At 43.7% G+C, this 144,179-nt stretch overlaps 1 protein-coding gene across 3 annotated transcripts; it reads left to right on the forward strand.

The window, feature by feature from the left end:
- Positions 1–6,953: 6,953 nt before the first annotated feature.
- Positions 6,954–117,516, forward strand: LOC126035495 (spindlin-Z-like). 3 transcript variants are annotated; one of them, XM_049794141.1, is made up of 6 exons: positions 6,954–7,538; positions 67,055–67,280; positions 92,142–92,190; positions 110,393–110,646; positions 111,636–111,869; positions 113,775–117,516. In XM_049794141.1, exons 2-6 carry the CDS (start codon positions 67,229–67,231, stop codon positions 113,972–113,974), a joined length of 789 nt encoding a protein of 262 aa, XP_049650098.1. In that variant the 5' UTR covers positions 6,954–7,538; positions 67,055–67,228; the 3' UTR covers positions 113,975–117,516. The 3 variants fall into 3 exon arrangements, with proteins under 3 accessions (XP_049650098.1, XP_049650099.1, XP_049650100.1); XM_049794142.1 differs by having other exon boundaries at positions 6,954–7,293; XM_049794143.1 differs by lacking the exon at positions 67,055–67,280.
- Positions 117,517–144,179: the final 26,663 nt, after the last annotated feature.

The following is a 144,179-nucleotide window of genomic DNA, read 5'->3' on the forward strand; positions in this document are numbered from 1 at the left end:
CCTGAACAAGTGCAGGATCCAGAAGAACTAGTAAAATATTTGGAAAAGGTATGCTGTCACCCTGGAAGCTCCAGAGAGATACAAATCACTGCAACGTGCTGGGGCCTGGCCCATGCCTATCGAGCCCTATTCGACACCACTCAGTACCCTCAAGGGGAAGAGAAAGTCTCTAGACCTAATGACAAAAGAATGAGAACCACGGCCACCCAAACCTCAGCAACGGTTGCTGCGGCCCCTCCAGGTCCAGCAAGGAGCATTGCAGGCACCCAGACCTTGGCGACAGGCACCATAACCCCTCCAGCCCCGGTGACGAGATCTCGGGCTACCCAAACCTCAACAACAGGCACTGCAGCCCCTCCAGCCCCAATGACGAGCACTGCTGCTACCCAAACCTCAGCGACAGACACTGCGGTTATCCAAAACCCGAAGAGCGATACTGCAACTGAACCAGCAGACCAACCTGCACCAGTATCAGTTGCCCCCGTACAGAAAAAGAAATATACAAAAAAATCAGTTCGCTTAGCGAAGGATGAAGGTGAACCAGGGTCATCACGTTAACAGGAGGAATAGGCGGAACCAGAGGTAATAACCCAGTCCCTATCCTTGAGTGAGCTGCGGGATATGTGAAAAGATTTTGGCTGCCGTATAGGTGAGCATATTATCACCTGGCTCCTCCGATGCTGGGACAATGGGGCTAATAGCTTGGAATTGGAAGGTAGGGAAGCCAAGCAGCTGGGATCACTTGCCAGGGAAGGTGGCATTGACAAGGCACTTGGAAGAGGGACACAAGCCTTCAGCCTCTGGAGGCGACTTCTGTCAAGTGTGAAGGAAAGGTACCCCTTTAAGGAAGATGTTATATGTCAATCAAGCAAGTGGACCACCATGGAAAAAGGTATCCAATATCTGAGGGAATTAGCTGTGCTAGAGATGATTCATCATGACCCAGACAACCAACAATTACCCAAAGATCCAAACGAAGTCCAATGCACACAACCCATGTGGCGGAAGTTTGTACGGAGTGCAACATCGTCCTATGACAACGCATTGCCAATAATGACCTGGAAGGATGAAGAGGCAGCAACAGTGGAGGAAGTGGCTCGCCAACTCCGTCAATACGAAGAAAATCTCTCCTCCTCCCTACAAGCCTGCATTTCAGCTGTGGAGAAGCTGTCCCAGGATGTCCAACAAATCAAAGAGGATATGTCCTACTCCACACTTTTAAGGACCAATGTCTCAGCTATTAGGAGTGAGCGTTCTTCTGCCCAAGAGAGAGAATATAGAAGGTACACACCGTGAGGTGCCCTGTGGTTTTACCTATGTGATCATGGAGAGGACATGAGGAAATGGGACAGAAAACCTACCTCGGTCTTAAATGCACGGGTACATGAACTGCGAGGAAAAACCACCACAAAAGGGGATTCTCCCAGGAAAAATGCCGCTCCAGATTCCAAACAGAGTAGAAGGGCTGATTTTATTTCCGATCCTCTTGAAGGGACTTCTGAGCCAATTTTATGAAAAGTGAATACTGAATACTCTAACCAGAATTAGAGGGGCCCTGCCTCCAGCCAGGTGGAGGAAAGGGATAACCGGGTCTATTGGACTGTGTGGATTCGATGGCCTGGCACGTCAGACCCACATGAGTATAAGGCTCTAGTAGACACCGGCGCACAGTGCACTCTAATGCTATCAAGTTATAAAGGGACAGAACCCATTTGTATTTCTGGTGTGACAGGGGGATCTCAAGAGTTAACTGTACTGGAAGCTGAAGTAAGCCTAACTGGGAATGAATGGCAGAAACACCCCATTGTGACTGGTCCAGAAGCTCCATGTATCCTTGGCATAGACTATCTCAGGAGGGGGTATTTTAAGGACCCGAAGGGGTATCGATGGGCTTTCGGTATAGCTGCCTTGGAGACGGAGGGCACTGAACAGTTGTCTACCCTGCCTGGTCTCTCTCAAGACCCTTCGATTGTGGGGTTGCTGAAGGTTGAAGAACAACAAGTGCCAATTGCTACCACGATGGTGCACCGGCGGCAATATCGCACCAACCGAGACTCTCTGATTCCCATCCACAAGTTGATTCGCCAACTGGAGAGCCAAGGAGTGATCAGCAAAACTCGCTCACCCTTTAATAGTCCCATATGGCCAGTGCGGAAGTCTAACGGGGAATGGAGATAAACAGTTGACTATCGCAGCCTGAATGAAGTTACCCCACCGCTGAGTGCTGCCGTTCCAGATATGTTAGAACTTCAATACGAACTAGAGTCAAAGGCAGCCAAGTGGTATGCCACAATTGACATTGCTAATGCATTTTTCTCAATCCCTCTGGCAGCAGAGTGTCGTCCACAATTTGCTTTACTTGGAGGGGTGTCCAGTACACTTGGAATCGATTGCCCCAGGGGTGGAAACACAGCCCTACTATTTGCCATGGACTGATCCAGACTGCACTGGAAAAAGGTGAAGCTCCGGAACACCTGCAATACATTGATGACATCATCGTATGGGGCAACATGGCAGAAGAAGTCTTTGAGAAAGGGAAGAAAATAATCCAAATCCTTCTGAAAGCTGGTTTCGCCATAAAAGAAAGTAAGGTCAAGGGACCTGCACAGGAGATCCAGTTCGTAGGAGTAAAATGGCAAGATGGACGTCGTCAGATCCCAATGGACGTGATTAATAAAATAGCAGCTATGTCTCCCCCAACTAATAAAAAGGACACACAGGCCTTCTTAGGTGTCATGGGGTTTTGTAGACTGCATATTCCAAATTACAGTTCGATTGTAAGCCCTCTCTATCAAGTGACCAGGAAGAAGAATGATTTTAAATGGGGCCCTGAACAACAACAAGCCTTTGAACAAATTAAACGGGAGATTGTTCATGCCGTAGCCCTTGGACCAGTCCGGACAGGACAAGATGTTAAAAATGTGCTCTACACTGCAGCTGGGGTGAATGGCCCTACCTGGAGCCTCTGGCAGAAAGCACCTGGGGAAACCCGAGGCCGACCCCTGGGGTTTTAGAGTCGAGGATATCGAGGATCCGAGGCTCGCTATACTCCAAGTGAAAAAGAGATACTGGCAGCGTATTAAGGAGTTCGAGCCGCCTCAGAAGTGGTTGGTACTGAGACACAGCTCCTCTTAGCACCCCGACTGCCAGTGCTGGGCTGGATGTTCAAAGGGAGGGTCTCCTCTACACAGCATACAACTGATGCCACATGGAGTAAGTGGATTGCACTGATCACCCAACGAGCTCACATAGGAAACCCCAGTCACCCAGGAATTGTGGAAGTGATTATGGACTGGCCAGAAGGCAAAGATTTTGGAATGTCACCAGAGGAGGAGGTGGCGCGTGCTGAAGAGGCCCTGCTGTATAATAAACTGCCAGAAAATGAGAGGCAATATGCCCTGTTCACTGATGGGTCCTGTCGCATTGTGGGAAAGCATCGAAGGTGGAAGGCTGCTGTATGGAGTCCTACACGACAAGTTGCAGAAACTGCTGAAGGAGAAGGTGAATGGAGTCAGTTTGCAGAGGTGAAAGACATCCAGCTAGCATTAGATATTGCTGAAAGAGAAAAGTGGCCAGCGCTCTATCTCTATACTGACTCATGGATGGTGGCAAGTACCCTGTGGGGGTGGCTACAGCAATGGAAGCAGAGCAACTGGCAGCGCAGAGGTAAACCCATTTGGGCTGCCACACTCTGGCAAGATATTGCATCCCGGCTAGAGAATCTAGTTGTAAAAGTACGTCATGTAGATGTTCACGTACCCAAGGGTCGGGCCACTGAAGAACATCGAAACAACGAACAGGTGGATCAGGATTTGACCTGATTTGCAGAGGTCCAGGTGATTAGAAAGTATAAGCTAAGATGTGCTTTAAAATTCTGTGCTACGCTACTTATAAAATTGCTACACTGATTCTGCTTATTAAAAATCCTGTGCTACTCTGATCATAAGATTCTATGCTAATCATAAAATTCTGTTAAAAAATAAAGCTTTAATTGAAACTACAACTTAGTGTCATCATCATTCTGCCAAGTATCCCTAAAAGAAACTATCTGTCCCCATACCATTAGGTGATGTATTGGGTTTGTGTGGCAAGGATTTGATAGCAGGGGGGTTACAGGGGTGGCTTCTGTGAGAAGCCGCTGGAAGCTTCCCCTATGTCCAATAGAGCTGATACCAGCCAGCTGTAAGACAGACTTCCTGCCGATCAAGGCCAAGCCAATCAGCGATAGTGGTAGCACCTCAACCATAAAGTTGCAGGGCACATAGAAACAGCAGACGGAGAAGGGAGTGAGAACATGTAAGAGAAACAACCCTGCAAGACACCAAGGTCAGTGAAGAAGGATGGGGAGGAAATGCTCCAGGCACCAGAGCAGAGATTCCCCTGCAGCCCATGGTGAAAACCATGGTGAGGCAGGCTGTCCCCCTGCAGCCCATGGAGGACCCTACGCTGGGGCAGGTGGATGCCCAAAGGAGGCTGTGACCCCATGGGAAGCCCGCGCTGGAGCAAGCTCCTGGCAGGACCTCCAGACCCATGGAGAGAGGAGCACACAGAGCAGGTTTGCTGGCAGGACTTGTGACCCCATGAGGGACCCACGCTGGAGAAATATGCTCCTGAAGGACTGCACGCCGTGGAAGGGACCCATGCTGGAACAGTTCATGAAGAACTGCAGCCCATGGGAAGGACCCACGTTGGAGAAGGTCGTGGAGGACTGTCTCCCATGGGAGGGACCCCACGCTGGAGCAGGGGATGAGTGTGATGAGTCCTGCCCCTGAGGAGGATGAAGCGGCAGAGACAACATGTGATGAACTGATCATAACCCCCATTCCCCATCCCCCCGTGCTGCTGGGGGGGGGGGGGTGTAGGTAGAGAATCCGGGAGTGAAGCTGTGCCTGGCAAGAAGAGAGGGGTGGAGGGAAAGCATTTTGAGATTTGGTTGTATTTCTCATTACCCTACTCTGGTTGATTGGCAATAAATTAATTTTCCCCAAGTTGAGTCTGTTTTGCCCATGATAGTAGTTGGTTGAGTGATCTCTCCCTGTCCTTATGTCAACTGTCGTGGTTTAACCCCAGCTAGCAACTAAGCACCACACAGCTGCTCACTCACTTCTCCCCCACCCAGTGGGATGGGGGAGAAAATCGGGAAATGAAGTAAAATTTGTGGGTTGAGATAAGAACGGTTTAATTGAACAGAAAAGAAGAAACTAATAATGATAACACTAATAAAATGACAACAGCAATAATAAAAGGATTGGAATGTACAAATGATGCGCAAGGCAATTGCTCACCACCCACCGATCGACACCCAGCTAGTCCCCGAGCAGCGATTCCCCCTGCCCCCACTCCCCCCAGTTCCTATACACTAGATGTGATGTCACATGGTATGGAATACCCTGTTGGCCACTTTGGGTCAGCTGCCCTGGCTGTGTTCTGTGCCAACTTCTTGTGCCCCTCCTGCTTTCTCACTGGCTGGGCTTGAGAAGCTGAAAAATCCTTGACTTTAGACTAAACATTACTTAGCAACAACTGAAAACATCTGTGTGTTATCAACATTCTTACATACTGAACTCAAAACATAGCACTGTACCAGCTATTAGGAAGACAATTAACTCTATCCCAGCTGAAACCAGAACACAACCCACAAGCCCTTTGTTGTATTTTCTCTCCCCTGTCCAGCTGAGGAGGGGGAGAGTGATAGAACGGCTTTGGTGGGCACCTGGCATCCAGTCAGGGTCAACCCACCACAGGTGACAACAGCACTTAAAACACACACACAAAAAAAGGAAAATAATTTTTAGGATATTATTAATTAGGTTAAGTTGCATTTTGGTTTCAGAATATGATGGCCTTCAGTCAAACTCTTCTTGACTCATATAAACAATTCTTCATGGCTGTCTTCATGCAGTGAAGTTTCTTTGTCTTATGATGTTGTAACAGAAAAATGTCATATCCTGTCATGCTATACCTGCCAAGATCTACTTTGAAAAAAATACCCAATAGATTTAAGGCAGACTGTGCCTCAACTGTTCACCTGTTTTGATTATTGAACCAATTACTTGATTTGACTAAGAAGAACATAATCTTACTTTTTCATGTTTTCCATTTTGTTCTTTGTCAATCTAAAGCTATTAACAGCTCTTGAAGTTATATCCTTGAATAATGTAAAAAATGTGATAGGCTATAATTTGGTGACAGCACATCTTATTTTTATTTTGTCTAAATCTTTATTTTCATTTCTAGTAGGTGTGATATAAATTATTGAGACCACTCAGTCATTAGGAGCTAAGAACGTTATTAGTGTATAATTGCTGTGTCATTATCTGGAGACCCAAGACCCCTACTAAGGACAAGCGATCAACTAAGATAATTTTTGTGAGAACAGAGGTTTCCTTAACTGAAGGATCCATATCTAAGAGAAACATGAATTGCTGATGCCCAATAACTTTGCAGAAGTTGATGATGGAAACATCTGGATTAACAGATAAACCACAAGGATGCTGACATAATGATGCTGCAAGACCTACAAAATATATTTTTTGTAATGTATATTGCTATGCTGTACCACGTTTATGATTGGATAATTAGAAATATGCATTAGTAGGTAATTGGATGATTCATACCCTTGTAGTGCAAGGTATAAAACCCCTAAAGAAAAATTCCTTAGGTGAGCCCAGTTTGGCTGAGACATCTTATGCACATGAATAAATATTTACCTTTGTAATTCTATACTTTGCGTCCTAGCCTCTCTCCTCAGTTGGCACTGGCCGAATTTGTAACACAGGATATCCATAGCAGATTTTTCTTTCTTATGATGGCCTACACATTTTCTTTCCTATGATGGTGAGGGGGCAGCGGAGAGCCGCTGACTCCCAATACCTGTTTAGGGAAGCGGTACCACTGCCATAAAGAACTGTGGCCACATCGCGAGGCAGCACTGGAGCCACCGCGGTGGGCGGGCGGATGGGAGGAGAAAGGCGGACGTTCACCGCCCCAGGGCCTAGTGGCCTGCGTTTGGAGAAGGGCCAACAGACAGCCATCTGCGAACAAGCCCACACCACCCTCCACTACTACCGCCGACGGAGCGCCGGGAGGCGGCAGTGGAGGAGGAGCGACAGCAGCTACGGGCACGCCTGCGCGTTAGTAAGTAGCGGTGGACTGGGTGGTGGATTGCTTCCTGCGCTCCTGTCGCAGTTCAGAATTTGCAGTGCGCCTGCGCGTTGGTGGAGGGAAGGAGGGCGGTGTCCGGCCTTGTGTTTTGAACGTCTCGATGAAGGCAGCTCACTATTTGGCAGGAAGGTAAGGAGGCCTCTATCCTGGCGGTGGAGCTCGCGTACGGAGAGAGGGATCTAAATGTGGCAGAGGCGAACAGGAGGCAGCAGTGGTGACGGCGGAGTGGGACAAACGAGACAAGGGGAGCAGCTGTCCCTATTGCTGTCACAGAGAGTCTGAGTGGCCTAGTGAGACAGAAGGACTGCTGTGGCTTCAGCGCTAACGCTCCTAGGCTGTCTTCCTGGCGTTCCTAGGCGCCCATCCCCCAGCAGGTAAGTGAGTAGCGAATGCGGGGGGGGGGGGGGGGCGGGAAAGCGCCGCCTGTCGCGCCGCCCTCGCTCGGCCTAGCCTAGTATCGGGAAGAGCCGGAGGGAGTCGCTGTGGGATGAGCTTGGAGCCGCTGCTCCTAGCTTTCCCTCCCCTCCCTGAGGTTGATATTATTTATATACTTGCGGTGTTCTGTCTCTGTTACCCTTTCTTTTTCACTGCCCGCCTCAGCGGCCCGCCCGGAAGCCGCGGGAGGCGGGCGAGAGTGGGGGCCCTCGGGTTCGTGTTGCCGTTTCTATCTTCCCTTCCTACGTAGCGCCCCGACTCCTTGGCAACCCCTACTCTTCCGGGCTCTGGAGGACTGCTGCCTGCTCTGGAGGACTGCTGCCTTCTTTGGCACGGCCCCTCTCGGTATCTACCACGCTCACTCACCACCACCACCCCCCCCCCCCCCCCCCCCCCCCCCCGTTCCTTGCTGGAGGGGAGGGGTCGCAGCTGCACATCCCCCCTTCCTCTTTGTGGAGCTATTGTGCTGTGGGCTGGGGCCCGCTGTGGGGCTCCCGGCAGATAAGCCTCTGTCGATAGTGCATGTTGGGGGAGGTGTGCCTCTGCTCTGTCATCCGTCCGCTTCCCCCCACGAGAAAATGGGGCGAAGGGGGTGTGAGGGTGGTGGCGGGGCTCGGCCGCGCCGCAGTAGCGAAAGGCTGGAGCTGGGAGAGTTGCTAACGCGCCGGGCTGGGAGCTGGTTTGCACACGCCACTGCCGCTGTCTGGGACACCCAGAGAGTGTGTGTGCATGCGCGCGCTCTGCTCGCGCTTTGCTGGGTTCCTTTGTCTGCTGCTGCCGCCGCCGCCGCCGCTGCTTTCCCCTCCTCCCTCGATTCCTTCTTTCTCCTCCCTCCTCTCCTTTCTTTCCCCTCTCTCCCAGACTCAAAACGCTGCTGCAGCTGCAGGTTTGTAAATACTGGACCCACACACACAACATGGCTGACGCTCGCCCTGCTCCTTCACCAGGCTCTCCTCTTTCTCCCTCTGTCTCCGCCGCTTAGCCTCTCCTCCATTTAGGCTTTTGTTTCTTCCCCTTCATCTCCCATTTAAAAAAAAAAAAAAAAAAAAGGAAAAACAATTCACCCTCCTTATTGCGCGCATGGCGAGATTTCAAGGGTAAGGATCCTCACTTTGGAGGCTTTCTCCTTTCGTTTTGCTGTTTACAACAAAATGAAACCTAAAATCAGAGGGGGGTTTGGGAACCTAGCAAGGCCTGGAGGGAGGGGGAGAATTGGCTGAGCCCTGCTGAGAGAGGCTTGATTGGAATGCGCATATCTCTTTGGGGGAGGGGGCTGGTGCACCAAAGTGCTGGCGGAGATGAAATACTGTATTATGCTTGCGAAATAATCTAGTGACGTTTCTTTCATTTTAGGATCTAGTTCAGTATAAGGTAGCAACTCGGCACAGTCTTATTAAAAAGACCTGAACTAGTTATGTTGGAATAGGCATTGTGTAGTGAAAAGCCATAGTATAGGTTTTGGGGGGTTTCTTGGCATTTTCTGTATCTCCTTGTCAGTATCTTAAATAGCTCACAGATCACAGGATATAAAACTGGAATTAAAACTTGCCTGGTCTCTTTGTGTTGCTAGTTTTCTGTCACAGATTAATTTGCCCTTGTGATAAAGTGGTTGTTTTGTTGTTGTTGTTAAAAGGAGCACTTTTTCTTAAAAAAGAAAAGGTATGGCATCGTGAACTGAAGTGCAATACTGAACTGCAAGACAGCATATTTCTGACCTCTCCTAACACAAGACAAATATTCAGTTCAGCACCTCCCAATCTCAGTTATTCAGAGTACCCCCTTCTGGCTTCGATGGAAATAGCTTATACTTTATTGCCTTTTTTTGTTTGTTTTTTTTTTTTTTTTTAATGACATAAAGCCAAAATAACATTTTAATTTCTTGGACATATCTAAAATGATCTGCTGGGGAACAGCATATCTAGGTTTTAATTTAAGGATGAATGCTCAAGGTGCAAAGGATGTGATGCTTTCTAAACATATGTGTTACTGTAACTCATAGTAAATGTTTCACTTTTCAAAGATTATATTTAAAACCACAGTCTTTATTCAAAGCATGTACACATTGATAGCCATGACTTCTATCAGCAGTGCCCTAAAGTAATGTCCTAACTCTTTTCTTTGGTTACTTTGCTTTGGAAGTTTCTAGTGGAGAAGCACTGGCATAGCATAATCAGTTTTTATTGAGGTAGAAGTAGTTACTGCATTTTAATGCTAGAATTAAGTATCATATATTAATAATTTCTTTAATCTATGTTTGTCTTTTTCTCCCACTTTTTCTATCCCTGTTAACAAGTGTTGATTAACTGGAGGAGAAAATAAATTATAGTATTGAGTTTACCACAATGTAAAACTTGAGTGGAGTCATCCAAGTTGCATTTTGGAATGTGTATTCATGTCATGGCTCCCAAGCCAACTGTAATACTTCTAGATGCAGAAGTGAGCAAAACTCGGTAACTTGATACATCGGTGGATTTGCACAGCACTCTGTTACTCTTAACTTTTGTTAACTAATTAACAACTTTGTTAACTAATTTGTATTTTATCTATGAACAGTGAAAAAATGGGCCTGGGATCACTAAAGTAATTTTCAAGTAATGCTGAAATTATTTAATTGAATAATATACAGTACTTATTACTGTTTTCACCATGTGATAGTGGTTGGATTTAACTTTGTCTTAATCTAAAATGTGAATTTGGTGATGGCATGCTGGAGGTGAATCGATTTGGCTATTGGAGAGACTGAGGAGAATGTTTCTACAATTGGAGATTGCCTTTTTATATTTGCGTAATGTAGGTTGTAAAACTGCTGTAAATCCATGTTATGTGAGGTCTTGTCTAACTTGCTTGGAAACTTTATAGTATGTATTTCAGCAGATTGTGGAACTGTTACAGATTGTTGTCATTAACTGGTGACTATATTAGATTTAAATGTTACCTTATTGCATTCTAGTATTTGCAGTTATTGCAAGGTGGTTGAGATGTGTTGTTAAATTATCTTTTATGATGGGATTTTCTTGGAGATCTATCTGTAAAATAAGAGTTACTGACAGTATACTGTAAACATTTACAGGTAGTTTTTTATAGCCTTTTTTGCTAAGATTAGCTTTTAGTGTGTCTTTTTTTTGTTGTTGTTGTTATTGTTGAATGCTCTTGCGTGCTATTCAAGGTCTGCACCTCCAAATAGTGGTGAGAGTAGATCTTAATTTTAAGAGTAGCTCTATGGATTTTAACAATGCTTAACGTGCAGATGAGCTGCTGAACTTTAGACCTTCAGTTGCAGGTGGTAGTTGGAACAGAGGAGAACTTTATCTCTTTGTTTATCAATAATACTCCAGTTTTTATATGGATGACTTAGAGTAGCCATTTATAGCAAGAACATTTTTATCATTGTGACCAATTGTTGAGTCCACTTGCCATCTTTGAAGTCATCTCTTTATTTTCACTGTCACTTTTTCTGGCATAGCTGTATGCAGGTCCTATTCTTTGACCACGTTGTAGCTGATAGTCCCATTGTACTAATAATAGTGCCAGCTACTTCAATTGAAGTGCCTTGGATTCAATCCCTGCAGTTTCATTTCCTGGGAGTGATCAGTGGTGTGTGGTAACCTGGCTAGTCTTAATGTTCCTTTTTTGAGGTTTTGGTTTGTTTGATTTAGTGTCAGAGTTCTGGGGAGCCTATCTGTCTGCTTAAGTTTAAGACTGCTTGTATCTGCAAGTTTAGAAATGCTTTAGGATGAAAGTGCTCCAATAAAATGTTGCTATGTTTAAGGTCACTAGTCGATCTCTCATCCTTTTGTTTTCAGAATCTTCCTAGTGGATCAGAGGTAGTCCTGAATCCCAAATTCCCTATGTAACTTTGGGTGTAGTCTATTAAGACGACAATTCTCTCTGACTGTGTACCTCAAAGGTATTGCTTGGTGGGTTTTTTGTTTTCCCCAGATTACTATTAGGTCAGAACAAGTAATGAATATAGGGAACATGGGTAGCTATTCTGTTTTAAGATTGCTATGCTGACTAGGTTGTAAAGTATAACGTTACCTAGCAAGCTGATGTCTACCACTGGTGCTGCTTCTTAAGATGATATTACTTTGCCCAGATGTTGTCAGTCACTTGTAAAATGAAGAAGTAAGCTTGACTTTGTCAGTAATGTTCATTGACTTGTTCTAAAGCATACTAAGGTGCCATTATGCTGATTTCTGTAAAAAGACTTCACCTATCTATACCTTAACTTGACCCCCCCTTTCAAAAATTATAAATAACTTTTTTTGAACCTGTATTAATCACATTTAAATGTAAAAATGAACTTTACTAGATCATGACCTCTTACCTAAGAAGCACAATTGAAAGACATGTTGGACATCAGACTTCTGGTCTGGTATGTGTTAAGATCAAATAACTATTTCTGTTGCAAAAATTATTTTCCTAGTTTAGTATGTATTTTCTTTATGAAAAATTCTTCCCTAGTGTGTTCAAAAAAGGTAGCTTAACTCCACTGTATAATTTCATGCTTCCTGTTGAGATTTGTAAATCTGGAAGTTCCCAGCAGCATAGAAGGAAGCATATTCTGGAATAGTTCCCTTGTGACATTTTGTATTTGGCATAATTGGCAAGGTTGAGGGGGGTGGGGCTGCAGGGGTGACCTCTGTGGGAGAAAGTTGTTGACTGCCCTGTACTGGTTACAGTTGGTTCCAGCCAGCTCAGCAACAACCCCATTGCAGGCCAAAGATGGGCCAATGGGCAAACTTTGTGGCGCCTCTGTGAAAACAAAACTAAGAAAGGGTGGTAAATAGTGGAAAAAAAGGAAGAAAAGAAATAACACCAGAGCAGAGGAAAGAGGAGACAGAAGATGATGCTGGAACAGGAGGAGAGCAAGAGCTTGACTGGTAGCCTGAGCAGGGGCTGAGAGGTCTGACTCTAAAGGGACTGCTACCAGTAGAGGAACCAGCACACACTGACCCCAATTTCATGCGCCGCCTGTTGCCCCATCTAAGAGACTGGTTTATGTGTGGTGATGGGATTGGAGAACAAACAGGGGGAAGGAGAGGTTTTGCAGGGGCAAGGGATGATGAAGTGGATTGAAAACTGGCTGAACGGCTGGGCCCAGAAGGTGGTGATCAGTGGCACAAAGTCTAGTTGGAGGCCAGTAACTAGTGGTGTACCCCAGGGGTCAATACTGGGTCCAGTCCTCTTCAACGTCTTCATTAATGACCTGGATGATGGGGCACAGCACATGTTATGGATGCATGCACAACCAAATCCAACAGGTGTTAAAACTCATATTTATTCTTCAGTAAAAAGTTAGTTAGAAGTCCATTAACATTTAATAAAACCACAGGCTCAATGATGTAAACAGAATTAATACTACACAGCTGACTTAAGAATCCTTAAGATTTAAAAAAATGATGGCTCCAAAATGAGCGTATTGCTCACCTAAAAGCTGAGGGCTCTCTCCCCCAAGGAGTTACCTCGGGTGGTGCCCCAACCCGAGGGGGAGTCCCCGACTGCAGACCCGCTGCTCTGAGGAGGACTGCCAACATGTCCTCCGGCGGGACCCCATTTATACCCCTGTCGAATCTGACCTGTGGTCATTTAATTCTATTGGCTAGGAGGGTCACCTCGGTGTACCTGGCACATCTCGATTGGCCAGTTCAAATTTCAACCTGTGGCCTCTAGGGTTTAGGGGGTTTTTTTCCCCTTCTCCCTTCCTGGAGAAGTTTTCTTTCCTGTTCGTGGGGGGTAGGGATGGGGGGGAGTGTACTGCCACACAATCCACCCTGTGACCACAGTCATGATTCGACTGGTTTCTTTGGAGTGGTGGTACAGTCACCTCTTGCCTCCAAAGTTAAAAGGGAGCGCAGTCTGATGAATTTGACGCTCATTGTGGGCCATCATTCCCTTCTGATCTAGAATTAAAGTGGAATATTGAACACAGGAATATCCAGCGCATGAACAGGTTTTCAGGGAGTAAACTTAACTATTTTGGGCCCACAGGAATGTGTATATAAGGCTCTTTATCAGCAGACCATTGGCAAGTATTCACCATGTGGATTGGGCGGCCTGAACCCCAAACCGCAGCTTCTAGTCTTTTAGCCCATCCAGTTCCTGTTGCAGTGTCGCGAAAGGATTCCATTTCTCTTCCCGAGGTGGTGGAGTTGCTGGCACTTCCCTTTGGTCTCTAGTTTTCCCCTCCAGCAATTCCACCAGCTTCCAGATGTCGACAGTGGACTCCCTGTGCAATATGGCTTGGGGTGCCCCCACTGCCAGTGCATTCTGCCAGAGATCATTCCTTCTGGGATCATAGTTCTGATCTGGCCACCCCAGATATCAAGACCCCTCAGGGTGGGGTTTACAACTGGCAGGACCTTCCTGCTGCCCTCCATGCCACCACTCGGCTCTGCCCATCCCATCTTGCGCCTGTGAACTACTATGCTGTGCAGTACTTCCCCCCCAAGTCATCACATGCCTGGGTGGCCTGAGAAGGGAGGAGTGCCCTTCCTCAGTAACTCCTCAGCAAGGGAGGAGTGGCTGATAAACCAGAGGGTCATGCTGCCACCCAGAGGGACCTGGACAGGCTGGAGAAATGGGCTGACAGGAACCTCATGCAGTTCAACAAGGGGAAGTGCCAAGTCCTGCCCCTGGGGAGGAATAACCCCATGCACCAGTACATGATGGGGACAAACCAGCTGGAAAGCAGCTTTGCAGAAAAGGACCTGGGGGTCCTGGTGGACACTAGATTGAACATGAGCCAGCAATGTGCCCTTGTGGCAAAGGCGGCTAATGGTATCCTGGGCTGCATTAAGCAAAGCATTGCTAGCAGGCCAAGGGAGGTGATCCTTCCCTTATATTCCGCGCTGGTGAGGCCACACCTGGAGTCCTGTGTCCAGTTCTGGGCTCCACAGTACAAGAGACATGGACATACTGGAGAGAGTCCAGTGAAGGGCCACAAAGATGATTAAGGGTCTAGAGCATCTCGCATCTGAGGAAAGGCTGAGAGAGCTGGGGATGTTTAGCGTAGAGAAGAGAAGGCTCAGGGAGGATCTTATTAATGTATATAAATACCTGAAGAGAGGCTGTAACGAAGACAGAGCCAGGCTCTTTGCAGTGGTGCCCAGTGACAGGACAAGAGGCAATGGGCACACAGTGAAACACAGGAGGTTCCGTCTGAACATTAGGAAACACATTTTTACTGTGAGGGTGACCGAGCACTGGAACAGGTTGCTCAGAGAGTTGGTGGAGTTTCCTTCCTTGGAGATACTCAAAATCCATCTGGACATAGTACTGGGCAACTGGCTCTAGGTGGTCTTGTTTGAGTAGGACCTCCAGAGGTCCCTTCCAACCTCAACCATTCTCTGATTTTGAGATTTCTGAGAGAGAGTGAGCGTGGTTTTTTGTTTGGTTCAGTAACAGAACTGGTAATTAGAAGTGTTTAATTGACAATAAATTAAATTGGTTGAAATTCCCCAAAAATAAGTAAACTTTTTTTCCCCACAACACATTTATGTTAAGTTTTCATGCTATCCTTTCTCAAATGCTGTGTCAAATGTAATGTCTACTAAAATTCAGTACAGTGCTTAGGTCTCTGGTATGCTTAGATAACTACCTATCATACTGATGAGCATATTGTCTGTTCTTCTGTATGTCCGTAACTTATCTTTGGTCTTCAGCTTGAGTAGTAAAATGTTCGCAGAGTAAACTGTCTTTTTTAATTTTCTAGGAATGATAGAAATAATGAAGATAAGGCTTGGAGGTTGTCTAACTCATCTTGTACTCAAAAGACAGTCAACTCCTGTTGTGGTTTAACCCTAGCCAGCAACTAAGCACCACGCAGCTGCTCACTCGCTCCACCCCACCCAGTTTATATACTAGACATGATGTCACATGGTATGGAATACCCCATTGGCCACTTTGGGTCAGCAGCCCTGGCTGTGTCCTGTGCCAACTTCTTGTGCCCCTCCAGCCTTCTTGCTGGCTGGGCATGAGAAGCTGAAAAATCCTTGACTTGAGACTAAACATTACTTGGCAACAACTGAAAACATCAGTGTGTTATCAACATTCTTCTCCTACTGAACCCAAAACACAGCACTATACCAGCTACTAGGAAGACAATTAACTCTATCCTAGATGAAACCAGGACGGTATCCACTCCTCCTTCTGTACCATTAATGCCATGCTCAGTTCCCATACTTTCCATTACATCCTGGTCAATCCTCATCACCTTTTCTGTCATTTGAGAGATAGATATACATATGTGTATGCACACACAGATATCATTCCCTTAGTTTATGGGTCATGTTTATTAAAATGTTTGTTGAGTTCATTTAGTCCCTGACTCTGGGCTCCATCTGTCATACCAGTCCTTCTGGGCAGGAGGGATGGTGCAAAGTCCTCTCAGTCAGCAGAGCAGGATTGGTCTTCAGTGCGGTGTAATGAGCAGGTGGCGTTGGATGCAGCAGGAGGATGGTGTGCACTGTTGGGTTATTGCATGCTGGAGTCAGTTCTGGTTCCATCACTACTGCGCTTTGCTCAGTTTTATCACCATTCATTCTTGCTTGATCTAAGTGATTCTTACTATAGTACTATGGATATAGCATATAACAATTATAGTAATGATAACATACAGTAGCAGGGTTATATGGCAACTAATATCATACAGTTTAATTCTGGCTATTTTCACCTAAAATCAAATCCCCTTGAGGCACACATCGGACTTCTCCATCTTTTCGCATCACCCACCAAGTGCACCCAGGCCCTTGAGCAAAAGCAATCCCACAAATGGGTTTACCTTTGCCTGAGGCAAGAGTAACCCAGACTGTCTTCCCTAACATGTTTTTCATGTGCAGTACAGGGACTTTATCCCCTTCTACAGTATGTAAAAGTTCTGACTGGGCAGGGCCACCCAAATTGGCAGATCCTCTGGTGTTGACTAACCAGGTGGCTTTTGCTAAATGTGTATCCCAATGTTTGAAGGTTCCACCCCCCATTGCTCTCAGTGTAGTCTTTAACAGTCCATTGTACTGTTCAATTTTCCCTGGAGGCTGGTAAATGATAGGGGATGTGATATATCCACTCAATGCCACACAATTTGGCCCAGGTGTCTATGAGGTTGTTTCAGAAATGAATCCTGTTGTCTGACTCTTTCTGGAGTGCTGTGTCACCACAAGACTTGCTTTTCAAGGCCCAGGACAGTGTTCTGGGCAGTGGCATGGGGCACACGATATGTTTCTAGCCATCCAGTGGTTGCTTCCACCATTGTAAACACATAGCGCTTGCCTTGGCGAGTTTGTGGGAGTGTGATATAGTCAATCTGCCAGGCCTCCCCATATTTATATTTCAGCCATTGCCCTCCATACCACAGGGGCTTTAACCGCTTGGCTTGCTTAATTGCAGCACGTTTCACATTCATGGATAACCTGCGCGATAGTGTCCATGATCAAGTCTACCCATTGATCATGAGCCCACCTATATGTTGCATCTCTTCCCTGATGGCCTGAGGTATCATGGGCCCACCGAGCCATAAATAGCTCACCCTTATGTTGCCAGTCCAGGTCCGCTTGGGCCACTTAAATCTTGGCAGCCTGATCCACCTGTTGGTTGTTTTGATGTTCTTCAGTGGCCCGACCCTTGGGCACATGAGCAGCTACGTGATGCACTTTCACAACCTGATTCTCTAGCCAGGACGCAATATCTTGCCACAGTGTGGCAGCTCAAATGGGTTTACCTCTGCGCTGCCAGTTGCTCTGCTTCCATTGCTGTAACCACCCCCACAGGGCATTTGCCACCATTCATGAAGAGCGCTGGCCACCTTTCTCTTTCAGCAATGTCTAACGCTAGCTGGATGGCTTTCACCTCTGCAAACTGACTCGATTCACTTTCTTCAGCAGTTTCTGCAACTTGTCGTGTAGGACTCCATACAGCAGCTTTCCACCTTCGATGCTTTCCCACAATGCGACAGGACCCATCAGTGAACAGGGCATATTGCCTCTCATTTTCTGGCAGTTTATTATACAGCAGGGCCTCTTCAGCCCGTGTCACCTCCTCCTCTGGTGACATTCTAAAATCTTTGCCTTCTGGCCAGTCCGTGATCACTTCTAAAATTCCTTGGCGACTGGGGTTTCCTATGCGAACCCGTTGTGTAATCAGTGCAATCCGCTTACTCCACGTGGCGTCAGTCGCGTGATGTGTAGAGGAGACCCTCCCTTTGAACATCCAGCCCAGCACTGGCAGTCGGGGTGCTAAGAGGAGCTGTGTCTCAGTACCAACCACTTCTGAGGCGGCTCGAACTCCTTCATGTGCTGCCAGTATCTCTTTTTCACTTGGAGTATAGCGAGCCTCGGATCCTCGATATCCTCGACTCTAAAACCCCAGGGGTCGGCCTCGGGTTTCCCCAGGTGCTTTCTGCCAGAGGCTCCAGGTAGGGCCATTCTCCCCAGCTGCAGTGTAGAGCGCATTTTTAACATCTTGTTCTGTCCGGACTGGTCCAAGGGCTACGGCATGAACAATCTTCCGTTTAATTTGTTCAAAGTCTTGTTGTTGTTCAGGGCCCCATTTAAAATCATTCTTCTTCCTGGTCACTTGATAGAGAGGGCTTACAATCAGACTGTAATTTGGAATATGCATTCTCCAGAAGCTCACAACACCTAAGAAGGCCTGTGTTTCCTTTTTATTAGTCGGTGGAGACATAGCTGCTATTTTGTTAATCACATCTTTTGGGATCTGACGACGTCCATCTTGCCATTTTACTCCTACGAACTGGATCTCCTGTGCAGGTCCCTTGACCTTACTTTCTTTTATGGCAAAACCAGCCTTCAAAAGGATTTGGATTATTTTCTTCTGTTTTGTAAAGACTTCTTCTGCCATGTTGCCCCATATGATGATGTCATCAACATACTGCTGGTGTATCGGAGCTTCACCTTTTTCCAGTGCAGTCTGGATTAGTCCATGGCAAATGGTAGGGCTGTGTTTCCACCCCTGGGGCAGTTGATTCCAGGTGTACAGGATGTCCCTCCAAGTGAAAGCAAATTGTGGATGCAACTCTGCTGCCAGAGGGATTGAGAAAAATGCATTAGCAGTGTCAATTGTGGCATACCACTTGGCTGCCTTTGACTCTAGTTTGTATTGAAATTCTAGCATATCTGGAACGGCAGCACTCAGCGGTGGTGTAACTTCATTCAGGCCGCGATAGTCAACTGTTAGTCTCCACTCCCCGTTAAACTTTTGCACTGGCTATATGGGACTATTAAAGGGTGAGCGAGTTTTGCTGGTGACTCCTTGGCTCTCCAGTTGTCGAATCAGCTTGTGGATGGGAATCAGAGTCTCGGTTGGTGCGATATTGCCGCTGGTGCACCATCATGGTAGCAATTGGCACTTGTTCTTCAACCTTCAGCAACCCCACAATCAAAGGGTCTTGAGAGAGACCAGGCAGGGTAGACAGCTGTTCAGTGCTCTCCATCTCCAAGGCAGCTATACCACAAGCCCATTGATACCCCTTCGGGTCCTTAAAATGCCCTCTCCTGAGGTAGTCTATGCCAAGTATGCATGGAGCCTCTGGACCAGTCACAATGGGGTGTTTCTGCCATTATTTCCCAGTCAGGCTTACTTCAGCCTCCAATACAGTTAACTCTTGGGATCCCCCTGTCACACCAGAAGTACAGATGGGTTCTGCCCCTTTAGAACTTGATGGCATTAGAGTGCACTGTGCACTGGTGTCTACTAGAGCCTTGTGCTCCTCTGGGTCTGACGTGCCAGGCCATCGAATCCACACAGTCCAATAGACCCGGTTATCCCTTTCCTCCACCTGGCTGGAGGCAGGGCCCTTCTAATCCTGGTCAGAGTTTCCATTACCCACTGCTTGTAAAATTGACTCAGAAGTCCCTCAAGGGGATCAGAAGTAAGATCAGCACTTCTAGTCTGTTTGGAAACTGGAGCAGCATTTTTCCTGGGAGAGTCCCCTTTTGTGGTGGTTTTTCCGTGCAGCTCACGTACCTGTGCATCTATGACTGAGGTAGGTTTTCCGTCCCATTTTCTCATGTCCTATCCATGGTCACATAGGTAAAACACCTCGTGGTGTTGACTTGGGCCCCATCCATCAAGATGAGTGATCAGGACAGGAGAAGCAGTACGTTCAGTCGTTGGGCACCAACACCGGCTTGGTTTGGGTCACCGATGCACTTGTCTGGTTCCTTGCGAAGTTCACTCCTCTGCAGTTCAGGTCATTCCTGCTACATTACTTCCTGCAACATACAACTCATATCACAGATTATTTTTCCCCCAAGGTTAAATGTCCTCGAGGCACACACTGGGTCTCCCCATCCTTTCGCATTACCCACCAAGTACACCCAGGTCCCTGAGCAAAGACAATCCCACGAATGGGTTTGCCTTTTCCCATGGGAGGAGAAATCCACACCGCCTTCCCCAGCCACTTCCCCATGTGCACCATGGGGACCTTATCTCCTCCCACAGTATGTAGGGGTTTTGTTTGGGCAGGACCAGGATGGTTAGCAGATCCTCTGGTGTTAACTAGCCAAGTGGCTTCTGCTAAATTTGTTTCCCAATGCTTCCATGCCCCATTGCCTAGCACTCTCAACATAGTCTTCAACAGTCCATTATATCTCTCAATTTTTCCAGATGCCTGCGGGTTATAGGGTATGTGGTACACCCACTCAATGCCATGTTTCTTTGCCCAGGAGCTTATGAGGTTATTTCGGAAATGAGTCCCATTGTCTGATTCAATTCTTTCTGGGGTACCGTGTCGCCATAGAATTTGCCTTTCGAGGCCTAAGATGGTGTTTCAGGCAGTGGCATGGTTTACAGGATATGTTTCTAGCCAACCAGTAGCTGCTTCCACCATGGTGAGTATGTAGCACTTGCCTTGGCGTGTTCGTGGCAGTGGTCCAATGTAGTCAATTTGCCAGGCCTCGCCATATTGAAAGCCCAGCCACAGCCCTCTGTTTCAGGGAGACTTTTACTCTGGCAGCTCGTTTGATTGCAGCACATGTTTCACATTCATGAGTGACCTGTGTGATGGCCTCCATGGTCAGGTCCACCCCTCGATCACGAGCCCACCTACATGTTGCATCTCTCCCTAGATGTCCCGATGTCTCATGGGCCCATCGAGCTACAAATAGCTCACCCTTATGGTCCCAGTCCAGGTCCACCTGAGCTATTTCTATTTTGGCAGCCTTGTCTACCTGTTCATTATTTTGATGTTCTTCAGTGGCACGGCTTTTGGGCATGTGAGCATCTACATGACATACCTTTAGAGTTATGTGTTCTACACGGGCAGCAATGTCCTGCCACAATGCTGCTGCCCAGATGGGTTTACCCCTGCGTTGCCAATTGGTCTTCTTCCACTGCTGTAGCCACGCCTATAGGGCATTAGCCACCATCCAGGAGTCAGTATAGAGGTAGAGTACCGGCCACTTTTCTCGTTCAGCAATGTCTAGGGCTAGTTGGATGGCTTTCACTTCTGCAAACTGACTTGACTCGCATTCTCCTTTAGTGGCCTCAACGACTTGTCGTGTGGGACTCCACACAGCAGCTTTCCACTTCCTCATGTCCTCCCCTTGGTCACACAGGAAGAAACAGAGTGTACCACGCGGCATATGCCTTGGTCTCCCTTTCCATCTGACTGGGGCAGGAGAGGACTGATTTCTTGGAGCATCCCTAACAGCCAAGGCACTGTCCTGTAGGGATGAGGAAACAGAGATTTTCCTCAAAGTTTTGGAGCCAAGATGACACTTTCTCCACAGTTGGTGTTTCCATATCTGGGCAATACATTGCTGCCAAGCTCTTAGAATACGACGCTGGGGCACCTTCAATAACCTTTCGCCACATGGCCCGTGTGCACAGGACATCCTCTGGATCTTTGGAGACTTCCTCATCATCTAGATCACTGTAGATGACTTCCACCACTGCTAACTCTCTCAGGTACTGGATGCCTTCATCTGTGGTAGTCCACTTTTCTGATGAATTGACAAGATCTTCCTTGAATGGATATCTTGCCCTCACACTTGAGAGGAGCTGGCTCCAGAGACTGCAAACTGCTACCTCTTTTCCAATTCCTCTTTCAATTCTCTGGTTTCTAGCGAGGGATCCCAGCTGTTGGGCTTCCTTGCCTTCCAGTTGCTGACTGTCAGCCCCGTTATCCCAGCATCGGAGCAGCCAGGCAGCAATCCGCTCGCCTGGCTGGCGGCTGTAGTCTTTCTGCAAGTCCCGAAGTTCTGAGGACGTCAGGGACTGGGTAGTTTCCCCTTCCTCTTTAACATCCCTCACTCCTTCCTCCAATTTCTTTATCGAAGGACCAGCTTCTAGATTAAGCCTTTCCTCTTCTTCTTCTTCCCTCACTAATCGATGGTATGGACTTGTTGATCTCCTTGTCCACTGTTTCCGTTTCACTATTGGGGCAATTACTGTAGTTGTTGTTGTTGTTTGGATCCCTATCTCGAGCATGGTGTCCTCAGATGCAGTCTGGGTCCCTGCCTCAACCGTGGTTCTCTGAGAGTGTTGAACTATGGCTCGGTAGGCATAGGCCAGGCCCCAGTACAGTGCGAGAAGCTGCTGGTTTTCATTGGGATAGGGAAGGCACCTTCTATCAGGTGGCGTGTCAGTTTGCCAGGGTTACTTGCCTGTTCGGATGTAAAATCCCAGATTATGGGAGGTGATAACCATCCTAGGAATCTGCCCAAATCCTTCCATATACCCTGCCACCCAGGGACCGGTCGCTTGAGGGCACATTTCAGTATTGCCTCACCTAAATCTTGCCTTCTCTTATACCAGGACGAGACCAGGTTCCACAGTACCCATAATATGCCACCAGTATTAATTACTAGTATTGAACAGCTCACATAAGGGTGAACAAGGACCTCGGGAGCCTGCATAATAAAACCATTCACATCAATGCCTGGTAGGGAGAGGGAGATGTGTTCCCTCATCTCCTCCACAAGATAGCTCCCACAACACAACAAAGCCATCAGTGCCAGGACAAAGCACACAGCCATTATTTGCATTACCATGTTCCCAAAGTCAGCAAGCTAGAGATAAGCAAGCAGCTAACAAGCTCTGTGACCTGCACAGGAGCTTGCCACTTAATAACTAGCTGTAGAACACTTAATGCAAAACTGCCGTTGTCTTGCCCCACGTTGGGTGCCAAAAAGGACTGTGGTGGGTTGACCGTGGTTGGATGCCAGGTGCCCACCAAAGCCGCTCTATCACTCCCCCTCCTCAGCTGGACGGGGGAGAGAAAATATAACAAAAGGCTCGTGGGTCAAGATAAGGGCAGTTTAATAAAATGATAGCAATGGTCGCGCGCGAAAGCAAGGAAAAAACAATTGATGTTATTCTCTACTTCCCATCAGCAGGCGATGTCTAGCCGCTTCTCGGGAAGCAGGGTTTCAGTACGTATAGTGGTTGCTCCGGAAGAAAAAATGCCCCCACCTTCCATCTCCCTTCTCTTAGCTTTTATATCTGAGCTGACATCATATGGTATGGAATATCTGTTTGGTTAGTTTAGGTCAGCTGTCCTGGTTATGTCCCCTCCCAAGATCTTGCCCTGCCCCAGCCTGCCATTGGCGGGGGGGGGGGGGGGGGGCGGGGGGCGCGCTCAAAAATGTTGGAGAGACAGCCTTGATGCTGTGCCAGCACTGCTAAGCAGTAGCCAAAACACTGGTGTGTTATCAACACCTTTCTAGCTACTGATGCAGAGCACAGTGCTATGAGGGCTGCTATGGGGAGTATTAACTCCATCTCAGCCAGACCCAATACAGGTGTGTACTTTCTGTATTCTCTCTCCTGGGCAGAAGTATGCTCACTCCTAATAGCTGAGACATTGGTCCTTACAGGTGGGGAGTAGGGCATATCGTTTTTGAATTGCTAGACATCCTAGGACAGCTTCTCCACAGCCTAAATGCAGGCTTGTAGGGAGGAGAGATTTTCTTCGTATTGACAGAGTTGGCGAGCCACTTTCTCCACTGTTGGTGCCTCTTCATCCTTCCAGGTCATTATTGCCAATGTGTTGGCACAAGATGATGGTGCACTCCATACAAACTTCCGCCACATGGGTCGTGTGCATTGGACTTCATCTGGATCTTTGGGTAATTGTGGGTTGTCCAGGTCATGATGAATCGTCTCTAGCACAGCTAATTCCCTCAGATATTGGATATCTTTTTCCATGGTGGTTCACTTGCTTGATTGACATATAACATCTTCCTTAAAGGGGTACCTTTCCTTCACACTTGACAGGAGTCGCCTCCAGAGGCTGATGGCTTGTGTCCATCTTCCAATTGCCTTGTCAATGCCACCTTCCCTGGCAAGCGATCCCAGCTGCTTGGCTTCCCTACCTTCCAGTTGCAGGCTACTAGCTCTATTGTCCCAGCATTGGAGCAGCCAGGTGATAATGTGCTCACCTATACAGCGGCTGAAGTCTTTTTGCATATCCCACAGCTCACTCAAGGATAGGGACCGGGTGATTACCTCTGGTTCTGCTTCTTCCTCCTGTTCCTGTGATGACCCTGGTTCACCTTCATCCTTCGCTAAGTGAACTAATTTTTCTTTATATTTCTTCTGTATGGGGGCAACTGATACTGGTGTAGGTTGATTCACTGGTTCGGTTGCAGTGCCTATCACTGGGTTTGGAGTGTCCGCAGTGCCTGTCACCTTGTTGTTAGATCCAGAGTCCTTCTCTTCCCCTTGAGGGTATTGAGTAGTGTTGAACAGGGCTCAATAGGCATGGGACAGGCCCCAGCATATTGCAGTGATTTGTGTCTCCCTGGAATTGTTGTGGTGACAGCATACTTTCTCCATATGTTCTACTGGTTTTTCAAGATTCTGCACTTGTTCAGGGGTAGAGTTTCAAAACATTGGAGGTGCCCACCACCCTAGGCATTTGTCCATACTACCCCACACACCCTGCCACTCATAATTATCTATCCTTGGGGCAGAACTCTGGGTGATCTTCTTCAATATTTGTTTAACCCTAAACAAGACTTGAACCACATTGAGGAACATGCTAGTTCCTAGCAATAGGACCATGTTGTTTTGAACATCCCAAGGATATTCACATTTTTCAAAATTCTCAAATGCCTTTTAACTAGAGTGGAGGAGAAGGGAAAGGGGAAGAAAGGTACCCCACCCATAGATTGGCTCTCCAAGGAGGAAAGGTCAAGGGTGTAATTATTAAGTTTCCCACAGATGGCTCCCAAAGTATAGAGGTGATGACAGTGCTGAGTGTAAATTCCGGATTAGTCCCACAACCGATAATTTTATCATACCATAAGCCAGTATTACACAATACATCAAAGCGAAAACCTTAATCCACCTCCTACCGATGATAAGCAGCAGCCCAGGGACTACATACAGCAAGTGAGGTGATACAGAACAGATTTCTAAAATGAGCGCCACAACTCTAAGAGCTCATAAATCAACATAGTGACCAGTGACTCTTAGACCAATATAATGAATGCTTGTAACAAATTTGTTTTAACAACCTCTAGTCAGGTCTGTCATTATCTCAACCCTTTGTGCTCCATGTTCGGTGCCAGAAAGGACTGTTGTGGTTTAACCCCAGCCAGCAAATAAGCACCATGCAGCCGCTTGCTCACTTCCATCCCCCCACCCCCCCATTTTACATACTAGACATGATGTCAAATAGTATGGAATAGCCACTTTGGGGCAGCTGCCCTGGCTGTGTCCCCTCCCAACTTCTAGTGTCCCTCTAGCTTTCTTGCTGGCTGGGCATGAGAAGCGAAAAATCCTTGACTTGAGACTAAATGTTACTTGGCAACAACTGAAAACATCTGTGTGTTATCAGCATTCTTGGCATACTGAACCCAAAACATAGCACTATATCAGCTACTAGGAAGACAATTAACTTTATCCCAGCTGAAACCAGGACAGCTACATATGTATGATTCTGGATGGTTGTTTACCCATCATGTTCCTTAATCATGTATTTTGGGCAGTGAGAAGATCTTTGTTGTAATGTTAAAAGAAGACACAAGGTTTCATTAATGGTTGGTCTACCATCAGTGGAACTGCAGTTATAAGAGTTCTGATCTGTCAAAATATACGCTGAGAGTAGTATCTTCAAAAAACAGCTTAAGAGAAAATTCTTTATCTTGTGTGGTACAAATACTTTTTGAAAATCTGACTCTTCAATGCTTTTAGAGTTAGGGAGTACACAGGTCTTTGACATATTTGGAAACTGGAGACCATTGGGTACTTATGCTTGACATCTTGTGAGTAGGAGGAGCATTCATAAAGGCTGCCCTCCGATCCCAGAGGGTCCTCGTTCTACTGAGGAATAGCTTTTTCTAGAAGTGAATCAAGATAGAAATCTCTCTTGCTCCATTGACTGCTGAGGGTACCTCAGGTGACTACTGTCTTTTGTTTGTTTGTTTGTTTGTTATTAGCATTTGTGAATTACATCTCTTTTGATCTTCTGCCTCCCCCCCCCCATTTTATCAGTATAAACATACTTTACTGTTAGGTGTCAGCCATAAGACAGAGGGCAAGTAACCTCTTTTCTGCCTTATGTGCTGTCCTAACAGTTCACTTGTTTAAAGTTGGGGGGTGGGATTTGCTCCTGCCCTCAGTTACTGCAGTGTTGGCTTGTATAGAGGATGATGAGGCAAACATATCTTATTTCATATGACTATAGATATAGCTGTACCAATATTGGATGAAAAATACATTTTTAAATGGTAATGATTTGGGACAGGATTCTTTGCTGTGAATAAACATCCTAGTTGTCAGTCATGCTGAGGCCTCTAACCACAGTTCTGGGAGACTGTATGTTTGGGTGGGGGTGGAGCAAGTTTAAACATGAAGCAGGGATGTGGTGGGTTGGCCCTGGCTGGCAGCCAAACTCTCACCCAGCTGCTCTTTCATCCCCTCCCCCAGCAGGATGGAGGGAGAAAATAGGAAGAACAGGAGCAAGAAAGCTTGTGGGTCAAGACAGGGAGATCACTTACCATTTAGCTGTTGTGGGAAAAACAGACTTAACTTGGGGAATTTAACTTAATTATTGCCGATTTATATATATATATAAAATACTGATTCAAGTATTGGGAAACAGAAACAAAACAAACATTAAAAGACTTATGGAGAACACACTTAGGGAAAACACTTTTTCTTCCCCTTCTCCCAGACTCTGCTTTGCTCCAAACTCTTCCTCTTGCCCCTTGTTATGTCTGCAAGTTACACTCAGTCCCTTCAGCGATGCAGTGTGTGTGGGGAGGTTGTTATGGTCAGCGTATAGCAGTTTCTCTCTGCTGCTCATTCCTTCTCACTTTTTCTCTGTTCCAGCATGGGTTCTCTACAGGCTGTAGTCCTTTCAGGAATATTTGCTCTGCCATGGAGCTCTTTGTTCTGACCTTGGTGTTCTCTCTGTTGTTTTTCACTTTTTTGTTCCCTTCTCCCCTCTCCCTTTGGTGTCTTCTCCCATTTTTAAAATATGTTTTCACAGAGGTGCTACCAGCTTTGCTGATTGGCTCAGCTTTGGCCTGTGGTGGATCTGTTGCTGAGCAGGCTGGAACTGGCTGTGACAGGTACAGGGCAGTCCCTGACCTCTTGCTACATACACCCAATACACCATGAAAGGCAGAGGTATCTGTTCTTGTGTGTGCTCTGTTTATCTATAGGATAGACTTCCAGAAAGCCTCACCTTGCTTTCTGACATCCTGACTTATTCCCTTTCTGATTTTCTGTTTTCTCCCTTTCTCTGGACTTGATTTCAGTAGACTCAATTTTATTTGAAGTACTAGAAGATAACTTAATCTGTCTGCAAATAAGTATGTGTATTTAAAAAAGTTTATTATCAAAGTAAGAAATGAATGCACATTTTCTGTAGGACAAGCAAGGTATGGTAGGGAAAAAAAAAGATTCAAAGATGGTCTTCATTCTTAGTCTTGAATTTCTTCTTGCCATAATTTTTCACTTCTGCTAATACAGGACAAGAGGAATTAAATGTTTGAGGTATGTATTTTGCTTGTCTGTAGAGGCAATTCCTCAAAGCCTATTCACGGGCAGTCCTTCTAGTTATATAATCTTTTGAAGTACAATAACATAATAAAATTACCTTCTTTCTCTGCTGAATTATCAAATACTGCTCCAGTTCTCAAGGGGGGTATTTTCCCAAGATGCTAGGTATCTTGCATTCTGAAAAAAACACTCTAGCAAGAGGGGGAGGGGAGCATTGAATACAGTGTGAATTCTTGAGCTACAGGTTGGTTTTGACAGCTCAGTTAAAAGAAATTCCTTGGTTTAAACCAGTTTTGCTAATTCCTGAGCAAAAGCTGTTCATATACTCAAACTCATGCAGGTGTTCTCTGAAAGTACATTTTTCCATAGTCCAATAAATATCTTTTCACCAAATAACTTGAAACAGTTATTCATCCTCTTAAATAATTCTTTAAGATCTTCTGCTTCTCATTTATTTTCATGGATATGCAAATATGCATTAGTTTCAGAGCCAGTTCTTTGTGCATTTCTCCTCCACTTCTTAAAAAGCACCAGCAGTATCATGTTCTCTGCTTTTTCCTCTCCTTCTGGGAAGGGCCATCAGTTTTACAACTATATTATCCCCTCCCCCCCCTTTTTTTAACTTATGCAGCATGTTACTTGTTTTCCACCAAAAATCTGAAAGACCTGTACATAAACAGAAAATAACATATGGTGTTATGATGCTGAAGGGTTTAATCTTTTGTAGGAAAAAACCCCAAACAAACCCACAACAGTATAGTAAGCAGTTTAAGTTCTTCTCATTTGCTCTTGCTGATGATTTCAGTGTTGACTACAATATTTAAATTATCAGCATTACAGGGCTCTGATTTCTTTTCTACAGCTCTACTGGTCTTCTACAAGCAACACTTCACTTTAAAGAACTATTTTTCACTGACCCTTCAAAATTATAAATATATATAGAGAGAGTAGTTAGCTGTAGTTAGAGCTCCTAATATAATGCTGAATTTTCTCAGTACCTTGCCATTTTAGAACTGTGACAGCTAATGTAGCTATTCACTATTTAAAGTTGATAGTACAAATCTCAGCCTACAAAGATTAACATCATAGGCAGTGAGTGAATATTCTGCTATTGGTCTGGAAATTAAAAAAAAAAAAATAAAATCACATTATTGGGTAGTACCTATGTGTCCTGGTTTCAGCTGGGATAGAGTTAACTGTCTTCCTAGTAGCTGGTACAGTGCTATGTTTTGAGTTCAGTATGCCAAGAATGTTGATAACACTGATATTTTCAGTTGTTGCTAAGTAATGTTTAGACTATAGTCAAGGATTTTTCAGCTTCTCATGCCCAGCCAGTGAGAAAGCTGGAGGAGCACAAGAAGTTGGCACAGGACACAGCCAGGGCACCTGACCCAAACTGGCCAACAGGGTATTCCATACCATGTGACGTCCCATTTAGTATAGGAACTGGGAAGTGTGGGGGCAGGTAATCGCCACTCGGGCTAGCTGGGTGTTGGTCGGCGGGTGGTGAGCAATTGCCCTGTGCATCATTTGTACATTCCAATCCTTTTATTACTACTGTTGTCATTTTATTAGTGTTATCATTATTAGTTTCTTCTTTTCTGTTCTATTAAACTGTTCTTATCTCAACCCACGAGTTTTACTACTTTTCCCAATTTTCTCTCCCATCCCACTGGGTGGGGGGGAGTGAGTGAGCGGCTGTGTGGTGCTTAGTTGCTGGCTGGGGTTAAACCACGACACCATGGCAAAACTTGCATTTAACAGCAAATGCTTTCACTTAAGTGATTTACTTTCCCAATGTAAACAGCTAGTTGAATGTGTTTACATGAGAACTGCTTTAATCTAAGCTAAAATGACTGATTTCTTAATTGTGCAAAGACAATGAAACTTGCCACTAATTTTAATTTCCTAATCTCCCAGGGAGAACTGATAAGTTCTCTGTGCTTTGGGTAGGGGCTTATGATCTTTCTATTGGTGCTGTCTTGCATCACTATGCAAAATGCTAATGTTTACTCTTTCACTGCTGTCATCACATGGTATGGAATACCCTGTTGGCCACTTTGGGTCAGCTGCCCTGGCTGTGTCCTGTGCCAACTTCTTGCGCCCCTCCAGCTTTCTCGCTGGCTGGGCACGAGAAGTTGAAAAATCCTTGACTATAGTCTAAACGCTACTTAGCAACAACTGAAAACATCTGTGTGTTATCAACATTCTTGGCATACTGAACTCAAAACATAGCACTGTACCAGCTACTAGGAAGACAATTAACTCTATCCCAGCTGAAACCAGGACAACTGCTAGTAATTTCTAATTAATTTATTTATCCATCTGTGACTATATCTTGTGACTAGAGGAGGTTTCTTCAGTCCTAATTTACCCAACAACTTTATACTAATTCCTCCCCCCCACCCCCAGTTAGCTGATTTAAGAAAGAGAATTAAGTTTTGTGCAGTCATCATTTGGGTAGGATAGAGACCCAAGTTAATGCCTGTAATAAGCTCAATACTGTCTGCCATGATTGTGGTTACTGTGGTGTTGATTATGGGAGAAGTTTAGGCATGGTGTCTCAAATCAATGAATAAATGGATTTATAGAACAGCTTGTCATCTTTTTATTTGGGTACAGAGCTAATGTTGTGTAATTCCTTTTTCTAAGCTGGTCCCTCCATTAAATGTTTTGTGGCTTTTTATTTTTTTAATTGTCAAATAGCTTCTTATTTTTCATTATCCTTATTGGCTATTTAGATTAATTGTCCTGGTTTCAGCTGGGATAGAGTTAATTTTCTTTCTAGTAGCTGGTATAGTGTTATGTTTTGGGTTTAGTATGAGAAGAATGTTGATAACACTGATGTTTTCAGTTGTTGCTAAGTAATGTTTAGACTAAAAGTTAAGGATTTTTCAGCTTCTCATGCCCAGCCAGCAAGAAGGCTGGAGGGGCACAAGAAGTTGGGAGGGGACACAGCCAGAACAGCTGACCCAAAGTGGCCAACAGTGTATTCCATACCATGTGATGTCGTCATGCCTAGTATATAAACTGGGGGGAGTTGGCCTGGGGGGGGATTGCTGCTCAGGAACTAACTGGGCATCGGTTGGCGAGTGGTGAGCAATTGCATTGTGCATCACTTGTTTTGTATATTCCAATTCTTTTATTGTTATTATTGTCATTTTATTATTATCATTATCTTCCTTTCTGTCCTATTAAACTGTTCTTATCTCAACCCATGAGTTTTACTTCTTTTCCTGATTCCCTCCCCCATCCCACTGGGTGGGGGGGAAGTGAGTAAGCGGCTGTGTGGTGCTTAGTTGCTGGCTGGGGTTAAACCACGACACCAATCAAATGCTATGAATAATAGCTTGTCATTATAAGAATTTTGAATGCTCATGGATTTTATCTACTTTTAAAATTGGTTGCTGTAGCACAAATCTTAATTATTAATGTATAATACACCATTTTTTTGTATCTTCTGACAGACTTCTGGCTTTCTCCAACTTGGTGCACTACAGACAAGACTAAACAGTGATTAGTATGATATATATGTGGTTTTTTTTCTATACCCTAGCTGCAAGTCACTTGAGCGTGTTTACAATTCTCTCCGCCAATCTTCCGTTTTTCTCCCACATTCCACTCCTCTCGCTCAAGGGACCACTTCCGCTGGGGCTGGCAAAGCTGGAGCTGTCCGTTTAGGCTTGTGGGGTGTAGGGCAGGGTAATTTACGGGGGCACATAATAAACACATATAGAAAAAATGAAAAAAACATATCCCTACAATCATGCTTTGAATCAGGTGTCCCATTCATCCTGTCAGGGAATTAAAGTACTCAGCCAGCCAGGCACCACCAGTAGATTGTTTCATTTGATGCATTAAGTCCTGGAGATGTTGAATGTCATCCTCTACACTGGCTGATTCATCAGTTATGTTGAAGCAACGCATGCCTTCGAAATTGGAGCAGCGTTTATGGTGTCGAAGGAGGAAATAGTGCACCACCAATTGATTTTGTAACGTTCCTTGGCATAGTCACCTATTCAGAAAAAATAGCTATGAGAAACACTAATATCAAAATCACTTAGTATAGTATAATTCTGTAATACAGTTACTGGGGTTGGCATGCCAACGAAACACATTGTCAAAAGTTCTGTAGCTGTTAATCTTCCCTTAATACAAAAGGCAGATGAGTTAATTACAGTAGAGGCCAACCAAATCCAAGTATTTACATGTTGATCTTGTGGAAATGCATCTAGGGCATGTACTCGTAGTACAAGACTACAAAGCACGACGAGCCAACCTGTGATGGGGAGGAAAACAGGAGTGTTATCTCCTTCCAGTAATACATATGCTATTGCTCCAGCTCCTTCAGCTAAGATTACTCCGAATTTGATAACCTGATGTGGGGTAATTGCCCACACAGATTAGAGAACTATGCCTTACACTTTTTCAGATTGAACTTCAATTCCTTGTTGGGTTTGTGACATGAATAACACCATTCCAATACGATCTTCTCTAGATAAGGCACAGGTATTCGTCAAAGATACCTGAAATACAGGAACTCAAGAATCTCATGTCAATAGAGGATGTAGAATAAGAGGAGGAGTTGGGATGCAGAACCATACGGCATTCTCAGGGGTTATTATATGAATCTTCATGTCTAGGCTAATAGGTTGTGGTCCCACCATGCAATCCATCGGTGTAAACAATTCCATTTCCCCTGTAGATAATATTTTGGGAGAGATACCACCTGGAAGAATTTCAATCCTCACCATGTTTTGTACTGGAGGTGTTGTAATACAATCATAGGGTGTTTGATTATGAATATTCCAGCTGTTTAAAAAAAACACAACTACTTTAGTAAGATGTGAACTCCAGTGTTGTAAAGTTTTGGTACTGGTTAGCTTTTTTTAATTGTTCCTTCAGCATCCTGTTCATTCTTTCAATCAAGCTGTTAGCTTGGGGATGGTAGGCAATGTGGAATATCCAATCTATCCCTAGTCCTTGAGCTCATTCTTAGACATTATATCCACTAAAGTGCGTTTCCCTGCTCGCTTTGTATTTGGTGAGGAGGTCCGTATTGATAAATGAATTGTTCTAATGCTTCTATTGTGTTATGTTGATGTGGTGGGTTGACTCTGGCTGGACACCAGGTGCCCGCCAAAGCTGCTCTATCACTCCTCCCTCAGCTGGACAGGGGAGAGAAAATATAACAAAAGGCTTGTGGGTCAAGACAAGGACAGGGAGAGATCACTCACTAATTACCATCACAGGCAAAACAGACTTGACTTGGGGAAAATTAACTCAATTTATTACCAATCGACCAGAGTAGGTTGATGAGAAATAAAACCAAACCTTAAAGCATCTTCCCCCCACCCCTCCCTTCTTCCCAGGCACAGCTTCACTCCTGAATTCTCTACCTCCCCCCCAGCGGTGCAGGGGGACGGGGAATGGGGGTTATGATCAGTTCATCATACATTTTCTTTGCCGCTCCTTCCTCTGCAGGGGCAGGACTCCTCACACTCTTCCCCTGCTCCAGCATGGGGTCCCTCCCACAGGACACAGTCTTCCACAAACTTCTCCAACGTGGGTCCTTCCCACGGGCTGCAGTTCTTCACGAACTGCTCCAGCGTTGGTCCCTTCCACGGCATGCAGTCCTTCAGGAGCACACTGTTCCAGCATGGGTCCCCCAAGGGATTACAAGTCCTGCCAGAAAACCTACTCCAGTGCTGGCTCCTGTCTCCATGGGTCTGCAGGTCCTGTCGGGAGCCTGCTCCAGTGAGAGCTTCCCACGGGGTCACAGCCTCCTTTGGGCATCCACCTGCTCCAGTGTGGGGTCCTCCATGGGCTGCAGGGGGACAGCCTGACTCACCACGGTCTTCACCACGGGCTGCAGGGGAATCTCTGCTCTGGCGCCTGGAGCACCTCCTCCCCTTCCTTCTTCGCTGACCTTGGTGTCTGCAGAGTTCTTTCTCTTACATGTTCTCACTCCGTTCTCCGTCTGCTGTTTCTCTGTGCCCTGCAACTTTTTTTCCCTTCTTAAATATGTTATCACAGAGGCACTACCACTGTTGCTGATTGGCTCAGCCTTGGCCAGAGGCAGATCTGTCTTGGAGCTGGCTGGCATTGACTCCATTGGACATAGGGGAAGCTTCTAGCAGTTTCTCACAGAAGCCACCCCCTGTACCCCCCCCCCCCCCCCCCCCGCTACTAAAACCTCGCTACACAAACCCAGTACAGTTGATTAGCATATTTGGTGGGTTCAGCAAAAACCAGTCCTGACACTGTGGATATAGCAGTGAATACATATTGTCACCCCCTCAACAGGGGCAGGGGGCCCATGTAATCAACCTGCCAGGTATTCAAGGACCACTGACCCCATTTTATCTTTCCCTATAGCCTATATAATGCCCTTAAATGTAGCTGCGTACAAGTAGTACAATTATGTGCACGTTTTATAAATATGTAATGGCAAAGGGGTTTGTGAACAATGTCCCATCCGTGTGCAGTATAAGCTGATCGATGTCCCCAATCTATATGCGCATTTATAGCTTCAGCATGTACTTCGGTGGAGGTTATATTATCTACTTCCCTATTATTTCATGACTCAAGTGAATCATCTTTTTGATGAGCTGAGACATGCCTTACTTTAAAAAGATACCTTTGTAAATATTGCTAGATTTGTTGCCGTATATCTCCCCCCCATATAGGGTATCTTTGTACATGCCAATCTTCTTGGGCCCAGTGGGGTAACCACATTGTGAGACTTTTGTATACAACCCAACTGTCAGTGTATAAGTAATGTGCCTTCCCTTCCAGGACAGCAAGAGATGCTGCAATCAATTCAGCCCACTGACTAGATGCCTGTACACCTGTTTGCCATCATATAATTCCTGGTAGCGGAGCATGTGCAACTGCTCTCTGTCATCTTTGTCCAGTTGCTGTTTATGTTGCACTTTTATTGGTAAAACAGGCATTTTTTTTACGCTCTTCTATTAACTCGTCGTAAGGGGGAGCCTCCTCCGCAGGAGATGTAGGGATCTCTCTAAGTGGAAGAGTCTCCCCTAGCGTGGGCATATGATTAAATGATACAGTTCCTATAAGAGTGGTGTGCAGAGTGGTGACGTGGTTTTCCTGGTAGAAATCGTTGCTGTAAATAATGTTTCCGTTTCCAATGTGTGGTTGCCTGAGCTACCCCTGCATGGGCCCTTACTGAATCATCAGTAACTCACCCGTGAATAGGTATGGGTGTGTGTACAGTCACACTATCTTGACCTGTGATTCTTTTGGTTTCTTCTAGTGCTCAAACTACAGCTAAAACTTGTTTTTCTATCAGGGTATAATCTGTAGCGGAGCCTTGTAATGCCTTGGACCAAAATCCTACAGGTTCTTTCTGATTTTTCAGCCCAGTCATCTGCCACAATCCCCATAAGATTATGGCATCTAGAATTGTTACTTCTAATTCAAAAGGATATTCTGGCCTAGGAGTGTATAATTGCGCATGCTTGATCAAAGCATTCTTGCAGGCATCAAAGGCTTCTTGTTGCTTGGTCCACTGCCAAGCAACCTTCTTCCTAGTTAATTTCTGCAGAGAGTGCATTAATACCACTAGATATGGGATAAAAGTTCTCCAATACCCTAAAAGTCCCCAAAAGTTTGTAACTGTTTTACTGTGGTTGGTACAAGAAATCGCATGGACTGTTTGCTATATCTTATTTGGTATTTCTCTAATCTGTCCATACTAAACTATTCCCAAAAATTGTACAATAGTACTAGGGCCCTGTATTTTCTTTGGATTATTTGACCAGCCTTGGTTCTGTAACTGTGCTTTCAGCCATTTGGCAGCTGCTTCAATTTCTTGTGATTCTGCCATAATCAATAGATCATCAATATAATGGTAAACAGTAGTGGTACCTGACCATAGTGCTACATCAGCTGCTATCATTTGGTGGCAAATGGAGGGACTGTGCTTGTATCCCTGAAGCAATACTTGGAAAGTATATTGCTTTTGTTGCCAGGTAAAGGCAAACTGGTCTTAACTTTCTGAAGCAATGGCTATCAAAAAGAAAGTATTAACAAGATCTATCATCGCTTTCCAGGGTTGTGATTTTTTGCTATTTTTTTTCTATAAGAGTAACCATGTCTGGTACCGTAACTGCAAGTGGGGGGGGTGACCTTATTCAATTCTCTATAATCTACAGTCATTCTCCAAGTGCTGTCTGGTTTTTGAACCAGCCAAATAGGATTATTAAAAGCAGTCATAGTTTCCTTAACAATTCCAACTTGTTGAAATGCCTGAATGGTTTGAGTAATTTCCTCCTCCCCCCCTGGAATACGATATTGTTTTACAGTTACCACCTTGGTAGGCACAGGAAGCACAACAGGATCCCACTTTGGGAATCCACGCAAGATGGTTATAGATCAAATGGCAAATCCCACTTGCGAAGTTCTGAAGCAGAAGTGACCGTTTACAGTTTCAACTGTTTGTCCTGCCAATGCATCAATACCCAAGATATAGTCTTTAATAGGTGCAATTAACACTGTCATGGTAAATGGAATGGTATTTCCTGTTGTTAAGGTGACATTAGATTGGAGGGCAGGGAACCCCCAAAATTGCGATTTCCCCCCAATCCACAGATCTGTGATGTGGCTTCTTTATTACCAATATTACTATGTAATACAGTAACCTTAGCTCCAGTGTCCACCAGAGCTAATACATGTAAAATCCCCCCAGACTGCCACTCCATATATTGTTAAAGAAACATAGGGGCATCGGCCCCCCTCATGGTAAGAGGCTACAGTGGCAGCAATTTTGGGGGACCTGCCAAACCTTAATTTCTGCTGTTTTGGTATTTGCCAGGTAGTGTCTTGCATTGAGGTGGCAGGTAGGGCAGAAGGTGGGCACGGAGTTGGTGGTGGGGCCAGGGGTGGTTGGCTTTTTTGCGTAGGTGCTAACTTTTGCCATCAGTGAAACATTTCTGATGTTGTGATCCTATCTATTTCTGATCGTGGGATACTGGCTTGTACAAGATCATTCCACATTTATTTCCTCGTCACCCGTTATGTAACTCCTTTCTGTTTTGCCAACTTTCCTTTATTCTCCACCCAAACAGATGGTCCTGAAATTACAGCCCCAATTTCCCTCAAGGTATCTGCTAGGGCACCTACTTTACCCATAGCATTTGTCACTGCTGGCATAATCAAGGGTTTTAGTGGGGCAGGCGCTCCTCTCAAAAACTGCATTTTGATACTTCTCATTACTGCTACCCTGTCCAGGTTGGACCCCTTAACACGAGCCACCCCCATCTGCCACACCAAATTAATACCTTCTTCCATTGTATACCAGTTCCTGAGGGGCAACACTAATTTGACAAGTTCTGTATGTGCTGTTAAAACTGCTTGCACACAACCATTGATACAACATAGGTGCAATAATATCTCACTCATCAGGACCTCTGATATTTTGTAACTGAGCATATCCTCGTTGTATCTGATCATCCTTGGCTGTAGGGCTTAATAAGTCTTTTTCACCTGCTAATAAATGAACAGATGCAGCTCCACTATCCCAAGCTCGCAAAATCCATGCCAGTATGCCTTCCCCGCTCTTGTTAGCTGGTGGAGACATAGTTGCTTTCTTGTTGACCACATCCATAGGGACGTGACGGCGTCCATCCTGCCACTTTATTCCCAAGAAATGAATCTCCTGTGCGGGTCCCTTGACCTTGCTTTTCTTTATGGTGAAACCAGCTTTCAGAAGAATCTGAATTACTCTTTTTCCCTTCTCAAACGCTTCTGCCTCGTTGCCCCCCACGATGATGTCATCTACGTATTGTAAATGTTCAGGGGCATCACCTTGTTCCAGTGCAGTTTGGATTAGTTCGTGACAAATGGTAGGGCTGTGCTTCCACTCCTGGGGCAGTCAATTCCAGGTGTATTGGGCACCTCTCCATGTGAAAGCAAACTGTGGCCTGCACTCTGCTGCCAAAGGAATGGAGAAAAAAATGCATTGGCAATATCAGTTGTAGCATACCACTTGACTGCCTTTGATGCCAGTTCATATTGGAGCTCTAACATGTCTGGTACAGCAGCACTCAGTGGTGGCTTGACTTCATTCAGGCCATGATATTCTACCTGCCATGCGGCATGTGCTTGGGGCTCTCTTTCCCTCTAAACAGAGTGCGAGGAGACTGGCTTCGTGGTGCGCCCCTGACAGCCAGGGCATTGGCCTCTGGGAAGAAGGAGGGAGAGAGATTTTCTTCAAAGTTTTGGAGCCAGGAAGCTGCTCTCTCTACAGTTGGTGTATCCAAATCTGGGCAATACATTGTTGCCAAGCTGTTAGAGTGACACTGCTTCATTTTCGACTACCTTCCTCCACAGGGCCCACATACGCAGGATGTCATCCAGATCTTTGGAGACATCTTTGTCATCTGTGTCATCATAGATGACTTCCAGCACTGCTAAGTCTCTCAGGTACTGGATGCCTTCATCTGCAGTAGTCCACTTTCCTGGGGAGTTCACAAGATTTTCCTTGAATGGATATCTTGCCCTCACACTTGAGAGGAGCTGGCTCCAGAGACTGCAAATTGCTGCCTCTTTTCCAATTTTTCTGCCAATTCCCCGGTCTCTAGCAAAGGATCCCAGCTTTTGGGCTTGCTCATCATCTCATTGCTGACTGTTGACCCTGCTATCCCAGCATCAGAACAGTCAGGCAGCAGTCCACTCACCTGGCTGGCGGCTGTAATCTTTCCACATGTCTTGAAGTTCTGATGAGAACAGGGACTGGATAGTTTCCCCCTCTTGTGTGATTTCTCACTTCTTCCTCCTGTTTCTTTGCTGAAGGACCAGCTTCCTAGATCAAACCCTTTTTCCTCCCTCACTAATCGATGGTATGGACCTGTTGATCTCCTTGTCCACTGCTTCTTTTTCACTACTGGGGCAATTACTGTAGTTGTTGTTGTTGTTGTTTGGGTCCCTATCTTGAGGATGGTGTCCTCGGGTGCGGTTTGGGTCCCTGTCTCAACTATTGTGTTCTTGGATGTATGGTATGGAATTCCCATAAGTTTGGGTCAGCTGTTTTAGCTATGTCCCCTCCCAACCTCTTGCCCACCCCCAGCCTACTGGCCTTTGGGGGGGTAGGAGCTTGGAGTGACAGCCTTGATGGAGCACTACTCAGCAGTAGCCAAAACACTGGTGTGTTATCAGCACCTTTCTAGCTACAAATGCAAAGCACAGCACTATGAGGGCTGCTACGGGGAAAGTTAACTCCATCCCAGCCAGACCCAATACATTACCACAGAATGGTAGCAAACACATACGTTGTATGGTAATAAGCTGCTGCTATCATATCCTATGTAGTGGTTATCTTTGTGCACATGTTGGGTTCAGCGGAAGAGGAGGATAGTTACCTGTTATTAATGAGAAGCTAAGCTACTTCATATTTGCTGTGATGCAAAAACGTGCAAATTAAGGCAATTATGCTAACCTGTGACAGCTTGTTACCCTGGCATCTGTGCATGTTCTTTCCCTACTGTTAAATGCAAGTTAACTTGAAGTAGAGTGAACAATTAGGGGTGAGTTAAGAGTACCTTTCTATTTTAGAGTTAAGATTTATATTTGGGTGAAGGCATATGGGTAAAGATTTCTTGGGTTTGAATAAATAATAGATCTTTTCTTTAAGTTGTTGATGAAATCATTATTTTGTAAGATTTTTTTTAAATACGGAGAGCTGTGCATTTATTAAATGAACAGTCAGTAAGTTGTAACATTTACAAGGTTTGCTCAGCAAGCAAATTTTTATTATCTGTATGTGGATGCTTTAAAAACTCATTGTGCTTTATAGAGTCCTGTCATATTGTGTCAGGAGGAATTGTAGTAATGGGATGAATAGAAATGAATTCACATGTTAATATTTCCAAATAAGTGATAAACTTTGCCACTTCTTTTAAAGCTAGTTGGTTAAACTGTCATTGCTGTTTACAGTGGTTCCATAGAGGGTAGAATACTGAAATTTAACTGTTGAATTCCTGCCTTCCTAATCCTTGTTCTATTGGCATAGACAAGTCATTTCAGAATAAAGATGCATCCATGCTGCATGAGGGAGTAGAGCTCTGAAAGAATTCTTTAAAAATGCTCTGTGCATGTCTTTAGTGTCCTAGTACCCAAGGTGTAAATAATTCTGCAATGAATGATTGTTAAAGGTTTGTGTATAGACAAATGTTTCACTAGTTCTTCCCAACTGTTGGAAGGGAAATGACTAAAAATTGGAGGTTTTATTTACATTATATGTTGATAAAAGTACATTTTACTTTTTTAATTAAGCTGTTGCAAGCTCAGTTGGTACTAGTCAATTCTCCTGTTCTTCCTGTAGCCTGATTCCTTTTTAGTGGAACTGACAACGTGTGTGTTTTTAATACCAAACTTCAGATTCAACTTTTTTGATTCTTGTTTTCGATTTTAGTATGTGGGTTTTGGACTAATAAGGGAAACAAGAAATTCTTCATAGGGCAAGTATATAGCAAAATGTCATTCAGTCCATTAGCCAAATATTATTGAATCTGGTTGTAATGTTGCTAATGCGGGAGGCAGATCAAATAAGAAACTATTACATTTAAATTATTTTAATTTTAGACTAATGTTTAATAGCTGGCTTTACTGTTGATGAACCCTCCAAACCAGACCAAAGCTGCAAGGTTTTTTGAATACATTATCTTGGATAACCTAACTTTCTTCTGGTTTTTGAGTTATTTATTTTTTAAAAATACAAGCATGTAGCTTTTTTCCCCAAAACAACCTGTAGGGAATTTCAGAAAGCTAATTTTATTTAGCATGAGACTAAATTTGAAACCTATAATTAAAATTAGCTTTTTTTTTCTCCCCCTCATCACTTTCTGAGTATGGTATGCATGTGTAATTTACCCCGTATTGGATTTGCGTGGCAAGGTTTTGGTAGCGGGGGGGCCAACAGGGGTGGCTTCTGTGAGAAGCTGCTAGAAGCTTCCCTTATGTCTGACAATGCCAGCCAGCTCCAAGACGGACCCATCGCTGGCCAAGGCCAAGCCGGTGAGCGACAGTGGTAGTGCCTCTGTGATAACATATTTAAGAAGGGAAAAAAGTTGCTGTGGAACAGAAACTGCAGCCGGAGAGAGGAGTGAGAACATGTAAGAGAAACAACCCTACAGACACCAAGGTCAGCAAAGAAGGAAGGGGAGGAGGTGCTCCAGGCACTGGAGCAGTGTGCTCCTGAAGGACTGCACACTGTGGAAGGGACCCATGCTGGAGCAGTTTGTGAAGAACTGTAACCCGCGGGAAGGACTCACATTGGAGAAGTCCATGGAGAACTGTCTCCCATGGGAGGGACCCCATACTGGAGTAGAGGAAGAGTGTGAGGAGTCCTCCCCCTGAGGAGGAAGGAGCGACAGAGACAACGTGTGATGAACTGACCGCAACCCCCATTCCCCAGCTCCCTCTGCTGCTGGGGGGGGGGTAGGTAGAGAATTTGGGAGTGAAGCTGTGCCCAGGAAGAAGGGAGGGGTGGAGGGAAGGTGCTTTAAGGTTTGGTTTTATTTCTCATTAACCTACTCTGGTCAATTGGTAATAAATTAAGTTAATTTTCCCCAAGTTGAGTCTGTTTTGCCTGTGATGGTAATTAGTGAGTGATCTCTCCCTGTCCTTATCTGGATCCATGAGCCCTTTGTTATACTTTCTCTCCCCTGTCCAGCTGAGGAGGGGGAGTGACAGAGCAGCTTTTGTGGGCACCTGGTGTCCAGCCAGGGTCAACCCACCACACTCCCTCCCATCCCTATTACCTCAAAATTTTCATTTTTCTGTACTGTTTTCATCACTTCAGTTTGGTATCAGTGCTTTTAATTTTTGCCTCTGTTGATATCCAGCTTTTTTTTCCTTTAAGCAGAATCCTATGCCTGTAGCTATTTGTAACCATCAGTTGACATGTTGATTGTCTGGTTTAGTGAACATGTAGTGTTATCACTGTTAATTATCTTATAATTAGCCTGCATGTTTAGTGTTTAAAATCCTTAACAACTGGTATGGTTCCTTCAGTATGGTTCCTTCAGTAGTGGGTTATAGGAATTCCTTGGTCTTTTTCTTTCTCTGAAGAATTGCAGGGACATACAGAGCAGCATACAATTAAATAGAATGCAGAAGACTGATCAGATGTTCCAAAAGTATCTCCAGTTTGTTCAAAGCCCAGCACAATGGGAGAAGCCATAATTTGTGAACTATTAAACTGAACCAGCCAAGATAATTATCCTTTTTGCAGGCACCTTTATCTATTCATCAAGGGAAGATCAAGAACTTTGAAAAGCTCTGGACAGAGAGGGTCTAATTCCTACACAACAGTACTAGTCTGAATGTTATATCCATCAGTGGTTACATTTCTAATAAAATCTTCCTGCATTTTATATGAAAAGCAAAGCATGAAAAATAGATAAAACATTATAAAAGCACACCTTTCTTGTGATGAAAGCGAAGTTAGTCATCCCCTTTCTGTCCTTTGTCTTATATTTTTTTTGCAATTCCACAAATAGAAAAATTAGCTAGCCTCTGATTAGCTTGTTTGCTTGGGGAGGGGAAGGTATTAGTTTGGGGTTTTTTTTACATCTACATTTCCAGTGCTATTGTGAAGGTCCCTCAGCTTTAGCGTATATGGGTATATCTGGGTGGGGCTGTGCAAGTTCCTAAAGTTCAGAGAAGTGTTTTAATTTGGTTGTATCTAATACAAAAGTATAAAAGTGATTTTGTGTTGTCTTAACTTTAGTGACTTATGTCTCTAATATATAAATAAGGCTGAAAATGGAAAGGTTATTGCAGAGCTCTTCTAGAATATTTTTTGGAAGTTTAAATGTTCACAAATTTTAGAGAAGCATAATATTTCTGAAGGTTTCCACAGTTCTCTGATGTGCAGAAGGATTGATTCTTTTTCTTGATGGTTTGGGAATCTTCTCTGAACAGTTTAAATAGTGAGATCAGTCACTAGTGGGTTGGAATGATGCAAATTTGTCTAAAATTATTTATAGGGAGTTCTTGCTTTCTGTTGAGTTTACATTAGCTTCAAGTAATTATTAGCCAATCTTTTACTATTCTTTAGGAAACAGATTTTGAAAATTGATAGTGAATTGTCCCACATCTTGGATTATTTTGCTCCTTAGAATTAATGAACCGTAATTCACTGCTGCCTGTTTGAGGGTGAGAGGTGTCCCTCCAGTCAACTGCTGCTACTGAAAGCTTGTGAGGGCAAAAGACATGAGTTCTTGCTATTGAAATTCATTGTGTTAAATATATTTTTTGGCTGTGTTGAGGTATACTTACAAATACTTTAATATGTAGTGATTTTTCAGGTGTTGTGTACCAAAATGTCCTTCTGGAAGTTTATCATTACCCTGTCATTCTTATTAAGTTTTACTGTATTTTTGTTTCATACGGATTGGTCACAATGGTAACAAAAGCTTTTCTGGATTTTGGGAAGGAAAATGTGTTACCTATTAGAACAAAAGTGGTTTTCTTAAATACGGTAAGATATATCAGGGGGAATTTTATCAGAACAGGTGGTTGGCAATCGCATATGGCTAGTCATCTACAGTTCCCTGCAAAATCTGCCTATATATGTTTCTGTTGCTGTTTTATATAAAATCCAAACATTTAGAAACTCTCACTTTAAAAATGCATGTGTTTATCTCAGTTGCTGAGGTGAGCAGCTCCAGTGTGGGCATGATCCACAGCAGAGCGCTCTAGCACAGCATATGGGGGGGTCATGAACCAGGGGAACCTCAGGGGAGTGGAGAGATCCGCCAGAAGCCCACAGCTCACGCAACAGCAGCTGATGAGACCTGGGCAAGGCCAAGAGCAATGGCGGCCAAGCCACCAGACATATAAAAGAAACCCCTACGGAGCACTAGCGACCAGGAGTGCTACAAAAAGGGCAGGCAAACAGGGCGTGGTGCATCAGCAAGGAGGTAGTGCAGCAGTTGGTGCAGAAGGCGCTCCAGGAGGAGTGAGTAGATTGAGGAGTATTAGGGAGTTGGAGAGAGAGACAGACTATTGGAATCACACCCTACCTTCTCTGCAACAGACCTGTCAGGCAGATAGGACACATGATTCCAAGGATTCCCTATCCTCTCTCCACCCAGCAGAACACGGTGACTTAACGAATGGGGGGCAATGGTGACAAGTTCCTGCCTGGCGCAGCAGGCACATCTCCTCTGTGACTACCCCACCTTCCCAGGTGCCCTTGCATAATAGGTATGAGGCTCTGCAGGTGGAACTGAACAGTGATGAGGATGATGGTTCATCTAGCTTGGAGGTGTTGCCAAGGTTAAGTCGGCCTACGCCCTGTGTCAAAACTGCTTCCATAAAGAAAAAAAGACAAGTTATTGTTATAGGAGACCCTCTCCTGAGGGATACAGAAGGCCCAATATGCAGATGGGACCCACTTCTTGGGGAAGTCTGCTGCCTCCCTGGGGCCCGGGTTAAAGATGTGGTGAGAAAACTTCCTACCCTGGTATGGCCCTCAGATCATGATCCATTATTGATTTATCAGGTAGGCAGCGATGAAGTTTCAACAAGAAGTCCGAGGGCAATCAAGAGACTTCAGGGCCTTGAGATGACTGGTTAAGGGATCAGGAGCACAAGTAGCGTTTTCCTCTGTCCTTACAGTTGCAGGGAATGATGAGGAAAGAAACAGGAAGAGCCAGCAGATCAATACCTGGTTCCAAGCCTGGTGTCACTGGCAGAATTTTGGGGGTTTTGATCATGGGTCAGTCCACATGACACCAAGCCTGCTGGTGACAGATGGGGTACGCCTGTCTCAAAGGGGGAAAAGGATCTTTGTTGAAGAGTTAGTAGGGCTCATCATTGAAAGAGCTTTAAACTAGACTTGAAGGGAAAAGGGATAAAACCAGACTTGCTACAGATAAGCCTGGGGGCAGTACAGCAGTGTTTGAGGGACAGTGTGCTAGCGATGTCCTTCAGTCTGCCATCTCAGTGGAGGTAGGGGATGGAGATCCACGTGGCAGCAAAGACACAAGGGTTATTGATGTGTTAGAAACCATGGAAGCACCTGAGAACAGCCACATAGGAATTAGGGCTTCTCCGCCAAAGAAGGTGGCAGGATCCATAGACCAACTGAAGTGCATCTACACCAATGCATGCAGCATGGGCAGGAAACAGGAGGAGCTGGAAAACTATGACATAGTTGCAATCATGGAAACATGGTGGGATGACTCACACAACTGGAGTGCTGCAATGGATGGCTATAAAATCTTCAGAAGGGATAGGCAAGGAAGGAAAGGCAGTGGGGGTAGCCCTGTATGTTAGGGATTGTTTTCACTGTCTAGAGCTTGACAATGGTGATGAAAGGGTCGAGTGTTTATAGGTAAGAATCAGGGGAAAGGCCAACAAGGCAGATATCATGGTGGGAGTCTGTTATAGACCACCCAACCAGGATGAAGAGGCAGATGAAATATTCTATAAGCAGCTGGGAAAACTCTCACAATCGCTAGCCCTTGTTCTCATGGGGGGCTTCAACTTACCAGATGACTGCTGGAAATACAATACAGCAGAGATGAAACAGTCTAGGAGGTTCCTGGAGTGTGTGGAAGAGAACTTCTTGACACAGCTGGTGAGTGAGCCAACTAGGAGAGGTGCCCCGCTGGACGTGTTGTTTGCAAACACAGAAGGACTTGTGGGTGATGTGATGGTTGGAGGCTGTCTTAGGCACAGCGATCATGAAATGATAGAGTTTTTGATTCTTGGAGAAGTAAGGAGGGGGGTTAGCAGAACTGCTACCTTGGGCTTCTGGAGGGCAGACTTTGGCCCGTTTAGGAGCCTGGTTGACAGAGTCCCTTGGGAGGCAGTCCTGAAGGGCAAAGGTGTCCAGGAAGGCTGGAGATCCTTCAATAAGGAAATCTTAATGGCACAGGAGCAGGCTGTCCCCATGTGCCAAAAGATGAGCCGGTGGGGAAGAAGACCAGCCTGGGTGAACAGAGAGCTTTGGCTGGAACTTAGGAAAAAAAATGAGAATTTATGACCTTTGGAAAAAGGTGCAGGCAACTCAGGAGGACTACAGGGATGTTGTGAGGTTATGTAAGGAGAAATTAGAAGGGCCAAAGCCCAACTAGAACTTAATCTGGCTACTGCTGTAAAAGACAATTAAAAATGTTTCTATAAATACATTAACAACAGTGGGAGGGCTAAGGAGAATCTCCATCCTTTATTGGATTCAGGGGGAAACATAGTGACAGAGGATGAGGAAAAGGCTGAGGTACTTAATTCCTTCTTTGCTCAGCCTTTAATAGTAAGACCAGTTGTTCTCAGGGTCCCCAGCCCCCTGAGCTGGAACACAGGGAAGGGGAACAGAGTGAAGCCCCCTATGATAATCCAAGGGGAAATGGTTAGCAACCTCCTACACCACTTAGACACACACAAGTCTATGGGGCTGGATGGAATCCACCCAAGGGTACCAAGGGAGCTGGCAGAAGTGCTCACCAAGCCACTTTCCATCATTTATCAGCAGTACTGGATAACCAGGGAGGTCCCAGAGGACTGGAGGTTATCAAATGTGACACCCATCTACAAGAAGGGCCAGAAGGAGGATCCAGGGAACTGCAAGCCTGTCAGTCTGACCTCAGTGCCAGGGAAAGTTATGGAGCAGATCATCTTGAGCGCCATCACGCGGCACGTACAGGACAGCCAGGTGATCAGGCCCAGTCAGCATGGGTTTATGAAAGGCAGGTCCTGCTTGACTAACCTGATCTCCTCCTATGACAAGGTGACCTGCTTAGTGGATGAGGGAAAGGCTATGGATGTTGTCTACCTATACTTTAGTAAAGCCTCTGACACGATTTCCCACAGCATTGTCCTAGAGAAACTGGCTGCTCATGGCTTGGATGGGTGTACTGTTCACTGGGTTAAAAAACTGGCTGGATGGCCAGGCCCAAAGAGTTGTGGTGAATGGAGTTAAACCCAGGTGGTGGATGGTCACAAGTGGTGTTCCCCAGGGCTCAGTATTGGGGCCAGTTCTGTTTAATATCTTTATCAATGATCTGGATGTGGGGATCGAGTGCACCCCCAATAAGATTGCAGGCGACACCAAGTTGGTCGGGAATGTTGATCTGCTTGAGGGTAGGAAGTCTCTACAGAGGGATCTGGCCAGGGTAGATCAATGGGCTAAAGCCAGCTGTATGAAGTTCAACAAGGCTAAGTGCCGGGTCCTGCACTTGGGTCTCAACAACCCCATGCGATGCTACAGGCTTGGGGAAGAGTGGCTGGAAAGCTGCCTGGCAGAAAAGGACGTGGGGGTGTTGGTCCACAGTCTGCTGAATATGAGCCAGCAGTGTGCCCAGGTGGCCATGAAGGCCAACAGCATCCTGGCTTGTATCAGAAATAGTGTGGCCAGCAGGACTAGGGGAGTGATCGTCCCTTTGTACTCAGCACTGGTGAGATTGCACCTTGAGTATTGTGTTCACTTTTGGGCCCCTCGCTACAAGAAAGACACTAAGTTGCTGGAGCATGTCCAGAGAAGAGCAATGAAGCTGGTGAAGGGTCTAGAGAACAAGTCTTATGAGGAGCGGCTGAGGGAACTGGGGTTGTTTAGCCTGGGGAAAAGGAGACTGAGGGGAGACCGTATCACCCTCTGCAACTGCTTGAAAGGAGGTTGTAGAGAGATGGGTGTCGGTCTCTTTTCCCAGGTAATAAGTAATAGGATGAGAGGAAATGGCCTCAAGTTGTGCTAGGGGAGGTTTAGATAGGATATTAGGAAAATTTTTTTCACTTAAAGCGTTATCAAGCGCTGGAACAGGCTGCCCAGGGAAGTGGTTGAGTCACACACCATTCCTGGAGGTATTAAAAAGATGTGTAGAGGTGGCGCTTAGGGACATGGTTTGGTGGTGAACTTGGTAGTGTTAGGTTAACAGTTGGACTGGATGATCTTAATGGTCTTTTATAACCTAAATGATTTTGTGATTACAAGAGTAAAGCTTTTACTTTTAACTAAGCAGCTGTATAGGGTCTGGCTGAGATGGAGTTAATTCTCCCCATAGCAGCCCTTGTAGTGCTGTGCTCTGCATCAGTAGCTAGAAAGGTGTTGATAACACACCAGTGTTTTGGCTACTGCTTAGCAGTGCCAGCACAGCATCAAGGCTGTCTCTCCAACATTTTTGCCCCCCTCAACGGCAGGCTGCGGCTGGGCAAGATCTTGGGAGGGGACATAACCAGGAAAGCTGACCTAAACTAACCAAACAGATATTCCATACCATCTGATGTCAGCTCAGCTATAAAAGCTAAGTAAAGGGAGACGGAAGGGGGACATTTTTGTCTTCTGGAGCAACCACTACGTGTACTGAAGCCCTGCTTCCCAGGAAGTGGCTTAGACATCACCTGCTGATGGGAAGTAGAGAATAACATCATTTGTTTTTCTTTGCTTTCACTTTATTAAACTGTCCTTATCTTGACCCACGAGCCTTTTGTTATATTTTCTCTCCCCCGTCCAGCTGAGGAGGGGGAGTGATAGAGCGGCTTTGGTGGGCACCTGGCATCCAACCACGGTCAACCCACCACAGTCCTTTTTGGCACCCAACGTGGGGCAAGACAACGGCAGTTTTGCATTAAGTGTTCTACAGCTAGTTATTAAGTGGCAAGCTCCTGTGCAGGTCACAGAGCTTGTTAGCTGCTTGCTTATCTCTAGCTTGCTGACTTTGGGAACATGGTAATGCAAATAATGGCTGTGTGCTTTGTCCTGGCACTGATGGCTTTGCTGTGTTGTGGGAGCTATCTTGTGGAGGAGATGAGGGAACACATCTCTCTCTCCCTACCAGGCATTGATGTGAATGGTTTTATTGTGTAGGCTCCCGAGGTCCTTGTTCACCCTTATGTGAGCTGTTCAATACTAGTAATTAATACTGGTGGCATATTATGGGTACTGTGGTGTTGGAGCGGCGGAGGAATGCACATAAGTCGACTCAATATGAGTGATAGAAGTGATTCAACTTTATTTGCATGGATAGCTCATATTTATACAGTTTGCGATAATTATGCCTACTAGTCCTAATATGATTGGTACATTGCTAATGTTTATTCATTACTAAAACACACCCACTTGTGATTTGCAGCTATGCGTGTTCCGTTACTTTCTCATGGGAACTTCTTCAAAAGTTACTTATGAAGTTATGCCAAGGTCACACCGTCCCTGTCTTTCTCCTGATAACAGCGAGACCAGCTGTTGTTTTTCTCCCAATATCAGTAAAGCCAGCTATTTTCAGCCAAGGCCTAGTCTTGCTGCTCAAACTGACATTCTTTCACACAGAACTCTGCTCGCACAACTTTTCCATAGACCCATGTCCTTTTTCATCAAGCCAATTCCCAACACTGTGGAATCTGGTCTCGTCCTGGTATAAGATAAGACAATTTTCGGGTGAGGCAATACTGAAATGTGCCCTCAAGCGACCGGTCCCTGGGTGGCAGGGTATATGGAAGGATTTGGGCAGATTCCTAGGATGGTTATCACCTCCCATAATCTGGGATTTTACACCCGAACAGGCAAGCAACCCTGGCAAACTGACACGCCACCTGATAGAAGGTGCCTTCCCTATCCCAATGAAAACCAGCAGCTTCTTGCACTGTACTGGGGCCTGGCCTATGCCTACCGAGCCACAGTTCAACACTCTCAGAGGACCATGGTTGAGGCAAGGACCCAGACTGCATCTGAGGACACCATGCTCGAGATAGGGATCCAAACAACAACAACAACTACAGTAATTGCCCCAATAGTGAAACGGAAACAGTGGACAAGGAGATCAACAAGTCCATACCATCGATTAGTGAGGGAAGAAGAAGAAGAGGAAAGGCTTAATCTAGAAGCTGGTCCTTCGATAAAGAAATTGGAGGAAGGAGTGAGGGATGTTAAAGAGGAAGCGGAAACTACCCGGTCCCTGACGTCCTCAGAACTTCGGGACTTGCGGAAAGACTACAGCCGCCAGCCAGGGGAGCGTATTGCTGCCTGCCTGCTCCGATGCTGGGATAACGGGGCTGACAGTCAGCAACTGGAAGGCAAGGAAGCCCAACAGCTGGGATCCCTCGCTAGAAACCGGGGAATTGAAAGAGGAATTGGGAAAGAGGCAGCAGTTTGCAGTCTCTGGAGCCGGCTCCTCTCAAGTGTGAGGGCAAGATATCCATTCAAGGAAGATCTTGTCAATTCCTCAGAAAAGTGGACTACCACAGATGAAGGCATCCAGTACCTGAGAGAGTTAGCAGTGGTGGAAGTCATCTACAGTGATCTAGATGATGAGGAAGTCTCCAAAGATCCAGAGGATGTCCTGTGCACACGGGCCATGTGGCGAAAGGTGATTCAAGGTGCCCCAGCGTCGTATTCTAACAGCTTGACAGCAATGTATTGCTCAGATATTGTAACACCAACTGTGGAGAAAGTGTCGTCTTGGCTCTAAAACTTTGAGGAAAATCTCTGTGTTTCCTCATCCCTACAGGACAGTGCCTTGGCTGTTAGGGATGCTCCAAGAAATCAGTCCTCTCCTGCCCCAGTCAGATGGAAAGGGAGACCAAGGCATATGCCACGTGGTACACTCTGTTTCTTCCTGTGTGACCAAGGGAAGGACATGAGGAAGTGCGATGGTGAACCCACCTTTAAGCTGGAAGCCCGCGTATGTGAACTGAGAGGGAAGACAGCAGTTAAGAAGGGGTCACCCAAGATGGCGGCTGTCAGCGCCATTGCTGTAGAGGCCCAAGAAAGCAATCAGCGATCCTCCAGGCATAGAAGAACTGAAACCACCTCCCTTGATTCTGGTGAGGGGACTTCTGGTCTGGCACTGCAAGGGTCAGACAGTGAATACTCTGATGAGGAACAGCAAGAGAGGGTCCCTGCCTTCGGCCAGGAGGAGGAAAGGGATGACCAGATATACTGGACTGTGTGGATTCAATGGCCTGGCACATCAGACCCACAAAAGTATAAGGCTTTGGTAGACACTGATGCACAGTGTACACTGGTGCCATCAGGGTACCGGGGCACAGAACCCATCTGGATCTCTGGAGTGACAGGGGGATGCCAAGAATTGACTATACTGGAGGCTGAAGTGAGCTTGACAGGGGACAAGTGGGAAAAGCACCCCATTCTGACCGGCCCAGAAGCCCCTTGTATCCTTGGCATAGACTACCTCAAGAGAGGGTACTTCAAGGACCCAAAGGGGTACTAATGGGCTTTTGGTGTAGCCACTGTAAATGCAGAGAAGATCAAACAGCTATCTACCCTGCCTGGCCTCTCGGAAACTTCCTTCATTGTGGGATTGCTGCAAGTTGAAAAACAGCAGGTGCCAATCGCTACCAGGACAGTGCACCGTTGGCAATATCGCACAAACTGAAACTCCCTGGCTCCCATCCATGAGCTGATTCATCAACTGGAGAGCCAAGGAGTCATCAGCAAGACTCATTCACCTTTTAATAATCCTATATAGCCAGTGCAAAAGTCTGATGGAGGGTGGAGGTTAACAGTACATTATCACAGCCTGAATGAAGTGACACCGCCACTGAGTGCTGTTGTACCAGACATGTTAGAGCTCCAATATGAACTGGCATCAAAGGCAGCCACGTGGTATGCTACAATTGATATTGCCAATGCATTTTTCTCCATTCCTTTGGCAGCAGAGTGCATGCCACAGTTTTCTTTCACATGGAGAGGTGTCCAATACAGCTGGAATCGACTGCCCCAGGGGTGGAAGCTCAGCCCTACCATTTGTCACGAACTAATCCAAACTGCACTGGAACAGGGGCGATGCCCCTGAACATTTACAATACATAGATGACATCATCGTGTGGGGCAAGGAGGCAGAAGAAGTGTTTGAGAAGGGAAAAAGAGTAATTCGGATTCTTCTGAAAGCTGGTTTCACCATAAAGAAAAGCAAGGTCAAGGGACCCGCACAGGAGATTCATTTCTTGGGATTAAAATGGCAGGATGGACGCCGTCACGTCCCTATGAATGTGGTCAACAAGATAGCAACTATGTCTCCACCAGCTAACAAGAAAGAAACACAAGCTTTCCTAGTCCTTGTGGGGTTCTGGAGAATGCATATTCCAGGTTATAGTCAGCTTGTGAGCCCTCTCTATCGAGTAACGCGGATAAAGAGCTATTTTGAATGGGGCCCTGAACAACAATAAGCCTTTGAGCATATCAAACAGGAAATGGCTTGTGTGGTAGCTCTTGGGCCTGTCCGGACAGGACCAGATGTACAAAATGTACTCTGTAATGCAACTGGGGAGCATGGTCTCACCTGGAGCCTCTGGCAGAAAACACCAGGAGAAACCTGTGGTCGACCATTAGGTTTTTTTTGGAGCCGGGGGTACCGAGGATCAGAAGCCCACTACACCCCGACTGAAAAAGAGATACTAGCAGCATGTGAGGGGGTTCGAGCCGCTTCAGAATTTGTTGGTACAGAAGCATATCTTCTCTTGGCACCACGATTGCCCGTGCTACACTGGATGTTCAAAGGAAACATCCCCTCTACACATCATGCAACCAGCGCTACACGGAGTAAGTGGATAGCACTGATCACACAACGAGCTCGACTGGGGAAACCTAACCACCCAGGAATCCTGGAAGAGGTCATGGACTGGCCAGAAGGCAGAGATTTTGGAGCATCGCCTGAGGAGGTGGCTCGTGCCCAAGAGGCACCACCATATAATGAGTTATCAGAAGACGAAAGGTGTTATGCTTTGTTTACTGATGGATCCTGTTGTGTTGTAGGAAACTATTGGAAGTGGAAAGCTGCTGCGTAGAGTCCCACATGATAAGTTGCTAAAGCTACTGAAGGAGAAGGTGAGTCAAGTCAGTTTGCAGAAGTGAAAGCCATCCAACTAGCCCTAGACTTTGCTGAACGAGAAAAGTGGCCGGTACTGTACCTCTATACTGACTCCTGGATGGTGGTTAATGCCCTATAGGCGTGGCTACAGCAGTGGAAGAAGACCAATTAGCAACGCAGGGGTAAACCCATCTGGGCAGCAGCATTGTGGCAGGACATTGCTGCCCGTGTAGAACACATAACTCTAAAGGTACGTCATGTAGATGCTCACATGCCCAAAAGCCGTGCCACTGAAGAACATCAAAATAATGAACAGGTAGACAAGGCTGCCAAAATAGAAATAGCTCAGGTGGACCTGGACTGGGACCATAAGGGTGAGCTATTTGTAGCTCGATGGGCCCATGAGACATCGGGACATCTAGGGAGAGATGCAACATATAGATGGGCTCGTGATCGAGGGGTGGACCTGACCATGGAGGCCATCACACAGGTCACTCATGAATGTGAAACATGTGCTGCAATCAAGCGAGCCACCAGAGTAAAGTCTCCCTGGAACAGAGAGCAGTGGCTGGGTTTTTGATATGGCGAGGCCTGACAAATTGACTACATTGGACCACTGCCACGAACACGCCAAGGCAAGCGCTACATACTCACCATGGTGGAAGCAACTACTGGTTGGCTAGAAACATATCCTGTAAACCATGCCACTGCCTGAAACACCATCTTAGGCCTCGAAAGGCAAATTCTATGGCGACACGGTACCCCAGAAAGAATTGAATCAGACAATGGGACTCATTTCCGAAATAACCTCATAAGCTCCTGGGCAAAGAAACACGGCTCTGAGTGGGAGTACTGCATACCCTATCACCCGCAAGCATCTGGAAAAATTGAGAGATATAATGGACTGTTGAAGACTATGTTGAGAGTGCTAGGCAATGGGACATGGAAGCATTGGGATACAAATTTAGCAGAAGCCACTTGGCTAGTTAACACCAGAGGATCTGCTAACCCTCCTGGTCCTGCCCAAACAAAACCCCTACATACTGTGGGAGAAGATAAGGTCCCCATGGTGCACATGGGGAAGTGGCTGGGCAAGGCGGTGTAGATTTCTCCTCCCATGGGAAAAGGCAAACCCATTCGTGGGATTGTCTTTGCTCAGGGACCTGGGTGTACTTGGTTGGTAATGCGGAAGGATGGGGAGACCCAGTGTGTGCCTCAAGGACATTTAACCTTGGGGGAAAAATAATCTGTGATGTGAGTTGTATGTTGTAGGAAGTAATGTAGCAGGAATGACCTGAAAAGCAGAGTGAATTTCACAAGGAACCAGACAAGTGCAACAGTAAAGCTTTTACTTTTAACCAAGTAGCACATTTGGGAAATGCCAGTAAAACATTTGCCAGCATTGACTGTTTTTGGTGGATGGTAGGTTCTGAATAAATATGAAGATGCTGTGAGTCAATTTCTCACATTATTAGCAGGAAGGAAAACTTATTTGGTTATCTTGTGCCTTATATGAATTAAATAGCAATGCATTTCTTGGGTTGGTTTAAAAAGGAATAAAGTTGCTTTGTTTCTTTGGTCAGCTACCGTTCTTCAAATCAGAAACAATGCTTATTTTAACTCATTTATGGAAGCTGTAGTATAAGAAACAAGTTATAGGTGCACACTGAGAGGTAGTTTTCACTAGGAATGTTAGTTTCTTCTACCTACAAGAATAATCTACAGTTGAACTTCTTGCATGGTCTCCTAGGGAGTTCTGATAAACCATACTTGGCATGTCCTTGGTGTAGTTTTCATTCAAATCCATTAGTGATTTGAAAGATAAAATATAGGTATGCTTACAAAATTTGAAAGAAGCATTTTGAGCTGCATACTTGTTCAAAAATAATTGGAAAGTACAGAAAGATAGTAAACAGAAAACAGTGATACCGAAATTCATGCCCTTTAAAGAAATACTCTCTAAGACTCGTTGTGGAGTTTTAGAAAGCAGGCATTCTTTATTGCAGAGCTGGATGCACGGGGGATAGTTCCACCTAGCGCGCATACCACAGCTTTAGCACTAACAGGTTATATAGAATAACTAATTGCATATTAATCAGATTAGTATACATATACATAAAAATGATTGTAACTGATTATCACAGTACTGCCTACATCCAATCATGCGCAATGAAGGATCCATTTGAGTCGAAGGGCTGCTTTTGCGACCACCGGCCCATTTGAAGTTCTTGTTGGCTGTCCTTCAAGTCTTTGTTCTTGTCCTTGTTCTTTGATCTTGAAACTTAACGCAGTTTCAGTCACATGTGGTCAGTTTCAACATTGTTCTCATCTAGCGTACAGGAACACCTAGTCATAAGAGCAAAGAACTGCAAAACTTAGGAGTAACTACCTCTACTAGTTAATTGCTTGGCTATACTTTTGTTTGTTGTTTCAATCATAGTGTTAGTATAAGATTTCTAATAATTATTTACCAAATCTCACTTTTACAGTCACCTAGCAGCAAACCAGTTTCCACGGCTGGTACAAAATATTAAAACCATTATAATATTTAGACATACCATACAGAATGTATGGAAATATGCTATCATCATAACCCTGAAGATAAATACCAGTTCTCTTATGGTGTGTTCAGACATACTTAAAAGGTTAAATTGTGTTTGAATAGGATGAAAATACAGTGTTTATACACACAGAAGGTTCTGTAAAGGAAGAAAGGCCTGTATTCTTTCTAAGGGTATACCTGAACAGCAGATGAAGACAGTGGTATTATGCAAAAGTGCCTCCCTACACATTTAGGTAGATAAAAGATGATATGAAGATTGGTGGCAAGGAACTGAGAGAGGAAGAGGGAAAGAAATAATAATCAAGTCCACACAGTCTGTACTACAGTACATGCTGTCTAGTTTTGACAGCTATAAAAAGGCTAACTATCTGTACTATCTTTAATCTAGATTTTAAAAATAAAATATAAGCCAGAATGTATCTGAGGTACATCTGTGCTATCACTGTACAGATGTTCAGATAGCTATTGGGCTCTACCAGACTAACAGCTGACCTGCCAGTTGAGTCATCTCAGGTCAATTTATCTTGGACAGTTTTGGTGGGTTGACCTTGGCTGGCTTCTGGGTGCCCAACAAATCACTTTATCACTCCCCCTTCTCAACAGGCAGGGGGAGAAAAATATGACGAAAAGCTTATGGGTCGAGATAAGGACAGGGAGATCACTTAGCAATTACTGTCTGTAATGGGTTTACGTGGCAAAGTTTTGGTAGCGGGGGGGCTGCAGGGGGGGCTTCTGTGAGAAGATGCCAGAAGCTTTCCCTATGTCAGACAGAGCCAGGTTCAGCTGACTGGAGGACGGACCCATCGCTGGCCAAAGCTGAGCCAATCAGCAACATTGGTAGCGCCTCTGTGACAACATATTTAAGGGGTAAAACCTGCTGCGCAACAGCAGCTGGAAGAGAGGCGTGAGAATATGTGAGAGAAACAACTCTGCAGATACCAAGGTCAGTGAAGAAGGAGGGGGAGGAGGTGCTCTAGGCACTGGAGCAGATTCCCCTGCAGCCTGTGGAGAAGACCATGGTGAGGCAGGTTGTCCCCCTGCAGCCCATGGAGGACCCCACGCCAGAGCAAGTGGATATGCCCTGAAGAAAGCTGTGACCCTGTGGGGAGCCCTTGCTGGAGCAGTCTCCTGGCAGGACCTGCAGCCTGTGGAGAGAAGCCCATGCAGGAGGAGCCCTACTTGGCTTTTTTGTTCAAGTCTATTGACAGATGGGTGCTGTAATGCAGACAAGAACACACTTAACTTCTGTGCCTTGTATCTCCCACAGTAACCATCTGTGTAAGCATAAGGGTGCTACAGACTAGGCTAAAAACTATTCTATAATCTTTCTGAGGAAATAATATGGTTTTTGCACTTTAACTACAATAAAATTTTTGAAACAAATAGGTGCTTTGTGACTTGGGGTGTGGGGTGAGAATCCTATGCTTTTGTGCTCTCTCTACTGGTGTTTTCATTACAATTTTCAAATGTAGTATGTGAGTTCTGAAAATTAGTCTTGTGAGATGATACTCTTCAGAAGTTAGGAGTGTGGTCATTGAGCCCCTGAAACTTAAAATACTAAGCAAGTTCATTAAAATACTATTTTATAATACTGACTCTAATGAAGTTCTTACTGCTACCTCAGTTAAGTATACACTCCATCTGTGATTATTTTAAAATATATCTATTGCAAAAATAAGACCCCTTAGATGTGAAATTGAATGAAGTGAGAGAGACTGAGTGCTTTAACAATGTATGTCATGAGGAAAATCCAGTGGAAACAGAGAACAAACTATATTGTTTGTCTCAGTAACAACTATATCTTGCTAATTCAAGGGGAAGAAGTATGGCAGGAAACATCGGAAATGGTACTTTCAGGATTTCTGTCTCTTGTCCTTTTTTTTTTAATGAACTTTAAATGCAGTCTTTGAGGGTTACCGTTTACATGTGTTCTCATAACACTACACTAATGCTTCAAGATCATGAACCTCATGTTTCACTTCAGCGGAGCTAAGCTACAGACATGTGCTGAAAGGTGGTTTAGACAAAACTTGTTCAAACTATTGACTCAGATAGAAGGCTTCAGAAAGGTTAATATCCTTTGTAAAGCTACCTAGCTAGTTCTGAAACACTTGGAGTATTACCTAAGTGGGGGGGAATGTTGGGATAATTGCTCAAAAATTACTGTGTCGTGGTTTAACCCCAGCCAGCAACTAAGCACCACGCAGCCACTCGCTCACTTCCCCCCCACCCAGTGGGATGGGGGAGAAAATCAGGAAAAGAAGTAAAACTCGTGGGTTGTTTAGGGATTAATCCATGTGGGGCCCGGACGACGGAACACCAATATGATGATTAAAGTCGCCAGTTTATTGAGCTTAGCTAATCATTTTTATACAATTCTCTAAGTTGTTGAGAGACTTTGATTGGCTACTACATGCAAGCACTTGGTGTCCACACGCACAAGCGTAAGCGGTGATTGGTTACATCGGTACTGTCCACGCGCACAAGCATAAGCGGTGATTGGTTACATTGGTACTGTCCACATGCACAAACACAAGACATAATTGGTTGTGTTAATTAAAGCATACAAGACTTGTCTCAGTCCAATTGGTCAAGATAAGCCCCTGAATTGAGGTTGTTTGTGCCAAGTTCCCTTTATCGTGGAACGTGCACCTGTGTTTTCCTAATTGGGATCTATCTTCTTCTATCTTCTTATTTATTCTGTTCAAGGCCTTCTAAAGGCGCCTGGAACAGTCTTGTGACCATGAGCTATTTTCAGGCCCAATAACTAAGTTCCATATAACTGAACCCTACATCTCCCCCTCTCTCACTTTTTTTTTTTTTTTTTTTTGAAAACATATTGCTGTCTTGTTCCACAAACTTAGCCCAGCAATCAGTAGGTGTCAGTTTTATGTGGGTGTCCCTATGGAGGCAAGTATGGTTTTGCTGCACACGAGCCTGATGCTCTTCGGAAAATCCTGGTATTTATACATTTGCAGAGGAATGGGTTTTAGCACACGTGGCCAGCGGGTGCCAAAATCCGCCTCAACTGAAAACCTATGACGCATGCACTCGCTGGCCAGGCGCACTGCACGAGTCATAGTTATCTTATCTATTGGTTCATGGGCTTTGTGATGCGGTTGTAATGCACTGAGAATTTTAACTTGTTATGTTAGCTAAGATGACCTACGCATTAATTTTTGGCTGAGGTGGTATTCCTATTGCAGCACCATCTATGATGCTTTGGATGATGATGGTCGTATAAATCAAACGGAAGTCCATCATGGGCTTGCACCTGTGAAAACACAAGCATAATCTCGCCCCGAGGTTATTAATGAAAAATGGACCGTCCCATCGCCCTATTTCTAGATTGTTAACTGAGTCTATGACCTTACTTCTAATTTTAGTTTTAACTAACTGTTAACAAAAAAAAAAAAATTATTTCTTTTTTGAATAATGAATAAATGACTACATATCAGGTATCTTAAAACTACTTCCACACTCAGCTCTTATGAGTAATGTTTCGCTGAGTGCTGATTAACATTAAATCATATATATATTTGCTTATTCTCTAAAGCACTTATTCTAAACTGCTTATTCTCTATACAGTTAGTTATAGGTTAGTAGGTTAGTTGATTAGTTGAATGTCTGTTACAATGGTTAAAAAAATTTTTTTTCTTTTTTTTTTTGATGATTAACTCTTTTTTCTACCCACTCGCACTAAAATACATATCCAAAACCGATATCATACTCCATGTTTTTTACACGCATTCTTAATCTCCGCATTGACTGTCAGTCTCCGTCATGATTTGTCTAGTCGGTCTATCTAGGGCTTCGGGACCTGCTGACGTCTCCGCTGCCTCTTGCTCTTGCTCTTCTGAGTTGTTTGTGGCATCTGGTCGCTCAATCCACGGCTTGACCCATTTCGCCGGTATCCAATGGGGTTGTTTGTTACCTGTGGAAACACAAGCATACCCTCTTCCCCACGTAAATAATTTGCAAGGTCCTTGCCACTGCTGTAAAACTGGATCGAATACTGAAACTTGCGGCTGATTTTTATCAACATTTTTGCTCCCACACATATGCCTATTAATTGGGATCTGATCCTCAGTACCACGTGGCTGTAGCCAATTCAAAACATACAGTGCTTTGCTTATTAACTCTTGGGGGGTACAATGCTGCATGTCTTCCCCCGTTTTTAAAATGTTTAAATGATCCTTTAAGGTCCGATGTGCACCTTCAACAATAGCTTGACCAGTGGAATTATGGGGTACGCCAAAATTATGAGCTACCCCCCACATCTGTAAAAATGTTTCTAATGACTGTGCGCGATATCCCGGGCCATTGTCTGTTTTAATTTCTGTTGGCACTCCCATGGCGGCAAATGCTGCCAGAAGGTGCTTAATTACGGCTTTAGCATTGGTTGATATATGAACAGTAGCCCACATAGGGTTTGAATATGTGTCAATAGATACATGAATAAATTTATATCTCCCAAAACTGGGATATTCCGTAACATCTGTTTGCCAAATTTGCAATGGTGATAATCCCCGGGGGTTCACCCCTTGTGGTTGTAAGCTTGGAATATTCGCACAGTCTGTGCAAGCAGCAAGAATAGCTCTGGTTTGCTGCAATGGAAGATTAAATTGTTTACTCAACGCTTTTGCCGACTGATGATAAAATTTATGGGATAGCAGTGCTTGTCCAAACAAATCAGGTTTGGGTGTATTAAAATAGATGTTTGCATTGGCTACTACCAGTTGATCTGTGCGCGCATTACCTTCCACAATGAATCCCGGCAGCGTTGTATGGCTACGAACATGATCGATAAAAAATAAGTCTGTCCGTTTTTCTAGTAACATCCATAATTTTAAAAGTGTCATAAACAGCTGCTTATTGTTTACAGTTTTTAGTAGGGACCTATGTATACGTTTGTCTATCCCCATGACATATTGAGAATCTGAAATAATGTTGACAGGTGTTTTATCCCACTTTTTAAAAACAGAGCATACGGCTAATAACTCGAGCACTTGTACTGACCCCTCTGACAGAATGACTTTGGATTTCCAGGATCCATCCTGAAGATATACAAATCCTGCTTTACCTGTCTTGCTGCTAGCATCAGTAAAAACGGCCTCCAGCGGCTTATCGCTGCAAATAGAGTGTGGTTCCATTGTTAACATTGTATTAAATAATGGGTGAGGGGGGTAGTGATTATCCACTTCCCCCTTGAAGTCCAGCAGAGCTACTGCATTCAAGACAGTCATTTTTCGTCATGGCATTACTCACAATATCAAGTGACATAGGTAAAATGATTTTGTCCATTTGCCTCCCTGAAATTTGTATCGCCCTTACCCCTGCTTTTTGAATGCACATCCCCAGAGCTTCAATTCTAGTGACTACCATTTTTGACATGCTAGCAGGCAAGAATATCCATTCTAGTATTACCAATGGGTTTTGTTTTTGTTGCTCATCCCACTGACCAAAAATTCCCGCAACTTCCTTGTCTGAGTTATATACATACAAATTTATGGGCAAATCAGGGATATATCTGCTAGACATAGATGATGTGATTTTCTGCTCAATTGCTGTCAAGGCTCGCCGCCCGGGTGCACTTAGTTGTAGTACAGAAGTTAGGCTATTGCTGCCCCACAATAAGTCCAGCAGTGGTTCTAAGTCTGTATTTGTGATACCACAATAAGGCCGGATCCACTGTAGGTCTCCGACAAGTTTTTGTACATCATGTATATTTCAAATGTCTTTGTGTAGGGACAGCTTTTGTGGACAAACAGAGGCTTCCGCAACTTGCAAACCCGGATATAGTGTTAACGGTGTTCCGTCTTTTTTAAACCTTGATCGACAGTCGTTGGCTTTGTGTCCGAACTTGTCGCACTTGTTACAGACCCCAGGAAAGTTTGACTGACTGCTGTTAGTTAGTGCTGGCATAGATCGAGGCTGCGTTGCTATGCGTTGAGGGCATGCACGTCTCAAATGGCCCGGTTGACCACACCGATAACACGCTAAGGGGTCTTTCTGTGGGCCGCGGTCTCCTTTTCCCTGTCGCACTATCGGTTGTAATGCTACCGCGAGCACTGCAGCATGAGCTTCAGCATGTATTTTAGCTTTCTCTTGTTCCTGTATTAGAGGTAAGTGATTACAAGCCTCGATGATATCCACTAATGTAGCTGTACGTGGAAGCGACGCAATGATTTGTCTGCATTTTGTATTCGCATTTTGAATAGCTAAGTCGTTTCCGACTGCAGCTTTCGCTTCAGGGGTTAAAGTGGGTGATGCATCGACAGCAGCTTTCAAACAGTCAAGGAATTTCATGTACGGTTCCTCTTCCCCTTGTATGATTTGAGAATAGGGTGGAACCGGCTTACCCACTTGCGGCACCTCTGAAATAGCTTCCAGAGCTAGTTGTTGTGCCAATTGTAAAACCTCTGGTCTTAATGCAGCCTGAACGGGACCAGTAGCAAACTGTCCCGTGCCGAGTAACATATCAACACTGACAAATGCAAGTGGATTTTGTGCCCCAGCATCTAAATTTCTCACCTGGGCTTCCTCTGCTTTCTGTCTCCACCGATCGTGAAACAGCAACCTCTGAGTTGGTTCGAAGAACATTTCCACCAAAACCTTTATATCTGCTGGCACTAAGGTTTGTGCCTTGAAAAATTGTTGTATCATTTGTTGTACGTACTTATTGTCTATTCCATATTGCATGATGGCTTTTTGCAGTTCTCGAACCATTTTCCAGTCCAGAGGCACCCATTGTCGTTTTTCTCCTGGTTCAGTGAATACGGGAAATGAGCTGATAGTGGGTGGCAGTATGACTCCTTCTATAGTGGCTTGCTCGATAATCCCGCACCAGCGTTGTCCCGGCGAAAAAGACGGATCGCTGGGTGGTGGTGGGGGGGTCCTGCCTGGGCTGGTTCCGTGTTTCGTGAGGGCGGGTCTGTTAGCCATCACATTCCTTTGTATCTATCCTCGTATCTCCCTTCAGACCCTTTCCCCTCATCGGGCATTAATTCCCCCTTTTGTACACACAGGTCAATCAGTTCTTGCATTTTGTCCCTGGGGGATTTTTCTTCCCCATTGCCCACCACTTTAGCAAAAGAATCCATACTCTCTATGATCGCAGTTGCTGCTTTCTCATATGACTTTCTCGTCAACGGCTGCCCACCTTTACCCCCGTCTCTTTTCCGCATTTCCTTTAACAATTCTAACATTGTCTCTTTTTGTTCTATTATTAGAGTAGCCAAGTCCTTGTTTGCATTATTTGAATCAGGGTATATGCTAGGTATAATTTGTTCATGTTGAACAGCGGTATCTGGGGGCTGTTTTCTCGTAGGCGGATTTTTACTCACTCCCTGATTCTGTAGGGTTTCCTTTAATCGTACGGCTAGGGAGGCTTGGGAACTGTCAGATGGCTGATTAATATCGGCAGTCCCAGGGAGTGGAGCAGAAGTCAAGGGCACAGGAGCAGGCGGACAAGCTCCAAAGTCTCTCTTGCTGCATTGTTTTTCTCCCCGCTTTTCCCTTTCGCTTGCGGTTGGAGAGAGAGAGCAGCAAAAGCAGACGCTTTACAATCTGCTTTCATTTCTTGCAGAGTTGTCTTAATCAATTTCCATAAAGTTGCAAGACCTTTAACTTCTTTAGACCCATCGCTAATTTCATCCCATAGGGAGGTTCCGATAGCTTTCCAGGTACTAAGCTCAAAAGCTGTACCCACACTAATTGAAAGGTTTCTGTCCTTTTTAATATTTATCTCTGTTTTTTCAACCAGCCTCATAAATATCTTTCCGGCTGCCTTTTCCCTCACAGATGCTGCGATACCCATGCCGCCCTTTTTATCAACGTAAGCTTACGATTTTACCTGCTTTTCCCAAGCAGTGTCCTGCCTCTCTCGAGCAGTGCCAGTGCTGTCTTTCAAGCCACTGTGGTCCGCGGCAATTCCCCTGCCTTTTCAGTAGCGTTGCCTCTTGTTCCTCTTCGGATCACGTCGGAGGTCACCAAATGTAGGGTTTAGGGATTAATCCGTGTGGGGCCCGGACGACGGAACACCAATGTGATGATTAAAGTCGCCAGTTTATTGAGCTTAGCTAATCATTTTTATACAATTCTCTAAGTTGTTGAGAGACTTTGATTGGCTACTACATGCAAGCACTTGGTGTCCACACGCACAAGCGTAAGCGGTGATTGGTTACATCGGTACTGTCCACGCACACAAGCATAAGCGGTGATTGGTTACATTGGTACTGTCCACATGCACAAACACAAGACATAATTGGTTGTGTTAATTAAAGCATACAAGACTTGTCTCAGTCCAATTGGTCAAGATAAGCCCCTGAATTGAGGTTGTTTGTGCCAAGTTCCCTTTATCGTGGAACGTGCACCTGTGTTTTCCTAATTGGGATCTATCTTCTTCTATCTTCTTATTTATTCTGTTCAAGGCCTTCTAAAGGCGCCTGGAACAGTCTTGTGACCATGAGCTATTTTCAGGCCCAATAACTAAGTTCCATATAACTGAACCCTACAGGGTTGAGATAAGAACAGTTTAATAGAACAGAAAAGAAGGAACTAATAATGATAACACTAATAAAATGACAACAGTAATAATAAAAGGATTGGAATGTACAAATGATGCGCAGGGCAATTGCTCACCACCCGCCGATCGATGCCCAGTTAGTCCCTGAGCGGCAATCCCCCACCCCCACTCCCCCCAGTTTCTATACTAGATGTGATGTCACATGGTATGGAATACCCTGTTGGCCAGTTTGGGTCAGCTGCCCTGGCTATGTCCCCTCCCAACTTCTTGTGCCCCTCCAGCCTTCTTGCTGGCTGGGCATGAGAAGCTGAAAAATCCTTGACTCTAGACTAAACATTACTTAGCAACAAGTGAAAACATCAGTGTGTTATCAACATTCTTCTCATACCTAACTCAAAAACATAGCACTGTACCAGCTCCTAGGAAGACATTTAACTCTATCCCAGCCAAAACCAGGACAGGTGGTAAGAAGTGTCTGTAACTTAAATCTTGGAAAAGACTTTAAAGCACTCTCTTCCCATATCTACCTAATCTAGAGGAATGTGATTACTAAATGTTTCAGGAAGCTGAATTTAGGTGTAGCAAATCACCAATGACTTTTGCAGATCTTTTATAAACTAATGATTTAACAAATTGGTAGTTTGAGTGTTGCAATAGAATCTGTAGGGTTTTTACCTTTTAAATGTTAAGATTTTTTCTACAGTTTTTTTAATGTATCTGTAGAGAAGAAATTCTGATATGTGCACGTGAAGCATTTTTGTTTGTTTTCTAACAAATTGAAGTAGTTGGTTTGTGCTCTACCTCTGATGAAAGTAGTGCAGTTTCTTCTGCTTTCAGGCATGATTTTTGAAGTAGTAGTATGGTAGGTTGACCCTGGCTGGGCGCCAGGTGCCCACCAAAGCTGCTCTATCACTCCCTCTTCTCAGCTGGACAGGGGAGAGAAAAATATAACAAAAGGCTCGTGTGTCAAGATAAAGACAGTTTAATAAAGTGAAAGCAAAGGAAAAGAAATTTATGTTATTCTCTACTTCCCATCAGCAGGCAATGTCTGGCCACATCCTGGGAAATAGGGCTTCAGTACGCGTAGTGGTTGCTCCAGAAGACAACAATGCCCCCCCCCCCCCCCCCACCTTCCATCTCCCTTTACTTAGCTTTTATATCTGAGCTGATGTCATATGGTATTTCCCCCCTAAAAAAAAAGAAATAGGGGGGAAGAGTGTGATTCCACCCCTTGCCTCTGTGCATCACATATTTAAGAATTATCATTAAAATCTACATTCATCACACAAAACCTTCACAGTTTTCACAAACATCACTCACATCAACAGAAAAAAGAATTCTCCACACCAAAATCAAAATAATATCATCACAACACCAAAAAAAGTGGACAATTTATGCACAATCCACCCCTTGTCCCTTCACCACAATTACAACAACAAAAATTCCCCACTTGTCATGCAGCTCTTAACTCTCTATCTGTGTTCACACCATGTTTTGCCCCTTACCTCTCTCAGTTACTATCCTTATCTCGAATTCGTCACATTCCCAGGTTTCCACACCAAAAAGACTGTGGTGGGTTAACCCTGGCTGGACGCCAGGTGTCCACCAAAGCCGCTCTATCACTCCCCCCCTTCTCAGCTGGACAGGGGAGAGAAAATATAACAAAGGGCTCATGGGTTGAGATAAGGACAGGCAGAGATCACTCACCAGTTATCATCACAGGCAAAACAGACTCAACTTGGAGAAAATTAAGTCAATTTATTACCAATCAACCAGAGTAGGGTAATAAGAAACAAAATGAAATCTCAAAACACCTTCCCTCCACCCCTCCCTTCTTCCTGGGCACAGCTTCACTCCCGAATTCTCTATCTACCCCCCCCACCCCCCCAGTGGCACGGGGAATGGGAGTTATGGTCAGTTCATCACACATTATCTCTGCCACTTCATCCTCTTCAGGGGCAGGACTCCTCACACTCTTCCCCTGCTCCAGCGCAGGGTCCCTCCCACGGGAGACAGTCCTCCACAACCTTCTCCAGTGTGGGTCCTTCCCACAGTCTGCAGTTCTTCATGAACTGCTCCAGCATGGGTCCCTTCCATGGTATGCCATCCTTCAGGAGCACATTTCTCCAGCGTGGGTCCCCCGCGGGGTCACAAGTCCTACCAGCAAACCTGCTCTGTGGGCTCCTCTCTCCACATATCTGCAGGTCCGGCCAGGAGCCTACTCAAGCACAGGCTTCCCATGGGGTCACAGCCTCCTTCGGGCATCCACCTGCTGTGGCATGGGGTCCTCCATGGGCTGCAGGTGGATATCTGCTCCACCGTGGACCTCCCTGGACTGCGGGGGGACAGCCTGCTTCATCATGGTCTTCACCATGGACTGCAGGGGAATCTCTGATCCAGCACCTGGAGCACCTCCTCCCCCTCCTTCTTCACTGACCTTGGTGGCTGCAGGGTTGTTTCTCTTTGTCATGGTTTAACCCCAGCCAGCAACTAAGCACCACGCATCTACTCACTCACTCCCCCCCCCCAGTGGGATGGGGGAGAAAATCGGGAAAAGAAGTAAAACTCGTGTGTTGAGATAAGAACAGTTTAATAGAACAGAAAAGAAGAAACTAATAATGATAACACTAATAAAATGACAACAGTAATAAGAAAAGGATTGGAATGTACAAATGACGCGCAGAGCAATTGCTCACCACCCGCCGATCGACACGGCACCCAGCTAGTCCCCGAGCGGCGATTCCCCGCCCCCCACTTCCCAGTTCCTGTACTAGATGGGACGTCACATGGTATGGAATACCCCGTTGGCCACTTTGGGTCAGCTGCCCTGGCTGTGTTCTGTGCCAGCTTCTTGTGTCCCTCCAGCTTTCTCCCTGGCTGGGCATGAGAAGCTGAAAAATCCTTGACTTTAGACTAAACACTACTTAGCAACAACTGAAAACATCTGTGTGTTATCAACATTCTTCACATACTGACCTCAAAACATAGCACCATACCAGCTACTAGGAAGACAATTAACTCTATCCCAGCTGAAACCAGGACACTCTTACATGTTCTCACTCCTCTCTCTGGCTGCCATATCTGTGCCCACTGCAACGTTTTTCCCTTCTTACATATGTTATCACAGAGGCGCTACCACTATCGATTGGCTCGGCCTTGGCCGGCGGTGGGTCCATCTTAGAGCCAGCTGGCATTAGCTCGATCGGACATAGGGGAAGCTTCTAGCAGCTTCTCACAGAAGCCACCCCTGTAACCCCCCCCACTACCAAAACCTTGCCACACAAACCCAGTACAAGTAGTCATTCTTCCCTATACTAAGCAAAGTTGGTTTTTTTTTAAATGAGGTTTTTCTATGTGTATCTGTCTGTGGATGAGTTTGATCTGATACAGAACTTGCATTGAGAATATGAGGAAAAGTATGAGCCTTAATATTTGACTCTCTTCTTGCCTACCCACCCTCTTGTTTACTGAATGTGTCCAGAATAACAGAATATGAAGAGACTTCTCATTGACCATGAAATAAAAAAATATTTTGTTTCACTTCAGTGTTTATTTTTACCAGGTCTCAAATCAGACTATACTTTTTTTGTTTTTCAGAGTCATATAATTGAAAGTGCTTCTCCTTTATTCGAGGAAGAACAAATTGGTGATTGGATGGTGGATTAATAAATAGCTGTTGTATTAAAAGAGTAAGAAGGTATTTTGGGAGTTGGGAAGAACCGGATTTTCACCCTAGTCTAGCAGCTTTGCTGCTCACTTAAACACAGATGAATGAAGACCCCATTTGGAAAATCACCAGGTCAGCGGTCCAGAGCTGATGCAGGTGAGCTATTACTGAATTTGGGGGTTGTGTTTGTTGTTTTTTAGTGGGAAAAAAGGGGCCTTATTTTATAGATTTTCTAATATACTCATGGTTTTATGAAACTGTTACTGTTTGGTTGTGGGGTTTTTTTGTGTTTTTTTTTAAGGTAAGAATTATTGCTTTGATTATAGAAACTGTGAAATTGAAAGGATATACATAAATTTAAGTTGTACAAGCTTAGATATAAGAAGTTGTACTGGTTTTGGCTGGGAGAGAGTTAAATTTATTCATAGTAGCTTGCATGGTGCTAGGTTTTGGATATGTGCTGAAAACAGTGTTGATAACACACTGATGTTTTAGTTATTGCTGAACAGTGCTTACACAGTGTCAAGGCCTTTTCTGCTTCTCATGCTGCCCCCCCCCCCCCCCCCCGCAGCAAGTAGGCTGGGAGTGCACAAGAAGTTGAGAGTGGACGCAGCCAGGACACCTCACCCCAACTGACCAAAGGGATATTCCATACCATAGACTAACACTTTAAGGGGAAAAATTATCTTTTGCTCATCTAGGAAATGCTGGAAAATAAACAGTAATGTATTCACCATATATTTATAACTTCCTGTAAATTTTTTAATAATTTTATAGAAATTGATCAGATAATAATTGCGAAAGAGCATCTCAAAAGCACTTCAGAAGGGTTTTTCTAAATGTACACAGAGGTTATTGCTACATTGTGTGTTTTGTAAATTGAAATAATTAGTCAAAGTATTGTAAAGAATTCTTTATTTGCAGAAACTCAACATGTGAGTAACCACTTAGCCTTTTATGACTGGTTAGGCTAATTCAAAGTTTTGCAGCTCAGTAGAATAATGAATCTCAGTAAATCTTGTGGACTCTGTAGTAAGGATTATCAGCAATGATACAACAAAAAATCAAGTTACCAGTCAAGAATTGTTCTGTATGCTGGTATTTGGTCTTGTATAACCTAGGCCAGACTTTTAGCTGTGCATTCTGTTTTGACTAGTGTGCAGGACAGGGACTAGAAATTATCAATTGCAAGTTTAGAATTCTACAGTCCAGCATTTTGCAGATGAAAATGTTGAAAGCGAATAGTTTGTTAATTCCTCTGTTTAATTATTTGCTTTTTAGTTTAACTTATCTGAGTAATGTAACTTTCTTTGTAGTTGTTTTCTCTCTTTTGGAATTACTTCATGTTCTTTGGTAGGGAGAAATGATGCTCTTCCTATTTTGTACTGCAAAACTCAGTAGTGAGCTGCACAGTGAAAAACTTTGTAGACACTTGGTGCAGCACATCATCTAACCCTGACCATTGTTTGTTGGTGCTTTCCAAAAAATCTCATGAAACTAACTCAGTTTCATATAAAATTGGGAAAGCTCAATTTTTAAAATACCCAAATGATAGTCCATTATGGTGCTTTTAAATACTTACCCAATTCATTCAGAAGTGAAGCAACTGATATTGGAAGATTTTTTTTAAAACCTTTTGGTTGCAAAACCAGACTTTCAAAAACATTTTTACTTGTGACTAGCTTGCATTAATGTTTGCTGTCACTCATTTGAAACACCTAGAGATTTCAAAGATACTTCCTGAAAGTATTTTTAATAGATAATTTTAAAGAAACCCAGTGCAGAGTTTTAGACATTTGCTTCAATAACTTTTTATTCAGCCAACTGATATGAACTATCCTCCTTCTTTATACCACCAGAGTATTTGTGGAAGGATAATTTTATTTGTAATAGAAAAGAAAGTAGGCTTTGACTTGGTACTTAACATCAGTATGGTTGACTTCTAAGCATTAGCTGGGTACTGTGAGAGTCCAAAAAATTTAGACATTAGGTTTGTAAAGGTAACTTTTGGAAGAATTTTGTTTCACAATGTAAGTGTGACATACAATGAACAATAACATTACAGCAGTTTTGAGGTATCACAGTGTGAACGTTATGTAGAGGGTGATATTTGTGAATGAAAATAGGTAATTTTACTTTGTGTTGAGTAGAAAATTTCACTATTTGTCCTCTTAAAAACAAATTAGATGGTCACACTTTCCATTGTTATTTTATTACATTTTATACTCTAATTGGCACCTTCATTTTGTACCATGCAAAATCATTATAATTGACACTCAGATTTCTTTCGATGCTATTTTTGCTTTTTAATATCCCTACACAACAGTTAATACTTAGGCCTTTACTTTTTCCTGTATGACATTTGTTTAATCTTAACTGAGGAGTCCTTAATTTATCCTGTTGTGGTTTAACCCCAGCCAGCAACTAAGCACCACACAGCTGCTCACTCACTTCACCCCCACTCAGTGGGATAGGGGAGAAAATAGGGAAAAGAAGTAAAACTCGTGGGTTGAGATAAGAATGGTTTAATAGAACAGAAAAGAAGAAACTAAAAATGACAATGATAACACTAATAAAATGACAACAATAATGATAAAAGGATTGGAATGTACAAATGATGCGCAGTGCAATTGCTCACCACCCGCCTACCAACGCCCAGTTAGTCCCCGAGCGGTGATTCTCCCCCGCCGCCCCCCTCCCCCCAGCTTATATACTAGATGTGGCGTCACATGGTATGGAATACCCTGTTGGCCACTTTGGGTCAGCTGCCCTGGCTGTGTTCTGTGCCAATTTCTTGTGCCCCTCCTGCTTTCTCCCTGAATGAGCGTGAGAAGCTGAAAAATCCTTGACCGATTTCTTTGTGTGTTTCTTTTTCTGTACAGGGGCAACTGATACTGGCACAGGTTGGTTCTCTGGTTTAGCTGCAGTATCTGTCACCAGGGTAGGGGTAGCCACGGTGCCTGTTGTCAGGGTTTGAGTAGCCATGGTGCCTGTTGCCCTCTTTTCCATCTTTTCCCCCTTTTCCCCCTGAGGGTGCTGCCTAATATCAAGCAGTGTTTGGTAGATACTGGCCAGGGCCCAGCACAGTGCAGTGAGTTGTATGTCTTTGGAATAGCCACAGCATTTTCCTTTCAAATATTCTACCACTTCATGAGGGTTCTGTAGTTGTTCAGGAGTGAACTTCCAAGGCACTGGAGGTGAGAAGTTCTCTAGATACCTGCCCACATCCTCCCACATGCCGTGCCACCCATGAATATCCAGCTTTGGGGCAGATCTCTGGGTGGTACTCTTAAAGAGCCTTTTCGTAGCTCTAAACAAGACCTGAAACATAGTCAGGAGGCATAGCACTAAAAGCACACTGGCTTGCGCATCCCAAGGATATTCAAAATTCTCAAAAGCTGTTGTAATTAGTCAGAAGCAGAGAAGGGAGGCGAACGGACAGGGGGAAGTATCCCCCCCCCCAACTTCCCCATGGATTGGGTGTAATTACCAATAAAATCTGATAGAAGGTGCCCGAAGTATGGAAATGATATCACTGCCTCATACAGATACCAGCTTAACCTCATGACCAGTGATGTAATCATTTCATAAGTCGATATTGCCCAGTACAGCAAAATGATAATCCCAATCACTCTCCCAGAGATGAGATACGCAACTACAGGCAATACATAGAGCATATAAGAACTTGCAAAATGCCACCATGTAAACAAATGAAACAACATTGTGACTAACATCTATCTAATAAAAGAAATGCATTTGACAAATTTGTTTCAACACGCTCTGGCCAGATCTGTCGTTATCTCAACCCTTCATGCCCCACGTTGGGCGCCAAAAAAAGGACTGTTGTGGTTTCAGCCCAGCCTGTAACAAAGGACCACACAGCCGCTCGCTCTCTCCTCCCACAGGAAAAAATAAAAACAAACCAAAAACGGAATCTCGAGGGTTGAGATAAGGGCCGTTTACTGGGACCAAAAAAAAAAAAAAAAAAAAAAAAAAAAGAGAGAAGTTACAACAACGGTACTAATGAAAGGATATACAAAACAAGTGATGCACAGTGCAGCTGCTCACCACCCGGAACCCGATGCTCCGCCACTTCCCCCACTGAAAGTCGAGAGAGCTCCCCCCGGCCCGCTCCCCCTTTATATACTGAGCATGATGTCACATGGTATGGAATAGCTCCTTGGCTAATTCAGGTCAGCTGCCCCGGCTATGCCCCCCACCTCTCAGGTTCCTGTAAAAATTAACTCTATCCCAGCTGAACCCAGGATACCAACTGTATAATGTTTTTGGTTTTTGTGTACTGGAGGGTTTTTAAACATACAACTACTGAGCAGGAAAGACAGAACACTTGTTTATCATTGTAGTTTCACAGATAGTGGTCATATTATTTGAAAAGAACAACAAAAGCAGTAATTGATTCAATTTATTGGAAAATAAAGGATAACACTGAAGATAGAGAAATGAAGGAAAGCCAGACCTGTTTCTTACTTTTTCACAACAGTAGAGTGTGTATCTGCAGCCTCAATGATTTTGTTAAAATATAGAGCAGCTTTCCAGGACATAGTTTCAGTAGATCAGCCAGCTGCTTTGTGCTTGGCATTGTGCCTGTGCTTATAATTAGTGCATGGTTCTCCCCAGTATAGGTGAATCCCTCTTTTTTCATTAACATAATCTAACATAATTGTCTGTAAGATAAGTTGTGATTACCATTGTTGTGTTTACATTTATATTTAGTCTTTTTGAGTCTAGTGATCACTTGTTTTATGCTATAGAAGTGTAAGACATGGTCCTTTATAGTTCTTCCTAGCTGTTACCAGTACTGTCCTTGTGAATTAAGAAGACATCCCACTCCCAGATTCGACTTGCTTAAAAATGCAATGAAATCTTTTGTCAGAGTCGGGAATTCATTTTACCACTCTTCTCCTCGTCCGGTTTCCCAAACTCTTACAGTTGACATTGGGCAATATTAGGTGTGAATAAACATGTCTGTGGAATTTTTAGGTCCCTCAAAGTAATTCTGAAAGAGCCATCAGATCAAGGATAATTCTCATGTGATTATATGGTGTTTCCACAGCAGATTCTGAAATATAATTTTTAAATGTCCAGCTTTTGCTGCCTGTCATAAAGACAGGGGATATTCTGAGAAATAAGAAACTGTGGTGTGTTTTGAAGAGTCCATCTAATTTTGATGGACTGAATGGTGAGTACCGTCTGATATGACAACAATTAAAAACATTGCTAGTAGCTTTCTCCCATCCTTCTTCCTATTCTCTCCTCCTACCTCCCCCAGTTGAAATGTGTGTACTCCCCCTTAGAGTCCACACCCTCAAAGAATGTTTATTTTATTTGTTTTGTCTTACCCTTTTTCTTTCTCTGTGAGAATAAGGTAGAAGCATTCAGAAACATGGCTCCTAGTTTTGCTATTGAATTTAACAGTATTTTAAGGATACATTAGGCAGAATTAATTCAGGCTCAAAAAACACAGCCCAGCTGACCTAAATGTGAGCTGAATTAAATGCTTAATTCTTTTGTTCTTGACTGGGAGTTGGGAGTTTGTGTTGACTTTTTATTATGGAAAATATTTAATTTCATATTCATAAGAAATTGAGCCATAAATATTTTCTCCTTCCTCAGATCTATCAAAGTTTGACTCTTTGCTGCTTATTACAAAGAAGCATAAAACAAATCCAATCACTTTGTGTGGGTTTTTTTGTTGTTGCTGTTGTTCAGTATTAATTTCTGGTTTTATATTCATGGCAACTTAGTTGTACAGAGTTTATTTTGAATTATGTCTAAAACATGGAATTTCATGGAATGTGCTAGTTAGAACAGTAGTACTTGTCATTCCATAGTCAGAAGGAGGTAAAGGGTATGAACTTAAATCCATTCAATGGCATTCATGCTATATAGAATCTGATAACTCTACATTATTGTTCTCTGATTACTGTTAATATCTTTGAAGTCACATTATTGCTTGAGACCAAACCGTGCTTGACCCCAAAACTCTTAATACACTAATTTTTCACTTGAAAGATTTGTGTGAATGTATTGCCCTTGAAATTGTTGGGAAATTTTTAAATGTCTTTCTTTGAATTGGGCACTTGACAGGGAATGACTAATGTTAATTATGCTTCTATCGCAAGCCATTTAGGTGGTACTAGAGGTTTCAGGATAATTTGTGTAAGCAAAATTGCTGCTTTGCTTGTTATGTTTGGCATTCTCTGCTAAAGGAGATGATCAACATATATGTTAAAAAGCAATATATTAAAATATTTTTATTTGCTCTCAAATGTCTTAAGTCATTAAGACATAGTAATACTTACAACATCATACATTTACAAATAAACATATTTGTAAAGAAACTGTACAAGCCGTTTGGAATTCTAAATTGAGAAAGAAAAGTCCTCTGCACACCTGATTTGTTGCCTTAGTAGGATAAGGTTTATGTCTATCTTATGTTGTGAGAGTTTATTTCTTCCTTTAATCTTGGGGGGGAAATTAAATACCCAGGACAAAAGATATCCTAAAGCATCAGAACTTTAGTATTCCAATTCATCTTTAAATTCCTGTAGGGAAAAGAAAAACAGAACAGCATTTCTGTTGTGAATTTGTTCTAATGAGCTTTACCACTTGAAGGAATAGTGCTTGCAGCCACTCAGAGACTGCTTCACATGCAAACATTTTATCTTCACATGGGTCAGACAATATTTCACAAGTAAGAGGAGAAAGTAATGGCGGTCCTTTTTTGGTTAGTAACTATTCCTTTGTGTTGGCAGTGGTGGTTTGCCATATTTTTACCACCAATATATGGTGATTGCATGGTGCGCATCTAATTACTTGTCTAATTACTAATGTTGGAACATAGATTGGAGCATTGGGCTATGATTAATGGGATGAAATTTAACAAGTCAAAATGCCGGATTCTGCACCTGGGATGGAGTAATGCTGGACACAAGTATAGATTGGGAGAGGAGTGGCTGGAGAGCAGCTCTGCAGAAAGGGATCTGGGGGTGCTGGTTGACAGCAGGCTCAATAGGTGTCAGCAGTGTGCCCTGGCAGCCAAGAGGGCAAACCGCATCCTGGGGTGCATCAAACACAGTATAACCAGCCAGTCAAAAGAGGTCATTCATTATCCTGCTGTATTTAGCGTTGGTGGGGCCTCACCTTGAGTACTGTGTGCAGTTCTGGGCCCCACAATTCCTTGAATGTGCCCAGAGGAGGGCAACAAATCTGGCGAAAGGGCTGTAAGGCATGTCCTATAAGGAGCGGCTAAGGACTTTGGGCTTGTCTAGTTTGGAGAGAAGGAGGCTGAGGGGTGACCTCATTGCTCTCTACAGCTTCCTGAGGAGGGGAAGTGGAGAAGGAGGTGCTGATTTCTTCTTCCTGGTATCCAGTGACAGGATGTGTTGGAATTGTTCAAAGCTGTGCCAGGGGAGGTTTAGACTGGACATTAGGAAGCATTTCATTACTGAGAGGGTGGTCAAACACTGGAACAGGCTTCCTAGAGAGGAGGTCGATGCCCCATGCCTGTCAGTGTTTAAGAGGCATTTGGACAATGCCCTTAATAACATGTTTTAACTTGGTCAGCCCTGAAGTGGTCAGGCAGTTGTGTTGTCCCAAAACGGGGTTCTTCACCCAGTGTGCGAAGAGCGGATAACACACAGAGTCAAGATATTTGTTTCATGTCTGCACAGAGATGGGTGCTAGGTGGTAACTCCACAAAGCTAGCACACACTTGAAACACAAACAGGGTCTTATATACACATCAGGATCAAGGAAAAAGTGGTAACAAAATACATGATTGGTTACAATTCATATAACAAAAGTACTTCTACACATGTCTAAATAATTACCCAACTCATTATATTAAGGTGGTCTTACATTTACATACTCATTATGCACAAGTGGGTGTCATTTTTAATATTAAAATCAAGCTAAGTTATCTAAGGACACGCTTTTTTTCTTGACACTATGCCAGAACTGGGTACTTGTGGTATAAATCAGAGGTAAGGCAATAGCGTTGACAGAACCTCATTGTTTCACCTCCTTGCTTCAATGGATTCAATGCAGGGACCTTCCATTCTTGTTCCTATGGTTTCAATAACAGATTGTTTTTCCGACATCAGTTGAACTAGATGGTCGTTGTAGGTCCCTTCCAACTGAAAAAAATACTCTATTCTATATTGCCTTTTTGTGCTATATCTGGACTTTAGTGTAAGCACCTATTGGGGAAATAGTCTTTCACATGCTTCTGTTATACAGATAAGAATATGTACAACTTATTGATGCAATTTCGAGGGTAAGAACACTGTTTAGAGTATAGTCTTCAAGTGTAGAACCAGTTTCCTGAGGTATAAAAACTGCATTTGCTTGATACTTTTTAATATCTGTAATTATCTTGGCTAGTATTTAAAAGCATTATTTTAGATGCTTTTCATAATGAATGGGAGGAAAAGCAGTTTGAGACAGTTCTGGTATGCTAATGCAGTTTTACCCAGTCATCATCTTAGTGTGGTGGAAAATTATTAATATATGTTTTGGGAGGTCTGGCTAAGGAGTTTATCCTAACAAAAGGAAAATTCTTTTTGTCTAAAAGCTAGCAGTCTGTGATTGTTTCCAACCCCCACTTCTGAGCTAAGATAATACTGGATGTGCCACTCCTAGAGGCTCCACCAAGAGCCATCTCTCCATAGTGTCAATTGTGGCAGTTAACAAGCTACTTAAGGAGTCCATCCCTCCCAGGCATGGGTACTTGGCCTTATTAACATAAAAATGGTTGTCTGGAGTCCATTCTTCCCACGAATGCACGCCTGGCTTTGTTAACATTAGAATGATTTTCCTCACCTCTTTACTTTGAAACAGTATACAACTGAGGTCTCTGCAACCCCTTGTAAGCGAACACAGGAGCAAAGGGGGAAATGCTGCCCGAATATTCTCTCACTATGATCACAGTTAATAAAACTTCTGTCTGACCTGTCTTAAATTGTACTTGAGTTATTATGCACTTGGAGCCCTGATATTCTCTGACATTAGCTTTCCTGTGACTGAAAGGGGATCAGGCAGGGAGATTTGGTGTATTGTATGTTTAACTATTCCACTAACACAAGTGCTAAATCAAGCTTTATTACCTGTGCTTGAACTGTGTAAGCACTTTGTTTCTGATGCTTTATCATTGGACTTGTCTTGATTTCAAAATCCTCACTAATGATTGCAAGGCTTATTGGTGTTGATGTTGCTGAAAAACTTGGAATAAAGAACTTATCAACACCAATTTAGTGTAGATAAGCAGACACTTCTTTATTGACGGCCGGGTGCACTGGTGAGTCTTCTCAAAAAACCACGCACACCTGAACACCAAAATCATACACCTTATATTGAACTTATTCATTCATATTCATTAGATTTCCAAGAAATGTTATGCATATTCATTAGATTTCTGGGAAGTTATTAGCACATGTTAATGCCCTTTACGCATGCGCATTGAAGGTCTCTGGTGGTCTTCTAGAGTCCTCTGGTGGTCTTTCATAGTCTTCCTCACTTGTCCGCTTCTTGACCTCCTTTAGGTGATTCTGCACAGTTTGGCCCTTGGCAGGTAACTAACTTTCTTGGCAGATAACTACAAGTTGCTTCATAAAGAACTTATCAGTTTCCATTAATTTGAAATTCTGACATCTTATACATTCTTCTAGGTTATAATATACTCCTACTATATCCAAATTATCTTAAATCTTAAGCTTGTTATCTAAGTTCTAAATGTTCCTACTAGATGATTTTGGCCAATTCCTCCGGCCTTGGTACAGGGTTATACAGAGGATTTCACAGCAGCTGTTGGTAGTTGGTTGCATGTATAAAATGCAATAGAGTTATATAATTCTATATTCCTATTAAAATTGAATATGATTAATTCTAACTAATAACAAATCAATAACAAATCAGTAACATTGATACCGAAAAGCTGGTCAAAGAAACTCTCTAAGACTCGTTTTGGAGTTTTAAAAAGCAGGCATTCTTTATTGCAGTGCTGGATGCACAGGGGATAATTCCACCTAGTGTGCATACCACATCTTTAGCACAAACAGGTTATATATGTTGCAAAATTATGGTAAAGAAATCAAAATTTAATCACATAGAAGAGTTTGGTTTGATTAAGAAGTAAAATTGTGAAGCATAATGTATAGGATTGTTAAGTTTAACATGTAGCCATAGAAACTTTAGGAACTGTGTTATGTGTGTTATAAATCGACAGAGCCAATTCTATATAAAATTCATAAATTTATTGAGAATAGCAAGCAAGCAGCGCTGGGCGACCGGGGAGTCCGCGCTCCACCAACGGCTCCCAACTTTCTGTTATAGTTACATTCCTTTTATACAGTTCATACACCCCTTTCTTTCATGCACCCCTTTCTTGTAAATCTCCACCTTGTCTTGCTTCTTCTTTCTTCACTCCTGCAGGTTTGTTAATGGGTAGCTTCCGCCAGTCTTCTCCAGGGAGAGTGTCTTTTGATATGGAGAAATGCAGTCCTGGTAGAGTTAATCCCCTTATCTGGTAAATTATAGCCATTGTCTTTTCCCTCCTTATCTAGTAAGTTGTAGTTGTTGTCTTTTCTCGTGACCTTTATGCAACATTTAGGCAAGCCTTGCTTATTTACATAAAGCATTTGTTCAATCACAATGTGTCCCTTCCCCCTTCCCAATTGGTATGTAAGCCTTATTGTCTTCTTTTAATTCAACACGAATTACACAATGTCAGGGAACAATTTGGTTCCCTGTCGATCACAGTCCCCCGTTTTCCTTTTTGGTACCAGCATTAATTTGTGTTTCCAATTTAATAAGAGTCCTTTTAATTGGAGTAATTTCCGATTCTGATTCAATTTCTTTTACTTCATCTAAGTTATTACATTGTTGTCTTAATACCATTAACCGGATTGATTCTATCCTACTTTGAACAAGGGTTATAACTTTATCTAAAATACATGGACCAAAGGTTAAGGTTAGCAGTAAGACTATTAGGGGTAATTCTGGAATCTTCTCATCTTGACAGAGTCCATTTGTATGGTTGATGGAGATTTTTCCCTTGTATTGAGTTCATTTATACCAAAACTAAGAATTTTACATTTCTATGGCTTAAAATTACATAAAGCAAAGACATTACAGTTTGATCCTAACGGCTAGGGAACAGTGGTGGTATCCAGGGACCATTGTGGGTATTATTTTCCCAACTTAATATATCATCGTAAGGTGTCTCTTTTATACCTCAAGATTCTTGCCTTTTTATGTCTTTAATTTTTAAATCCTTTAGGTCATTGTGGAGCGAGGTTGGGTAAGTGGGAAATGTTAGGGTGTTTTCAACTTGGTAGCGTTTATTATATGGGTCTGTAGCTTCATATTTAAGGCAGGTTGTCATCAACAGTCCCCACAGCAGTACATTTCTGCCTCCTCCGTCTACTCGGTTGCTTCGAGCAACGGAGTGTACCATCTTCTTGGCAGCAAATGTATTCTTCAGGGGAGCACTTGTTAGGCTGCTTGGCCTGTCATATTTTGTAAGCGCTTCAGTTTTTATCTTCTCACTTCTCACAAGTAGCAACTCACTCTCACGACCGTTTTTCTACAATTTATGTCAGTTATTATTGTTACGTTAGGGCAAGATTCGTTGAATGATAACAATATCGTTCGGGATGTATTCCTTTTACAAATATTTTTCACCACTCAGTGGAATCCTTTTCAATTTTTCTTATTAAAACCCCTAGGCGTAAGGCCTTGTCAGTTAATTGTTTTTCCCGATCGTGACACTCTTGACAAACCCCTCTGGAGGAATACCCATGACGGTAATGGTTCCACCACTTTCCCTGACACACTATATACTTATAACATACAAATGGATAGCAATTATAATTTAGATTTACACAGTTGATGATCACAGGTTTACTCATCGATTCTTTCTCTTCAAAGTAACCTTCAAGTCCTCCGAGTTGTTAGCCACTTCCCAATGAAAAGTGTGGATCAGTCCCTTAACCTGAGTAGCATGGGTTCATTCCTTTTCCACCGTCCGGATGGCTGTATCTGTAGTCAAAAGAACAAGAAAGGGACCTTCCCAGCGGGGGTTTAGAGATATTTCTTTCCACGTTTTTATCAGCACATGGTCTCTAGGCTCAATTTTATGAATAGGAAATCCCAAGGGGACTGTGTTTTATTATTCCTTTCTGGTCGTTGTTTCTCATGACCTTTGCTAAGGTAGTTATGTAGGTATGGATAGATGTATCTTTAACCTTGGGGTGTTGGATTGGTAACAAATTTGTTTTAACAAGTTCTGGTCAGGTTTGTTGTTATCTCAACCCTTCCAGCCCCACGTTGTGTGTCAAAATGGACTGTCGTGTTTTAACCCCAGCCAGCAACTAAGCACCACGCAGCCGCTCACTCACTGCCCCCCATCCAGTGGGATGGGGGAGGGAATCGGGGGGAAAAAAAAAGTAAAACTCATGGGTTGAGATAAGAACAGTTTAATAGAACAGAAAAGAAGAAACTAATAATGATAATGATAACACTAATAAAAATGACAGCAGTAGTAATAAAAGGATTGGAATGTACAAATGATGCGCAGGGTAATTGTTCACCACCCGCCAACCGACACCCAGCCAGTCCTCAAGCGGCGATTTCCCCCCCAATTCCCAGTTCTTATACTAGATGGGACGTTACATGGCACGGAACACCCCGTCGGCCAGTCCAGGCCACCTGCCCCGGCTGCGTCCTGCGCCAACCCCCCCGCGCCCCTCCAGCCCTCTTGCCAGCCGGGTATGAGAAGCTGAAAACGGGTATGAGAAGCTGAAAAATCCCTGACTACAGTCTAAACACCACTGAGCAACAACTGAAAACATCAGTGTTATCAACATTCTTCGCATACTGAACTCAAAACACAGCATTGTATCAGCTACTAGGAGGACAGTTAACTCTATCCCAGCTGAAACCAGGACACTTCAGTAATTCAGTGAAATTAACTTGTATTTTCTCAAAAGGTCTATAAGCCATTTTCCTCTTTCCTGTGGCTGCTTGTCGATTGTTTTTTTAAAATGTTATGAATGTTTACTAGGGTTCAGTATATCTCTGCATATTAGCATTCTATATGTCATATTCCATAAGTAACTCTTTAATAGACACTGTCTCACATTCATTATTGACAAGTTAAGCAGCTTTGTGTATATATAAATTTTCATTTGTCTTTAAGTTAATAAATTTAATGAAATATTTTCAAAATATGTACTACAACAACTACCAAAGTATTTGAAAAAGGTGCTGTTATAAATACCTGTGAGACAACCTATAACAGCCATATGAATTGGTTTTCACCCTAATCGCTTACAGTCCTTTTCCAAATTAAGTGAGAAGCAAGTAACTAGTTTGAAATAGTTATACATTTTTAACAACTTGAAATGAGTATTACTTTTTAGATAGCTAGTAAAGTCTTTTAATTTTGCCTATAAACACAATTAGGTATTAACACAGGACTGTATAGTGTTTATATTCTTATTAACCTGCCAACAAGAATAGTTTCTTGGCAACCTTAAATATTCAGAGGCAAAACACAATTCCTTGGCACAGAGGCTTTATAGCAGAGTAATGACATGCGGAAAACAGACTCCACAATCAGTGAGATTGTAAAGTAGGTATGTTCATTCAGCGCTGGGCAGCACGGGGGGTAGTCCCACCAAAGTCGTGCGCGCCTGATTTGGCAGTTCACTTTAAATTTATACAGTCAAGTGTTACATATACATAGAGTTTCGCAATACGCCTATACATAGGCATTACCTATCCCCGCTTCATATTAAAATTAGCTCTAGGAAGTAATTTCCATAGCCTTCTCTCAACTGCGCTTGCGCAGTGCCTCCTTATGGTGGTCGTCTGGTGGTCGTGAAGATGAAGGCTGTATGTCTTCTTCACGGTGAACTCTTAACTTTCTGTCCCTGCGCAGACTCAGTTGTCCCTTGGCTTTTGTCCAAATCACAAGGCCGGTCTTAGCTGGTTCTTGGAGCTACTGCTGCTTCTTATCAGGGACTATCTCCTGTCCCAGTCAGCCTCAACAATGCAAGCGTTAAACATCACTTCTCATCCCCTTGGGCCATGTCTACCTCTTACTGAAACTTCTTTAACTTCATTATAAGCTAAATAATTGTTAAACAATTCCTATCTACATTTATATATCTACTATATCTACTAAGGTTTCTTTGGTTTCCCGTCTCAGTAACATATTTTACCCTTAGAACCATTATATAGGAACACAAAGAAAATTACTATGTTACTTTTGGTGATCTGAGTCCTCAGGGCTGTTTCCTGGGCCTCTCTATTTGACAAGTTATTCCCTCTGATTCGGTAATCTAATATTTTTTTGATGTCCACTCATATGTATCACTGTTATCTCCTTTGGTTTTCTTAATGCTCTTAAAATTTTTGTTATTAATTCCTGATGTATAAGATTCCTCCCTTGAATATTAATTAAACCTTTTTCTTTCCAAATTTTTCCAAAAGTGTGAACTACTCCATATGTATTTTTGTAATCTGTAAATATAGTCCCTTTTTTTTTTTTCTCTTTAATTAATTCTAGGGCCTTATATAGGGTATACTGTTCAAAAGCCTGAACTGACCATGATGGGTTTAGAGGTTCTGATTTACAGGTTTTAGGTCCTTATTGATTATTGTCTCACTTTAGTCTGGGTCTCAATTACCTTTAAGCAGTTATGTTGTAATTTTTTTTGATGGTTTTCTAAACAAAATGTGCTGGACTCTGAGCAGAGGTTACCCTCAGTTTTAAATTAGGGGAGTCAAATCAATATTGTTTCATATTTTAGGATCTGGCTATCTGTTAGCCATTTTTCCACTTTCTGTTGTAAACATTTCTGACATTATGTGGAGTATACACTTTTAAAGGGGTATTAAAGGTAATCTTTCTAACTTTCTCCATTAATAACGCCATAGTGACCAAAGCTTGGAGACAAGTAGGCCATTCTCTACTTACTGGATCAAGTAACTTAGAACAATACCTCATGGGTTTTGTTTTGTTTTGTGGTTTGTTTTTTTTTAATTCCTGCCCAGTCTTGACCAAGGGTTATTCACAAAAAAAAGGTGGGTTTTTTGTTTGTTTGTTTGTTTGTTTTTGTTAGATCTGTGAGGCTTAATACAGGTGCCTGTATTAATGCCCTTCTTATTTCTTCTAATTTCAGCTCATCTTCTGTAGACCGTTTAAGTTGGTTATTAGTTAATTTCACCTTTTCACTGTAGTTTTTAAGCCATGGTCTACAACATCTTCGTAATCCCAATATTTGTCGAATTTCCTTTTTAGTTTGTGGGGGTTTAACAATTTAATAGTGGTTTCTCGGGTTCCTTCTTTAGTTTCTCCTGCTATTAATAGATCGTCCACATATTGTAATACCTTTACTTCTATGGGTAGAAATGAAATCTTGTAAAATTTTCTCTAAAGTTTGTCCAGATAGATTTGGTGACTCTGTGAACCCTTGTGGTAGCACAGTCCATCTTAATTGTTTTCATCGATAGCGGTACAGCAGTCGCAGAGAAAGCCCCACTCTCTTTGGCTGTTTACAGGGTTGACTTCAATTGTGGCCCTGCGGCGCGAGGAGAGGCGGCGGCCGCTGCCGGGAGGGGCTGCCCCCGCCGCTGCCGCCGCTGCTGCTGCTGCTGCTGCTGCTGCAACAAAGGACGTTGTCCGCTGCCGCTGCAGCGCCGGCTCCGCCGCGACCGCACGGAGCCGGACTCCTCTCCCTGACCCCGAACGCTCAAGTTCAATTTCAAAATCAAATCCCCTCTTAACAAACCGTATTCCGCCCCAGGGAGCAAGAGCAAATCACCAAGGACCTCAAAAGGTTTCCCTTTTGCACCTACAATATTCACGGTGTTCCCAGCAAGGGTGTAGCCGGAGGGCAGCCCCTGAACGGTGGATCCTTCGGCCCCTGCATCCACCAAAAACTCCACTCCCTCCCTTTGGGGACTCAACCTCAATTCCACTCGGGGCTCCGTAGATGTTCCAGTCCCCAATAAGCAGATCCCCTGACCCCCCCATTCACCTCCAAACATTTGTTCATCCTACTGTTTCCTTCCACAACTCCGCTTTAAGTGCCCTCTCTTCTCACAACAATAGCATTCAACTCCTGCTTCTCTACTTTCCGGTCCAATCGGCTTTCCTTATCTCCATGTACATACACCCCCTGAGTCTCTCTCAACAACTCGTCCAACCCTCTAACTTCTCTAATTTCTCTCTTATGTCCACTTACGATCTAGCCACAAACCATGTCCTCAGCAGGGCTTGACCCACGGCTGCACCAGGGCCAACTCCAGAACACAACTGCAAACCTCTCTCCAATCTTCCCGCACTCCCCAAATCACCATGTCTCTCAAATCACTCACACTCTGTCTATCTCCTGCAACCTGACGGTTCCAACTTGGTCTCTGTAGGGGCCATTTCACATCTCCCTGGGGCCTATGTTGATGTCTTTGGTCCCAGTGTTTCATCCCTGATCTCCTAATCATATCCCTTTTTTCAGATGTGAAGAGTATTCTTAAGATAGCCTGAATTTCATCCCAGGCGTAAACACTAGGGTTTAAAAATTGATCTAGTCTTTCGGTGACCCTTAGAGGGTCCTCGAGTAAACTTCCCATTTCCTTCTTAAATTCTCGGACGTCCCCAGAATTTATGGGTACCGATACAAATCCCACTCCACCCTGATTTCCCCCCATGGCAACTTCTCTTAGGGGCAATAAATGTGTCGCTTCCTGGTCTCTCCGAGTCTTACTTCGAGTTTTCATCCCCTCTGTTTCTATCGGGGCAGAAGGGGTTGGGTGAGTGGGTAATTGAGGATATATTCAGGGTGGAGATGGAGGGGGTGATGGATTTGGGAATGGCGGGGGATTTGGAGCCAGGACATATGGGGGTGGGGAGGGTTGGTTAGTTGGGTCTTATTGGTCGCGTGGGGGTCCCTTCGTCTTTTTCTTTTCGGTTAAGGCAAAAATATAACTTCTAGTCGAGGATATTATCCAGAGGCTGGCTTATTTACTTTTTTCTAAACTAAAAGGTTCTTATTGGTTCACATATACATTCAGAGCTTGACATACCCAATCCTCGAGTGACCCAAAAACTGGCCAAAATAATTTATCAGCCCTAATCTGTTTCCCCCCCCCCATATTTCCATACAATAATGTATCATCTTTTCTTTATTTTTCCCTTTACGAGATGGCCAATCATCCCAATATTTAATCATTAATTCCAAGGGACTATCTACCGGTATATCAGGTAAATGGCTCTCCTCCTTTTTGAGGGTACTTCTCCGTGAGTCCCCTCCCAGGCCAGAAACTTTATTCTTTTTCTGTCCCACCTTTTTGAGGGTACTTCTCTGTGAGTCCCCTCCCGGGCCAGAAACTTTACTCTTTTTCTGTCCCATCGTCCTGAGGTGCCTTCTTTCTCTCAATACCTTTCGTTTCCCTCCTTCGGTGGCCAAGTCCTTCGCGGGAGATTGGAACCGCACCTAGAAGAGGTCCGCACTTGCTTCGCAGAGTTTTCTGCGTCTCACACACTCGCACACTCAAGGAATCCCGTCCCCAAGCAGCGGTTTATACTTACGTATCTCTGCCGCCTGGATCTTCGTGCACGGTTTTATAGGGTGTTAGAAGAGCTCGTCTTTCTTTCCTTGCTTGCTACGCTCAGGTAATTTGGGTCCGTGAAGGTCAGAGCGAGTCTGGAGCGGGACCTGCCAATCCAGGACCATCCAAAGATGGGGGCGCCCTCCCGAGTTGGGGTTGCGCACCAGCCTGACTCTGATCACATCGGGGTCACCAAAATTGTTATAAATCGACAGAGCCAATTCTATATAAAATTCATAAATTTATTGAGAATAGCAAGCAAGCAGCGCTGGGCGGCCGGGGAGTCTGCGCTCCACCAACGGCTTGCAACTTTCTGTTATAGTTACATTCCTTTTATACAGTTCATGCACCCCTTTCTTGTAAATCTCCACCTTGTCTTGCTTCTTCTTTCTTCACTCCTGCAGGTTTGTTAATGGGTAGCTTCCGCCAGTCTTCTCCAGGGAGAGTGTCTTTTGATATGGAGAAATGCAGTCCTGGTAGAGTTAATCCCCTTATCTGGTAAATTATAGCCATTGTCTTTTCCCTCCTTATCTAGTAAGTTGTAGTTGTTGTCTTTTCTCGTGACCTTTATGCAACATTTAGGCAAGCCTTGCTTATTTACATAAAGCATTTGTTCAATCACAATGTGTCCCTTCCCCCTTCCCAATTGGTATGTAAGCCTTATTGTCTTCTTTTAATTCAACACGAATTACACAATGTCAGGGAACAATTTGGTTCCCTGTCGATCACATGTGTGACTATAGGAACCTTAATATTGTTAAAGTTTGAAATAGCTAACCATAGAAACCTCACCAGGAAGTTACTGGTCTTTCTATGTTTTGTTTCAAGAAACTAAGGAAACTGTCATGGACACCAGTTATGCTGCTTGGAAACCCCCTTATCCCTCCCATCTTGATTTGAGTATCGAAGATTCCAATCAGTAGAGCTAAGTGTAACTGACCAATGATTGTTTTTAAATAAGAGTATTGATAAGTTTATATAATCAAAGGACCAATCATTATAAAGGTTAAATTTAAGAGCAAGCATAGTATGCATTTTTATGTAAAGAGCTTATGTAACAATGACCTGACAGAAAAAGTCTATAAAAACTGATGGATTTTGATACGAAGTTGGACACGCCTTTGGAGGAGCAATCCCCCATGTCCCTAGCGCTGCTATAAATGAAGTGGCTGCTTCTTAACTTCTCATTGGTGTTAAGGAGTTTTATTCCAGATTTCGGTAACATATAGAATAACTAATTGCATATTAATCAGATTAGTATACATATACATAAAAATTATTGTAACTGATTATCACAGTACTGCCTACATCCAATCATGCGCAATGAAGGATCCATTTGAGTCGAAGGGCTGCTTTTGCGATCACTGACCCATTTGAAGTTCTTGTTGGCTGTCCTTCAAGTCTTTCTTCTTGTCCTTGTTCTTTGATCTTGAAGCTTAATGCAGTTTCAGTCACATGTGGTCAGTTTCAACATTGTTCTCATCTAGCATACAGGAACATCTAGTCATAATAGCAAAGAACTGCAAAACTTATGAATAATTACTAGTTAGTCACTTGACTACAATTTTGTAATTATGTCCCCAGCTACCCTTTGTCTACTGTTTCAACCATAATGTTAATATATGATCATTTATCAAATCTCACTTATATAGTCATCTAGCAGCAAACTGGTTTTCGTAGAAGGTACAAAATATTAAAACCATAAAAGTTTGAACAAACCACACGAAATGTATGGACACATGCTATCAGTGTACTGCTTTAGTAGTAATGGAAATGCTTTCCAGAGTGAGAAATAAAGTAGTACTGTTGACATCTTAAAACACACACACACACCCCACCTTTGAAGTTTAGATACAATTCCAAACATCTGGATGGTACTGAACTTGGATCATACAAGTAGTTTGTAGAGTTCTTGTGTTTTTTTCATTTACATTGGAAAAGCTATATTGCTGAGGTACTTTGCATGAATAAAGATAGATTCAGGCAGGCAGATTCATTGGGTAATTTTGGTTTTGGCCTTACTCTGCAAGGATAAAACTAAAAGATGTTAAATATAAGGATTCCATGTTGTTCCATCTCCCTATTTACAGCTCCTATAGGGGAAATATTCACTGTTCAGTGAACTCCTGTGTTGAGGATTTCTTGGCTGAGCGAGGGCACGTGAGCAATCCAGCCTTTAGCTGGGAACGAAGCATAAGTTTACAAAGTGCTGAAGCGGACAAGGACGCTGTGTCCTTGTACGCTGGGAAAAAAAGATAAGAAGAGTATGACAAACAACTCCTGGATGCCGAAGAATGAGATAAGTAACTGCTGGACACCTCGTGAAGAAGCTTGCACAGCCAATAGAGGATAAGAGTGTCGCGTGAAACGGGGTATTGTACCAATTACAGTATTGTATAAGGCGCGTGCACAAGCGCATAAGGTATATAACTGTGCTAAAAGTTGTAGTAAATGGGATTCACTTGATCACATTGGTCTGTGTGTGATGTCCCCTGTGGATCCTCCGCAACACTCCTGTTACAATTTCGGAGGATGTGAAGTGCTACAGAGTTTAAGCTGAGATGTGTTTGTATTGGGTTTGCATGGCAAGGTTTTCTAGCTGGAGGGCTACAGGGGTGGCTTCTGTGAGAAGCTGCTAGAAGCTTCCCCTATGTCCAATCGAGCCAATGCCAGCCGGCTCCAAGATGGTTCCACTGCTGGCCAAGGCCAAGCCAATCAGCGACAGTGGTAGCACCTCTGTGATAACATATTTAAGAAGGGGAAAAGTTGCTGCACAACAGAAACTGCAGCCAGAGTGTTGTCCCAAAAGTGGGGTTGTTTACCCGGTGTGCGAGACGCCAGTATACACACGGAGCAGAGGTATTTTATTCCAATTCTTGTTTGCGCAAAGATGGGGGCTAGGTGGTAATCCACAAAGCTAGCACCCCTTATACCTAAATGGGCAAGCAATTTATACAGTTTAGTTTTACATATTTACTTTCCAAAGTTCTTCCCCAAAACTGTTATTGGTAGTCACTTATCTATCACAGTTTCTATTGGGCTAAAGTTTTCCCCGCTTCGAATTAAAGGTACAGTGTTCTTTTATTCTACAGTGCATGCTCAAGGAGAGTGGGGGGGTAAATCTTTCTGGTCTTGAACTGAGTCGGTGGTTGTGATCTCCCCCTCCTGCCTTTACCTTTCCCCCAATTACAGAAGATCATTGCTGACTTCATGCCTATTAGCAATTATTCAACTTTCAGTGCCTCCTGGGGTAGGATGTTCCCTTCTTATTAGTCTTTTAGTTCTTCTTCAGGGGCACAGTTGTTAGGAAGGCATGCATTGTGTATACAAATGTTATGGGTTTGTGTGGCTCAGGTTTTTTGGTAGTGGGGGAGGGGCTCCTGTGAGAAGGTGCTAGAAGCTCCCCCAGCTCCAAGTCGGACCTGCCTCTGGCCAAGCCTGACCCAATCAGTGATGGTGGTAGCACCTCTGGGATAACATATTTAAGAAGGGGAACCTGCAGTGAGTGGTGGGATTGGAATGTGAGAGGAACACCTATGCAGACACCAAGGTCAGTGAAGAAGGAGGGGGAGGAAGGGCGCCTGAGGAGGTTGATGCCCCTGCAGCCCGTGGTGAGACAGCAGGCTGTCCCCCTGCAGCCCATGGAGGTGAGTGGTGGAGCAGATGCCCACTTGCAGGCCGTGGAAGAGCCCACGCCGAAGCAGTCGGATGCCCCCGGAGATGGCCGTGACTCCATGGGAAAGCCCGTGCTGGAGCAGTTTGTGACTGAATATCGGCCCACGGAAAGGACCCATGCCAGGGAAGTTTGTGAAGAACTGCAGCCCGCGGAAAGGGTTCACATTGGAGAAGTTCGTGGAGGACTGTCTCCTGTGGGAGGGACCCCATGGTGGAGCAGGGGACGAGTGAGGAGTCCTCCCCCTGAGGAGGAAGGAGCGGCAGAGACAACGTGTGGTGAGCTGACCCCAACCCCCATCCCCTGTTCCCCTGCGCCGCCGGGGGGAGGAGGTAGAGAGAACCGGGAGTGGAGTTGAGCTGGGAATGAGGGAGGAGTGGGGGGGAAGGTGTTCTAAGGTTTGGTTTTACTTTCTAATATCCTTGTTTTGATTTGATTTGTAGTAAATTAAATTGATGATTTTGTTTTTTCTTCCCCAAGTTGAGCCTGTCTTTTGCCCGTGACCATAAGTGGTGAGTGATCCCTCCCAGTCTTTGTCTCGACCCATGAGCCTTTCTTTATATTTTCTCCTCATCCCACCATTGCCGAGGGGGGAGGAGTGAGCGAGTGGCTGTGTGGTGCTTTGTTACCGGCTGGGCTGAAACCACGACACTCCCTAATTCTCTACCTACCTCCCCCAGCAGCACAGGGGGATGGGGAATGGGGGTTACGATCAGTTCATCACATGTTATCTCTGCCGTTATCTCTGCCGCTTCATCCTCTTCAGGGGCAGGACTCCTCACACTCTTCCCCTGCTCCAGCGTGGGGTCCCTCCCACAGGAGACAGTCCTCCACAAACTTCTCCAACATGGGTCCTTCCCATGGGCTGCAGTTCTTCACAAACTGCTCCGGTGTGGGTCCCTTCCACGGCATGCAGTCCTTCAGGAGCACACTGCTCCAGCATGGCTCCCCCGCAGGATCACAAGTCCTGCCAGGAGCACACTGCTCCAGCATGGGCTCCTCTCTCCATGGGTCCGCAGGTCCTGCCAGGAGCCTGCTCCAGTGCAGGCTTCCCATGGGGTCACAGCCTCCTTCGGGCATCCACCTGCTCCGGCGTGGGGTCTCCATGGGCTGCAGGTGGATATCTGCTTCACCGTGGACCTCCATGGGCTGCAGGGGGACAGCCTGCCTCATCATGGTCTTCACCATGGACTGCAAGGGAATCTCTGCTCTGGTGCCTGGAGCACCTCCTCCCCCTCCTTCTTCACTGACCTTGGTGGCTGCAGGGTTGTTTCTCTTACATGTTCTCACTCCACTCTCCGGCTGCCGTTTCTGTGCCACATCACCTTTTTTTTCCCTTCTTAAATATGTTATCACAGAGGCGCTACCACTGTCGCTGATTGGCTCAGCCTTGGCCAGCAGCAGGTCTGTCTTGGAGCCGGCTGGTATTGGCTCTATTGGACATAGGGGAAGCTTCTAGCAGTTTCTCACAGAAGCCACCCCCTGTAACCCCCCCCGCTACCAAAACCTTGCAACACAAACCCAATACAGTGCCATAACTTTGCATTAAACTGTGCACTACCTTAAGCTACCAACACAAGAAACTGAGCATTACTCAGTTTGCTTAGTTGGCTTTTGTTTAGAGCTAGGTACATGAGCAAGTAAGTTCTTGAAATCAGTCAGGTACTGTCAAGCTCATTTTCACCTGATAGCAAAAAAGGGTATTCTCTCAAACTCTTAGTTCAGTGTTGTTGTAAATATTTGTTAGTTTGGTACACATCATTTCATGCATGGAGATTGTGTATGGATAGCCTAGAAATTTTGGATGGAAGTGAATTTGAGAGAAAAGACACCTGGCTGTAGAGCTTGAGTCCTATAAAAAATAAGAGGTGCCGAAGGTGAGCAGTTACTGAACAGGGCAAATGCTCATTCTAAGTAGCGTGCATAGCTTCTCCTTTGTGGTTTTTGCAGCTTTCTGTAATAGATCTTCCTTCTGTGTACCTGTAGAGTTCCTTTTGTTTTGGAAGGCTAAATGCGTTGCACTGTATAATAAGATTCAGAGTCTCTAAGCAGAGGACAGAAAACAAATTTTGTGCTGAACCACCCTGCTGAATATGTGGGTGTTTTTTCTATAGCGTTTTAACTACTTGAGCTGATTTAGTTAAATCTTACTTTGTCTCATCAACCAGTAATGGAAAAAATGAAATCTGTGTGTTCATGTTCTTTTAGTTTGTGAGAACAGATTTCTTTCTTTTAAGTATGTTTTTAAACTTTTTTCCTCATATAACTAAGGGGTGGCTAATGATATGATGAGAATGCTTGTTTAGTGGTTGCAGTCAAGTCTCAAAGTCTTTTGGGTTTCTATTCAGACTTTTTTGTGATATCTTTTATTTTAATTTCTAGCTGATAGTTCTTATAAACATGTTCAAAGGTAAGTTCTCTTTACTTGGTCTTTTAATAGTCAAAATTTGCAAACAGGATCTTTACTGTAGCTATTCGCATGGAGGGCCTCATTTTATAAAACTTAAAATTCCAGCTGTTGTTAAAACTGGAGATGCGTCTTTCCATGGATTCAGTACAAGCTTGAGTGTTGGAAACAAGATGTATGTAGTCTGATTTTAATTCTGCCATTTCTGTCACTTGATATATGTCTTTATTTCTCCATCTGAAAATCCAAAGGTTAAAATATTTATGAAAACTTTTAAGGTTAATTGCACTTTCAGGGTGTAACTTTTGTGTGACACTACTGCTATTATGAAAATTAATTTTCAAAATACATATGCCAAAGCTATGCTTGGAACATGCACATAATGTTAAAGTTAAAGAATTTGTTTGGGTCTGTAGAGAAACCTCAATTAAATATTTCTCTGTAGGTATGAATTTAAACATCCATAGATGAAATTCTGAACATGTTTCTACAGATACATGAGGGGGGGTTTTATTGATAACATACATGTGTCCAACACACTCTGACTGGGTTCTTTTAGATATTCCATATGTAGAGGGTTTAATGTTTAATACCAACTTTAGTTTTTTGCAGTTATTTGACATTACATGGGACTTTGATTTAGCAGAATGATACAGCAATTTACTTAAAGCACAGTACAATTACAAGTTATATTTAGCAGAGTATAGCAGTTGCAATATACAGTCAAATCACAATACAAATGTGATTCTCATTACTGATCTCCATTATGATGCTGGGCATCCACAGTCGTTGGGAAGGAATATGTGGGCTGAAACCAGCTCAAGCCTGTTGCTCTCTTCAAAGTTCTTTCTGTTAGTTGTACAGTTTTTATACAGTATATGCTATACTTTATACTTGGGTTTGGCTCTATACTGAGTTTTTATACTCAGTTTGGCTGAGCCACATATCCACCCACCCATTCTGGCCTCGCTGACTCAGGAAGATATGCATTTGCTACTTATTATTATTATCAGCTCAAGCCCTCAACTGTTGTAGCCATTTATCTAGAACAAAGACTACTTCCCGTCTCCTTTGTGTTAAGTTCAGCTTTTTGTGACAGTTGTCATCAATCACTCCCTACTTCTTCACTTAGCTTAGTGAGTATGTAGTCCCTGTCTGTCTTCTCAGAGCCTACTTCCATTGTAGGAGCTCATTGATCAATCACAACATGAAGTGTTTAAATTTTTTTACTTGAAAAAGAGAACTTTTCTGTAAAATACCTTTTTGGCATTGTTCAATAATTCCATCATTTATATTGTAGGTCATGCAGGAGTCTCTGCAAGCATGATGAAGAAAAGAACTTCCCACAAGTAAGTTGCTAATATCTTTCCTAAAGTATAGTTCTCAGTAACTGGAAGTACTTGTTCTAGAAATGTATCTATATTGTTCCAGTCATTTTGCTCTTGAAAATCATGTGGAGTAGTATTCAGACAGTGTATATGTGTAGAGTCAGACTTTAATTCTTTGGGGAGGACAGTGGGAAAGAATGCACCATTAGTAGAGTTCTAAACATCATTTTGAATGTTACTCTGAGAGAAATTATCCTGTCAATACAGTTCTGTAATTTACTCTATAACTGAGAGACAAGAGGTTGCAAGCCGGAAATTGGGCACGTGTATTCTAGGATTCATTACAGCTTCAGTTTTTGAAAAGGATTTTTCACCTTTTTTAAAAAAATAAAGAACATACTGAAGTACTTTTATAAGGCAGCTGCTATTTGTGTGAAGGATACTTGCTTATCCTATACATTCATGGCATGTATTATTCTTTCTACTACATTTTAAAATAATAGCAGCTAAATGCTGCTATGACTAAATGTGAGATGATAGCGGTAATAGCTTAGACAAGATCGACCTTAGTGTCTAACAGCTAGATGTTGCATCTGGCTGCATCTCTGGTAGGTGAACTCTAAAATAAGCTGGGGAAAGGTGAAATTTATTAAAATGCTACTAGTTATATTTTGAGTATGAAGTCCTATAGTGGTGATATACAACATGCATCAATCCAAAGCAATTTGTCTGGCAGAAATATCTTTGGTGATTAACATTTGAATTAGTATTAACTGTTTCCCAGACACAACAACTGATGTAAAACTACTCTAATTCCTTCCACCAACTCTTCACTATTCAGTCTTGTCTATCTCCTTACAAGGCAAAGATAAACATTTATTTGTCTAGAGACAGGTAGAGTTAAAATTTAATTTCTCTTGTTCTTTTTCAACCGCTCAGAGAAAGGAGTGTATGATGGGAAGACTATCAGAGGTGGGTTGCCTTTTGTACTTGAGGGTGGTTAGATTTGTCTTTATTGTTGTGTTGATATACACTTATTGAAATACCTAAATAGGTTGTATATTTTTTAGCATAAAGGTTTTTATGGGGCATATTAAGTCATGATCCTAAGTCACATGATTTTGAGGCATTTAACTTAAGCACCCAACTGAGTTTTATGTTAATTTAGCCTAGTTTAATTGTTTAAGAATTGTTTGGTAAAGGTTTTATTTTGTACCAAACCAAGATGACTTTCTGTGTTGCTCACTGACTTCTCTGAGGATGACAGAGACTAGTATAGAGTTGGTTTTTTATTTGATATTCCTTGCTTATGTTTTTGAAATGAACAGTTAAGTAGTTCTGTAGACATGTTTACTATAAACAATTGGGATATGAATCACTATTTTAAAATGTATGCTGATAATACTATGAGCTGTTACAGCAGACCATGAATTAGTAATGCATACCTTGTCATTGATTTAGTTACGATGACTTTTTCATTCCTCATTTAAAGAAAAAGAGGAACAAGTCTACTGGCACTTGAGGGCCATAGGGGAGATTATAAACTAGGTTCAGAAGTTCATGGGGGAGGGAAGAGCCAACAGGATGGAACAGGTCATGGTCCAGTAACTGAGGAAGTGATAAAATGAGCTGTGTGAATTAGTCTTCTGAACTCTTCTTAACTAAAATGGTAGTTAACCATTGACCCTTTTGGAAGGGGGTCCCATGGTTATAGGTCAGCTGCAAAAGGGCAGTTCTTCTGAGTGCTCTGTCAGTGTCAATGGGTAGTGATGATCTCTGTGAATATGAAGCTGACCGTATTTGTGTCAGATCAGTCAGTAGTCTCTTGGCTCTCATCCTTTCCACCATTGGTGCATAAGGAAAGAGAGCACAAAACAGTGTAAGTATAAAATCTTCCTTATGCTCTCCAGGTTTCTCATAGTTGGCAGTTCAAGGACTTTGAGGTGGAGGTTGTATCTGCAGTATAACTACCACTGTACTTATCCCTTGTGAATTTCTGATCACTCTTTAAACTAACTTGTTGTGGTGGGTTATACTTGGCTATGGGCCAAACTCCCACCCACCCACTCACTCCCCCTCCTCAGTGGGGCAGGGGGAGAAAATAGGATGAGAAAGCTCATGGGTCAAGACAAAGACAGGGAGATTGCTTACCAGTTACTGTCACAGGCAAAACAGGCTTGACTTGGGGAGAATTAATGTATTGCCAAATAAAATAGAATCAGGTGGTAAGAAACAGGAAGACAAACATTAAAACAACACCTTTCACTCCCCCCTTTCCCATGCTCAACTTCACTCCTTCACTCCAGACTCCTCTACCACAGAGGGGGGAAATTGGGTAAGGAAGTTTACAGTCTGTACATAACGGTTGCTCTCTGCTGCTCCTTCCCTCTTGTACTTACTTTCCTCCCGCTCTGGCATGGGTTCTCTACAGGCCACAGTTCCTGTCAGGAAAATCTGCTCCAGCATGGGCTCTTCTAGGGGAGACAGTCCTGTCAGGAAAACCCTGCTCTGGCATGGGTTCTCCATGGGTTCTCCATGGACCACAGTTAATTCAGGAAATAGCTAACTGCTCCAGCATGAGTCCTACACAGGCTGCAGTGTGGATATCAGCTCTAGCACCATGGAATACCTCCTTTTCTGAACTTGGTGTTCCCTCTGCTGTTTCTCACACTTTTTTTTTTTCTACTTCCCCCCCCCCCCCCCCCCCCTCCTCTGCCTGTCCAGTGGTTTTTTGCCCTTTCTTAAATATGTTTTCACAATGGCACCACCAACTTCACTGATTGGCTCAACTTTGGCCTGCAGTGGGGCCATTGCCAAGCCAGCTGAAACCAGCTGTGTCTGGCACAGGGCAGCCCCTGACTTAGTCTCATAGAGGCCACCCCTGCAGGTGTTGTCGTGTGTGTGTATGTCTCTGCTAACAAGACCCTGCAATGTATACTCAATACACTTGTAATCCTAAGAAAATTAGTTTCACAACTGAATGATGGCTTTTGAAGGAGTACAGAAAGTACTTTAAAACTTCTGTCTTAAGTCTGAATATTGAGGAAAAATAGCTTATAACAATTCGCTGATCATATGATCCCCTGTTAGTGACAGTCTGTAGTAAGATCAAAATTCTAATTTGGGCCCTATTTTTAATAACTTTTCTACATGGCACCACGAAATATAAAAATTGTACTGACCATTCCTACTCTGCTTCATTTGTACTATTTTCTAAATTTCTTTGAACTTTGCATGATCTGGTTCTGCTAATAAAACTTTTTCATGTAACAAGATTTTAATTATCAGCTTAATGCCTTCAAGATAAATACTCAGTCGCCAAGGTAAGCAGCTCCGGTGTCGGCACCATCCGCAGCTGAGCGCTCTAGCACAGTGTACGGGGGGGTTCCTGAACCGGGGGAGCCACCAGGAGCACGCAGCTCCTGCGACAGCTGCTGACAAGACCTGGGCGGGGCCAGGAGCAATGGCGGCCAAGCTCCCCCCCACGTATACAAAAAGCCCCTAGGGAGCGCTAGTGACTAGGGCGAGTCAACAGTATGGTGCGTCAGTAAGGGCGTGGTAGTTTGCACGGAACGGCGTGCAGGAAGGGCGCTGTAGCTCTGCCAGCTCGACAAGGGAGAAACGGTATCCAGCAACAGAAGGCTATGTCTTCTCTAAACTCTGTACCTACCGCGACTGATGCAGCTTCCCAGACAGAGCTCCGAGGGGAACACACTGCTACCCAGGTGTCAGGCTGCAGGGCATGGCCTACTCTTATGCCAGTATCAGATGGCAGTAGTGAGTGCACCTGTGGAGGTGCACCCAGGTAGAGGAACTCCTCAGATTAGTGACAGAGCTCTGGGAGGACTGAGTAGATTGAGGAGTATCAGGGAGTTGGAGAGAGACATAGACTACTGGAATCACACCCTACCTTCCCTGCGACAGACCTGTCAGGCAGATAGGATGCATGATAGGGAGGACTCCCTACGCTCTCTCCACCTGACTGAATGCCGTGACTTAAGGGATAGAGGGTGTATTGGGTCTGGCTGAGATGGAGTTAATTCTCCCTGTAGCAGCCCTCGTAGTGCTGTGCTCTGTATTCGTAGCTAGAAAGGTGTTGATGACACACCAGCATTTTGGCTACTGCTGAGCAGTGCTGGCACAGCATCAAGGCTGTCTCTCCAACATTTCCCCCACACACACTTCACTGGCAGGCTGGGGCTGGGCAAGATCTTGGGAGGGGACATAGCCAGGACAGCTGACCCAAAGTGACCAAAGGGATATTCCATAGCATATGACATCAGCTCAGCTATAAAAGCTAAGTAAAGGGAGGAGGAAGTGGGGGGCATTCATTATTTATGTTTGTCTTCCGGAGCAACCGTTAAGTGCACTGAGGCCCTGCTTCCCAAGAAGTGACCAGACATCACCTGCTGATGGGAAGTAGAGAATAAAATCTTTTGTTTTCCTTTGCTTTCACATGTGACCTTTGCTCTTGCTTTATTAAACTGTCCTTATGTCAACCCATGAGCCTTTCATTATATTTTTTGTCCCCTGTCTGGTTGAGGAGGGGGAGTGATAGAGTGGCTTTGGTGGGCACCTGGCATCCAGCCAGGGTCAAACCACCACAGTCCTTTTTGGTGTCCAACGTGGGGCATGAGGAATTTGAGATAAGGATAGTAATTGGGACCATTAACGAGCAAAACATGGACTGAACACAGCTAGAAAGTGAAGAGAGGAATGATTGTGGGGAATTTATGTTGTAATTGTGGTGAAGGGACGAGGGGTGGATCGTGTGTAAATTGTCCACTTCTTGTTGGTGTTGTGATGATGATGATGAAGTTTTGATTTTGGGAGGGGAATTATTTTTTGTTGATGTGAGTGAAGATGGTGTGATGAATGTGAATTTTAATGATAATTCCTAAATATGTGATGCACAGAGGCGAGGGGTGGAATGTATTGGGTTTGCATGGTATCCTGGTTTCAGCTGGCATAGAGTTAATTGTCTTCCTAGTAGCTGGTATAGTACTATGTTTTTGAGTTAGGTATGAGAAGAATGTTGATAATGCTGATGTTTTCAGTTGTTGCTAAGTAATGTTTAGTCTAGAGTCAAGGATTTTTCAGCTTCTGCCCAGCCAGCAAGAAAGCTGGAGGGGCACAAGAAGTTGGGAGGGGACACAGCCAGGGCAGCTGACCCAAAGTGGCCAATGGGGTATTCCATACCATGTGACGTCACATCTAGTATATAAACTGGGGGGAGGGGGGGGGGAATCGCCACGTGGGGACTAACTGGGCGTCGGTTGGCGAGTGGTGAGCAATTGCATTGTGCATCATTTGTTTTGTATATTCCAATCCTTTTATTATTATTAGTGTTATCATTATTAGTTTCTTCTTTTCTGTTCTACTAAACTGTTCTTATCTCAACGCACGAGTTTGACTTCTTTTCCCGATTTTCTCCCCCATCCCACTGGGTGTGGGGGGGAGTGAGTGAGTGGCTGCATGTTGCTTAGTTGGTGGCTGGGGTTAAACCACGACAGTCCATTTTGGTGCCTAACGTGGGGCACAAAGGGTTGAGATAATGACAAACCTAACCAGAGCTTGTTAAAACGAATTTGTTACAGGCATTCATTACATTGGTCTAAGAGTCACTGGTCACTATGTTGATTTATGAGTTCTTAGAGTTGTGGTGCTTGTTTTTAGAGTTCTGTTCTGTATCACCTCACTTGCTGTATGTAGTCCCTGTGCTGCTGCTTATCATCGGTAGGAGGTGGATTAAGGTTTTTGCTTTGATGTATTGTGTAGTACTGGCTTATGGTATGATAAAATTATTGGTGGTAGGATTAATCCAGTGTTTGCACTCAGCATTGTCACCTCTATCCTTTGGGAGCCCTCTGTGGGAAACTATTAATAATTACACCATTTACCTTTCCTTCTTTGAGTGCCAATCTATGGATGAGACACCTTTCTTCCCCAGTCTAGTTACAATGGTATTTGAGAATTTTGAAAAATTTGAATACCCTTGGGATGTTGAGACCAGCATGGTCGTACTGCTAGGAACTAGCACATTCCTGAATGTGGTTCAGGTCTTGTTTAAGGTTAAACAACTATTGAAGAAGATCACCCAGAGGTCTGCCCCAAGGCTGGATAATTATGAGTGGCAGGGTGTGTGGGGTAGTATGGGCAAATGCCTAGGGCGCTGTTGCAAAACACCTCCAGTGTTTTGGAACTTCACCCTTGAACAAGTGCAGAATCCTGAAAAGCTAGCAGAACATATGGAAAAAGTATGCTGTCACCCTGACAGTTCCAGGGAGAGGCAACTCACTGCAATGTGCTGGGGCCTGGCTCATGCCTATCGAACCCTGTTCAATACCACTCAGTACCCTCAAGGGGAAGAGAAGGTCTCTGGATCTAACAACAAGGTGACAGGCACTGCAGCCACTCCAACCCCCGCATCAGTATCAGTTGCCCCCATACAGAAGAAGAAATATACCCCAAAAAAATCAGTTCGCTTAGCGAAGGATGAAGATGAACCAGGGTCATCATGGGAACAGGAGGAAGAGGCAGAACCAGAGGTAATCACCTAATCCCTATCCTTGAGTGAGCTGTGGGACGTGCTGTCGCAGTAGAGACGGACACAAGTAATAGATCATGCAAAATGGCTACTTTATTGTTCTAACACACTTTTTTATCCCCTTCGTCAGAGTATGTGTTAGTATATGATTGGCTTAGTTAGTAACTAACAATTCATGATTGGTGAGTTTGTCAGGATGGTTCTTCTTATCACTATCTTGTTTTCGTACTGGTCTTCTCGGATCTTTCCAGACTTCTCAAGGATATACTACAAGCTGCTCAAGGTCGCGCTGTTCTCGAACAGTCAGGAATTCCGTAGACTTGTTGCATCCCCCGACAATTCCCCCTTTTTGTATTTGTGCTAAAAATATCATCCCGGCTGCCCTCTGCAGGGCCCTTTGCAGAAGATTGAAAAGACAGGGCAACATTAGAAGCATAGTTATCACAATCAAGATCACTACCCCCACAGTCTTGAGCAGAGATATCAACCATCCAGACAATCCCCAACCCTCAAATATCTTTGTCCTTGTGCTAAAAGCAAGAAATCAATTGCAGCTCTATTTTATAGCGTAGCATGTCTGACACTATCAATGTCTAGCAGTAAATCTGATAATACTACACCAGTCTGTATTCAGGGACCCCAGAATTTGTGATTCCTGGGGTGGCAATGAGGGTTAATGCCCGATCCGTGAAAACCAGGCATTCCCATCCATTGAGTCCATGACCTGCTGCACAGGGGTCTCCATCAATAAGTTCTTAAACTTTGTCGATGTCAGTGTAACCCCCTATTAAACCTGTGAAAAAGGGATTGCTTGGTGTCGCTGTACTAGGGTATAAGAAATCTTGTCCGGTCACGTCAGCCAGGGTCATCCAGATGTTTTCTTTGGTTTGCGGTGGTATCCATGCCTACGTCCATCCGAGGACTGTGAGGTAGATGAACCATCTGTACATTCTTGTGCCGTCTTCCTCCGCAAACTCAGCCCAGCAATCGGTGGGTGCCAGCTTTATGTGGGCGTCCCCACGGAGGCAACGATGGCCTTGCCGTACACCAGTCCGATGCTCTTCGGAAAATCACGGTATTTATACATTTGTAGAGGAATGGATTTCAGCACATGTGGCCAGCGGGTGCCAAAAATCCACCTAATTTGCAACCTATGACGCATGTGCTTGCTGGCCAGGCGCGCTGCATGAGTCATAGTCATCCTCTCTATTGGTTCATGGACTTTGTGATGCGGTTGCAATGCACAGAGAATCTTGACCTGTTATATTGGTCAAGGTGACCTACACTTAGTTTTTGGTTGAGGTGGTATTAATATTGCCGCACCCTCTGGGATGTTCCAGATGATGATGGTCGTACAAATCAAGCGGGAGTCCATTGTGGGCCTGTATCTGTAGAAACACAAGCATAACCTCGCCCCCAGGTTAATAGCTCACATGGTCCACTCCACTGACCAGTAACTAAATCTTTAACATTTATGTTGATGCCTCTTTGTAAATTCTGTGTTGAAAAAAAAGAAGTGTTGAAAAAAGGAGGTAGAGAAGAATTATCCCCATAATGGAGAAAGCTAAGAACATAAACCACGTTATCTAAACATGCCTGTGGTGGCTCCCCAATCATTCCCCCTTTTTGTTTTTGAAGCAGCCGCTTCAATGTGCACGCAGCTCTACTATTTGTGGAGAACCATTTTGATACACTACTTTGCTGTTCCAGTTGTTGTTTTCATACCAGACTACTGCTGCTTTACCTTTTTTTCCAGAACCATCTGTGAAGACAGTAGGGCCTTTCACAGGTTCCAGCTGGCTTAAGCTTTTCTGACCAAATGGTATTTCTCGAGCAAATTTCAGGAGCGGGTGTGACGGTAGATGATACGAGATCTGTCCTTGAAAACCCGCCATAGCCACTTGCAGCTTGTAATTGTTTGCCAGACACCATTCAAAGTACCAATTTTGAACAGGTAAAACAATAGTAGCTGGATCACGTCATGTTAGTTCTACACATCGCTTTCTGGCTTTTATGATTACATCAGCAATAAGTTCAAACAAGCCAGGAGCAGTTTTTCGTGGCCAGAAATGACAAAAACATCCATTCTAATATATGTAATGGGTCATCCCACTCAGAATTCCATTGCACAAAAGCACCAAATGGCACAGTTTTGTCAATTAGTACAAAGAATTGTGCCAATTGAGACAGATCAATTTGAGAAACAAATTTCTGGTGTATACATTGTTCCACCCTGTGAATTACATTTAACACTTCCTTATTTAATATTCTGGGTTCTGTTGGATCATTGGAATGTTTTAATAAGTCCAATAGAGGTTGTAACTGTGAATTGGTCAGTCCAAGATAGGGCCTGATCCAGTTCAAGGATCCCATTAATTTCTGTACATCACTGAGTGTCTTAACTGCAGGGTTAAGTTTCACAGGTTGGGGCACAACCTGCTTATTTGTAATTGTCATTCCCAAATATTTCCAGGGTGCTATTTTTTGCTCTTTTTCAGGGGCAATAACTAACTCATATTGTTGTAGCAAATTCGTGGCCAAATTTTTCATGCCATTCAACTGCTCCTTGTTGTCTGATGCTAACAGAATGTCATCCATATAATGATAACTATAACTAGTAGGGAATTTTTCCCGTACAGGTGACAGAGCTTGTGCAACAAACGATTGACAAGTGGTTGGTGAATTTTTCATGCCCTGCGGCAGAACTCTCCATTGATATCTTTCTGCCGGTTCTGCATGATTGATAGAAGGCACAGAGAATGCAAAAATTTTTTTTTTTGTCTTGGGAAGCTAATAGAATTGTAAAAAAAAACAATCCTTAAGGTCCATGACAATGATTTCCTAATCTTGAGGGATCATGGCAGGTGAAGGCATGCCTGGTTGCAGAGCCCCCATCGTGGCCATGACAGCATTGACTTGCCACAGGTCATGCAAAAATCGCCATTTTCCTGATTTCTTTTTTTTCACAAACACTGGAGTATCCCACGGACTGTGAGATGGTTCAATGTGTCTGGCAGCTAGTTGTTCTGCTACCAATTCTTGCAGGGCCTTTAATTTTTTCAAGTGGTAGGGGCCACTGATCCACCCACACAGGGTTATTTGTTAACCAAGTTAAAACAAGCATGGGTTGTCTAACACCCTGCAGCACAGTGGCCCCCGTTAAAAATCTGTGATAATTCTCACCCCCCACTGCGACAAGCAATCCCTTCCCCATAAATTGAGGGGAGCTGCCATCACATATGGTTTAATAACTGCTTGTTGGCCCTCAGGATTGGCAACTGGAACTGGAGTGGCTGCTATATTTGCACATGTGGATCCTCCCAGCCCCACTACTCCCATACCAGCCTCCTCTGTTGGCCAGGTAGACGGCCACAGATAATCGGCAATAATAGTCACATCAGCTCCGGTGTCCAGGAGCCCTGCAAGCCTTACTGTAGTCGGAGATCTTCCGTGATTCGACAGTGTGCACGTCATATGTGGTCGGGATGATGAGACAGTCTGAGACCAGCAGACCTGAGGGGGTCCCGTGGAGCCGAAGCCTCCTTCGCATCGCAGTCGCTGTTCTGCTTTTGAAATAGAACTCGAAAAAGGAACAAGTTGAGCAATGCGAGTACCTTTAGGGATTGTTACTGGTGGGTAGGGGGTCGAAATCATCGCACAAATTTGACCTGTTAAAGCAGCATCAATAACTCCCACATGCACGATTATTCCATTCAACGTGCTACTTGATCTTCCCGGTAGCAATGCACTCAGTCCCCATCCTGTAGGACCCCTTGCATTAAGAGGGACCTTAACGATGTCTTTTGTGACTAGAGTTACTGTGTCGGCAGTGGATACATCCAACCCTGCTGAGCCAGCTGTTGCAGCTGACAATTGTTCGCAGAGAGGAATTGGCCAGCTGTCGGGAGGGGGTTTGTTCTCCTCGTGCGCCCTCTCGCACTCGTTTTGTGGTTTTGCTGTAGCGGCCGTCCATTAGCATGAAATTTGGAATGACATTGTTTTGCAAAATGTCCTAATTTTCTGCATTTCTTGCAAGTAATCTCCGGTGAGTGGTGCACCGGTTGTTTACCTGGTGATGTTTTGTGTGGAGAAGCTACCATGATGTGCCCTTCACTGCCACACCCAAAGCACTTTCCAGAATTTCTCATAGCACTGGCTAGGGTGGCCACCGTGTGTTCCAGTGTCCCAACTTTAGAACATGCAGCTACCATGTCGGGAACAGAAGGATCTCCTGGTAAAGCCTGTATGATCTTTTGACAGTCCTCATTAGCATTATCTTTTGCCAACTGTTTGCATAGCATTTGTCTTAAGACCTCATCTTCTACCTGTTTTTCTAGGGCGGCAGATATTTTTTCTACAAACTGTAAAAAGGGTTCTGTGGGGCCTTGGCGGATAGTGATGTATTTTTGCTTTGGAGCTGCCATATCCATGGTTCGCTTTATTGCCATAAGGCCTATATTTTGGGCTTGTTTGAGAGCCATCGGAGGCCATGTAGCCTGCAGCTGAGGGTTACTATACTGCCCTTCACCAAGCAAAGCATCCTCTCCAAGGCCTAATCTCGGGTCACCCTGTGGCAGTCGTGAATTATGCAGCGCCGCTGTGCGTGCCATCTGCCTCCAGGTGGATTGAAATACTTGCAATTGTATGGGCTGAAACAGCACTTGTGCTAGATGCATAATATCATATGGACACAGCAGATCTGTGCTGATTATACGAATAAGCTGCATTACCTCAGGAGAATTGATTCCAAATTTTTGTACTTTATTCTGCAAATCCTGCACTACTCTCCAGCCTATGGGATTGTGCTCATCGTGCCGGTTTGTGCCTGCAGCAGCTTTGAAAACAGGAAATGTAACAGGAGCCTCTGCTGCGTTATCTAGAGGCTTTAGAAATGCTGGTGTTAGAGAGCACGGGCTCAGGCGTTCTACTAGATCCCAGTTGCCAGAGTCGGCAGCACATCTTCTAACTCCCTCCCAAAATTGATCAGGGGATCTTGGGACTACAGTTATTGTGGATGGAGGGAGAGTCCATGGCAGGGGTTCTTTCGGTATGGTTTTATCTGCGAGCTGCAGGGATCGCATAGCGTCAATTAGAGCTTTTTCTGCCTCAGTTTCATTTTGGCTCTCACTTTCCATTCGGCCCTCATATTCAGTTTGACTCTCACCATCCTTTCGGCCCTCAATTTCATTACGGCCTGCACTTACCAGCTCGGTGTTAGTCACCGCATTTTTCTCCTCGGGGGGGGGCTGATGGAGTCACCCCTTCCGCTGCCGCACCAGTAGGTGAGGAGGGCCCCTCATCGCCCGGTAAAGTAATTAATGGCGTAGGAGGAGGAGGTGAATAAGGGTATGATCTGATTTTGCTCGTGAGGGGTTTTCTTCCCACAACTGCTGATATTGCAGCATCGGCCGCAGCTGTTACTTGAGCAGAAACTTTTTCATTGATAACAGTTTCTGATTTCTCATCTTTCTTTTGCTGATCTTTCGCATCACATTCTGCTTTCCATTCCTTCAGGGTCTCACGTAATAGACGCCATACGATCACCAACTTACAGAGCTCTTTCTGTCCTTTAGAGATCTCATCAAACATTTTCCAGCCCACTGCTTGCCATGCATCCACACTGAATGCAGTAACTGTTGTGGCTGTAAAGCCTTGCATCTTACACCGTATTAAAATCCTTTTCAGGCTTTGTTCTGGGGTTTTAACCCCTTTTCTTTTTAATAGGGCTTTCCAGGTAGACAAAATTGTCTCATTTTCTTTTGTTAATTGCTGCCCCATTCTAACAGTTTAGTCCCCGGTGGCTCACCTTATTAGGTGTCTAGGCTCAGGTCCAGACCAGGCAGATTCCACTGCTCTCAGCTTCACCGGGCTCCGTCTCCACAGCTTTTCTCGCTGCTGGTATACTCTTTCGCAGCTCTCGTCGCCGCTGGTATACTTCTCGCTAGTGCTGGATTTATTGCCGTTAGATGATCTGTTCGCTCAGGCGCATCAGGGTCACCATTTGTCGCAGTAGAGACGGACACGACAAGTAATAGATCATGCAAAATGGCTACTTTATTGTTCTAACACACCTTTTTATCCCCTTCTTCAGAGTATGTGTTAGTATATGATTGGCTTAGTTAGTAACTAACAATTCATGATTGGTGAGTTTGTCAGGACGGTTCTTCTTATCACTATCTTGTTTTCGTACTGGTCTTCTCGGATCTTTCCAGACTTCTCAAGGATATACTACAAGCTGCTCAAGGTCGCGCTGTTCTCGAACTGTCAGGAATTCCGTAGACTCGTTGCATCCCCCGACAACGTGCAAAAATATTTCAGCCGTCGTCCAAGCGAGCACATTATCACCTGGCTGCTCCAATGCTGGGACAATTGGGCTAGTAGCCTGGAATTAGAAGGTAGGGAAGCCAAGCATCTGGGATAGCTTGCCAGGGAAGGTGGCATTGACAAGGCAGTTGGAAAAGGGACACAAGTCCTCAGCCTCTGGAGGCGACTCCTGTCAAGTGTGAAGGAAAGGTACCCCTTTAAGGATGATATTATATGTCAATTAAGCAAGTGAACCACCATGGAGAGAGAGGTATTCATTACCTGAGGGAATTAGCCGTGCTAGAGATGATTTATTATGACTCGGATAATGCACGATCACCTAAAGATCCAGATGAAGTCCAATGCACACGACCAATGTGGCGGAAGTTTTTATAGAGTGCACCATCATGCCTAAGTGCCAGGTCCTGCACATGGGTCACAACAACCCCATGTGACTCTACAGGCTTGGGGAAGAGTGGCTGGAAAGCTGCCTGGCAGAAAAGGACGTGGGGGTGTTGGTCCACAGTCTGCTGAATATGAGCCAGCAGTGTGCCCAGGTGGCCATGAAGGCCAACAGCATCCTGGCTTGTATCAGAAATAGTGTGGCCAGCAGGACTAGGGAAGTGATAGTCCCTTTGTACTTGGCACTGGTGAGACTGCACCTTGAGTATTGTGTTCACTTTTTGGGCCCCTCGCTACAAGAAAGACATTGAGATGCTGGAGCATGTCCAGAGAAGAGCAATGAAGCTGGTGAAGGGTCTAGAGAACAAGTCTTATGAGGAGCGGCTGAGGGAACTGGGGTTGTTTAGCCTGGGGAAAAGGAGACTGAGGGGAGACCGTATCACCCTCTGCAACTGCTTGAAAGGAGGTTGTAGCGAGATGGGTGTCAGTCTCTTTTCCCAGGTAATAAGTAATAGGATGAGAGGAAATGGCCTCAAGTTGTGCTAGGGGAGGTTTAGATAGGATATTAGGAAAAATTTCTTCACTGAAAGGGTTATCAAGCGCTGGAACAGACTGCCCAGGGAAGTGGTTGAGTCACCATTCCTGGAGGTATTAAAAAGATGTGTAGAGGTGGCACTTAGGGACACGGTTTAGTGGTGGACTTGGCAGTGTTAGGTTTACGTTTGGACTCGATCTTAAAAGTATTTTCCAACTTAAATGATTCTATGATTTCTATGAAATAAGAGGACGTGAAACTTACTGCAATTGAAGGGCCATTTACAATGAGGGCATAACTGATACATCAAGAACTATTTTTAGGACTTGGTGTTATCTGGGTTTCCTGGCTCTGTGTGTTTTATATATGTAGGGCAATTGAAATATTGAATCTCTAGGTGATTGAAATATTATCACAGTCTTTACGAACAAAATTTTGTCAAATTTTAAAGATAATTCTAATAAAACAGAAGGGAAACATTTTGGCTTTTCTCATTATAGCATCTCAAAAGGTTATGTACATATGTGTTACTCTGCTTATCACAGAAACAACATACTATTGATATAAAAAGAGGTTTGAGGAAGTTACTTTTATCTTATATGGAAGTATACTGGTAGCTATTATTACACACCCATTTTTAAAAAGGGTAATAAGGAGGACCCTGGGAACTACTGACCAGTCAGCCTCACCTCCATGCCTGGTAAGATCATGGAACAGATCCTCTGGAAGACATGTTGAAATATATGGAAGGCAGGGAGGTGATTAGAGACAGCCAACATAGCTTCATCAAGGGCAAATCGTGCCTGACTAATCTAGTGGCCTTCTACTATGGAGTGACTGCATCAGTGGACAAGGGAAGAGCAACTGATGTCATCTACCTGGACTTCTGTAAGGCTTTTGATACAGTCCCCCACAACATTCTTACCTCTAAATTGGAGAGATACGGGTTTGACAGATTGACTATTAGATGGATAAGGAATTGGCTAATGGCTGCATTCAAAGTCAATCCCTCAATGTCCGGGTGGAAACTAGTAACGAGTGGTGTTCCTCAAGGGTCCATACTGAGACCAGTACTGTTCAATATCTTCATCAATGACATAGTGGGATTGAGTGCACCCTCAGCAAGTTTGCAGATGACACCAAGCCGAGTGGTGCAGTTGATTCGCTTGAGGGAAGGGATGCCATCCAGAGGGACCTTGACAGGTTTGAGAAGTGGGCCCATGTGAAGCTCATGAAGTTCAACAAGGCCAAGTGCAAGGTCCTGCACCTGGGTCAGGGCAATCCCCAATATCAGTACGGACTGGGGGATGAATGGATTGGGAGCAACCCTGCAGAGAAGGACTTGGGGGTACTGGTGGATGAAAAGCTGAACATGAGCCAGCAATGTGCACTTGCAGCCCAGAAAGCTGTTCGAATCCTGGGCTGCATCAAAAGAAGCATGGCCAGCAGGTCGAGGGAGGTGATTCTCCTCCTCTACTCCACTCTTATGAGACCCCACCTGGAGTATTGCGTGCAGCTCTGGGGTCCCCAGTGCAAGAAAGACATGGACCTGTTGGAGTGGGTCCAGAGGAGGGCCACGTAAACGGTCAGAGGGCTGGAACACCTCTCCTATGAAGAAAGGCTGAGTTGGGGTTATTCAGCCTCGAGAAGAGAAGGCTCCAGGGAGACCTTATTGCAGCCTTTCAGGACTTAAAGGGGGCCTATAAGATGGGGACAAACTTTTTAGCAGAGCCTGTTGCAGTAAGACAAGGTGTAGTCCAGTAGTACTGCCTTCAGACAAAGAAAATTTTGAACTGCAAGTATACCTAGCTGCTGCTTGATTTGTAACTGCATTTATAATGCTTTTTGCTCTCTCCAAGGCGTTTTAAAAGGTAGTTACCAATTTGAACTTAATTATGTAGTCTTTTTCCAGCATATTTTTTTTAAAATGACTGAAGCTTTTCACTTAATTGTGCAAATTTAAATGTTATGATTATGCTTTATAGGCAGAAAGTAAAACTTACTGTGTGGTTAAACATGAACAGTATTATTTTACCTTTTTCAACTTCAACTTTTTATCTTAAGTAGCAGTTGGTTTTATTCTGTGATGATGCCTTAAAATGGAATTAAGATTCATTAAAACTAAATAAATTAATTGCATGCAAAACAAACTCATTTCCATTGTGCCCAAGAACCAGATCTCTCATCTCATTTCTTCATAATAAAATATTACTGAGACTATTATAATTAAAAAAAACCTAACACTTGAGCATGCACTAGTATTTGAACATGTCTTCAAGTTTCTGTGGAAAATTAGAACCATCTTTGCAAGGGAGTGCCTCTTAACTGGAAGAGGTTAGCATTTCTATAATACTCCTAACTTTGACAACACAGATTATAAATGCAGATTGATCTTCTTGATAAGGTTAAATAATCATAAAAGTTAAATTTGACAAAAGATACTTTGGAACTCTGCTAAGATTTTCATGCAGAATGAAAGTCTGGAGGTGGGACAAGTTGCTGAAGGAATTGTACGTCTTGTTTTTAATAGAGTTATAATTACATCTTCAGCATTACTAGTTTTATATACTGTTTTTATTATTCTTTAAGACTAATTATGAGACTTTACTGATATGATTGCTATTTGTGTCTTTTGGATCTCTGTCATACATAGGCTGCTCTGTGAGCTTTCATTGTTCCTGGAGACATTTCTCTTTGGTCACTGTCACTAATCTAAGCATGGATGTTGTTTTCTGCAACTGATTTTTCTTTTTTTAGATGTTGCTTTTAAGCATGCTAGTGATGTGTATATTTTATTGCTATTTAAATGAAGTGTACTATAACTGGTAACTAATCCAGAAATTTATTTTGGAATTAGCTAACATTTGTGAGAATTTTAATCAGGCAACCGTCTATATATCATTTTAGGAATTAATATGCATGTTGTAGCATGCTAAAATAAAGATAAATGTACATTTATCACTGATGTACTGTCATAATGTTCATATGTTTCTTCATATGTTGTATTCACAACTGTCAGTGTAGAAGATTTTAGAAATTTAGGACTATAAGACTGTTAGAAATTAATATAGAATGAGTTAAGGTTATTATTGCAACAGAGCTGCTCAACAGGCCATGAACAGCGTTTTCAGCCTGCCCCCCTGTATAGCCCCAATCCAGGACTGGATTAAAACCCAGTCAAGCTAATCAGTAGAGACAGATCAAACAAAAGAAAAATCAGTAAGATACAGGTGCTTAGCTGGGGAGTGATTAAAATATGTAGAGCTTACAAAGATAAATGTGAAATAGTTAATGGAACAACCAGAGAGGTTTTCTCAGAATTGCGTAGGTATGAAACTTCAAGGTAAAGGGGATGAGAAGATGACTGACCCAAGACGGACTTCAAAAACCACAGGATGATGACCGGACTGAATGAGGCAAGAACTGATGAGATAAGATGATGATGAATGATAATGACATGGGAACCGATCAACTGGAAAATTACAAAGATTTTGGACTGAGATAATGAACTACCTAAAGGGTATATAAAATTGAGAGAAAATTTTGTGGGTTGCCATTCACTGCGGTGGTGGCCCAACTCTGAGTTGTTAATAAAGCAAACCTAGAGAAACCCATGACTGAGAATTCTTTAACAGTCAGTTACTTTTTTTTTTAAGTAGAATAAAACTTGTGTAACACTGTTTTAGTGGGTTGAAACTGTCAAATAGCTTACATGACTGTTTACCAGAATAACTGATATTCACCAGAAGGAATCTTTCCGTGCAAGTTGGATTAAAAAACTGAGGAAGGGTAAAAAGTATATTTAATTTATTATCTGCTTTAAAGAGTATCCCTTCTATTGCTGTGACCTTTGCATATCATTTTTCTTGTGTTGTACTAAAAAGGAATGTTAGAAGAATGTTGTCGCTACCATGTGTCTTTAAAAACACTTGAAGTCAAAGATACCTGTAAGTGCAAAGGAAAGTTAAATTTCCTTCAGGTGACAACACAGGTTAGGGAAAACAAATGTTTTGAAGAATTTTAGTCAATCACCACTAATGTTTCCACTGACGACTTCCTCCTGGGGTAAGGGAATTATGTTTACTGTTCTGCAGAGAGCAACAAAGTAGCAAAAGTATAATACTGTTAGGTAACATTGCTCTTTGAGACCTGATTTAGGGTTTTAACAAGCAAGTTTTACTTTTGATGTTCAGTTTAGTAATGGCTAAAATAGTTCTTTTGGCTTAAGCAAACTAGTTTTAGAAACTGCTATTATGAAAGCAACCCTATACAAAATGTTGAAAGTGTTCCACTACTTTTCAGTGTTGTTTTTTTTTCTTTTTTCCAGTACAATGTAATATGCAATAATATATTGCCTTCTTAAAGCATACGGCTCTTGTCCAGAGTAGAATTTTGAGTATGTACTTGTTTAATGTTATGTTTGTATCTGTGTACAGAAAGCATAGAAACAATGTTGGACCAAGCAAACCTGTTTCTCAGCCACGAAGAAACATTGTAGGCTGCAGAATACAGCATGGTTGGAAAGAAGGGAGCGGACCTGTAACACAATGGAAGGGCACAGTTCTTGATCAAGTTCCTGTAAATCCCTCTCTCTATCTTATAAAGTATGATGGATTTGATTGTGTGTATGGACTAGAACTGCACAAAGATGAAAGAGTTTCAGCACTTGAAGTCCTTCCAGACAGAGTTGGTAAGAGGTTTTTTCCTATATGTGCATATATTGTCAGACCATTTAAATTTTATTAAATTACTTTTAATCACATGGCAAATAATCTAAATGCTCTGTTTCATTTTTCTTGATTTCACAAAGATTTGATACCAGAGAGCATAGCGTTGTCTTTTGTCTTTAAATGATATGCAGTAAATTCTGTATTTTTTCTTGTTTAGTCTTATCCCTAAGAAGCTTACACATGTAACATAGATATTTCTATTAAAATTTAAACTCTGAGCCAGCTGAGAAATGTCCTGGCTATGTTGTCTTGTGTGTGTTTGACAGTAATTATGTGTTTGGTTGGGGTTTTTTTCATCTGCTTTCCCTAGGTTTTAATCCAAATGGAGGGAAAACAGCATTTTCTAAGTGAAATAACTTGACTAGTAACAAGGCTTTATTGGTTTTCATAATTAGCACTGAATTGTTAAACTGTAGGTTTTTCCAATCTGTAAAGTTCAAAGTTTACCTTAGTAATTATTTATTTCTGAATGGAATAAGTTCTTGTTTTTCCTGACTGCGAAGAGATCAGTAGCTGTCTCTAGAATGGGGTTAGGGGGAACCAAACTGAACACCTTCATTAATAACTTCATACAGCTGCTCTGCAATTTAACCTCTCTTCCTCCCCTCCTCCCCCCACAATACAAATATTTAAAATACAGACATTATTCTTTGCTGTGGCCTATATTGGTTTCCCTTTACCTTTACCTTGCATTATGATAGTTTGATTAATGGGAGGGGGGGTATACAATGATGGAAAATGTTGATAAGAGTGTTAACATGTTAAAATAATTCTTCAAGTTCTGCAGTTCTTTGGTCTTCAACTCTCTGGAATGGACAGTATTTGTTTTGTATGTGAATTGACTAACTTTCAAACAAATTTATTCATTAATCTGGATAAAGATTATTTTTTACAAAGACTTATTTCTGTACTTTTGAATGGACATACTTATGAACTGCTACCATTTCAGCTTCATCTCGAATTACCGATGCCCACCTGGCAGACACAATGATTGGCAAAGCTGTGGAACATATGTTTGAGACAGAGGATGGCTCAAAAGATGAATGGAGGGGAATGGTCTTGGCTCGAGCTCCTATTATGAACACGTGGTTTTATATTACCTATGAGAAAGATCCTGTCTTGTACATGTACCAACTCTTAGATGACTATAAAGAAGGTGACCTTCGCATTATGCCTGATTCCAGTAAGTAGGCCAGTTACTTTTTTCTTCTGGAAAGCAGCATCTCTCTTTGCATTATTGTTTGGCTTATGGATTATGTATGGAAAAGAGAGTTAACAAACAAGGATCTTTTTCAGTATCAAAACTAACAAAGGTTACAGCACAACAGAAAATACATCTGTATTAACTTCTGAAATATTTTACTTGAATCATTGGTGAAATATGCAATAAATACTGGAAAATCCTTTTCCGTAATAATTCCTAATTCTGATAAAGATATACATACTATTGTGGAAGAGATTACGCTTAGATTTTTTTTTAAAAGAAACTGACAAACTAGAAGCCTTCCATTGTTATTTTCTTATAGAAGTGTCACAAATCAAGAGCCATCTCAAGGAGTTGTATTTCTGAAGCAGTTCTTATAAGAATAATGTTTTGGGGCTAACTAAAATAAATAGAATAATTTAGTTTGGGTAGGCATCTTCAGTTTGGAAAGCTTTTCAATAGTTTCTTGGAGGAAAGAAGCACTAATCTTTTGAAAACTCATTTTCTCTTACATGGTTAAACACATAAACAGGAAAGGTTTTTCAATAGGTTAGGAGGGATATTTTTTCATCCTTTCTTGAAGTGAAAGTTATTGGGTTTTTTCCTATAAATATAGAAGAATTTTCACAGAATCAGTATTGTTCAAGAGATTTGGATAGCTAGTACAAAAAAAGAAGAAAAAAAGTTTGTCAAGAATATTGTACTCTCATTTCTCTCCTGCACCTCAAAAGCACTTATCTGACAGAGAGGCAATTTTGGCTTTAAAGTAAATTATTAATTAGATAACTAGTGTTTGGCTATGCAGTGCACTACATAAATATTTAAAATTCATTCATTGAGTTTCTGATACTGTCTTCCTTCAGATCTAGCACTGATAACATAGTCTGATGGCTGAGTAAAAAAGTGGCACTTATTTGCATAACCTCTGTAGTAATCCTATGTTTTAGATTTTTTCCAGCCTAACAAAAAGCAACATATCTGTGGCTTGAAGAGAGTGAGCCACAAATGTTAATGGAAAAAGTGACCTTCCTATTCCTAAAGAAACAAATAAAGCAAGCTTTTTCAGAGTTGGCACCTCCAAATACCTTGTAATTCCTTTTTAAATTCTGCTTTGCTTTCTTCCATCTTAGAAAAATAAGCTAAAAGGCTTATGCTTTCCATATTTAAGAATTAAGTTTTTAATGCACTCTTTTTTTCCTGAGACTATCTACTACTTACCTCTGTTTCTAAGACACTCTGAACTATGAGTTACCTTCCCTGAATCTGGATCTTTTATAGACAATGAGAATTGTGTCCTTAAGGATACTTCTGGGTAGATTTTGCTAGAAAAGCAAATAATATAGTTAGACTTCTCAACAGTATCCATTCTAGTGTGAAATCAAAAGCCCCTTTTAACAGCATTATTGATTAAGGAGGTTACACTTAGCTTGGAAGATGTGGTTTTGTTGCAATGGCATGTTTGCATTGACATTTTGGATAAAGCATGTGGGGAGAGTGAGTTCTAGCACACCTGCCTTTCTCTTAGAGAGACTCAGTGCCTTGTTCTGCTGGGGGCTTAAATTCAATTATCTACAAACATGTTCCGTAATTGGTATGTAAACCTTCATGTCAAAAGATTTACTTTTCTAACCAATTGAAGTGCTAATTTTTACTTCATAAAACTGAAGATGCTATTACCTAAAAAAAAAATAATTCTGTGACTGTACTTTCTAGAAGCATGGCAATAGTTAGGTGCTTGTCTGAACAACTCACCTTGTTTTAGACATACTCTGCATTTTAAACTTGTGATTGTTTCTTAACTTTTTAAAGAAGGCTCTGCAGTTTTGTATATTGGAAAAAAATCCATAAATGTCTACCAAAGTAGATTGTATTTTCATATTACAGATGATTCACCTCCTGCAGAACGGGAACCAGGTGAAGTTGTGGACAGCCTGGTAGGCAAACAAGTGGAATATGCCAAAGAAGATGGCTCAAAACGGACTGGCATGGTCATTCATCAAGTTGAAGCCAAACCATCTGTCTATTTCATCAAGTTTGATGATGATTTCCATATTTATGTCTACGATTTGGTGAAGACATCCTAGACGTCATCATGAACTTCTGCCAGATTTGTGGAACTATTAAATGTAAAATTTGTAGACACAAAGACTTGACTGTTTTTCAGTTAAATGAAAGCTTAAATGTCCCTGCGAACCCACAATCTCTGCCAGCAAAACTGTTTTGTTCTGAATAATACAAATTTATGTGAACATGACACATTTTGCGTAAGAGAACTCCTTTTCTTGAAGGAATTTGATATATTTGGGTGGGAGGGAGTTAAAAGCAAAGAACAGCTGCAAATTCAAGCTGTGTGAAGTCAATCTAGTATTGTAATCTAGATTTTTTCATAGATTTTAACTTTTTCTTCAACCTTGCACTCACCTGTTCAACTGCCACATGCAAGTGTAGTTTGCTATTTTTGCTATGCCTTCTTTTGTAACATTAAATTTAATTTCTTGGCTACTGGCAGTCCTTGTTTTCTGGGTTGGGACAGAGGTGACTCTTCTGAAAGGTTTAAATAGTTTGTGCAGCAGTAAGGAGTGCCTAACCCAAGTAACATCAATATACTGTGTTTCTACACTTTATTTCAAATTAAGCTTTTTAAGAACTTGCAGTACATGGAAATACTTGTGCATTTTTACTAGTCACAGGGCAGTAGGATATCAAGTGTTTGACTTATGCACCTTTCAGTGAAAAGGCTTTAAACTATAAAAATATATTTAATCTGTATAACCAGTTAATTAAAAAATGCAGGTTAAGGGCCTGTGTTTACAAGTTGTAGGAACCAGTAAAATACACACAACAAAGCTGCCTTTAATCCTAAATGTTGTACTCTGTTTTGTTATATACATTTCTTAGCAGAACCGAAGTGCTTGGTGCCACAAGTTTAACAGTATATATGCTACTTAAGAAGACTTTAGACTACACATTGGCAATCAGTAGTCTCTCATTTAATATCAGAACCTAGCAACCTGGATGTTTGTGTGTGGACTTAGAAACCTAATAGTAGTTAATCTTTTACATGGTAAATACAATCTTATGGGGGTGGGGGGTCCTTTTACACTGAAGACCTTTAGAGAAGGAGAAGCATTTGTTGCCTTCTCAGTCTGCTGTATTCCTTTGTTTTGTTTTGTTTGGGGTTTTGCTATTGTTTTTAACCATTTTGGTTCAAGAAGGCATCTTCTCAATGTATTCTTTTTCTGGCTTTTCCACATAAGGAGTGTCCAGACAAATCTACAGTTTAAACCTGTTGTTGCCTTTTGTGGTGTACTTGCTTTGAGGTATGCTGTCAACATGAATTTCATTCTATGAACACTAGAGTTCTGCATGCCAGTGGTGTACTATCTAATGGGAGCTATAGACAGTCACAGTGGTTCAGTCATCTGCATTAGATTGTGGATGTAAATAGCAGCCCACAGCAGCAGAATCCTTTCACAGTTTTAATCTTGCAAGATAGTTGTAAATCAAGGTTAGGGTATTTGTTGGTTTTTAAGTGTAGCAACTTTTAAAAGCATCAGAATTGTAACAAGGATCAGCATAGCAACAAAATTGTCATGTTAAAGCAGAGGTATACAAGCTTCAAAGCACTGCTTCACAGAAATACAGTATGTAAAGAATGTGAATACAGTCAACGCTATTGATGGGAAGAAGGAACACATAGATATCCAACCTTATGCTGTTAGTGGAAGGATGCAGGAGAGGTACTGTTAATCAGAGATCAGAGGTCTGACCTCTATTGTGGGTATTCTTGATATCAAAGACTCAGTGGTTTAAGTCCCTTTCTGTCCATATTTTTGGCCTGATTTCATATTTTAGCCTTAAGGCTTGTGCCTCATTATGCTGTTAGATGGTAATACTGTATAAATATGGTATCTTAATTCTTTGTCCCTTGCTACTATATTGCATTATGTCCTGTATTTTGTCATGGACAACCAAAGGCAGGCTATTGTCTTTCAGTTCACAGCTTCTCAATCCAGTCTTTAAGCAGTAAGTACCTGAGTCAGTAAATTTTTATTGTGTTTTGAATGAAGTGAGCAGATTTGCAACACAGTGCTTTCATCCTGCAGATCTGTTATGTGCTTTCTATTGACTCTTAAGAGTCCTGCATGTAAATCTCAAAGCTGAGCCTGGCTCCATGAGCCCAAGTTGATATTTGTGGCACAAGAATAAGTGCATTGATTACACACAAAATACATTAATAACTTAGTACAATGAATTTTGGGCTTTACATCTAAGGAATACAAGGTTTGTTTTGAAATATTTGAGGTTTAGGTCTACTGGAACGTTTTTAGCATTAAGCTTGCATTTGTGGGGTTTGTGCAAGCCACTCTAATACACCACATATTTTGCTAATTAGAATATAATCTATACACTGTCAAATTTTATGGTTGTTTTTAGATGTCCCCGTTGTCTGTTGCATGGGGGTTTTTCTTTTCATCTTTTTTATTAAGGTTTTGGGGGGGGGGGGGGGGTTGGGTTTGTGGTGTGGGGTTTTTTTAATAGCTTAAACCACCTTTTTGAGATTTGAGACTAATTCCACTCCCTGCCATCTGCTTTGGGCTTTATTTTAGGCTCATGTTTCAGATCTGCATGCAGTGTTTGCATTACCCTAGTAACTACATGTTGGTCCCTTGTTCTAGGGGTTCAACATTACTTTCCAAATTTATCATAGGTCTTGTGATGGCACAAGCCATGGATCTTTGTATAAAAGTTATTGGCCTCTCATTTACCTGCTGTAGTATTGTTGTATATTGTGTGTGTGTGCATGATGTCAGGCTGCTATGTAAAACTTTTAAAAAGAAAAAAAAAAAACAACCCTTAAATGCAGACCATCCTTTTTTGCATGCTTAGAAGGTTAGAATGTTCAATGTAACAAACTAAAGTTGCATGTTATAATGTTTAGGTTTGGGTTTTGTTCTGTTTTTATTTTGTGTTCAGTTTCTTGTGAATTTGCTTATTGTGCTGTTTGAATGGTTGTTAGTAGGATTAAATGCACTGGTGAGGCGAACATAGTGCCAATGGAAGGTAATTTTCCAGTTGTATGTGTCATACAGCATTTGAAGGGACCATGTATTCTGTTCAAGAATAAATAAAATCACAATTGATAAGTAAAACACTACATTTTTTTCTTTTGAGTGCCAAACCCTAAACTAAGTTGGACTACATAAAGACTGAAATACTTTGGGGAAAATCCTATTTATTGCAATAGGTATAAGCCTTCTTTAAATGAATTATTTAAAAATGGAGGCTTTATCTTCAGATAGAATAGATTACAGTTACTTCAGGGAAAAAGAATTATAGTAAAAGCAGTTTCTGGTTCCTTGAAAATGCTGTGCTTTTTGTATTTTACATCATTAGTGCAATTTGGATGGTTCTTGGTATGTGTATAGTTCAAAGGTCTTCGTGTTCACATTTTAAAATTAGGTAATGACTTCATCTTTAGAGCTCGGTTTCATTATTTTTATTTTATTTCTCTGCATTTAGAAGTATGAACACTTTAAATCTGTTACTTAATTCTGTAAGTAATTTTTATAATTATGATGTAACTCTATCTCTAAAACATTTAAAATAAATCCTTTATGTGCAACTCATGACTGTAAATTTTATTCTCATGAGCAAAATGTAGTGATGTGACTTCAGATTGTGAAGAAGTAGTTTCTTCAGTATTTTAATTAAAAAGGACTTAATGTTTTAAAGTTGAGCCATGTATACTGGTATAATACTTTCCCCTATGAAATAAGTTTGCTTGCTAAGTCAAATCTTTTTTTTTTTACCAAGTAAGTATGAATGTCGATCAGATGGAATTTGACTGAGGTAAAGCATAATGCTTAAATTGTATTTCACCAAAAGCAGAAAAATTCCTCCTCGGGGGTTTATGCAAGTCTCTGAGGGAGCCTCTTATTTCCAGAACACACTGTAGCTCACACTGTTAGCAGTAGTTCAGCAGCAGGGAACAGTAGAAGTGTTTGTCAGTGTTTAGCTGATACATTTGTCTGATTTGAATTAATGTGCTTAACTAAAATTTGAATTTTGTTTTACTCACTAAATTAAAAAAAAAAATGGAATTTATCCAAACCTAGAGGTGATGAGCAGTGAAGAGAATATTACTACAATGCTGTGAATTTCCTTAAGACACATAAGTTCTTCATACTAATGCATGAACACTTAATTATGTTATGTCGTTAAAGGTAAATTACCAAGTCTGAATATTGAAATGTTGAGATTTTCCTTATTCCTCCCTCTTCCCTGATTATAGAGGGGAAAATCTTATATGGATATCCCAAAATGAATTTTTGGCACCAAGTTGCCAATATCCCTGGACAGTGGGAAGGAGTGCATCCTCAGTAAGTTCACAGATGATGCAAAACTGGGAGGAGTGGCTGATACACCAGAGGGTTGTGCTGCCATCCAGAGGGACCTCGACAGGCTGGAGAAATGGGCTGACAGGAACCTCATGCAGTTCAACAAGGGGAAGTGCCAAATCCTGCACCTGGGGAGGAACAACCCCATGCACCAGTACGTGCTGGGGGCTGACAGGCTGGAAAGCAGCTTTGAAGAAAAGGACCAGGGGTGTGGGTGTGTGGTGTCCTGGTGGATACCAAGCTGAACATGAGCCAGCAATGTGCCCTTGTGGCAAAGAAGGCTAATGGTATCCTGGGCTGCATTAGGATATTTTTGCCAGAAAGTCAAGGGAGGTGATCCTTCCCCTTTATTCAGCACTGGTGAGGCTGCATCTGAAGTACCATGTCCAGTTCTAGGCTCCCCAGTACAAGAGAGATATGAGCATACTAGAGAGAGTCCAGTGAAGGGCCACAAAGATGATTAAAGGACTGAAGCATCTCTCCTATGAGGAGAAGCTGTGTCACCCGGCTCTATGGGGACAGACAGGTTCTTTTGGGGATCCTTTGTAGAATGATGATGACACAAAGTTGTTGTTACAATTAAAGCTTTATTTTTTAACAGAATTTTATGGTTAGCATAGAATCTTATAATAGCAGCACAGGTTTTTTAATAAGCAAAATCAGTGTAGCACAACTTTAAAAGTAGTGTAGCACAGAATTTTATAGCACAGCTTAGCTTATGGTTTCTAATCACCCAGACCCTCTACAGATCAGGTCAAATCTTAATACATTACTTACCTTATCAATATAATAATCATAATCTAGGCTTTAAATAAGTAAAAGAATACGAGTCACTCAATCCTTGGAAGAAGCAGACGATGGTGGAGGCATCCCCAACCACTGGGGGATCATGAGTTTTGCCGTCCAGCAGCAGTTCCGGTCCAAGTCCCACTTAGGATTTGTAACTGCTTGATTTTATAGAGAGTATTCTGTGTGCTGCTATGCTTCCCTGTTCTGTGTCAGGGTCATCACAACCTGGTTGGCCAGGTGCCTGGGACCTTGAAGGCTAGTAAGGAAGAAAGAAGTCTGCCTGGTGCCCAGAAACCTGGAGGCTGATAGGGAAGGGGAGAAGTCTGCCTGGTGTGCAGGACCTTCAAGGCCTGATGAGGAGGGGAAAGGGGACTGATATGCGACCAGCTCGGTCACAGAGAATGGCTATTTGCCTTATAAAATGTCATTAGTTATGCTAACCGTATTACCAGGGGTCAGGAGCAGGGGGTACTGGTCACACTGAGAGAGCTGGGACTGTTTAGCCTGGAGAAGAGAAGGCTCTGGAGGGTTCTCACCAATGTGTACAAATACCTGATGGGAAGGAATGAAGAAGAGGGAGCCGGGCTCTTCTCAATAGTGCCCAGTGACAGGACAAGAGCCAATGAGCACAAAGTGAAACACAGGAGTTTCTGTCTCAACATCAAAAAAACCTTTTTGTTACTGTGAGTGTGACAGGTTGCCCAGAGAGGTTGTGGAGTCTCCCTCCTTGAAGCTATTCAAAAGCTGTCTGGACATGGTCCTGGGCAACTGGCTCCAGATGAACCTGCTTGGGGGGGGGGGGGTGGACTAGATAACTTCCAAATGGTTCCTTCCAACCTCAACCATTCTGTGATTTTTAGGATTGGCAGCCTGGGAAAAGTTATTGGGCTTCTAAGCATTCTTTTCAGGCTTCACTCTTCCCATTTTATTAGTTTACTGCTCTGAATTCCTCAATTCCTCTTCCAAATTTGGAGTACAGCAGCAGTATATGTACAACATAATGTAGCTGAGGTCCCACTGGTGTCAATAAGCTGGTATATATGTAACACTTAACTATTCTACTTGGATGTTAATTACTGCTTTCTGCTGCACATCCCTTTTCTTAAATCATTGTCATGATTTACATAACTTCAGTTGTACAAAAAAATGTAAATGGCTTTTGTAGTCTGACAGTTAAAATATCTATATATTTTGGCTTTTTTTTCTCCAATTAATCCTTAAATTTACTTGTGAAGGTCAGACTCTGTTGAATACAAGTCCTTTTTTGAACATCTCCATGCTTTTTGGTGCCACACTGTTACTCAGGTCTCTACACCAGACTACCCTGTTCAAAGCTGACTCTGGTAATGAATACTGACATCTATGCACTTCAATTTGAGCAACCTTCTTGGGTTTTTTTCTTTACTGTTTTCCACCTAGACCTGACATTTGAGAGGCATATTTTTGTTAATAAATTAAGATAATCACCATAACTTAAAGCACACTTTATGCTACTTTAAATACACATTCAAGTTAAATCAATGGAAATTTACATAGCCACTATTTTGGGAGGGGAGAGGGCTGTTTTATTTTTTACAATGTTGTCGTGGTTTCAGCCCGGCCGGTAACAAAGGACCGCGCAGCCGCTCGCTCACTCCTCCGCCCCCCTCCGGTGGGATGGGGAGGAGACGGAGGAGAGAAAAAAAAAAAAAGAAAAGAAACTGGAACCTCGAGGGTTGAGATAAAGGCAGTTTACTGGGACAAACACAAAGAGATAACAACGGCACTAATGAAAAAAAAGTATACAAAAAGAGTGATGCACAGTGCAACTGCTCACCACCCGGGACCCAACAGCTCCGACACTTCCCCCACCGAAAACAGAGACCACCCCCCCGGCCCGCTCCCCATTTATATACTGGGCAGGATGTCACATGGTATGGAATAGCTCCTTGGCTAGTTCAGGTCAGCTGCCCCGGCTATGTCCCCACCTCCCAGGTTCCTGTAAAAATTAACTCTATCCCAGCTGAACCCAGGACAAATGTCTAATAATATTTGTGTGGAAGACAGCTCTGAAAGGGCATCCAATCCTTCAAATATGTATAAGGAAATATAAGATCCTTACACATTTTGCACAAAAATAATTTGGACTGCTGATTTTTAATTATGCAGAACTAACTAGCTACATGTGGTATATACTCACCTTTGAACTGGATTGTGGGATGTCTTCTTAAATTATCCTTATGAACATTTTGATCTACAAATGGAGTCATGTGCTGGGAATGGTTTGTTGTATTCTCCATAAAAGTTCTAATTAATTGGGTTTTACAGTACTGACTTCTAGCCATTTTTAACTTTGAAAAGCAGGTATCTAACTTAAATGCTTATGAATTTAATGAATTAGAAAACAAAGTAAGCTTTTAAGCTATAACAGCAAACAACATTAATAGCAGAAGCAGTACAAAACAAATGTATGATATGATTCAGAGATCATTCTCAAAAGTGTTAAGAAGGATGGCAACAGCAAGTTATGCAAGTGACTATTTGTTGGAGCGGCGGAGGAATGCACATAAGTCGACCCAATATGAGTGATAGAAGTGATTCAACTTTATTTGCACGGATAGCTCATATTTATACAGTTTGTGATAATTATGCCTACTAGTCCTAATACGATTGGTACATTGCTAATGTTTATTCATTACTAAAACACACCCACTTGTGGTTGGCAGCTACGCGTGTTCAGTAACTTTCTCATGAGAACTTCTTCAAAAGTTACTTGTGAAGTTATGCCAAGGTCACACCGTCCCTGTCTTTCTCCTGATAACAGCGAGACCAGCTGTTGTTTTTCTCCCAATATCAGTAAAGCCAGCTATTTTCGGCCAAGGCCTAGTCTTGCTGCTCAAACTGACATTCTTTCACACAGAACTCTGCTCGCACAACTTTTCCACAGGCCCATGTCCTTTTTCAGCAAGCAACTTCCCAACAATTCCCCCTTTTTCTTTTTGTGCGAGTAGAGCTTGGTGTGTCAGCTTTGAGACTCCTCTCATCATGTACCCATACGCAATTTTAACTATTACACAGATTAATATCAATATACCCAACCATCGTAAGGCTTCCTTAATCAATGACATTAGCCGTGGTGTTATCCCACCAAATATTGACTCTAACACCCCATCAAACCAACTAGTTTCTTGCTGGATCTTTGTGTATGTCTCTTCAGCCAATTTATCTGTTTGTGAATAGATTGAGGTAAAATTTTAACACCTGCTGTATTGCCCTTTGCAAAGATCTGTGAACACAATTAATTAAACACAGTAAAAACAACATTATACCTAATAAAATACATAAGCACACAAAAAGAGGTTTGATTAATAGCTTTAGCTAGTGACACCCAAACATTCTTACTGTCCCATGGCGTTAACCTATGTGGATCAATCACCGGTGTCACTGTCATGCTGCTTACTACAGTCAGTGTGTTCCATATCAATCTCAGCATAAGGTTTCAAATTTATGGGTAAATCAGGAACGTATCTGCCAGACATGGAGGATGTGATTTTTTGTCCAATTGCTGTCAAGGCTTGCCGTCCCGGTGCACTTAGTTGTCTTGTAGAAGTTAAGCTATCGCTGCCCCTCAATAAATCCAGCAGCGGCTGTAAGTCTGTATTTGTAATACCACAACAAGGTCGAATCCACTGTAGGTCTCTGTTTAAATCTTTCTCCCTCTTTTTGTTTTTGAGCAATCCAGGCTTACTTAATAACTTGGGATGCCATTTTCCTTAATAAGCTGAACAAGGTAAAACTATTACAATAGCTACAATCACAGTAACTACAATAATGCCCATAATTCTTTGAGCCAACCTGTTACCCCTAATGACCCAGACCATGAGGACTATGAGGAAAATGAACCATCCATACATTCTTGTGCCATCTTGCTCCACGAACTCAGCCCAGCAATCGGTAGGTGCCAGCTTTCCGTGGGCGTCCCCACAGAGGCAACGATGGCCTCACCGTACACCAGCCCGATGTTCTTCGGAAAATCCCGGTATTTATACATTTGCAGAGGAACGGGTTTTAGCACACGTGGCCAGCGGGTGCCAAAAGTCCGCCTCGGTTGCAATCTATGACGCATGCGCTCGCTGGCCAGGCGCGCTGCACGAGTCATAGCCATCTTGTCTATTGGTTCGTGGGCTTTACGATACAGTTGCGATGCGCAGAGAATCTTGACCTGTTATGTTAGCCAAGGTGACCTATACATTAGTTTTTGGCTGAGGTGGTATTCATATTGCCACATCATCTATGATGCTCCAGATGATGATGGTCGTGCAAATCGAACAGGAGTCCGTCGTGGGCCTGTATCTGTGGAAACACAATCAAACTCGTTCCCAGGTTATTAATGGAAATAGACCTTACCCCTAATTTTGGCTTTAACTAACTTTTACATTTACCCCACACTGTCTTCCCGTAATCACACTATGTTTAATCAAATTATGCTTAACACACTTTTTACCTAAAGCAAGTTCTATGTACAATAAGGCACGCTGTTCTAAAAACCTGTCTGAAGGACTCAGTGTCCGCTAGTAATACTCTATTAGTTAGAATCTGTCGGATCAGTGGCTTCAGCACCCGCCGGTGCCGTGCCAGTTGCCATTGGGACAATTCCGGGTCCAGCATCAGTGCGAAGCCATGGCTTGACCCACTTAGCTGGGATCTCCCAGTAAGTTTTACTTCTGCTGATCCGCACCATTTCCCAGATTCTGGGTCCTTATACATTACCATGATTCCTGTACTTTGTTGCGTCCTTTCTGCCTGTAAAAGAACATGATGCACTACCATTGGTGGGTCTTTGTGATCACCTGTCAATCTAAGATAATTTAGCACAAATCAGTCTTTGGCCAATCGTTCCTCTGGGAGTAAGCCCTGGGTTCCCCCTTTTTGTTTTTGCAGCATGTTCTTTTAGGGTTTGGTTGGCCCATTCGATAATAGCCTGTCCTGTGGGAAGATGTGGAATACCAGTACCATGATGAATTCCCCACAAATTACAAAATCGAGCAAATCATGTAGAACCATAGGCTGGGCCGTTGTCCGTCTTAATTTTTTTAGGCACACCCAGTACTGCAAAAGAAGCATGAAGATGTCATTCAATATGTAAGGCCTTTTCTCCAGTTCATGCCGTGGCCCACATGGCAGCAGGATAGGTATCAATACACACGTGCACAGAACGCTTTGCACCAAACCACGTGACATGGGTGACATCCATTTGCCACAGCTGCAATGGCAAAAGACCTCGTCGGTTAACCCCACAGCCCAAGCCGAGCCCCTCCTCTTGACAATCAGGGCATGCTTTAAAGATACCTTGGGCGTCAGTAAGTTGTAAGTCAAATTGCTTTGCTAACATCCTAGCGGGTTGGTGCAAGAGCGCATGTGATTGCCGTGCTTTGTTGAAAACAATTCCCTGGAGGAGGCTTCCGTGGCGCTGCAACCAATTGGTCAGCTCTGTCATTTCCCGTTTCTCATCTGCACAGTGTTCTCATACCCAAGAGTTCTACCAGAGGGGTCATATCGCCATTAGTGATACCGCAAAGATTCCGCACCCACTGGATATCTCCCACAAGCTTCTGGACATCATGTAACATTGAAATTTCTCATGTTATTTGAACCTTCTGAGGTTTAACATTGCTAGCATTTATGTGCCACCCCAAATACTTCCAAAGTGCTGCCTTTTGCACCTTTTCAGGAGTGATTATTACTCCGCGATGGCTTAAGATGTCCTGCAATTGAGTTAAAATCTCATCCTGTGGCAAGTTACTGAGGTAACTGCTTTCTTACAGGCTCTGATGCCCAGGCCACATACACCTGACGCATCGTGGGGGAATTGCGCATTCATTGCGGTAACACGACCCAATGGTATCTCTTATAGGGTTCTGCCTTGTTAATCGATGGTACCGAAAAGGCGAACCGTTCAGCGCCATCTGGGTGCAATCTTTTAGATTTATAATTAACAAATCCCATTCTTCTGGAAGCATAACTGGAGATGGCAAACCTGGCTGCAGGGCTCCCATACTGTGCATCACCACATTCACAGCTCTGAGATCATGTAACAGTCTCCGCTTCCCACTTTTCTTGGGAATGGTAAATATTGATGTATTCCATGGACTAGTAGAAGGAACAACATGTCCCGCTCTCAATTGGTCCTCAACTAACCCTTGTATTTTTAGTAGCCTTTCAGAATTTAGCAGCTACTGATCAATCCAAACAGGCTCATCTGTTTTCCAGTTAATTTTCAGAATTGGCTACCCCTCAGTGACCGCTCCTAAAAAGGATGCGTCACTAACATTGCCTTCATTTGGCTCAATAAATCATGGCCTACGAGGCCAAACAATTCAGTTGGGGTAGTCATGACATACGGACACGTCGTAATGTGTTCACCATCGGGGAACACAAATGTAATCGGTAGCTGACTTACTAAGGTGGCTTGTGTGCCCCCTATCCCAGCAATACCAAAATTCGGATTGATCGATGGCCATGATGGAGGCCAAATGCATCATAAAATAATCGTAACATCAGCTCCTGTATTGATTGTCATTGGTTTCTTGACGACAACTCCATTGGGCCCTTCCAATTGCACTACCTTTTCTGGTTTACCTCTTGTTGTGTCCATGGCAAAGTATACCTGCGGTTTCCCTGTGGAGCCGAATCCACCATCTCCACGTTGTACTTCACCCGGGTTCGGAACACACGACCTGAATGGAACTAATTGTGCTATTCTGGTACCTTTAGGAATAGAAACAGGAGGGATTACAACATGAATCATAATTTTCACAGTCTCACAATAATCTGCATCAATAAGCCCTGGGAGCACCAGAATTCCTTCTAGAGCTGTTGAAGATTGCCCCATTAAAAATGCACTAAGTCCAAACCCCAATGGTCCCTTTATGTTGACTGCGGTTTCCACATGCACTCCGGAGCTTCCTGCGGTGGCGGATCTGGTGGTTGCGAGGCTGCCTGAGGGCTGGCAGCTCAAGCCCCTTGCATTCGTGTCACCGCGTGAGGGGCCTTCGCAGTCGGTGTAAAGTTTCCCTTCTTCCTGTATTCTTGGTGGTATGGTTATCTTTCTTACACTTGTTGCAGCACTTACTGTTAACGGTACCTGTACATTTGCTCCTAATGCGTCCACGTTTGCCACAGTTAGAACACTTGACCAAGGGTGTCTTACTGGCCTTGTGTTTCTTTGTAGCTCCTTGGAGAGCTGTGGCAGCATAGGCTACTTTCTGTGAGTCCACTGATCGATCCGTGTATTCTATCATATCAACGACGTCTGCATTTTTCGGCAAACTACACAATGCTTTGCGTGTCTTTTCAGTAGCATTTTCAAAAGCGAGTATTGAGGTATCAGCGTATCAGCAGAAAAAATGAATTGCAGTATTTGGTGAGTTAACGCAAATTTGATTCCGTACTGACTCACAGCATTCCTTAATTTCTCAATGACCTTCCAGTCAAACACCTCCCATTTTTTCTGTCCATTTGATGCAATAACTGGGAATGCTTGGAGCATAGTCCCTTCTATAATGGCATCTTTTATTACACCCCTCCAATGTCTCTGCCTTTCTTCTGCAGTGGCTATTACAAGCGGCTATTACAGGCGGCTCCGCGTCTATCACGGGTGCGGTTGGTTTCCCCGTCTTTTTTCTGCATTTCCTTTATCAATTCTAACATTGTCTCTTTTTGTTCTATTATTAGAGTAGACAAGTCCTTGTTTGCATTATTTGAATCAGGGTGTATGCTAGGTATAATTTGTTCATGTTGAACGGTGGTATCTGGGGGCTGTGTTTTCGTAGGCAGATTTTTACTCACTCCCTGATTCTGTAGGGTTTCCTTTAATCGTACGGTTAGGGAGGCTTGGGAACTGTCGGATGGCTGATTAATATCGGCAGTCCCAGGGAGTGGAGCAGAAGTCAAGGGCACGAGAATAGGCGAACAAGCTCCAAAAAGTCTCTCTCGCTGCATTATGTTTTTCTCCCCGCTTTTCCCTTTCGCTTGCGGTTGGAGAGAGAGAGCAGCAAAAGCAGACGCAGACGCTTTACGATCTGCTTTCGTTTCTTACAGAGTTGTCTTAATCAATTTCCATAAAGTTGCAAGACCTTTAACTTCTTTAGACCCGTCACTAATTTCATCCCATAGGGAGGTTCCGATAGCTTTCCAGGTACTAAGCTCAAAAGCTGTACCCACACTAATTGAAAGGTTTCTGTCCTTGCTTCATTAGTTTTTTAGCTGATTTATCATCATCAGTTACTATATCCCATAATACGTCTCCTAATCTACGCCATTCACTCTCCTCAAATAATAAATCCGGATTCTTAAAGCATCCCTTAACGCAACCCAGCGCGACTAACCCCGAAATTTGCTTAATGCAATTTACTCCCCGCTTTTCTAAAAAGCACTGTAATAATTTTAGGGCTACCTCTTGATCCATTGCCGGCCGGCTTCTTGATACTCCTGGGTGCTACCTTGATTAAGGCACCTCGGTTAAAAAGTCTTTGCAGCCTTTTTCCAGTAGCCCTCACTGACGGCGAACCCCTTTTGGACGGTCCAGGCACGAGAGTTAACACACCAACCAAGACGATCAGCGTTCGGTTAATCTTTTGCCCCCCGGTCGCTGCTACCGGTGCTTCTCAGTGTCCGTCGCTCCAATTCCCCTTTCTTCGGTCCCCGTTCGGGCGCCATTTGTTGGAGCGGCGGAGGAATGCACATAAGTCGACCCAATATGAGTGATAGAAGTGATTCAACTTTATTTGCACGGATAGCTCATATTTATACAGTTTGTGATAATTATGCCTACTAGTCCTAATACGATTGGTACATTGCTAATGTTTATTCATTACTAAAACACACCCACTTGTGGTTGGCAGCTACGCGTGTTCAGTAACTTTCTCATGAGAACTTCTTCAAAAGTTACTTGTGAAGTTATGCCAAGGTCACACCGTCCCTGTCTTTCTCCTGATAACAGCGAGACCAGCTGTTGTTTTTCTCCCAATATCAGTAAAGCCAGCTATTTTCAGCCAAGGCCTAGTCTTGCTGCTCAAACTGACGTTCTTTCACACAGAACTCTGCTCGCACAACTTTTCCACAGGCCCATGTCCTTTTTCAGCAAGCAACTTCCCAACAACTATTTTTGCTATGTTACAACACATTTCACTGGGGAAGGATGAAACTGTCTTCCTGGGGATCCTCACTAAGGTTTTGTATACCCATTCTAAATTTGCCACCTTCAAAAAATATTCACTCTGCCTCATGCAAAGTTCTCTTGTTGTTAGTGAGGCTCAGTTTATTGTCTACTGGCATGTTGAAAGAATAAAACAAAAAGTGAGAACTATCATGCAGGTTTCTGAGAAACTGAGGTAGAAAAGCTTACTTGCTTGAATCAGAATTTTTGATGGCAGGAAAACAAACATATATAGATCCAATAACTACTGAATTGGGAACTGAGAATGAGAGTTCATTCCAAGAGAATGAAATAAATGCTAACTACATAATAAACACAGGCCTTTAGACTTTACCAAAGAGAAAAAAATCTAAGATTAGTTATATAAGGTTATGTGGAAGGGAGCGTCTGCTCCTTTAAGGATATCTGGTTAAGGACCTTTTTCAGTGCAAAAAGGGATAATAAGAAAAGGAGAAAGCCATAAACAAGAACATAACAGGGACAGAAACCTGAGGACAAATGATAAGGGAGGCGGTAATAAGAACCAAACCTGGTCAAGCACAGGAGTTGATGAGGGCATGTGAGAGTGTGAGAATGTTTATTCCAGCAAGGTTATCTGATTGGGGACCTTCTCAGTTGGGAAACTAAGGGAAAAAGGGGGAAAACAGAAACAAAATATGCAGAGACACAGGCCTGACAAAACAAATATGGAGACAATGACAAGAAACAAATCATGCTTGTCACACTAATTGATGGCCTATCAAGAAACCATAGGCACCACTTCCAAGACGATCAACCTGGACTTTACAACTTATAAGACTGTAAATCAGAGGGGATCCCGGACACCAGGGTGAGAGGGAGTGCAGGAATATACAAACCCATGAAGCAACATGCAGGGGAAAGGGGGAGCAAACAGGAACAAAGGGGGAGAAGACAGGAGTATAAAAGGGGCTGGTCCCATGTAAAGTGGGGCCTGTCAGTATGCTTGTCTGGCTGAGCCCTGAGCCTGATCACCAGAGTCTGTCCTATCTTTTTATATCTTCTTATTAAATCTTTTCTTAACTATAACTCTGTATAATCTCACCCTCTGTCCTGTGTGTATGTGTGCTGCAAGGACTAAGTGCCAGCTACTGGTGAGACCTCAGTGTGTGTGTGTGTGTGTGTGTGTGTAATTTGGTGCCAGCTACTGGAGTCAGACTGAGGATGTAGGCACCCTGCAACGTGTGGTATCAGCTACTGGAGCAAGTGAGGGTCCTAGCATCAGTAGTTGAGAGGCCATAGCTTTCTGGATCTAAGGAGGGTCCTGCAGACTTTGTGCCCAGGATGCCAACTGCTTTGGCAACTGGTGTGAGTGGACTGGGTGCCAGCTACTAGAGTCAGACCATGGTGTAGACACCCCTGGCCTGTGGTGCCAGCTACTGGAGCGAGTGAATGTCTCAGGGCGAGCTACTGGAGTGAGTGGGTGTCGTGGTTTCAGCCCGGCCAGTAACAAAGGACCACGTAGCCGCTCGCTCACTCCTCCACCCCCCTCCGGTGGGATGGGGAGGAGATGGAGGAGAGAAAAAGAAAAAGAAACTGGAACCTCGAGGGTTGAGATAAAGGCAGTTTACTGGGACAAACACAAAGAAAAGTTACAACAACAACAACAGGACTAATGAAAAAGTATACAAAAAGAGTGATGCACAGTGCAACTGCTCACCACCCGGGACCCGACGCTCCGACACTTCCCCCACCGAAAACAGAGACCACCCCCGGCCCGCTCCCCATTTATATACTGAGCATGATGCCACATGGTATGGAATAGCTCCTTGGCTAGTTCAGGTCAGCTGCCCCGGCTATGATCCCACCTCCCAGGTTCCTGTAAAAATTAACTCTATCCCAGCTGAACCTAGGACATTATCCACCCCTTATTCTATACCATCTACATCATGCACAGATCTTACATTTTTTCCCAATCAACCACTACTACTTTCCTTGTCTTATATATAAGTATATGGACTCCACCCCCCGACCTCGCACACACACACATATGGTGTTCCTTTAGCCTATGGGCTATCCCTCTAATGTGTCCATCGATTTTGGGGCTCCATCTGTTGTAACAGTTCTTCAGGATAAGAGAGAGATGGTGTGAGATGTTGGGTTGTTGTACGCTGCCTCTGGAACTTGTGGCTAGTACATTTGGTGCAACTCATGCCCTTGGTCTGCAGGTCGAAGATGTTGATCTTGAGGAAATTGCTGGGTGTCAGTTCAAGTTCTATCGCTGTTATACTTGGCTCAGTTTCAAAAGTCCATCCTGTAGTCATTTGGATAATTCTCACAATAATACCCTTGATATGGCATATAGACACTATAGATACAATGACATGCATTGGCAGGTTATTTAGCAGTTAAATATCATACAGCCCAATTCACTGGCTATTCTCTCCCAAAATCAAATCTCCCTGAGGTACACATTGAACTTCCCCATCCTTCTGCATCACCAACCAGGTGTACCCAGGTTCTTGAGCAAAAACAACCCCTTGAATGGGTTTGCCTCTGCTTGAGGGAGGACTAACCCAGACTGTCTTTCCTAACATGCTCCTCATGCGCACTACAGGGACTTTATCCCCTTCTACAGTATGTGGAACTCTTGGTTGGGCGGGGCCAGCCCGATTGGCAGATCCTCTAGTATTAACTAACCAGGTGGCTTTTGTTAAATGTGTATCCCAGTGCTTGAAAGTTCCACCCCCCATCGCTCTCAATGTAGTTTTCAGCAGTCCATTGTATCGTTCAATTTTTCCGGAGGCCGGTGTGTGATAAGGGATGTGATATACCCACTCAATGCCATGTTCTTTGGCCCAGGTGTCTACGAGGTTGTTTCGGAAGTGAGTCCCGTTGTCCGACTCGATTCTTTCTGGGGTGCCGTGTTGCCATAAAATTTTCTCTTCAAGGCCCAGGATAGTGTTCTGGGCAGTGGCATGGGACACAGGGTATGTTTCCAGCCACCCAGTGGTTGCTTCCACCATTGTAAGCACATGGCACTTGCCTTGGCGTGTTCGTGGGAGTGTGATATAGTCAATCTGCCAGGCCTCCCACTGTTTATATTTCAGCCATCGCCCTCCATGCAACAGGGGTTTTTGCCGCTTGGCTTGCTTAATTGCAGCACATGTTTCACATTCATGGATGACCTGTGCGATAGTGTCCATGGTCAAGTCCACCCCTCGATCTCGAGCCCATCTATATGTTGCATCTCTTCCCTGATGACCTGAGGTATCATGGGCCCACTGAGCCATAAATAGCTCACCCCTACGTTGCCAGTCCAGGTCCACCTGAGACACTTCAATCTTGGCGGCCTGATTTGCCTGCTGGTTGTTTTGATGTTCTTCAGTGGCTCGACTCTTGGGTACATGAGCATCTACGTGACGTACTTTTACCACTAGCTTCTCTATCTGAACAGCGATATCTTGCCACAGTGCGGCAGCCCAGATGGGTTTACCTCTGCGCTGCCAATTGCCCTTCTTCCATTGCTGTAGCCACCCCCATAGGGCATTTGCCACCATCCATGAGTCAGTATAGAGATAGAGCACTGGCCACTTTTCTCTTTCAGCAATGTCTAACGCTACCTGGATGGCTTTCACCTCTGCAAACTGACTCGATTCGCCTTCTCCTTCAGCAGTTTCTGCGACTAGTCGTGTAGGACTCCATACAGCAGCCTTCCACCTTCGATGTTTTCCCACAATGCGACAGGACTCATCAGTGAACAGGGCATATTGCCTCTCATTTTCTGGCAGTTTATTATACAGCGGGGCTTCTTCAGCCCGTGTCACCTCTTCCTCTGACGACATTCCCAAATCTTTGCCTTCTGGCCAGTCCGTGATCACTTCTAACATTCCTGGGCTACTGGGGTTTCCTATGCGAGCTCGCTGTGTGATCAGTGCGATCCACTTACTCCATGTGGCATCAGTGGCGTGATGCGTAGAGGAAACTTTCTCTTTGAACATCCAGCCCAGCACTGGCAGTCGGGGTGCTAAGAAGAGCTGTGTCTCAGTACCAACCACTTCTGAGGCAGCTCGAACTCCTTCATATGCTGCCAAGATCTCTTTTTCAGTTGGAGTATAGCGAGCCTCGGATCCTCGATATCCCCGACTCCAAAACCCCAGAGGTCGGCCACGGGTCTCCCCAGGTGCTTTCTGCCAAAGGCTCCAGGTAGGGCCATTCTCCCCAGCTGCAGTGTAGAGCATATTTTTAATATCTTGTCCTGTCCGGACTGGCCCAAGAGCTACTGCGTGAACAATCTCCTGCTTAATCTGTTCAAAGGCTTGTCGTTGCTCAGGCCCCCATTTAAAATCGTTCTTCTTCCTAGTAACTTGGTAGAGAGGGCTTACAATTTGACTGTAATTTGGAATATGCATTCTCCAAAAACCCACAACACCTAAGAAAGCCTGTGTTTCCTTTTTATTAGTCGGTGAGGACATAGCTGCTATTTTGTTGATGACGTCCACAGGGATCTGACGACGCCCATCTTGCCATTTTACTCCTAAGAACTGGATCTCCTGCGCAGGTCCCTTGACCTTACTTTCTTTTATGGCAAAACCAGCCTTCAAAAGGATTTGGATTATTTTCTTCCCTTTCTCAAAAACTTCTTCTGCCGTGTTGCCCCATACGATGATGTCATCAATATATTGCAGGTGCTCTGGAGCTTCACCTTTTTCTAGTGCAGCCTGGATCAGTCCATGACAATTGGTGGGGCTGTGTTTCCACCCCTGGGGCAGTCGATTCCAGGTGTACTGGACGCCCCTCCAAGTGAAAGCAAACTGAGGCCTGCACTCCGCTGCCAAAGGAATGGAGAAAAATGCATTAGCAATGTCAGTTGTGGCATACCACTTAGCTGCCTTTGATTCCAGTTCATATTGAAGCTCTAACATATCTGGCACAGCAGCGCTCAGCGGTGGCATTACTTCATTCAGCCCACGATAACCTACTGTTAGTCGCCATTCCCCATTAGATTTCTGCACGGGCCATATGTGACTATTAAAGGGTGAGTGAGTCTTGCTGATCACTCCTTGGCTCTCCAACTGGCAAATCAGCTTATGGATGGGGATCAGGGAGTCTCGGTTGGTGCGATATTGTCGCCAGTGCACCGTCGTGGTAGCAATTGGCACCTGTTGTTCTTCAACCTTCAGCAACCCCACAGCCGAAGTGTCTTGGGAGAGACCCAGCAGGGTAGACAGCTGTTCAATCTCCTCCGTCTCCAATGCAGCTATACCAAAGGCCCAACAGTACCCTTTTGGGTCCTTGAAATACCCCCTCCTGAGATAATCTATACCAAGGATGCACGGGGCCTCTGGGCCAGTCGCAATGGGGTGTTTATGCCACTCATTCCCGGTTAGACTCATTTCAGCTTCCAATACGGTTAGCTCTTGGGATCCCCCTGTCACACCAGAGATACAGATGGGTTCTGCCCCTTTATAACTAGATGGCATTAGGGTACATTGTGCACCAGTGTCCACTAGAGCCTTATATTCCTGTGGGTCTGATGTGCCAGGCCATCGAATCCACACTGTCCAGTAGACTCGGTTGTCCCTCTCCTCCACCTGGCTGGAGGCAGGGCCCCTCTAATCCTGGTTAGAATATCCGTTACTCACTTTCTGCACACGTGAATCAGAAGTCCCTTCAAGGGGATCAGAAATGAGATCAGCCCATCTACTGCGTCTGGGGGACTGCTCACGGGAAACTGGAGCAGCAGTTTTCCAAGAAGAATTCTCTTTTCTGGTTGCTTTTTCTCACAACTCCTGTACCCGTGCATCCAAGACTGAGGTAGGTTTTCCATCCCACTTCCTCATGTCCTCTCCATGGTCACGCAGGTAAAACCACAGGTTAGCCCGTCGAGTGTACTTTCTCTCTCCTCTCTCTTGGGCAGAGGAACGCTTACTCCCAATAACTGCGATGCGGGCCTGTACAGGTGAGGAGGAGGACAGATCCACTTTGAATTGCTGGAACTCTCGGGAAAACTCCTCTGCAGCTGAGACACAGGCCCGTAGGGAGGAAGAGAGACTCCCTTCGTATTGCCGGAGTTGGACAGCCAATTCATCCACCGTTTGTCCATAGCCTTCTCTCCAGGACATTACTGCCAATGAGTTGGCATAGGTTGGTGGTGCACTTCGTAGAAACTTCCGCCACATGGGTTGTGTGCATTGGACTTCATATGGATCTGTGGGTGACTGCGCATTTTCTGGATCATTGTAAATCACCTCCAGCACGGCTAATTCTCTCAGGTACTGGATACCTCTCTCCATGGTGGTCCACTTGCCTTGGTGACATGTAACTTCATCCCTGAAGGGGTATCTTTCCTTTACACCTAACAGAAGTCGCCTCCAGAGGCTGAGGACTTGTGTTTTTCTCCCAATCGCCTTGTCGATACCCCTTCCCTAGACAGAGATCCCAACTGCTTGGCTTCCTTACCCTCTAATTCCACACTACTAGCCCTGCTATCCCAGCATCGGAGCAGCCAGGTAACAATGTGCTCACCTGGGTGGCAGCTAAAATCTTTTCGCATGTCACGCAACTCACTCATGGATAGAGATCTGGTAATTATTTCAGGTTCTGCCTCTTCCTCCTGTTCTTGCGATGACCCTGGTTCATCTTCATCTCTCACTAAGCGAACTGATTTCTTTGTGTGTTTCTTTTTCTGTACAGGGGCGACTGATACTGGCACAGGTTGGTTCTCTGGTTTAGCTGCAGTGTCTGTCACCGGGGTAGGGGTAGTCATGGTACCTGTTGTCGTGGTAGGGACAGCCACGGTGCTTGTTGTCGGGGTAGGGGCAGCCACGGTGTCTGTTGTCGGGGTTGGGGTAGCCACGGTGCCTGTTGTTCTGTTTTCCATCTTTTCTCCCTGAGGGTGCTGCCTAGTATCAAGCAGTGTTTGGTAGATACTGGCCAGGGCCCAGCACAGTGAGGCAAGTTGTATGTCTCTGGGATAGCCACAGCATTTTTCTTTCAAATATTCTGTCACTTCATAAGGGTTCTGTAGTTGTTCGGGAGTGAACTTCCAAGTCACTGGAGGTGAGAAGTTCTCTAGATACCTGCCCATATCCTCCCACATGCCGTGCCACCCATGAGTATCCAGCTTTGGGGGAGATCTCTGAGTGGTACTCTTAAAGAGCCTTTTTGTAGCCCTAAACAAGACCTGAAACATATTCAGGAGGCATAGCACTAACAGCACACTGGCTTGCGCATCCCAAGGATATTCAAAATTCTCAAAAGCTGTTGTAATTAGACGGAAGGAGAAAAGGGAGGTGAACGGACGGGGGGAGGTATCCCCCCCTAATTTCCCCATGGATTGGGTGTAATTACCAATAAAATCCAACAGAAGGTGCCCAAAGTATGGAAATGATATCACTGCCTCATACAGATACCAGCTTAACCTCATGACCAGTTATGTAATCATTTCATAAGTCGACATTGCCCAGTACAGCAAAATGATAATCCCAATCACTCTCCCAGAAATGAGATACGCAACTACAGGCAATACATAGAGCATATAAGAGCTTACAAAACGCCACCATGTAAACAAATGAAACAACATTGTGACTAACATCTATTTATCTAAGAAATGCATTTGGCAAATTTGTTTCAACACGCTCTGGCCAGATCTGTCGTTATCTCAACCCTTCTGCCCCACGTTGGACGCCGAAAAAGGACTGTAGTGGTTTCAGCCCGGCCGGTAACAAAGGACCACGCAGCCGCTTTCTCACTCTTCCGCCCCCCTCCGGTGGGATAGGGAGGAGACGGAGGAGAGAAAAAGAAAAAGAAACTGGAACTTCGAGGGTTGAGATAAAGGCAGTTTACTGGGACAAACACAAAGAAAAGTTACAACAACAACAACGGGACTAATGAAAAAGTATACAAAAAGAGTGATGCACAGTGCAACTGCTCACCACCTGGGACCCAACGCTCCGCCACTTCCCCCACTGAAAACAGAGACCACCCCCCAGCCCACTCCCCATTTATATACTGAGCATGATGTCACATGGTATGGAATAGCTCCTTGGCTAGTCCAGGTCAGCTGCCCCGGCTATGCCCCCACCTCCCAGGTTCCTGTAAAAATTAACTCTGTTCCAGCTGAACCCAGGACAGTGGGGGTCTTTAATCTCCAGCCACTGGGGCAGGAATGGGGGGGGAAGGGTGTCCCAAAAAACAGCTACTATGAAGGATCAGCATGAGTGAGGTGAATGAAAGGCTCAGCACCAGCAGCTAGAGCAGGACTGCAGGTCAGAGCCTGTGTGAGCCATGAGTCTGTATCTTCCCCAAACCTGGTGTGCGTGGGTATGTGCGTGTGTAATTCCCTAGCAAACTTCAAGGTGGACTAGCCATCAAGTAGGAACCTGCGAAGCAGGTAACAGAGCCTGGGATCTGGGCAAGGATACTGGATGGACAGGGCTGTGCCATACTCAAGGGATCCGCGAATGTGCATGTGTTTATGAATCTACAGTGTTGTGTGTGTGCCTTCACTAGTGACCTTCTATCTCTACCAGCCAAATAGGAGGAAGGGGACTTGGCTGTCTATGGTTTATGTGGGTTCATACAGAACCCAGTATACAGTAGGTGCTACTGAAGACAGTGCCTTGTCTGTGGCAGTGTGTGTAACCAGCTGTGTCAGTGTCCTCTGTGTGTCTGTGTGTGTGTCTCTGGGATATGTGTTCATCTTTGCTACTTGTTGAACCTGCAAATGGGAAAGTGTCCCTCAGCTTGGGCAGAGACCCCAGGCAAACCAGGCTGGGCTCCAGTGGCCAGGAAGAAGGAAGTTCTGGGCTGGAGATGCTGGAGGTGGTGGCTGTGCTCTTAACATCCCTTAACAAATTATTGCCTGGGATAGACAATGATCTCTACTGCTAGAAATCCAAATAACATTCTGCTGGTCTTTAACTTCATATTAAAAAAACCAAGAGTGTACATGGAGGAAGATGCATAGTATTTTGGCTTCCACAGAATTAGTTTAACACATGGAACATCTCATAGTTAAAAAATAATGAAATTATGTAGGCAAATGGCCTAAATTAATCTCACGTGCTCCAATTTCAGAATTTTTACACTTCAAAAATAATGTTAGTTACACTCTTACAGATAATCTGAAAGAGTGTGAAAAGGGACAGATGAATTGCCTGAGATTTATAGAATATAGCAGTGTGTGGAAGGAAGGAAAATTCATGCTGAGTGCTAAAAAAACGCACTGTAGGAAATTTGTGATGTATGCAGTCATCTCCCTCAAATATCTTTCACTTCCCACTTTATGTTGAGATGTTCCTCTATGGAGTAAAAACCTCTGCATTCAATAAAGGATCCAAATTGCAAAGAAAAATGGTGCTGATGACTTTTTTCTACTGAGATCAATAAAGAGTAAGGGAAAGTCTGCACAGTGCTGCTGAAGAGAGAAATTTGAATCCCATGAATTCTGCTTTCAAATATATTTCCACTTTTCCATAAACTATCTGATTATAACTTTGTTAAACATTTTAGAAATAATCAATGTGATTTCAAGTTTATTTTTCTAACTATCTTATTTGGGTTTTTTTGTGACTGAGATTAGTCATTAATCTTGAATGGCTACTTGACAGAATAAACAAGCAGAAATAACTGTCAAGGGACTATTGGATCTATTGGGATAGCAGTGAGAAAGCAGCCTCCAGCAAGGTATAATAAGTTAATCAACTGATAGCTTTTTACTAGGTCTCTACCACAACTATAAGAAGAGATAAACGCTTGATTCTGGAGCAATAACCCTTTCATCCCTGGGCCATATTATGGTTGGTCCTGTCCCATGCATAGCTTGCTCTTTGCGAGCATCTTCCATGCTTTACCCACTTGGTTTGCTTATGGCATGTTTCGCATTCATGAATAGCCTGTGTGATGGTGTGGATGGTCAAGCTCACCCCTTGATCATGAGCCCATCTGTATGTTGTATCTCTCTCTTGATGTCCCAATGTTTCTTGGGCCCACCGAGCTATGAATAGCTCATCCTTACATTCCCAGTTCAGGTCCACCTGAGCGACTTTATTTCTGGCACCCTGGTCTACTTGCTAATTGTTTTGATGTTCTTCAGTGGCATGACTCAGGCATGTGAGCATCTACATGACGGAGCTTTACAACAAGGTTCTCTACTTGGGCAGCAATGTCTTGCCACAGTGCAGCAGCCCAGATGGGTTTACCTCTGTGCTGCCAATTGGTCCTTTTTCCATTGCTGTAGCCATCCCCACAAGGCATTCACCATTATCCATGAGTCAGTATAGAAATAGAGAACTGGCCACTTTTCTCATTCTGTGATACCTTGGGTGAGATGGATGGCTTTCAGTTCTGCAAACTGATTCAATTTGCCTTTTCCTTCAACAGTTTCTGTGACTTGTCTTGTGGGACTCCACACAGCAGTTTTCCACCTCCAGTGGTTTCCCACAGTATGACAGGGCCCATAAGTAAACAGAGCATATTTTTTCTCATTTACTGATAACTTATACAGTGGGGCCTCTTGGGCATGAGTCACCTCCTCGGGCGATGCTCCGAAATCTCTGCCTTCTGGCCACTCCATGATGTCTTCCAGGACTCTTGAGTGATTGGGGTTTCCTGTTTGAGCCTGCTGTGTGATCAACGCTACCCGCTTACGCCATGTAGTGTTGGTTCCATGATGGGTAGAGGGGATCCTTCCTTTGAACATCCAGTGCAGCACAGGCAATCAAGGTGCCAAGAAGAGCTGTGCTTCTCTACGAACAACTTCTGAAGCAGCTCGACCCCCCTCATATACTGCTAGTATCTCTTTTTCAGTCAGTGTAGCAGGCCTTGGATCCTCTATATCCCCAGCTCCAAAACCCTAGAGGTCAACCTTGAGTCTCTCCTGGTGTTTTTTGCCAGAGGCTCCAGGTGAGACCATGCTCCCTGGCTGCAGTGTAGAGCACATTTTGCACAGCTGGTCATGTACAGATGGGCCCAAGGGCTACCACACAAACTATCTCCTGTTTGATCTGTTCAAAGGCTTGTCACTGGTCAAGACCCAACTCAAAATACTTCTTCTTTTGGGTCACTCGATAGAGTGGACTCACAAGCTGACTGTAACATGGAATATGCATTCTCCAGAATCCCACAAGGCCTAGGAAAGCTTGTATTTTGTTTTTGTTAGCTCATGGGGACATGGCTGTTATCTTATTGTTATGGAGGCTCACACAATCAAATCCAACAGATGTTAAAACTCAGATTTATTCTTCAGTAAAAAGTTAGTTAAAACTCCGATAACATTTATGAACCACAGGTTCAATGATGTAAGGGGAATTAGTACTACACAGACGACTTAAGAATTCTTAAGATTTCAAAGGATGACTCAAAATGTGCATATCACTGACCTAAAAGATGAGGGCTCTCAACCTGCGGGAGTTACCTAGGGTGGTGTCCCGACCCAAGGGGAGAGTCCCTGACTGCAGACCCGCTGCTCTGAGGAGGACTGATTCAAAATGTCCCTCGGCGGGACCCCGTTTATACCCTTGTCGAATCTGATCTGTGGTCATTTTAATCCCCATTGGCCAAAAGGTCAACACTTCTGTTATAAATAGAGTCTCTCAACCGTAATGATCAATTGAAGTTTTTATTAATTATAGTAAGCAGGATATGAGCAAAAACAGCGCTGGGCGACAGGGGAGTCTCCGCTCCGCCAACTGCCGCATCTCACATTTGAAAACACTCCCTTTTTATCAGTCCTTCAGTTCCGCATTCGTGTTCTTGGTGGAGTACTCTGCGCATGTCCCAGTCGGTTACTTTTGATAACCTTTCCCTTATATGGTCTTCGTTTTCCTTTCTTTTTGCTGTGTGGTGATTCTCAAAACGGTTTTGCAAGAGTCTTTGGCAAGTAGTCTCGTGGTTTGTCGTTGTCTCAGGGCGGTTTGTCGTTATCTCAGGGCGTATGCCCAACCGACATTTACACATTTTTTTAAGAAAAGCAGATTTTCGGGTGACGACTTACTCAAGCACATTTTTGCGGTTTACATTGTTTCATTAAGCATTGCCCATTCTAGTTTGATAAACAATTATTACTTTTAACACTTCTGTGTACCTCGATTGGTCAGTTCAATTTTCAACCTGCGGCCTCTAGAGATTGGGGGTTTTTTTCCTCTCCTCCCTGCCTGGAGAAGTTTTATTTCCTGTCGGGGGGTGGGGGTGTACCTGCCACACTTATTGATCACATCCATAGGGATGTGATGACGCTCACCTTGCTATTTTATTCCCAAGAACTGGATCTTTTGTGCAGGTCCTTTGACCTCGCTTTTTTTTTAATGGCAAAACCAACTTTCAGAAAGATCTGGGTTATTCTTTTTCCCTTCTCAAAGACTTCCTATGCTGTGTTGTCCCACATGATGATGTCATCAATATATTGCAGGTATTCAGGGGCTTCGCCTTGTTCCAGTGCAGTCTGTATCAGTCCATGGAAAATGATAGGGCTGTGCTTCCACCCCTGGGGCAGTCAGTTCTAGGTGTATTGGACACCCCTCCACATGAAAGCAAACTGTGGCCTGCACTATGCTGCCAAAGGAATTGAGAGAAACACATTGGCAATGTCAGTTGTAGCATACCACTTGGCTGCCTTTGACTCCAGTTCATATTGGAGTTCCAGCTCAATAGCAACTGTAGCGGTAATCTTCCTGGATGGACCATTTTTGGACTCTGTTTTTCTTCACAATTCACATACATTGTCTTCCAGGTCCAAGGTAGGTACACCATCCCACTTCCTCATGTCCTCCTCAGGGTTGCACAGGTAGAACCACATGGTGGCACGTGGCATGTGCCCACAGTTCCCTTTCCTTTGATCAGGGAAATGCCAACTCTGTATGGTACTCTTGATAGCTGAGATGCTGGCCTGTAGGGACATGGATGAAGAGAGATTCTCCACATTCTCTTTACGTTGCTGGAACTGGTGGGACAGTCTCTCCACAGCTGAGATGCAGGCCCATAGGAGGAGCAGGGGGAGAGATTTTCCTTGAATTGCTGGAGCTGTCAGGCCAGTCTATCCATGGTTGGTGCCTCAATATCTGCCGAGTCCATTATTGCCAGGGTGTTGGTGTATAACGGTGCGCTCCATACAAACTTCCACCACATATACCACATGCACTGGATGTCTTCCAGATCATTGGAGGCCTGGTTGTTGTCCAGGTCACTGTAGACCACCTCCACCACTGCTAATTCCCTCAGATACTGGACACCTTCATCAGTGGTGGTCCACTTACCTCAGCAGTTGATGTGAGCAGCCATAAAGGTGGCCTACTTAGAAGGGGAAAATTGCTGAAGAAAGGAAAATGCCTGCCAGCCATGGAGCTGTGAGCCTTGGAACCTGGCCTTGGAACCAGAAACATCATTGAAAAGTTCAGATGGCCTCTTTGAAGTATAGCTGTGTGACTGTTCACTCAATTCCTGCTCAGATTTTGGCTCACACAGCTCATGCTAAGGCCTGATGTACGCTGGGAGGAGTGCCATTAGGTCAAAGCGAGGGCAACACATAGGCAGGACAGATGGTCAGAAAGAGCTAAAGGTCATTATGCAGCCACTATCACCTGCAGATTGCTGTCTCCTGCAGCCATAATCCTTGCATATTGATTGTCTGGCAGTTTTCTTCAGAATCCGCTAACTCATTGTCGTGGTTTAACCCCAGCTGGCAACTAAGCACCACGCAGCCACTCACTCACCTCCCTCACAGTGGGACGGGGGAGAGAATCAGAAGGGTAAAAGTGAGAAAACTTTGGGTTGAGATAAAGACAGTTTAATAGGTAAAGCAAGAGCTGCGCACACAAGCAAAGCAAACCAAGGAATTCATTTACTACTCCCCATCTGCAAGCAGGTGTTCAGCCATCTCCAGGAAAGCAGGGCTCCATCATGCATAACGGTTACTTAGGAAGACAAATGCCATAACTCCGAATGTCCCCCCTTCCTTCTTCTTCCCTCAGCTTTATATGCTGAACATGATGTCATGTCATATGGAATATCCCTTTGGTCAGTGTGGGTTAGTTCTCCCAGCTGTGTTCCCTCCCAACTTCTTGTGCACCCCCAGCCTACTTGCTGGTGGGGTGGGGTGGGGTACAAAGCAGAAAAGGCCTTGACTCTGTACATGCACTGCTCAGCAGTAATGACATCTCAGCATTATCAACACTGTTTTCAGCACAAATCCAAAACAGCCCCATACTAGCTACTATGAAGGAAATTAACTCTATCCCAGCCAAAACCAGCACACTTTGCTAATTAACTTCATGACTGTTATAAATCAACAGAGGCAATTCTATATAAAATTCATATATTTATTGAGAATAGCAAGCAAGCAGCGCTGGGCAGCCGGGGAGTCCGCGCTCCACCAACGGCTCGCAACTTTCTGTTATAGTTACATTCCTTTTATACAGTTCATGCACCCCTTTCTTGTAAATCTCCGCCTTGTCTTGCTTCTTCTTTCTTCACAGGTTTGTTAATGGGTAGATTCGGTCAATCTTCTCAACTGGAGAGTGTCTGTGGAATGTCTTTTGATGTGGAGGAATGCAGTCGTGGTAGAGTTAATCCCCTTATCTGGTCCGTTGTCTTTTCCCTCCTTATCTAGTCAATCACAATGTGTCCCTTCCCCCTTCCCGATTGGTATGTAAGCCTTATTGTCTTTTTAATTCAACACGAATTACACAATGTCAGGGAACAATTTGGTTCCCTGTCGATTACAATGACCCTAGTGATAGAGAAGCCACTAAGGAGAGGTGCTCTGCTAGAACTCGTATTCACCAACAAGCAGGGGCTTGTTGGGGATATGAGGGCAAAAGATAGCCTTGGCTGCAGTGACCATGAGACAGTGGAGTTAAGGATCTTAAAGAGGAGGGTAAAAAGCAAGTTCACAACCCTGAACTTGAGGAGAGAAGTCTCTGGCCTCTTCAGGGATCTGCTTGGCAGAGTCCCATGGGATAAGGCCCTGGAGGGAAGAGAGGCCCAAGAAAGCTGGTTAATATTCAAGGATCACCTTCTACAGGCTCAAGAGTGGCCTGTCCCAATGAGCAGGAAGTCAGGTAAAAATGCCAGGAGATCTGTGTGGATGAACAAGGAGCCCCTGGCCAAACTCAAACACAAAAATTAAGCATACAGAGGGTGGAAGCAAGGATGGGTAACCTGGGAGGAAAGAGAGATATTGCCTGAGCATGCAGGGATGAGGTTAGGAAAGTGAAAACCCACCTGGAGTTGAATCTGGCAAGGGATGTCAAAGGCAGCAAGAAGGGCTTCTCTAAGTACACAGGCAACTAAAGGAACACTAGCGAAAATGCAGGCCCATTGCTCAAAGAGATGGGGGACATGGTTACACAGGACTTGGAAAAGGCTGAGGTACTGAATGCTTTCTTTGCCTCAGTCTTTACTAGCAAGACTGGCCTTCAGGAATCCCAGGCCCCAGAGGGCAAGGAAGACATACACTTGGTGGAAAAGGATCAGGTCAGGAAATACTTAAGCAAACTGGACATATGTAAGTCCATAGGCCCTGAAGGGATGCACCCACGAGTGCTGAGGGAGCTGGCAGATGTCATGGCGAGGCCACTTTAAATAATCTTTGATCGATCATGGTGAATAGGAGAGGTGCCTGAGGAATGGAGGAAAGCAAATGTCACTCCTATCTTCAAAGAAGGGCAAGAAGGGGGACCTGGGAAACTACAGGCTGGTCAGCCTCATCTTGATCCCTGGGAAAGTGATGGAGCAGCTAATCCTGGGAACCACTTAGAGGCAAATGAAAGACAAGAAGGTCATCAGGAATAGTCAGCATGGATTCACCAAGGGGAAGTCGTGCTTGACCAATCTAATACCCTTCTATGATGAAGTGACTGTCTTGGTAGATGAGGGGAGAGCAGTAGATATTGTCTACTTAGACTTCAGTAAGTCCTTTGTCACTTGTCTCCCAGAGGTCCCAGA

The sequence above is a fragment of the Accipiter gentilis genome, chromosome W (assembly GCF_929443795.1).
Source record: "Accipiter gentilis chromosome W, bAccGen1.1, whole genome shotgun sequence".
Classification (NCBI taxonomy): Eukaryota; Metazoa; Chordata; class Aves; order Accipitriformes; family Accipitridae; genus Astur; species Astur gentilis.

What these genes read in the sequence shown, in the direction of transcription:
- LOC126035495 (XM_049794141.1), top strand. Translation starts at nt 67,229, where the DNA reads ATGAAGACCCCATTTGGAAAATCACCAGGTCAGCGGTCCAGAGCTGAT. An exon ending in GCGGTCCAGAGCTGATGCAG is followed by an intron (nt 67,281 to 92,141) that starts GTGAGCTATTAC and finishes TTTATATTGTAG; the next exon opens with GTCATGCAGGAGTCTCTGCA. An exon ending in AAGAAAAGAACTTCCCACAA is followed by an intron (nt 92,191 to 110,392) that starts GTAAGTTGCTAA and finishes ATCTGTGTACAG; the next exon opens with AAAGCATAGAAACAATGTTG.